This window comes from Nansenia antarctica, assembly GCF_963989245.1.
Source record: "Nansenia antarctica genome assembly, chromosome: 5".
Lineage (NCBI taxonomy): Eukaryota > Metazoa > Chordata > Actinopteri > Argentiniformes > Microstomatidae > Nansenia > Nansenia antarctica.
In genome coordinates, this window is record NC_137690.1 from 33,367,632 (window position 1) to 33,511,810 (window position 144,179).

Consider the following 144,179-nt stretch of genomic DNA (forward strand, 5'->3'; position numbering starts at 1 on the left):
ATGGAAGCGGAGGGGAGCCAGTGGAGTGAGGCAGATTTCCGATTTCAATGTATGACGCATCATTTGAAAGCTTACCATCTGTAGTTTCAGACTATGTAAATAACCGAAAAATTACGTAAGCAAATGGTTTATGATTTCACCAGCTGGCATCATGACATTGTCAGTACACACATGGAGCTACTAGCCAACTCTCATTCATGTGACCACCGACTACTACTGTTGTCATCACGTGAGTGACACGTCAGATCAGGAGCCCCAGATCGGTGCCTATTTTTTCTCGTGCAATCTGCGATCCAGCATTCAGGACCAATATCAATATCGGATCGGGACATCCCTAGTACCACTAAACAAACATTGTATTGCACTTGGGTATCAGACACATGATTACTACTGCTTTCATAAATATTCATTTAAAACATACATTTACATAATACAAGTTCATTCTAGTAAATGAGATAAACAACAACTGAATATCTTAAGTTAATGATAAGTTTCTATGTCAGGTGATGTTTGTGTGTGTTCACACTTCATTATACATAAGCCAGTCGTATGTCAAGCACGTGGCAAACCGACTGGAATACTATAACTTCCTCATTTCTGAAATTTAACAGGAATCTCTTTACAGCAATCGGCACTCTTAAACGTAGCATTTATCAGTGATGGTTGTTTTAATCCTCACCAAGAGCATGGACATACTAGATGATAGATTTAATTAACCATGAATTTATTATTTTAAATAGCCTATGCAAAGTACTGTTTAGAATACTTAAGTCTAATAATATAGAGCCCAGGCGATGTAAGGCATCATCCTGCACTCTGAATACACATGAATATTGGCTTGTCCATAGAGACAGTCTCACAATATTCTGCGAGCAACTTGGATTTACAGACATTGAGGGATGCAATCCCTTGCATGCACATACATATTTAAAATGCATAGTGTTCAGAGTAGCTGCTCTACATAGCACATCAAAGTTTTTATGCTCTGATGAGGTAAGCTCTGAGAATTTCAAATGTGTGATTTCCACTCAGGCCTGCTCTTCATTCTTCCGACCACAAATACCAATTTCCTTCAATGTGGTTGTGCTCGTCTGAAAAGCATGATGCCAGTCCTCAGGGCTGCATTTCTTTGACTATATATATACAGTATATATATATCTGCGCGTGTGGAAGTTAATATCTGTCCGTATGGAACGTATATTCGCGCGCGACACTTTTGACACAAACGTGACGCCATAAATGAGCCTCTCCTTGTTGTTCAGAGAACAGATGCCAAACTACCGACATGTTTGCTGTAATAATATTATTTGGCAGTAGGCAGCCATCAGTCAATAGCTCGTCTCATTCACAGAACAGCATGGGTTGCCTGCACTGTTTGATTGCGTATTTTAGAGCAGACTACAGAGATGGTGAACATTAGCACTAGCTAACACTGGCTATCTACCGTATTGACCCGAATATAAGACAGGGTTTTTCCCCCTGAAAAAAGTCTGAAAAAGTCGCATCGTCTTATATTCGCGCCCTAGACTTATACACATCAATATTAATTCACAACAACGTATGGCGCCAAAAGACTGTTCCCCACGCGAGCCACCGTGTTTCTCCCTCTCACACACACCCCAGTGACGGGTGCCTGGAGAGATGGAGACACACTCACACACACACCCACGGAGAGACACCGCAGAGACACACTCGGACCCGCTCGAAAAAAGTGGCTCAAGTGGTTGGTCAAACAACAGAGGAGTTACGATGCCAATTTTAAGACCATGGTGGTCAATGAAGCAGAGGCATCAAACAACTGCAATGACTTCCACAGTGTTCGGAAGCTGCCCTTTCCAACAACACGCTCGCCTGCAAATACATAATTTTTATGAGTAGGAGATTAAATACATTACCGTTCATTACAAAAGCATTTCATTTTTCTATTACACTTCAGAACATGAGTGTTATACACAACTTTTACACATACCAAGCTTTTCCACAGCAACTTTGTAGAGACGCCAAACAGAGGCTTTGGTGACATTAGTTGGCAGCAACTTTGCACTCAAGTCTCTGTGACCAGGGTGCCTGCCAGGGAGGACTATGACGTGGTCTTCGGCAAAGTTCATGATGAACGCCACCAGTCTTTTGATGTCCTCAGTGTTGAGGAATTTCTTGTTCGTTCACTGTCGTTTCTTCCTCTGGCGTGGTACTGCACCATTCTCCTTGTAGGACTGGGCAATGGATTGCAGAAGGTTTTTGCTGATCCTGAAAACTGGTGTTAATAGGTGCTAAGAGGTGCTAATCTGATTGATGAATGCTGTCCTACCCCAACACACACACACACACACACACACACACACACACACACACACACACACATACACATCCTAAACTGGTGCATGGAACATACTGTACAGTATTTAGTAGGTCTGCAACAAATGTATTTATTCATTATGTTTAATCTTTGGCAACCTATATTTCTTCCTCCCAACATCTATTCGTTTCGTAGAATTCAAAGTATAGGGGAGTCATAGTTGTGGTGAACACACAGTTTCAGTGGTTTGCTAGCTGATGCAAACAAAAACTATCTACCTTACTCACAAAAAAAATAACTGTTTGGCTATCCAAACAGGTTAGGCTAGGTTACGCTAGCCTAGTAAACAACACATGTAACTCATTAAAACTTACCCAAGAACAAAGCAGAAGGTTTGTCTGCAGACGACTGTGCCATGAATAGTGTAGCTTGTTCACCGTGTGCATTGCGATGCGATATTGTCACACGACAACATTCGATTCTCCATTCACACCCACACACTTCGGTGGTGTGAATGGAGAATCGAATGTTGTCGTGCGACAACATCGCACACCGTGTGCATTGGGCTTAAGTTAGACTTTAGTTAGCTAGCTTGCACAGCGCACCAGATGTGGCTGTAGGTTTGACATGACATACATCCAGCAAGCTACCTGTTTCTGTCCATCGGGTGGTTTTGACTTTTTAGACATCTTCTCAAAGTTGAGAGCTGTCTGTCTCTGTCTTTTCATTGCTAGTCACACGTTCAGCCAAGCGCAGCAAGATTTTCTACAATTGAAAAATTGTTTCCCCTCACGATTGGAGTGGACCACATAGAGTTGAAAGGTGGGTTATATGTACAAGCTGTATGCTAATGTAACAGGTACCACCTGTAGCCAATTTGTTTAATTCAAGGCGGGACTTTAGAGGGGTAGTTGGGGTGGATATGGGCCTTTAACTGATGGTGTTAAAACACGTTTCTAAAACATACAATGGGTGTTCCACATTGGAGACATTGTGGTTGGGTGGTTGGATTTTTTCTTTTAATTTAACATAATAAAAAATTGCATGAATTCAAAAATCCCCCTCACAGAGATAGAAACACACACATACACACACACACACACACCTGCTCCTCTCCTCCATCTTATTGTATTCCATGGATTCATATTCATATTCATTGGTCAATGTTGATTGGTGGTACTGTCATGCCAAACTTTGGCACCTGCCAATATTAGCCCGAGCTATCAACGGCCCATCAAAATCAAATCTTTCGAACGCTGTTGCTATGCCGACTTCACATCCCCGGACTAATCGGACAAATACTGTCCACCTGCGCATTGTAACTGGACCCTGGATTTGGCATAGATTATTATTTCTTATGATTACTGATGGATAGATGAATCACTTACTTAGACAGATGTATTTATTGTAAATCGATTTGCATGAAGGCTTCTGTTAAATGTAAAAAAAATAAACATTAAATTAAAGTCAACCCCTCTCTCCTGAGGCAAGGATCGAACCAGCAAACTTCTGATTGCTAGCTGGCTGCCTTAACACTTCGAGCTAATTTAAAAAAACTCAAAACAGTTGTCTATAGTAGTTCAGAAGAAAGTGACATAACCAGTACCCTTAACGACACCACTGACTATGATCAGAAGATCTTCATGAGTTCAGAAGATGGCGAGAGTGGTGGTGATGATGGTGATAACAAGGATCTGTCTGCTGGTGACTTTGCCGGTAAAACCAAATCCGATAATTACATAGGATTGGTGGAGAAGGTTGATGCCGCTGACATCAGTGCAATGTTTCTAAGGCGAAGTCATAAGAGTTTGGTGGATGGAAAGCCAATCTTCACATTCAAAGAGAATGATGAAGGACTCATCCCTAGAGGTCATGTCCTCAAGAAACTACCCACACCGCAAAACCTTGGTGGGACAGCCAGAAGGGAGCAGGAGTTCATATTCCCCTGCAGCGTTGACAGGTGGGATGTTGAGTAGTAGCTTGGATCCATGAAGAGAATTACAGTCGATTAGGTCTTCATTTTGAACTTGATTTTGTTCTCAACATTTTTAATAGGCCTTGTTAAAGAAAATTGCAGCATTGGCAAGTGGGATGTTGAGTAGTAGCCTCATTCTGTGAGAATTGCAATACATTTTGTATCTACTGTACATATTTAATTCCATCCTTTCACCAACCTCTCAAAGCCTTTTACACACAGTTACGGTATTGTGCCTGAAAGAGACCGAAACCAGGCCAAAAAGAATGTTTGATGGGACTACTCTTGAAGAGAGAATAATTATGGGAAATTTTGTTTGTGTGATTTTATTTTGTCCCAGTAAAATCAGAATCTTTGTTAATCCAGAGAACTCTGAGTGAAGTTCCCAGAGTTCTAGAGCCGTTTAACCTACTATACAATAGGTGGGGCCTTGTTTAAGAAAATTGGCCTTTAAAGTTGTAAACATCATCTTTAAATAAACCTTTAAGAAGTAATTTGGTATCGAATTTGTCTTGCTTTGCATTATATGAGATGAAAGTGTTCAGTTTTACTTTAACATAATCAGTGGCACAATTTACCCCAATGTATTTTCTCCCAAAGCACAACGCACCCCTCCTTGGGGGCAAGGTGTGCCAAGAGAGCATTTTTTGGGGGAAAGTCATTTTGAAAACTGTTTATTTTAGATCCAAAGTGATTATTCCCAGGAATGCACCACATCCTGAAATATGTGTACCTATTTTAGTTGGAGACATTACTGTCATGCCCTCACTTTAAACATGACTGTCATGCCCTCACTTTAAGCATGACTGTCATGCCCTCACTTTAAGCATGACTGTCATGCCCTCACTTTAAACATGACTGTCATGCCATCACTTTAAGCATATCTGTCATGCCCTCACTTTAAACATGACTGTCATGCCCTCACTTTAAACATGACTGTCATGCCCTTATTTGTAAACCATTCTTTTTATCCATGCAAAAGTGATTAGTAAATATGGCAAAATATTTTTGAATAAATGCTCTCACATTTGAAAACAAATGTCATGATGTGTGTATAACAAATTAAGCAGTGAGTGTATATTTCCAAATAAAAACATGCTTTGGTATCCTAAGTATTTGGTATCCAATCATTTGGACGCTGGTTTTCTCTGTGTACCACATGTACAAAAGAAGAGATTTGGTGAGGCTGCATTCTCATTTTGTGCACCCATTGCAGCACCTCAGCAAATATGTTCAAGTGTGTTCAAGTCAAGACAAAGGCCCAATCCCGATTCCCTTTTCTACCCCTATGGCTCGTTTTCGAGTGTGACTCGATTTCGAGCCAAGGCCTTCGAACAGAGCCACAAGCCGCAACAGTGCAACAACTTCGCGGCTGAACTTTAGTTACATTTACGGCGTCATATACCATCAATGGGAAACATCGAAAAATGCAAACGCTGGAGAAACAGCCGCTGTCCACTGCATTAATTAACTACATGTCCTTGATGAGTCTCCCGCTCACTGCCCTCCATCAAAAATGGCACATCCGGTGGGCCTTGTAAAATTTGGAGACCTATACATAGATGGCATATTTGCAAACTTTCGTGACCTCTCAAATAAATTCCATCTACCTAACTCGAACCTCTTTCGCTATTTCCAGATCCGTCATTTCATCCAAAGTCAATGCCCGTCCTTCCCTAACATGCCTCCATTATCTGTACTTGACACAATCCTCGATACTCCCACCAAAAAGGTCATATATCGAGACTCTACGACATCATAATGTCCCTTAAAGGAGAGTCAATTCATAAGATTAGAACAGGCTGGGAGGAAGAACTTGGTCAACAAATAGCGGATGAGACATGGAACAATGCATTAGACAGAGTGAATAGGAGCACCTCTTGTGCCCGACTTGGACTTATACAATTTAAAGTTCTTCATCGTGTCCATTTCAGTAAACACAGACTATCCAACATATTCCCTGAGCTTAACGATATTTGTGATCGGTGTCACAATGCCCCAGCAGACCTTCCCCATATGTTTTGGACCTGTCCTCAACTGACTGGATATTGGTCAAATTTCTTTAAAATTATGTCCGAGGGACTGGGTATTGATGTACGACCGAATGCCTTGACTGCCATCTTCGGGGTTTCAGAGAGCGACCGACTGACTAACATCCAAAAGAATAGCGTGTCTTTTGCTTCCCTATTGGCTCGGAGGAGAATACTGCTTGATTGGAAATCACCGAAACCGCCCACAGTCTCAGCATGGCTGAGAGACCTAATGCTATATCTTAAATTAGAAAAAATTAAATACGCAGTTAGAGGTTCCACAAGCAAATTTTATTCTACATGGGGCTCTGTGTTGACATATTTTGATGGTCTTAAGACTCTCCCTGAAGTTCCAACCTGAGGGATGCAGGCTTCTGACATGTCACCTCTCTAGTGTTGGTCCATGTAATGTTGCGACGACCTGTCTCTGTCTCTGTAGATCCTATATGTACTGTCTTGGTAGTTACCTGGTTGCAGCTGTGATACAACAACATTATTATTGTCCAGTGTGAACATTTATTTTAATCTATTTTCTTTTTCCTTTTTTAATGTTATTACTATGCCAATGTAACTTTAGGGCCCTGCAGGAAATGTTTGGGGTTGGGTGGGGGGGTGGGCATAAATGTGTAAAAAAAAATGAAAATCAACATGTTTAATCATATTGTATTGTGTAACTTTTGAATAAAAATACTTGTGGAAAAAAAAAATGGCACATCCATCGATAATATTACATAATAACAACTGCTCGGATTAGATTGCGAGTTGTTTTGGTATAATAAGTGCCGCAATACAGATGGCGTCATATACCACCAAGGGGGGGGGGGGGGGGGGATTTGCGCCTATCATGCACATATCAGCCTGTGGATAGATAACTTTACATAGATAACTTAACATTAAATATGTCTACCATCATCCGCTGTCAAACACCACAATTTATTTCTAAATAAACATGATTGTACATCTCTGAAATGTTAATCGCGCACCGATGTATTTCTATGGGGAAGGCTGTGCTTGACGATTCCATTGGACTGACGCCGGGGCAGAGGAACAGGGTGACTGTCACCCTGTGACAAACGCGCAGATATGAGTGCTCCGGTGTCCTGCTTTGGTAGTCTAATGGGGCTTTTCCACTACGGTGCTGACCCGGTGCTGACCCGGGTCAGCCCGCTTCGTTCCCCTTTTCCATTAGTCGTCCCAGGTCGGTTCGGTCCCAGGTCAGCTCGCTTCTTTAGCTCCACATCGACCCCAGGGTCTACAATTTCATATCCGGGTCTCTTTGCCAGGCTGCGTGTGACGTGTGACGCTGCACACCGTTGATTGGTCAATGGAAAATCGTCATCCCATGTCCCATCCCATATATTTCTTCACTAACCGCCATCTTGAAATACCACATTCGCTGTAGGAAAATGTCACTACAGTTTCTGTAATAGCTTATTAATAAAGATTCGAAAAATTATGCTGACCATCGTATTATCTTAGTTTAATGTCATTTCAATGAATCATATAACTTTTATTTACAACAAGCACAACACAAAAATCGCTATTATGCACCGTGCTCGCAGCACCGCTTGTCCAGTTGACAGCGGGGGCAGAGAATATTTCTACCCCGGAATTCCATTCAAATGCCCGCGTCAGTCAGCCTTTTCCGTAGAAATACATCGCTCCGTTATATATCTAACGTTACATGTTTTAAGGCTGATCTGTGCATGATAGTGCTGCATTATGTTGATCTATTTATATCGATCTATAAACGCGGAGATTGGAGCCCCGCACCAGCAAGACAGCGCTGCTGATCCTGTGCTGATGAACCATTCGCTGACTGTCTTAATAAATCAAGTACAGAGATTCCAACCCGTGTTGAACATTCTATTTCCTTGTCAAATCGTGTATGCTGTTATTGCTGTGCACCTAATCTATGAGATGACAACGCATTTAAGATCACAATCCTCAATAGATTGATTCCATCGTTTTACCGACAAGAAGATTCTACAATCTATCAGCCTTTCCGTAGAAATACATCGCTCCCTGTATATCTAACGTTACATGTTTTAAGGCTGATCTGTGCATGATAGTGCTGCATTATGTTGATCTATTTATATCGATCTATAAACGCGGAGATTGGAGCCCCGCATCAGCAAGACAGCGCTGCTGATCCTGTGCTGATGAACCATTCGCTGACTGTCTTAATAAATCAAGTACAGAGATTCCAACCCGTGTTGAACATTCTATTTCCTTGTCAAATCGTGTATGCTGTCATTGCTGTGCACCTAATCTATGAGATGACAACGCATTTAAGAGCACAATCCTCAATAGATTGATTCCATCGTTTTACCGACAAGAAGATTCTACAATCTATCAGCCTTTCCGTAGAAATACATCGCTCCCTGTATAACGATATATATCTAACGTTACATGTTTTAAGGCTGATCTGTGCATGATGATTGGTGCTGCATTTTGACATAATTCTTATCGCATTTCCCCGTTGTGTTGTGCTGCCGTTCAGTAGTCCAGCGCTTCATCATCCCCCTTCACCCCTTTCCATCCCTGGCATCATTGTATCAATGAACGTGGTATTATACATATTTACATATTACATATTTGTTGTTATTTATGGAAGTGTCCGGTTGCTGGAGGAACCAGGACGCCGGCTACACTGCACAGTTTAGCCCGAAATATATAGAGAGTGCAGCACCGCAACTCCCGTTGACAGAGAATCGTTTTACCAGGGAATTCGCTCCGCGCTGTGTCGACGGTGATAGGAGAGTAGGATCGACTCCATTCGAATGGTTTTGGAATCCATGTCTTCTCCCCTATCCGGACACGTTTGAATTGTTATCCTAACCCACGGTAAACCGAAGTTATTAACCCACAAAGGGCACCGTGTTTGTCCGCACACAATGATACTACAGTTCATAAAGCAGACAAGTGAAGGCAGTGGTTTTAAGGGTTCAAAAAACATGACTTTATTATGTGTAGAACAACATATGTGCAGAACAAAATCCAATAGAAATGATTCAAACATGCAGACAATCAGGCAGTAGCCATCTCGCGCTGTTATGACGCGTAACTCCGCCTACTATCGTCTACTCCTCCTACTAGCTCCGGGTCTGTGTGTATAATGGAAAACCAGAACAGATCAAAAGTGACCCGACCTGACCCCGAACCGATCCGAACTGCACTAACCCGGGACCCTGATGGAAAAGCACCATAAAATGGAAGTGATCAGGTAGGCTACCAGTCCTCTACTGCTAAACCCGAGCGCGCTGGACTGTGGAACTTGTTATGTTAAGCATAGGCACACGCATAGGCACCTCGGCATAACAGCGATTTTTTTAAATGCTTGTTGTAAAGAAAAGGTCTATAATGCATTGAAATGACATTAGTACATTAGACATTAGACATCAGACATGGAAATATGTCATATGCGCGACTGTCCACAAATCAGCCTGTAAGACACAGCACCTCGACATTTGTTTTTGTTTTTGTTATGCTTGTTATAAAGAAAAGGTCTATAATGCATTGTAATGACATTAAACTAAGATAATAAGATGGTTATCATCATTTTTCAAATCTTTATTAATAAGTAATTACAGAGAAAGTAAAATGACATTTCCGCATTGAATAGAGCTACATAACATTTCTGTAGATGATTCGCAATGCATGCTGGAATCAAGGGGTACGGCTTCAAGGGGAACACCCCTACCCTAAACGTGAACGCGCAAAACGAACGCGCACTATGTGTTCCAACAGTTTACCGCACAGCTGATTAATCAATTAAACCAATAGAGTGAGACAGGATATGTTCATCCCAGTTGCCTTTCAGGAAGTAGGGAGATCGTGCACCTAGCCTATTGGGATTGGCCCTAAAAAAACATCTTTTTAATTTTGCCTTTAAATGACTAAATAATTAAATGATTATTATATAATGATTGGGGCACTTTGAGCTGCAACGTTTGTAGGAAAAGTGCTATACAAATAAAGGTTATTATTATTATTATTATTATTTCAATACAACACTTTAGCGGTAGAACTGTCGAATCTGCTTTTGCTGATCAAAGTACGTTTGTGCATTTGTTTTCGATAACAGCATTTTAGCACTACTACCATTCCGTGTGTTCATGGAGAAATTAATCTCCATTCAACTAATATCTTTGCTCAATCTGTCAGTGTCCGTTGTCATGGTTACCAGACTGACGCACCATTCTGGTGGAATCCCGGCTTTTATTTCGTTACATTCATAGGTTTACTGTGGACTAATTTGATCGTCATGAATAAAGCTGGGCTAATGTGTCAATTATCATAATTTCAACTGAGAAACAATGCTGGGAATTATTATTTGTTAAAATGCCATCTAGTTGGATACCCTCGTCGGTCAACTATTACACCGTGTTGCATGGCTAGGTTACGTTAATGGTTATGGTTTTAAGGTCGTCCCAAGGATCCCACTTGGCTTCTACTTGTTGCATAGCTGTCGTTTTGTGTTTATCTAGGGCAAATGCCGGGTTAACCGAAATGTAAAGGCTTGATCACATAACGGCAAACATTTCACTGACTTACGTCTCATCCACATGGGAACTGCATAATGTGTGTATCACCATCTCAGTCTATCCTTATGCTTCTCAGTTCATGCAATCTGCGTCGTGTTCCGCAATCCGATGATTGTACTAAACTGTCTTCCGGTTTCCTCCTTCGGAACAGAGGAGAAACAGGCGTTCGTGTTTATAAACAAACGAGAATCCCGTGCTAGAATGTTCCTTACATCGCCCTCCTGTCTGTAACCTTCACCGTCCGTCATCATGGGAGGAAACGAAGACACTGAAATAATAGAGCATCACGTTGACGAAGAGATGGAGAAGAAAGGGAGGAGAAGCGACGCATCTTCATTTATGGAGAGTGTCACACCATCTGAAAGGGAGGGACGCAGCAGGACGCAGTCTTCTCATCGACTACTCGCGTATAGTGATGCGCTTATCTCCATCATAGCCACTGTTATGGTAGGGATATCTGTTGTGTTGATATGAACAATGATATGCCTATAACCACTGGGCATATCTGTCTATATGGCAGCCTACGCCTTAATAATAAGACATGGAATTATGACGTTTATTATGATTGATTCTTAATTCAACACGATTTACTTTATAAGGCAGTACAAAGAGGCATTGCTCCCATGAATTTGTGGAAAAACCTAGTAGCTGAAATGGTGTGGAATCATGGGGCTGAGCCTCTGTAGCCCTGCAGTAGAGTCAACGTAATATTGTTTTTTCTCTCCGATTCATTTGCAGATATTACCAGTTGCACATACAAAGTTTCATGATAATGAGGTAAATGGTTGAATGGTTCATTATGACATATAAAAACATATTGCACATTTTTAGATGAACACTCAATGATAATCACATCTTTCTATCTATCAGGAATTGAAAGAGAGTCTGCAACTTCTGCTCACAACAAAGATTGCAGTGTATCTAATGACATTCTTGATAGTCACTGTCGCATGGGCAGCCCATATCAGGTGTGGTCATTGCAATCAATGATTAAAAAAATAAAATAATGTGTCCCACAATCCTTGATTACTACTTTTGTTCCCGTCACATACAATGTCTTACTAATTTCTTTGTTTTCACAGGTTATTTCAGGTCATTGAGCGTATTGATGATTGCCTTGCACTTCTGAACTTAGTAAGTACTAAACCAATCAGTAATGCTTCATTTTGCAGCCCTGTTTCAGCTGGTTACTATTCACAAATGTTATACTTTGCGCACTATTTGATTTGATTTGATTTATTGACAAAAAAAATACAGATACATAGGCCAAGCAATAATCCTACTTGTGATTGTCAGGGATAGAGCGAGAAAGTCTGTGACTTGTTTCCGTCGCTGTCCCTGGCGTTACAAAGGTCCACGAGGGGAAGGGGCCATACCAACAGCCAGTCCCATACAGTACAACAGAACAGACAGACAAACAGGTCCTTGATGTGTGAAGACGAAGCACATCTAAAACAATAAAACAATAAAAACTTCCTACAAACAAGTAAAACAATAAAAACAATAAAATAATAAAAAACTTCCTAGACATACTGCGTGCATATAATTTAGCATGGAACATACAAGTGCTTCTCCTGTCCTATAACCCTCTATTTGGTTTACAGTGGAATGTTGCTAAACAGCTGTATTCTGATCTTAGCCCTGGACTACACGTACAGTTGAGGCCAAAATTATTAGCCCCCCAGGAATTATGGAACATTTTCCTAAAATTCTTCCCAATGTTTGCAGCATTGATAAAACTTGATATAATCAAACATTCACCAGTGCTATTTATTAGCTTTTGGTACATTTTGGAATATTAAATAAGTTTTTAGGCTTGCTTTATATCAAATACTAGTGAAAAATGGGGTGGTCAAAAATATTAGTGAATATTTGCTTTAAAAACACACCTAATCAACCAATCAGCTTTCAAACCACACCTGTGCAGTCAATTGGCTTCCTAACAACACCTGAGCATTCAATCAGCATAAAAGGACTCCAAGAAACAGGGCACTTGAACACATTATTGAGGGGGACTATACTACTACTCTTAGGCTACGTTCACACGGCAGGTCTTGATGCTCAATTCCACATTTTTACACAGATCCGATTTTTTTGTTTGGCAGTTCACATGACTTTTAAAACGTGACCTATATTTGAACTACATTGACTAGTGTGAACATTCCACAATAACAATGACGTCAGGATGTCACGCGCAGCGCACTGTTTACAGAAGTAACCATAGATAATAATAATAATAATAATAATAATACATTAGACTTATATAGCGCTTTTCTAGACACTCAAAGACGCTTTACAAACTGAAAACATCGAGTAGTAAAATAAAAAGAAACAAAAAGAAATAAAAGAAAGTATAGGGGTCTAATTAATTTTTAGATTACTAAATCTAAGTCTCTTTGTAGGATACAGGTCTACTCTGTATACTGAAAGTATATCTAGATTTATGATATATAATATATAGGATAACATGTTACAACCGGTTTCATTTTCAAGTTTTTGTGCAGCAGAAGGCGGTAAAGATATGAGCAAGATATAATATGAGGTTGCCAGATGGGGTGTGTTACCGCCGAATGGGCTACTGGATTTAGCGGTTATGGGCTGGTTAGGCTGTAAATTGTCAATCCCATCTGGCAACCCTGCTAGAGTGACATAAAAGTCACATTAAACGCGACTTGACAGTTCAGACGGGGGCGCGTTGCTAAATATCAGACATGTATCCGATATAATACCACCTCTGAACCCCAGGTTGGATTTTTAAAAAGTCAGATTTCATGTGACTTGCGCTGTACCCACGGTCATGCATAAATCAAATTACCTACAAAAAGAATGGCAAATGGCAGCTGGGGTGAAGTGCACGGTGAGGACGGTTCGAAACAGGCTCCTTGGGGCAGGGCTGTAGTCGTGCAAAGCTAGGAAAAAGCCCTTCATCAATGGGAAGCAAAGAAGAGCCAGACTAGGCTCAATCTCATAAGGATTGGACCGTAGAGGACTGGAAAGGTCATCTTCTCTGATGAGTCAAATTTTCAACTTTGCCCAACACCTGGTCGTCTAATGGTTAGATTGAGACCTGGAGAGGCCTACAAGCCACAGTGTCTCGCACCCACTGTGAAATTTGGTGGAGGATCGATGACGATCTGGGGGTGCATCAGCAAAGCTGGAATCAGGCAGATTTGTCTTTGTGAAGGACGCATGAATCAAGCCACGTACAAGGATGTCCTGGAAGAAAAATGGCTTCCTTCTGCTCTGACAATGTTCCCCAACTCTGAGGATAGTTTTTTCCAGCAGGGCAATGTTCCATGCCACACAGCCAGGTCAATCAAGGTGTGGATGGACCACCAGACCAAGACCCTGTCATGGCCAGCCCAATGTTCAGACCTGAACCCCATTGAAAACCTCTGGAATGTGATCAAGAGGAAGATGGATGGTCACAAGCCATCAAACAAAGCTGAACTGCTTGAATTTTTTTGCGCCAAGACGTGGGAGAGCATGCCAAGACGTATGGAAGCTATGACTGAAAATCATGGTTATTCCACCAAATATTGATTTCTGAACACTTCCTAAGATAAAACAATAGTATTGTGTTTAATGAATATGAACTTATTTTCTTTGCATTATTCAAGGTCTGAAAACACAGCATTTTGTTTTCTTATTTCATTGTGTGTCCTCTGGGGGTTGTGGGCACATTCTTTCATATGATTTGGGAGTGTCCAGAGGTTGCCGAGTTTGGGGAAATGGTCGCTTCTAAACATTTTGCTCTGCTGTCTGTGACTATACCCCGTTCTCCTTCTGTATTGATCCTCAATGATCTTTCCCCTCGTTCAAACTAAAAAACGTATTCTGTTTGCTGGCTTGACGGCAGCGAAGAAAAATATTGCCACACGTTGGAAGCCTCCACATACACTCTCATTTAAACATTGGGTTTTACGTTTTTTGGATGTTGTTTATTTGGAACTCTCTACTACGGTATTCATGGTGCTAAAGAGGCGAATATTAATTCCTGGATATCTATCTCTGTTGATCTTAAAAATCTTTTGAGTTGAGTGTATGTTATCTGAATTCTAATTTACTGTTGTCCTTTGATCTCTGGGATGGGGGGGGTGGGGGTTATCTGATTTACTTTAGTTTTAGTTTTGGGTCCTGACTTGTAATGTATGTCCCTAGTACCTAGATAGCTACATTGTAGTTGTTGTGTGGTTTCATATTACAGTGTATTTGTGTGTGTGTGCTTGTATGGGTTGTTGGGGGCGTTGGTTGCAAGATGTGGCCTTGTTGTCTAGTTTTGTTGCTATATGCTTTAAAATAAAATGAAGAAACATTTGATCACAAAAAAAGAAACATCTAGTGCAAATCAACTAAATACATCATTTATTTGACATGCAATCATGATTTACTCACCGCTGCAACATAAACCAGTAAATTCACAGTTTTTGTGGAACGTGTTCTGAAGCTGTCTAAAGAGCAGGTATGCTAGGTGACACTACAATTGCCCCTATTTGTTTACTGTATTAAGCTATTAACAAGTTACATTTTCTTGTCTATTTTAGGCCTGTATGATGTTGATAACCTTTCTACCATACACAGTGAGTATGAGTCATTTGAACCACCCTCAGTGAAAGGAGAATGTGAACTTTGTGATACATGACTGATTGGTAGGAAATGTTACATTAGCGATTTGTCTGTATGTTTATATGAATTTGTCATTATGTATTTTGTAGTTTGTTACGTTTTAGTTCACTCAACTATATTGATGGTTGAGTGAACTTGTTCAATTCAAATCAGTGTGTTGCTTCTTCCTCTGCAGTTCTCCCTCATGGCAGCTTTCCCTGAGAACATTCTGGGAATGCTCTTCTTCTGTGTTTGCGTCATCGTGATAGGGCTCATTCAGGTAAGCATGTTTCCATGGGGTATGCTTTCAATGAAAATGGGTCACATTTATATAGACCTATGTAGTTCCAAAGAATTGTAACATATTAATGAAATTATATAGTGATACAATTGTAATATGGTTGTAATTGTATATAAAACTAGTTGCTCGTTTGATAATTGTGTGGGCATTTTATTGTGTAATGTACATTATAAAAGTAGTTATAAAGTAACTACAGGATAGGATAATATTTTGTCTTAACAATACATTCCATTTGCGTGTCCTGCTCTGCCTCCCTCCCCAGGCTGTCATTGTTGTGTATGGGTTCAAACGTCCGTTCCTTCTGAATGACCACATCCAGAACTCTGAGAATCAGGCCTTTTACAAACATCATATCTTAAAAGTCATCATGAGGGTGCCCATCATTTGTATATTTGCCATCATCTTCTCATTCTTATCTTTCCAATTGGTAAGTGACAGTATATTATCTATATTACAAGGCCAGCAATGAAATAATCTAAAACTAGCTTCTCTAAGCAACACATATTTTAAAGCATACTATATACTCAATTACTGTCAGAAAACAGGTTGCAAAACAAGTTATGGTTGTGAAGTTTTAGGAAATAGTCATCATGAATGCAGTGTTCATAAATGTACAACATGTTTTCTATTTGTTTTTCAGTCTTATGTAATATTAGCCATTGTCATCTTCCTGCCATACATCTCAGAGTCTCTTAAATGGTGTCGAAGCAAAGCTATTGGTAAGCAGCAGCATTTAATATGTCCATTGAAACCATTGCATATTCTGTTTGATAACAGACGCTTCCTGTTTGCTTACCTCAGGCCAGGTGGAGGAGACTCCAGACTCCATGCTGTTCTATACCTCCCATTCCGAAGAACCACTCAGCAAGGAACGCGTAGAGGCCTTCAGTGATGGGGTGTACGCCATCGTCGCCACGCTCCTGATCTTAGACATCTGGTAGGAGTCCCCTTTTAGCCCCCTGCTCTGTTGGTGGGATATGTGACGGCAGCTGGTGAAAGGGGGAAGAAGTCGGCAACTGACCAAATGTTCTGAATTCTATTCCGAAAAATGTAACTCATCGAATCCATTGCATTGCAATATTTTGGCTTGACTAGTGAGTGTGTCATTGATTTTCAACAACTTTTCTGTAAAACAACGTGTTTTGAATCAATGCTCTTTTAAAGGTAATTTGAAATAAATTAAGTCACCACCCACAAATGAGCTTAAAGTTTCCGGTCCAATTTATTTACATTTCTCAGAATAAAAGTCAGGACATTTGGTCGGTTGCCGACTTGTTCCCCCTTTCACCAGCTACCGTCACATATTAATCAACTGTAGATAGATGAGTGCACAATAGATAATGCAGATAGAGAGACAGTCAGTACACGTGTGTGACTCCACACTAATGACCGGTCATGTCACACATACAGTGCCTAGAGAAAGTCTACACTCAAAATGTTCTACTTTTTGTTGCCTGTAATGGCCATTGTACGACTACGACACCAGATTTTAGAGAGCACTTTGTTCGGACCAAAACAGCGCTCTTTACTGAAGGCTGAATTATGAGATACTAGGGTGGATATGAGAGATACTCGGGTGGATATGAGAGATACTCGGGTGGATATGAGAGATACTAGGGTGGATATGTTCCAATTGACATTTTCAGTCATTGAACTTCATAGGCCTCAACACACATAGTTACAATCTGATCAACACAGCATGTAACTGATTGTCATTCACATGATGGACCCTACAAAGTCCAATATATATATAGTCCTATAGATATAGGGTTTTAAAAATATATACAGTATATATTTTGGACTTGAAAGTATGTGAACCCCTTTTATAGATTATAGAGGATTATAGATTTATTTTGTTTTACCATGAACTCTTTATTTAATCAGAACCAGTCTTTTTTACCTGACATAACAGGTTTATATTTACCAATTCCATATGTTGGTTTAGAGGGAATCATGCATGTTGTAGAACAACTAAATTATAAAGAAATTAGTGCAGGTGCAAAAATAAGTGAACCACAAGGTGCATAGAGCTCCGGATGTCACGTGACTCGAGTCACGAAACTTTGTTTACAGCGCCATATTGGCAGAATAGAAAACCTGCGGCCGCAGCGGGATATACTTGTGCGCCAGTGGCCATCTGAGTTTACGTCCCACTTCACCGACCAAGACAAAGAATGCTACATCGCTAAACTAAATAGATTGAACATCACCGACCCTTATAACGGCCCCCGGCGTACTATTCAAGCCATTAGAAAACGAAAACGCAAGCTAGCTGCTAGCTGTCTGCTAGGCTAAGTTAACCTTAGGTAACGTTACGTCCCATTACATGTGGCCTAATCTCACCCAGAGTTATATTACTTCGAATCACTTCACCTAGCAAACAGTAGAAGTAAGTAAAGCAAACAGTATGCCTATACATCACCTACATATTTATTATGATCAAGCAGCAGAAATGTGTAGCCTTCTGTCTGCTCCCCCTGTCCTCTCACAGGTATCAGTTCACCCATCAATCCCCATTGTCTATAGTTGAATAAATCAACACTGTGCAATTTATAACATGTTGTCTTTCTAGTTTGTCTTACATTAACATTGCTTTAACAGTTGTCACCCCACACAGTATTAGGCTGTCTGCATTCAGAGCATGGCATACTTGTGTCCTACAAAAACATGGAATCATGGGACAGCAAAAAACATGGAATATGTCACAAGCATCAGCTTTCTCCTCAGTAGCATGTCACACCTGTTGGGACAGTTTAGGTGTTCACTGGAAGGGTACAACAGACTCACAAGCATTTGTAAGAGTACAGCATACTGTATACAGACTGGATAACATTAGCTTCTAAGACTGACGTTAGCTAATGCTAACGCTATTTGCCGGCCTTCTGCAAATGAATCTGAGACCAAACCGGGCTACTTAACTGCAAGAGATCCTCCGGCAAGAGAATATGTCCACTATGCAGTGAAATCTGCGAGAATTTGCTTCAAAATTCATTAATAATAATGGAAGACTGGACGCTCTCCCGCTTTCTGCTACTGCTTCTACTCTGCCAAAATTGTGGCGTTAAGGACCATTACTCGGATTTTCGGGTTGCGTGACGTCAACTCCCGGAGCTCTATTGGTTGAATCAAGTAGGTAAGTAGAATCCGGTGGGTAAATATTTGGGTACCAAATGAACCAGTTGAAGGAGAGATCTTTAGGAAAGAGGTCGGGTAGGACTCTGATAAATAGAGATAAGAAACCTGGTCAGTTTTGTGTTCATACAGGTGAATGCAAAACACACCATGCAGAGAGGAAAGGAGATCTCAGAGGACATCAGGAAGAGGTTAGAAAGAGCACATCAGTCTGGAGAAGGCTATATAAGATTTGAACTCCATTAGTCCACTGTGAGGCGAATCATTTACAAATAGAGAGCATTTAACATGACAGCAACTCGACCTAGAAGTGGACACCCTTACAAAATATCCCCAAGAAAAATAACAAATCAGGTAAAAACCAACCCAAACATAATATTTAGAGATGTAGGCATCAGGTAACTGTACATGCTTCAACAATAAGAAGAACACTGAATCAAAATGGCATTCGTGGGAGGGTTGGAAGAAGCCTCGGCTGTCAAAACATAACCAAACTGCCCTTCTTAACTCGGAAGACTTGTTCTCACAGATGGTCATTCCGTGCGGTGAAACCCTTGCTTTTGGTGTACTCTCCCTGTCCCCACTCCACTGTGTCCCGAACTCTCTCAGCTACGCAGTCTTTGCAAACTGGCGGCAGCTTCTCAGTCTCACTGTTCTAAAAGACTGCTTCACAATCACATCTGCGGACACTCTCCTGGACGTCACTGCCTCCAAGGACTCTCAGTCTCGACTGAACCCTCCATTCGTGGTGAGGAAGAGACTTCTTGTTGTTTTGTTGCTTTTGATGTCTGGAAATGGCCCCATGTCTGTTAATCCTACCATTTGTAACACACCAGATGATTTTAAGAATATGCACGGGTTACGTTTCATTCACATTAATGCACGCAGTCTCTTACCTAAAATGGATATGATACGTATATGGGCAGAATCAACTGGTGCTCACATTATTGTTGTCTCTGAGACCTGGCTCTCAAAGTCCATATCAGATAGGGATGTTGCTTTAGATGGGTTTGATCTCTACCGCTCTGATCGTCCCCGGAGAGGCGGGGGCGTGGCTATCTATGTTAGATCATTTCTCGCTGCTCATGTCCTGCTTTCTACATCTGCTACTAAGCAATTTGAATTGTTACCCTTGAATGTACTGTAGATCTGTCTGGAGGTCAACATCTAACCGTTGTTGGCTGCTATAGGCCCCCATCAGCCTCCCCTGATACATTGCCCTCCTTAATGCAGCTCCTGTCTCAGCTTCATTTTAATGAAATCGTCCTCATAGGGGACCTGAACTGGGACTGGCTCTCCATAGCTTCAGATGACTTTAAAGCCCACTGCTTGTCTTTTGATTTCACCCAAATCATTGAAGGCCCCACACGGCTAAATCCCAAACGTCCAGACAAATCGACGCTTCTGGACTTATATATCACTAATAGGCCGCATAAATTCACTGCAGCTAGTGTTTTTGCAAATGACCTCAGTGATCATTGTGTAATTAGAGCTATCAGGGATAGCAAAATCCCTCGCTCTAAGCCCCGTGTCATTCAGAAGAGAGATCTAAAGAACTTCATAGAGCAAGCTTTCCTCCATGACCTGCAGCAGGTTCGTTGGGACCGTATTTTCCTGATTGGTGATGTTGACCTCGCCTGGGAATATTTTCACGATAGTTTTAGCTGTCTTATTAACAAGCATGCTCCTTTTCGGCGCTTCAGGGTTAAAGGTCGAAACACTCCTTGGTTCTCTAGCGAGCTGTCATCCCTCCTTCACAAAAGAAACCGGCTCTGGGCTGCTGCCAGGCAGTCCGACTCTGAAGCTGATTGGCTTTCTTTTCGGCAGGTGAGAAATAACTTCACTGCTTCTGTCAAAACAGCAAAAAGTGATTTCTATCTTTCTCGTTCCACTGATAATCTGAATGACCCCAGAAGGTTTTGGAACACAGTTAAGTCCCTCTCAGCCAACTCCGGTCCTGCTGAGCTACCTTCCCAAATTATCGACAACTCAGTACCAGTGTTCGATAAATCGGAGATGCTTAACTGTTTCAACAAACACTTTATAGCCTCCGCTATGATTCCTTGTCAGGAGCCAACTCCCCACCTTCCGGTCCCCCTCCTCCTCCTTTGGCGAAAACCTCTGGTAGTCTTCCTGGGCACCACTCTTTCTCGTTCTCCCCCTTCTCTGTTAGTGATGTCTGGAAAGCCTTAAGAGAGCTAGACCCTAGGAAATCGACAGGTCCTGATAATCTTCCTCCTCTCTGCGCCTTGCTGCAGATTTCATTGCAGAACCTGTATCACACATTTTCAATTTATCTATTTCTAACAATGTGATGCCAGAGGTCTGGAAAACCGCTTTTGTGCTCCCACTTCTGAAGGGGGGTGACCAAAAATGTTTGAACAACTACAGACCAATTTCAAAGATTTCTGTCCTAGCCAAGGTCCTTGAGCGACTAATTAACGATCAGATCAAGGACTTCCTAGATTCACACAACATCCTATCGCCCCTTCAGTCTGGCTTTAGGAAGCAGCACAGCACAGTGTCTGCTGCTGTCAAAGTGGTTAATGATATTACTGAGGCTTTGGATAAGAAGAATCACTGTGCTGCACTTTTTATCGACTTGTCTAAAGCCTTTGACACCGTCGATCATGCCATCTTATGCCAGCGCCTCTCTGATATTGGGCTGTCCCCTCATGCTGTTGGCTGGTTCACCAACTACCTGTCACAACGGAAACAGTCTGTGTAGTTTGGTGATCTCTCATCCAACTTGCTCACTGTTTCCAATGGGGTGCCACAGGGTTCGGTCTTGGGGCCAACTCTCTTCACCATTTATATCGATGAAATAGGATTAATCTCTAATGCTGCTGTTCATTTGTATGCGGATGACACAATCTTGTATTGCTTTGCATCCTCTATCAACCGTGCCTTCGAGGCTTTGCAGACTGCTTTTGATGCCCTTCAGTCCCAGCTGTTTCAGCTCAGACTGGTGTTGAATACAGGGAAGACCAAAGTCATGCATTTTTCCAATAACAAGCGGGTGCCAAGTGCTCTTCCTGACATTGTATCATGTCAGGGTTCACCTATTGAGCTTGTGCCAAACTACAAATACCTTGGCATTCAACTGGACGACAGCCTCTCTTTTCAACTGCACATAGACAACCTTCTAAAGAAACTAAAATTGAAGCTAAGCTTTTTCTTTAGAAACAAGTATTGTTTCTCAGCTGCTGCAAGAAAACGTCTGGTTGCTGCCACCTTTCTGCCTCTCTTGGACTACGGTGATGTCTTGTACATGAATGCCTCTGCTACCTCTCTTCAACATCTGGATGCAGTTTACCATGGCGCGTTAAGGTTTATAACAAGCTGTAAACCCCTTATGCATCACTGTGTGCTATACTCTCTGGTTAACTGGTCATCTCTCTCTATCCGCCGAACCCTTCACTGGTATATTTTCATTTACAAATCCATCCTTGATCTGCTCCCCTCCTACCTTTCTAACCACCTGTCACGCAAGCAATCCGTCCACGGCCTTCGCACACAGGACATCATCACATACTCCATCCCCTTGCAGGGTATCCGCAGTGTCTTGAAAAGTATTAAAAGTTGATAAAACAATTTTGGGAAAATCAAGACCCTTAATAAGTATTAAAAAGTCTTATCACGATTTTATGAGGTCTTGAATTTTGTAGGTATTTTTCTGAATTAGACTCTGTCCAAAGAGTTTGAGTCCTAAAAACTTTTAGTCAAAGTTCGTAAATGTATTAGTTTTATAAAAAAATAGAGATGAATCGGAAATTGTGTTGTATGATAGTGGTCTAGTCTATTGCAAACTAAAACTGTTGAGTTAAAGGTGTCACTGATGTAAACGGTTATATCTCAAGGTGGCGGTGAGGTCTGGAAAAATATTGACAAGGTCTTTAAAAAGTCTTAGAAAGGTATTGAAATTAACCTCAAGATTCCTGTATATACCCTGCCTTGGTCCGGACCATGAAAGGCAAAAGGGCGTTCTCATTTGCAGCCCCTTCCTCTTGGAATTCTTTACAGCAGAGTCTGAAACTGTCTCATCTGATCCCTCTTTCCAGTTTCAAGCTCTTGCTGAGAGACATACAGTGCGAGTCCATGATTTGTTCTTGCAATTAAGTTGACCCTCCCTTTTGCCCATTACTGACCCCTCCCTGTCCCTAGCTCTTTAGCTGTCTAGTTTTAGGTTTTGTAGTTTTAGTTTAGTTTTAGACTATCTTAGACTGTTTTAGTTTTAGACTATGTAGTTTTAGTTTAGTTTTAGACTATGTAGGCCAGGTTTTGTATTGTATTTGGTTGTGGTGGATGTTGTATGCCTGTGAACAGGTCACACTTGAAAATGAACCCTTGGGGCTCAATGTGTTTTTTACCTGTATAAATAAAGGTTACATTTTTCTTTTCTTTTTTTACTTTGCCAGAGACCATCTGGACATCCTTGAAGGATTCTGGAAGTCCATTCTCTGGACAGATGAGTCCAAAATTTACCTTTTTGGTCACAATCAAATCCACTACGTTTGGCGAAAACACTGTCTACCACCAAAATAACCTTATTCCAACAGTCAAGCTTGGTGGTTGGAATGTCATGATCTGGGCTGCTTTTCCTCCTCTGGACCTGGCCGACTCCACATCATAAATGGCGCTTTTCCACTACCGGGCCAACCCGGGCCGGCTCTTTTTCCTTTCTCCACTGCCAACCGAGCCGTACCAGGCCATAGTACCCGTGCCATTTTTAGTTCCCGTTCGAGAGGGTTAGCGAAAGGTACTTTTTTGCCAGGCTGTGTGTGATGTGCGACGCTGCAGACCGTTGATTGGTCAATGGAAATCGTCATCCCATGTTCATAGACTTCATTGCTAACCGCCATCTTTAAATACCACAACAGATTTCGCTCTCTAAAAATGTCACTTACTGTTTCTGTAATAACTTATTAATAAAGATTAGAAAAATTATGATAACCATCTTGTTATCTTAGTTTAATGTCATTTCAATGCATCATAGAACTTTTATTTACAACAAGCATAAAAAAAAATCGCTATTATGGCGATGTGCTGTGCCTATGCTGTTCCTCAGTCCAGCGCGCTTCATCATCCCCCTTCTAAAACTGCCATCTCCCCTTTTCATCCCTTATGTCATTTTATCAATGAACATGGTATTACTGTTATTACAACATTTAAGCCTCTTTCACACATAGTTCCCTGTAACTTCAATGGAATCCCAAGCTGTGCCGTCTAGGCATTTTCCCCGTTCACTCATGAGCCAAATGCCGGAAGATTCGTGTCTTGCTCCCTTTAACACATGTCGGCGTTTCCCTGGTTGCGAGATCTAAACTACTAGATCTACTAGAACTGAAAGCGGCAAGTAACAGGCACGTAACATCCATATGCTGTATATATAAATAAATATATTTGACTACCAGCAAGACACCGGAGCACTCGTATCTATAACAAACGCGGAGAGTCCAATGAGAGCGTCAAGCACAGCCTTTCCGTAGAAATACATCGATCCCTGTCTAACGTTATATATTTAACGTTACATGTTTTAAGGCTGATCTGTGCATGATAGTGCTGCATTATGTTGAGCTATTTATATCTATCTATTCTTGCCAATTCCTTATTACCAGTGGAAAGGGTTTTTGATGGAGAGCAGTGAGCGGATGACTGGATGTGAGCATGTAGTTGACTAATGCCGTGAACGCCATAAAAACACATCTGCGCTAGAACTAGAACTACTAGATCTACTAGAACTGAAAGCGGAAAGTAACAGGCACGTAACGTTACATGTTTTAAGACTGATCTGTGCATGATAGTGCTGCATTTTGGCATTTCCCCCCGTTGAGCTGTATATCGGCACTTATTAAAGTGAAGTGCTCTTATGACACGTAACTCCTCCTACAGTCCCGGGTCGCTCCAGGGGCCTCATTTATAGAACGTGCTTAGATCAAATTTGGATCTTACCCGTGTCGTACGTAGAAAACCACGTCAACGTAGTGATTTATACAATTTCAACGTGAGTGAATTTGACTGTGGAAACGATCGTAGCTCTACGTCGAGTATTCATTTGCTTACGCACATTACCTACTGGTTATGCGGAGTTATTACAGGCATGTGAGCCGCACTGGAAAAACGTTGCCTACTGTAATTCATGCGAAGTTTAAGTGGCTCGTAATAAAATTAACGATGTTGTTATCTGCCGAGAAAATGAGTTTAATTCAAGATTTAAAGGGAACTTATGTTTATGATTGTATTTCAGTCTTACTTTATATCCCTCCGGAGCTGTCTATCTCCCCTTCAACATGCCTAGTGCCTTCCACAACGGACCTTGCCCGACCACGCGCTAAATTATACTGGAGTTTCTCCGGTGTCTGGGAGTTCGCAATCATGTTTTCAATGTCACCTGATAAGAATAAGACCATTATATTATTACAGTATAAGCAGCACTCGAGTTGAGGCGGTGATAGTGGGTGAATGTCAGATGATGGGCAGCGACCGAGATGCTTTCCCCATTCAGTAATTAATGATAGATTTGCTCAAGTAGACAATTAAGATAGAAGTTTTATTCCACACAGCGCTGGGTGTCCTCTCATCACAGCAGGCAGAGGAGAGACACCCAGAATGACATCTTACAGTGGCTTGATATAGGCAAAAGTTGCTGATCAAACAGCCAGCTGTTTGTCATGCAAATCATCCCCAAAGACAGGGCTCCGTTGAGTCTAGGTAGGGTTGTTGACGAGAAGTCCCCATCTCCCAAAAGTGGCTGATTGTCCTGACAACCCAGCTACCCGACCCTGGTCAGCTGACTGGCTGGTCCTAAATATACTGACCCATTGACCCAGGTCCTATGCTGGTCTCTGGTCAAGTTCCCTGCTGCAGTGTATATGAGCCGTAGTCTAAATCTGGCTCCGTTCCAATTACACAGATACAGAGAGAGAGGTTGGCTCACTCTCAACAGTTAGATGTCACAACTTGCTGATAATCACTAATGATAAAGTATTTAGGGTTTACCCAAGCACAATGTAAAAACACATCCTATCAGGCGGGATGAAAACAGTCAAAATCGTCCCCCTTCTAAAACTGCCCTCCCCTCTTTCCATACGTTATGTCATTTATCAATGAACGTGGTATTACTGCTATTTCAAGGTGCGAGTGGGCACGCGCACATGCAATGACATTTTTACTGACACTGAAGTCACTGACGGTGAGGGGATGCTAAAATTGTCCTCATATGATAAAATCCACCATCCCCCCTGATTTTCTTTTACAACTTGAGTAGCCTACTGAGTATAATCATTTGCCTGGTTAGTTGTCATGATCAAACGTTACAAACGCAACTTACCGAGAAGCCACTCTTCTCTGCCCTCTCCCGCTTCCAGACGAACGCCTACCCTATATTATAGCACTTGTCTTAATTCAGCCGCTATAATTGAGCCTCTATCATAGGGTGTTAATACAAACCTCATTCACCTGCGTTCAATTCCAAGTATATTTGGTATTTATAGAAGGAAGCACATACGCAACTTTAAACCATCTCATCCCGTTTTATAAATAATGCTTACGTCCGTTTAGAAAAATGTGCTTACGTGAAAGTCAAAGATGACGTTCAAGTACTTTTTAATAAATGAGGCCCCAGGTCTGTTGTGTATAATGGAGAAGCGTTTCTGAAAGTACGGCACGGGTAGGATACAAATGCGGCCCGGGTCGGGTCGGGTCGGCTCGGTAGTGGAAAAGCGCCATAAGGGAACCATGAATTTTTAGGTATACCAGGAGATTTTTTTTTTTTTTTTAATACTTTTTTTTTTCCCCACATTTTATGAACAACAAACATCAACAGCAGAAAAAGAAAAAACATACATACATACACAAGGTCATGGGGTCAGCAAATACATTATATAAACATACAATCAGTACAAAGAATCGCCATCTTCATTGGCTAAATAATCGCACCATTTTTCCCATCGTTTTTCCCCCAACTCTTTCTGAAGCCTTAAAGAGAAGGTCATTTGTTCCATTAAATACAAATGCTCAACTGTTTTAACAAAGAGACCGACAGTAGGACAGCTTTTCTGAAGCCAACATTTTGTGATGGCCTTTTTACCTGCCACCAGTAACATTTTTAGGAGGTAGGTATCATTTCTGCTTAGCTCATCAGGGATGAGTCCAAGATAAAAAGATGTAAAAGACATACTAATGCTAAACCCCAGGGTTCTTGAAATGATCTTTGCAACTTCCGTCCAAAATGTCTGGATAGGAGGACAAGACCAGAAAACATGTCCGTGATCAACCATGGTCTCTCCACATTCCCTCCAGCAACCAAGCTCAGTACCAGTTTGTTTAGACTTTTGTTTAGGGGTGATAAAAAAGCGAATTAAGTTTTTCCAACAAAAGTCTCTCCAGGTTAGGGAGTTGGTGGAGGATGACTGTACCTCCCATGCATTCAACCACATGTCCTCTGATATTTCCAAGTCCAGGTCCTTTTCCCATCGCTGTCTCACATAGTCTGTCGTGACCTTATTCAATGACATAATGCCCTGATACAACCTACTTATGAGGCCTTTAGTGTTTCCTGAGTTATAAGCCTCAATAAAAATATTAACAACCATGGGTGGATCTCGTGGGTTAGAACCTTTTACCTCTTTACAAAAGTAATCACGGAGCTGTAAATACCTGAAAAAGTCTGTCCTATCCAACCCATATGTTTGACATAAATCATCAAAACAGGCAAGCTCCCGTTGCTTAACTATCTTGCATAAGGAGGTGATACCTAAACAGGCCCATCACCTATATCTACCATCTTGTGATGCCGGCATAAAATCAGGATCATATGCCGGCCATCTAAGCAGTTTGATCTCTTTTTGGAGTTGGAAACGTTTAACCACTTCTACCCAGACCTTAAGTGATAAGTTCACCCATTGGCTCGTTGTCTGCAATAGTTCTTTTTCCCTGCCGGCACAGCCAAGCAACACCTGCACGGGTGCATCTATTAGTGACAACTCTATAGTCTTCCACCTGGCTTCGTATGAAGGATTACACCAATATACAAGGGGTCTCAATTGTGCTGACAAATAATAATCCCTTAAAGATGGGAGGGCCATGCCCCCACTCCCCCGCGGCAGCAGAAGAGTGGAAAATCTCACCCTAGGTCTCTTTTTATCCCAAATGAATCGTGAAATATGTTTGTTCCATTCTCTAAATTGTTTCAGAGGGATTTCTACTGGGAGTGATATGAAAAGATACAGTAATCTAGGGAGAATATTCATTTTGACTGTCCTGATTCTGCCGCCAAAGTCAAGAGGGAGCAGGGCCCACCCATGAAGATCACTATATATCTTTTTACTAATAGAATTATAGTTGATATCAAAAAGCTGTGACAGATCTTTGGGTAAGCTTACTCCCAAGTATCTGATATGTGACAAGTCCCAACAAAGATTATACTTTGCAGAGAGTTCCAGTGAGGGGGTATAATTGAATGTCATGACCTGAGTTTTATGCACGTTGAGCCTATACCCCGAATACTCCCCATACGTGTCCAACATATTCATCAACAGGGGCAGCCCCGAACCTGGATCCTTGACTAGCACATCATCCGCGTATAGACCTATCTTGTACTCCATATCCCCTATAGGTATACCCTTCAGTCCCGTCTCCTGTCGTATTGCCTGAGCCAGAGGTTCAATGAATAAGCTAAAGAGACTGGGACTGGCCGGACAGCCCTGCCTACAGCCCCGTTGCCGAGTTATCGAGTTAGAAAGACTACCATTGACCTTTATCCTTGCAGTAGGAGAAGAGTAAAGTGCTTGAATACAGCGTATAAAATCGTCACTAAAGCCAAATCTGTTCATTACTAAATATAAAAATTCCCACCCTACTGAATGAAAGCTTTTTCAGCGTCCAAACTAAGAATAACAGCACTAACTTTTTCCTTATTAATCTTCTCAATCACATGCAGAGCTCTCCTTATATTATCCTGGGCTTGTCTGTTTTTTATGAATCCTGTCTGATCTTCATCTATTAACAGAGGCATTGCTGTTTCCATCCTCTTCGTTAAAATGGTAGCATAAAGCTTGTAGTCGCCGTTTAAAACACTGATGGGCCTATATCCTTTACAATCCAACTTATCCTTCCCTTCCTTGGGTATAACTGATATGAAGGCCTCCCTCCAAGAAGGGGGCGGGGAGCCTTCCTTAAGAACATGGTTAAAGCATGTCTCTAACAAGGGGAGTAGGTGTTCTCTCATAGACTTGTACCACTCTGGGGGGAACCCATCTGTGCCAGGTGACTTATTAGTGTTCAGACTTGAGATAGCTTTATCTATTTCCTCTTTTGTTATTGGTGAGATAAGTTTAGAATTAATTTCTTTTCCAATAGTCGGGAGGTCTAAATTATTCAGAAATTCAACTATTGTTTGTCTATCAGCCTGATCCGACTGGGAATATAAAGATTTATAATAAGTTTCAAATGCTTTTTGTATACCTTCCAGACTACTGGTAACCTTATTCGTAACAGGGTGTCTGATCTTATGAATAGTGTTTTCTGCCTGTTGTTTTTTAAGCCGCCAAGCCAGCAATTTTTCTGCTTTGGGCCCTGCCTCATAATATCTTTGTTTCATAAACCTTATGTTTTTCTCTACTTCCTCACTAAGTATTTTATCGATTTCCTGCTTGACAGCCCTAATCTGGTGTATTGTAGAGCGCTCTTTGTTAACCACATGCGTTTGTTCCAGGTCTCTCAATTTATCCTGCAGGTCTGATAATCTTTTAGTTTTTAACTTTTTCAACATAGCCATCCTGGCTATTATCTTCCCCCTGAGGACTGCTTTGGCTGCATCCCACAATATACCAGGGTTCACTTCCCCATTATCGTTGTCCTGTAAGTATGTCCCTAGATCTGTCTCCATGGAGGTTCTAAAGGTGGGATCATTTAACATACCCGTATTTAGCCGCCACAGTGTCTTCCTCTGTCTACCATCTAAATGTAAAGTTAGATAGACCCCAGAGTGATCTGAGAGATCCCTCTGGCCTATTCTACAGTCTGTCAACCTGTGCAGATCCCTATTATACATAAACACATAGTCTAGTCTTGAATAAGCTGTGTGTCGTGCAGAGTAATAAGTGTATCCTGGGGTGGACCCATGTTTAGAGCGCCATACATCAGCTAATCCCAGGTCGTTAAGTACCTCGTTTATTCGTTTTTCAGTAGAAGTCTGCTTTCTTTTCTTATTAGTTGTGTCTAACAAAGGGTTAAGAAGTATATTAAAGTCTCCGGCACAGATAAGGGTCCCGCGAGTCTCTGATACGATCAAATCAAATACCTTTCTAAAAAACGATAAAACAATCATAACAAACCTGCCCTCCCTATCATTTAGTTCCGATATGAGTTCAAACCGAACTGAATTTGAAATCAATATAGCGACGCCCCTTTTTTCCCCATTTTTATATGATGAAAAAAAAGTGTTCCTAAACCCCATTTTCTTTAGTTTTTCATGTTCAGTGACAGAAAGGTGAGTTTCCTGCCAAAACGCTATATTTACTCTCTCCCTTTTTATTTTGGCTATCATCTTCTTTTGATTGGACTATTTAAGCCATTTACATTCAATGAAAGTATGTTATAATGTTGATAATGCATTACGTTGTGTCAAACCTTGCTCTTGTAACATCCCTGACCTCGAAAAATGAACAATGAAATAAAATACACAAAAATAGTACTGAATAATGAACAATGAACAATGAAATACACAAACATAGTACTGAAAAATGAACAATGAACAATGAAATACACAAAAATAGTACTGAACACTGAACTGGACTTCCAAAGGAAAAGGTGACATATCACCTTTGGTAATGAGGGGTGCTGGCCACTAGATGGGGCCCCTCTTTTGCAAAAATAAAAAATTAAAAAGATGTGGCTCTTGGTCAATGACCGAATAGGCTGAATGAAAAAAAAGAGTCTAGTGACTGTCTATGAACTGTCGGTGTCAGCCTATGTTAACATCTTGAAAAAAAGAATAATAAGAGTCTGGGCTGAAGTGAATCATTCACTCATTATCTGCTGTAGAATCCACATCGCCCCGACGAAACTGCTTCAATCTCTGTGTTGGTTCTGGGCTCCACCCCTCCGGGGCTCGGTTGTTTCCCACGGTAGAAGTCGAGTCAGCGTTTCCTCCGTTATGCCCTTGTCCTTGGTCCCGCGAACAGCTCCGTCCAAGATGAATCCCCGTCTCCGCAGGTCCTCTGCTGCTTGTGTTGCGCTGTTATACATGACGGTGCCTGTATCAAAAAAGACACGCATTCTAGCCAGCGGGGTCTGGAAGCGTATTCCCCTCTCCTTAAGCGCCTTCTTGATGGGTATATATTCCTTCCTTTTGTTCTGCATGTCCGTCGCATAATCATGGTCGAAAAAAACACGTTTGTTTTGGTAAGTGGGTTGCTTTTTCCAGGCGGTATAGAGGACCTTTTCTTTCACTGTAAACTGGAGGAACTTGATGACCATGGATCGCGGTGGAGCTCCTCCGGGTGGTCTGGGCGCCAAGGCACGGTGGGCACGCTCTATCCCCAGGTCACAGTCAAGATCACCTCCCAATTCTGACTTTATCAGTTTTTCAACAAACGCTGCTACGGAGGTACCCTCCGAGTCCTCTGGGATGCCGTAGATCCTGATGTTGTTGCGTCTAGACCTCCCTTCCAAGTCAGACACTTTATCTTGCAACGCCCGCTGATTACCAAGTAACTGGGTGAGGGCATCCTTGACACCGATGTCCCACCGCTCCATGTCAGCCACACCGTCCTCCATCTGCCCAACACGCTCCTCCGCCCCCTCCACTCGGCCTATCACGTCTTGGATTTGCTGGTTCACTCCTGTCGTGAGTTCATCCATTTGTTTCTTAATGTCCTCTCGGAAATCCGTGAGGAATTCGGAAAAGTCCTTTTTCAATTCAGCTTGCCAAGTTGTCATACCCGCATTCACGACTTCGCTCACCACTTTACGAATCGAGTCCAGCGTTTCGTTCTCTCTCAAGCCTCCATCTTGTTCCGTCGGGGTAACGATAGCTCTGTTGCTAGTTGCTCCGTCTTTCTCAGTTCCTCTCTCAGATGGCTTTCGAAGCCCAGGCTTTCTCTTATATTTGTCCCCCTCCATCATTACGTTGATATATATCAATTCGAGTGCATAAAATATCTTGAATTAGGGGTAATTTAAGGCTGACACCGGAGCTCTGTTATCAGGCTGCCATCTCTGTTCACGCGCCACCGGAAGTCCACCAGGAGATTTTTTAACAGAACTTCAAACCATCAGTCAAGGATAGTGCTGTCCCAAACGACTATTTTTCTAACGATTAATCTAGAGATTATTTTATCGATTATTCGATTAGTCTAACGACTAATTTATCGATAAGTCTAACGATAATTTTTGTACTGTAAAATTTTTTTTTTATATATAGAAGTATTTGTCTCCACCTCACTGCTATGTTTAGCCAACTTGAATGCCAACATGGCCATTTAGAAGTCTGTCCATCACCACAACACATAGCTAGCTAACGTTACTCTCGCTGCTATGTTATGATTAGCTAAATTGATGCTAACGTAGCATGCGAGCTACGAGCTAGATAACGTACAGTAGGTGCTCGCACCACAATGACAATAGGCTACCGTAGCTAGCCAGCTACATAGCTAACGTTACTAACACCAGAAGACAAGACATATGAACTGTGGTGAGCTACATTGCTTGTGTAACATTAGCTAGTAGCTATCCATTTTTCACTCATACACTTAATTGTCTCGCCTGGTAAAATAAAGGTGTAAAAAAAAAAAAAAAAAAACGCCATTTTGTTTATTTACGACTAACCGACGCATATTACGCTAACCGACGTATTGACGTAGTCGGTGACGTCGACGACGTCGAATAATCGTAACAGCCCTAGTCAAGGAGCTAAAGCTGGGCTGAAAATTGGTCTTTCAACAAGACCACGACCTAAAGCATTCAAACAAATCTACCAAAGAACGGCTGCATCCTGCTTGACAGACTCAAGGATGTTGGACTCGCAGAGGAATGCCTGGCATGGTTCAGCAACTACTTCTCTGGTCGTGTGCAGTCTGTGAAAGCTGAAGGCCTGCTGTCTGACCCAATGTCCCTGTCCATGGGTGTCCCCCAGGGCTCCATTCTGGGTCCAACACTATTTAATATTTTTATAAATAACATTGCTCACGCGGCTGGCAACTCTTACATCCATCTGTACGCCGACGACACCATTCTTTACACGTCTGGCCCCTCTCTGAACACTGCCCTGACCGACCTCCAACAGAGCTTTAACAGCATCCAATATGCCTTCTCCAACCTCCATCTTCTCCTAAACACCAATAAAACTAAATGCATGATCTTCAATCGGACCCTACCCCAAGCCTCCTGTCCCCCAAAAATCACCTCACTGGATGGGTCAGTACTAGAATTTGTCAATACATACAAATATCTAGGTATCTGGCTTGATAGTTCACTCTCCTTCCAAACCCACATCCTCACCAAAGTCAGAACAAGAATTGGTTTCCTGTACCGCAATAAAGCTTCCTTCACCCACTCTGCAAAACACACTTTGGTAAAAATGACCATCCTGCCAATTCTGGACTATGGAGATATCATTTACAGGATTGCCCCCAAGAACCTTCTCAATAAACTGGACGTCATCCATCACACTGCCATCCGCTTTGTCACCGGTGCCCCTTTCAATACACATCACTGCGACCTGTACTCCCAAGTCAACTGGCCATCACTCCACACCAGGCGACTGACCCACTGGTATCAGTTCATCTATAAATCCATCATCGGCAAATCCCCCCCCTACCTCTGCTTACTACTGAACTTCTCATCCAGCACACGCAATCTCCGCTCCAACAAATATATCACTCTGGTCCCCCCCAAAGTCCGCACCTCCTTTGGCCGTCATTCTTTTCAGTTTGCTGCTCCCACTGACTGGAATGTGTTGCAGTTGACACTAAGAGCCAATCCCGATTCCCTTTTCTACCCCTATGGCTCGTTTTCGAGTGTGACTCGATTCGAAGCCAAGGCCTTCGAACAGAGCCACAAGCCATACCCCTTGAAATCTACCCCTATGAATTGGGACAGCCCTTCACGACGTCATCAGCAGTGGTTTAAATAGACGCGGTACGGGTGTTGCCGGCGAATTCTCACATCTCGCAATGCCTTCTTCAGCTGTGTTTATTTCTGTTGCGACATTCACAACTTCACTTTTACGCTATCAATCGATCAAACAAGTCATCAAATAAAAAAGAACAATGCTTCATTGTCAGATCATGACAGAATAACGGCGCTCTAACCTGTATGAAACCTGTGCTCCTACCCTGCCAGTCTGCATTGATTTAGGACAACAGTGCAACAACTTCGCGGCTGAACTTTAGTTAAATTTACGGCGTCATATACCATCAATGGGAAACATGGAAAAATGCATGACTTACATATTTAAGCTGGAGAAAACAGCCGCTGGAGAAACAGCCGCTGTCCACTGCATTAATTAACTACATGTCCTTGATGAGTCTCCCGCTCACTGCCCTCCATCAAAAATGTCACATCCATCAATAATATTACATAATAACAACTGCTCGGATTAGATTTGTTGTAGAGTTGTTTTGGTATGCCGCAATACAATTTATACCACCAGGGGGGGGGGGGATTCGCGCCTATCATGCACATACAGGTGCTGGTCATATAATTAGAATATCATCAAAATTCTAATTTTCTGAGATACTGAATTTGGGGTTTTCATTAGTTGTCAGTAATAATCATCAAAATTAAAAGCAATAAACACTTGAAATATATCAGTCTGTGTGGAATGAATGTATACATTATACAAGTTTCACTTTTTGAATGGAATTACTGAAATAAATCAACTTTTTGATGATATTCGAATTATATGACCAGCACCTGTATCAGCCTGTGGATAGAAAACTTTAGATAGATAACTTTACATTAAATATGTCTACCATCATCCGCTGTCAAACACCACAATTTATTTCATGATTGTACATCTCTGTTAATCGCACACATTTGGGGGGGAGGAACAGGGTGACTGTCAGCCTGTGACAAACGCGCAGATATGAGTGCTCCGGTGTCTTGCTTTAGTAGTCTAATGGAAGTGATCAGGCATAACAGCGATTTTTTTGTTATGCTTGTTATAAAGAAAAGGTCTATAATGCATTGTAATGACATTAAACTAACGTTTGATAGATAACTTTACATATGTGTACCATCATCCGCTGTCAAACGCCACAGGTAATAATTGATTTATGATTGTACATCTCTGAAATGCTCGACTGTCATGCAGCCTGTAACGTTAGACACACAGCACATCGGCATAATAACGTTTTGTTGTTGTTGTGCTTGTTATAAAGAAAAGGTCTATAATGCATTTAAATGAATGATACAACCCATTAATAATATTACATAATAACAACTGATTGCGGGTGCCGCTACATGGAAATAGGTAAAAATGCGCATCATGTACAAGTCAGCCGAACGTTTGACAGATAACTTTACATGTGTACCATCATCCGCTGTCAAACGCCACAGGTAATAATTGATTTATGATTGTGCATCTCTGAAATGCTCGACTGTCATGCAGCGTTGCGTTACTGTAACGTTAGACACAGCACCGACATAAAAGCGTTTTTTTTTGGTTATGCTTGTTATAAATAAAAGGTCTATAATGCATTGTAATGACATTAAACTAAGACAATAAGATGGTTATCATAATTTTTCAAATCTTTATTAATAAGTAATTACAGAGAAAGTAAAATGACATTTCCGCATTGAATAGAGCGACATAAGATTTCTGTAGATCAGGGGTGCCCAATACGTCGATCGCGATCGACCGGTCGATCGCAAAGGTAGTATGGGTAGATCGCATGGCATTAAACAACAACAACAAAAAAGTTCAAAAAATAAAAAAATAAAAAAATAAAAAAATAAAAATCCAAAAAGTTCGCCTATCATCCATCCTCACTATGGCTTTTGCCACTTGATTGACGTACAGGTAAGCCAGTCTGCGATCTGATCTTTTCACCTAACACACGCATGCGCAGTCAACAGCGCCAACTACAAAATACAAAATACCGGCGAGACTAATTAACTAGTTAGCCTTCCAATTTCTACTATTTACTACTAAAGAAAGGGTATACAAATGAGTGGGGAAGCTGGACCAAGTAAGAAACCAATAACGTATAACTTCCATCCAGAATGGGAGGAGGACTTTTACACGATGTGATATTGGAAGTGCGTCTGTCTGATCTGCAGATCTACGATGGCTGTTAGAAGGGAAATGTGGCAAAAGAGCGAAAACGCACAGCTGTAACGATAGCTTCTTATCGCGTCAGTCACGTTCTTGTTAAACACAAGAAGTCATTCAAAGACGGCGAAATTGTGAAAAAAGCGTTTCTCGAGGCTGCAGATTGCCTTTTCGATGACAGATCCACAGTGGCTGATGACACCTTGCAGCCTGCCTACACCTTGCAACCAGCTCCTACAGCCCTGACTACTAGAAACTAGCTGCCTCCTCCCAGTGCCAGCAGGTCTCCCACTAAGGTAGAGAAATGCATTTATTTCCTCCTTTCAAACTAGGGAATTACCTGTTTTGTATCTGGTTTACAATTTCTGTTTGTTGGATCAGTAGTTGGCTATGGTACTGCAGACTGGCTGTCAGTGTGTGAGTGAGAGAAATTGAGGTGTGTGTGTGTGTGTGTGTGTGTAAGAGAGAGAGAGAGAGAGAGAGGGGGGGGGGGGGGGGAGAGAGAGGGAGGGTTTGTGCTATGGCTCCCTATGCGGACTGGCAAATGTGTGTGTGTGTGTGTGTGTGTGTGTGTGTGTTTGTGTGTGTGTGAATGTGTGTGTGTGTGTGTGTGTGTGTGTGTGTGTGTGTGTGTGTGTGTGTGTGTGTGGTGTGTGTGAGTGAGAATAGCAAAGAGGGAGGGTTTGTGATGGTCTTCTCCTGTGTGGCTGTGTGACAGAGAGAGAGTGTATTGTGAGTTTACTATGCAGGCTGGGAAGTGTGTGTGTGTGTGTGTGTGTGTGTGTGTGTGTGTATGTAGTACGTGCGTGCGTGTACGTTTGCGATGTTGAAACTAGACGGGTAGATCTTGGCAGACTGGCTACTTGAAAAGTAGATCTTGGTTCAAAAAAGTGTGGGCACCCCTGCTGTAGATGATTCGCAATGCATCCTGGAATCAAGGGGTAGCGTACCCCTATGGCTTCGAAGCTAGTCTGGTCCTGGTCCAGTGGAATCGCTCGAAACGAAGTCATAGTTAGCCCTCGAAATGAAGCCATGGCTCAATGAAATATGAATTGGGATAGCCCTCCCCCTAAACGTGAACGCGCAAATCGAACCATAGGGGTGAAAACGAAGGGCTAGGGGTGAATTGGGATTGGCCCTACTCACCACCCTAATCCCGTTACCCACTTTTAAACACTCACTTTTAGATGTTGTCTCGGATCACTGCACCTGCTTTTAAGATAACTTCCCCCTGGTCCCTGCTGTCTTTTACATATTGTGTTGATATATAGATGTTTTTGATACTTGTGTATGGCATTCATGTTTTATATTGTATATATTGGGTTGTGTTTTGTGTATAGACTTGCCTCTGTTCTGCCAATTGGCCAGATCGTCATTGTAAATGAGAATTGGTTCTCAATTGACTTATCTGGTTAAATAAAGGTTAAATAAAAATAAAAAAAAAGGATAAAGAAGATTTGTGTTTTGGATTGGCCACGTCAAAGTTCTGACCTAAATCCAATTGAGATGCTGTGACAGGACCTGAAGCGGGCAGTTCAAACCTCACTCAATTGACTCACTTCTGTAAGGAGACAAAATAACAAAACAAATGTCAAAGACTGATTAGTGGATATATGAAGTTATCACGGCTAATGGAGGTGCCACAAGCTATTGACTGAAGAGGTTAACTTATTTATGCACCTGAACTAATTTCTTTATAATTTAGTTTTTCTACTACACGCATGATTCCCTCTAAACCAACATATGGAATTGGTAAATATAAACCTATTATGTCAGATAAAAAAGACTGGTTCTGATGAAAGATTTCATGGTAAAAGCAACACAAAAAAAATCTATGATTGCACAAGGGTTCACATACTTTCAAGCATCACTGTATATAAAAATCATTATTGCAGATGGACTTGAATACATTTAAGTATTTGAGCTCATTTTGATAAGGGCCGAGACCTTCTATAGGCACTGTACAGTAGGCTAAGTAAGGCAGTGTTTCTCTGACATCCCTTTAAAATATCTTAAATTAAAGAGTCAACAGCAACAACAACAAACCTTGGTACACTGTTTTATGCTTGCTGTAATGTCTCCCTGCTCTGTGTGTCTCCAGTGAGGATAACGTCCCTGACCCAGCCATGGTGCAGAAACAGTACGGTGGGAGCCTGTTCGCCGCCCTGCAGGACTATGGCCCTGAGTATCTAGCCTACTTCGGTTCCTTCGCCACCGTGGGTCTGCTGTGGTTCGTCCACCACTCGCTTTTCCTCCACGTCACCAAGACGACACGCCTCATGGGCATGCTCAACACGTTCTCCCTTGCTTTCATTGGAGGCTTGCCGCTAGCCTACCAGCTAACTCATGAATTCCCTCGCAACTCCCGAAACGAACTGGAAGCTATCCAGATTAGCTGCGTGATTTTATTTTTCGCTGGCATCTTCCAGCTAGCGATCTGGGTGGCGGCGCTGTTTAACGAAAGCGAGACGTTGCACCCGTCTGTGCGCTACGGCGGACCCGAGCACGCGTTTATGTTTGCCAAGCTAGCTCTGTATCCGTGTGTGGCACTGGGGGCATTTTTTCTTACGTGTATTTTGAGTAAATTTAGTTCGCCCATTTTTCACCTGATGGAGAGTACAGTGCCTTTTGCCTTTTTGCTGTTGAGATTGTTGGTGAGAGGCGGGCTAGCGTTGTTACGGCTTGTCTTCTGTCCAGAACGGCCTGACCAGAGGAGGGTACTGGAGGAGGAGGAGGAAGAGGCGAGGACACCTTTTAATGCACTGGTCACTTAGCCCACCCTTTGAACTGAGAATGCACATTTAGCCAAGTAAGGAGACTTACAGGTAGAGTGCAATAAGGCATTGTCTCAAAAGTTTTTTTTGGAGTCAATTCAATTTGAATTAATTCAAGGAAGGGGATTGAGTTCACATTAGAGTAAAATTCTTGCAATTCAAATGAATGGAAATAGAATTGGCCCCAATTGTGCTTACAGTGCTAGGTGTTTGGTTGGGAAAAGACACTAGACCAGTGTTGGAAAATACAACCATTGTGCGCAGTATGGACATCGAAAGGCGATCCTTTTATTTTTCAATTGCACATTTTTAAAGCATGCTAATACTTAAATAGTATTATTCTCAAATTAACTATAATAATAGTAATAATGACAAATCTATTTTTTGGGGGTTTAATCAAATGTTATTACATTTTTGGGGAAAAGAATCACTTAAAATTGCAGTTTTAAATATACCACTGGCATATTAGAAGGTTTATTGAAACACAAAAATAGGCTACTTTAAATTCACCAATGAGTAGAATTAATGATTTAGATGTTTTACCAGAGTATATTTCAGTTGTAAAAATGTATAGGGAGTATGTCAAGTCAAAACATAACTTCCTGTGTTGTACATTTTAAATTATTTGTCGTTTATGTCAGGGTTGGTATTCTTTTAAATAATTTCTATTTACATACTCCGTCCATTTACAATACACATGTATAACAACCATAATTGAATGTTATTCCATAAGTCATGGAGTCCTATATAGATAAATAAGATATATTTCCTTATTTTGTGAATTTATTTATCAAAACAAGGTATGTAACCTTTTTAAGGTAATGGAGTTCTTGTGTTTTGATGGCAGGCTGCTTATGACTGGGGTGCTGGAAACTCCAAACAAGCCAGGGCATTAATAATAATAATAATAATAATAATAATAATAACAGTTTTTTGGGGAGGGGGGAAAACACCAGAATACTGTTCAAACTCTAGTTCCAGTTATATAAAGCCAGGTACAGAGAGCCAAGAGGAGACGAGACAAAACTGACCAGTTTAATGTTGTGATAAAATGCAGCAACACATTTCTGATCACAATTGTATAAAATGATGTAAGGCCATACAAACTTTAATCATTGTTTAATGGATGCCTTCTTCACTTAGAAAAAAATAAAGAGTGTCAGCTGGGCCAGAATTTTCATTAAAGACAATTAAAGTAATTCAAATAATGTATACTGTAAGTCTAGCCTTTGATTTTGAAAAATATGACTAAAGAGCACAATGAAATAGCACATGACACAACTGTCTCACCTAGCGACCCCAAATTCAATGTATTTAACAATCAGACTCAAATGTAGCATAATATTTCAGCATAATGTAGCATTATAAACCAAGTCAATGTGAAATTACGTTTTTGCAAAAGCCTTTGCAGCCTACAGCTTCCGCCAAGATTATATAGTTGAATGGAGATGGTAAACTAAGATAAAGCCAATGTATTTGTGGATAATTTCTCTAAAAACCCACTGTGGTAGTTTTTGAAATTACTATTACTATTACTACGGTATTACTATTGAGACACATGAGAGGTATCAGAAGATTAAGCCGTTTATTCAAGTAACAATGAGATTGAGAATCTAGCGTTTGCAAAGCCTAGATGGTCTGAATGATGTAATCTGATTCACAAATTGCATATCTCTTAATAATAAAAACATGGGAGATTATATTGAGGTGTTACAGTCATTTTCCGTGAGCAGCACTCCTAATAATCAGTCATCTAATCGGCAGGTGAAGTGGACTTTGAAATGTTTTTGTGCTGAGATGCTCGATAATAAACTGATACATGTTTCATCACTTACATAAGAGAATTGAGAGAAGTTTGATGAACAGGCATGGGGGTCTTTCCACCACAGCACCAACATTCTGTAAACAAATGGAAACAAATCCAGAAATAATTTGATCCGCAAATGCAGATTCAACAGTTCTAATGCTTGATTTTTCTATACAAATTATTGGGAAAAAACAATGGTTTTACTCATAACTATGGAAAGATGTTTGTCATTGCTTTAATTTTTCGTTTTAAATTGTGACATTTGTTTGCAAATGTGAGCATTTATTCAAAAAACCTTCAAATTCAAAAGCCATGTTTACAAATAATTTTACATGCATTAAGATAATGTATTTACTAATCAACCAACATTTGTGTGTGGCTAGTAAATGTGTTTTGTGTTTACGGATGATGATACACATTATAAAATCTATTTATTTACAATAATATTGGTAGTAATCTATCTCCATACACATCCCTTCACCATTACCTGAAAGTGCATTGTTCAGCATTGCTACACAGGTGCATCCAATTACAGACCCACATATTTTCGTTACAAGTGGGTTTAGTCTTAATCTATCCAGGCAATATTGCCCTGGCAATAAACCAAATAAGTTAGTTAATACACATTATCAGGGTGCATGCCCACGCAGTGGACAAAGACCTATTGGAACTGTTGTTTCTATTATTATTCAGCCACCTCCGTTTTCATGAAAAATAGCCATGACTCCCATAAATATTGGTATCTTTTTGCTTTTTCACGTAGAGGACCCCAGGATTCCAGAAGGGGGCACTATAGCAACATGTTGAATTGTTAAACTTTGAGAGGCCATAACTTTTGAACCGCTTGTCCTGGACCAAGAGACACCAAATCTACCCTAGTAGATCTACACAGATCCGCCTGCTCAAAACGAACAAAAAGCTAGTAGGACTGAAAAGATGCATCCTAATAGATCTTACGCTATTTAGAATTTTGTGGGGAAAAATTGGGTATATAAGAAGGATGTACTGGTCCCTAACAACTAACCAACGTTTGAGAACGAACAATTCCCACATCAATGTGACCAAGCTACATGCAAATTAATCAGCACCATAATTAATGAAATATGCAAATGAGGCTGTCGGACATATTTACGCAAATTAATGTGAAACTTGATGAGCCTCAATACATTACAGTTTTTCCCAATTGTTAAAACACAAAAGCCAATTCTCTAAACCAAATGACCAGTTCTCTAAACACATTTAATAAAACTAGCTCCCATTTGCCAAAACCATAAACACATTTCACATGAAGACACAATTCACAAAACACAATCCTCCTTTTCTCATAAATCTAAACACATTTTGTCTTGCTAAAACACAAGTTGCAAAGAACTCTGCTCAAATTCTCAAATTAAAGCTCATGTGATGCAAAATGCTTGCCACAGTCAGCAACATTTGAACACAATGAACACACCTGGCTTCATTCATTAAACATAACAACTCAAAATGTAAGACACTTGTTGCAAATGATTGTGGTGTGTGGTATAGTTCCATAAATAAACATCACACCCTGAACATTGTTTTCAGTGAGTATTGTTGTGTGTAATGGATCCTCTGTAGTGTTTGCATTGAGTTGTGTGATACAGTACAGTATTGTACATGTTACGGTACATTTTTCAAACCTTTATATACTGTAAAACTCGATAGGACAACAGTGCAACAACTTCGCGGCTGAACTTTAGTAACATTTCGGACATCATATGCCATTTAAAGGGGGGAAATAGATATCTAAAAATGCATGACTATCATGCAAAATCAGCCTTAAAAAATGTAACGTTAGATATAACGTTAGACAGGGAGCGCAGATTTATTTTTATGCATGACTATCATACATGTGGGGAAACTAGGGTTAGGGTTAGGTGCTAGGGTGCTAGGGTTACAGTAAGGTTAGGGGTAGGGTTAGGGTTAAGGTTACGGTTAGGGTTAGACATGCCAGCATGTACCAAGTCACCCTAGCACCTAACCCTAACCCTAGTTTTCCCACATGTACCGTATTCCCACATGTACCGTAACATTGAAGGAAGTTATACTATTTAAATTACTGTAACTCTCACCCACCCCTGTGGGTGAATGCGTACTTCAGAATGGTCAAGGGATCCCTTTAGAAAGAAGTCGATTGTCCACACGTAAGATCAAGTTCGAATTACTGTACTGTAATGTCTTTTAGTTATATAGTAAAATTAGCCAAGCATTACAGTAAAACATTCATGAAGAACATATACATACTGTAAAAGGATATTTTCCAACAACATACATACTGTATTTTCTGTAGATGTACATACTGTTCATATGAAACACACACCTATGAATGCCCAATACTCTACAGTGATATATTCTGAGAACAGATACTGTAAGGTTTCTAAAAATGTGCTTTGGCAGTTGTGAAAAAAAAGAACATTCTCACACACTGAACATTGTGTTTTCAGTTGTTTTGTTGTAGTCTGTAATGATTCTTATAGTGTTTACATTTTTGCAGGCTTTGAGCAGCTGTTTTGGTGTGAAAGTTTGAGTTTTGAAGAGAGAAGGTGTGGTTTTGCTTATGTAGCTTTAGAAAAGTGTGTTGTGTTTAGAGTTTTGGGGAAATGGAGGAAAGTTTTGTGAAATGTGTTTTAGCAATTGAGAAAAACTGTAGTATGTGAGATGTGTACCAAATTCCAACATGATCGCATGAAAAACATGGCTGCCACATACCATTCAATATACTGCATTTCCAGCCATTTTTAAATATAAAATAAATATAATAATCTTCTCATGAACCGCAAGTCCGATTGACACGAAAATTGTTGTGTAGTATGCTTGTACTAGTCCCTGAAACGTTTGGGGAGGACAAGTTCATACTTGAGCTACATGCAACTTAATAAATGATGACACATGCAAATAGGGCTGTCAGTCATTGTTTGTTTAATCAATCTTAGAGTTAGTGTGCTTTGAGACAGTGCCATATGTACCAAATTTGAGGTTAACCCTTGCAGCTATATTTAATATTTGCGCTTGGCCCGGTAGTTTAGATCAATAAAACTGCATTCTAAAACTGTTGCGTCTCCTCGGCTGTTGTAGGGTGAATACGGGTAATGTGGGATACCTAAACTCCAGTGTGTTTATTTCCTGTTATAACAAACTAGGTTTACCTAATAAAAGTCCTGTTGACTAGATTTTGTTAGAACAGGAAATAAACACACTGGAGCTTAGGTATCCCTATGTAATATTCTTAAGAATAAATGAATATATCCAAAAAGGGCATCACAATGTACAGATTGTGGCTTTAAATTAAGACAAGCTTTTTTATTCAATTATAATTTTGTTCAGCCATTTGTATGTCCTAAAAACAAATATGCATATGTTACATTTTACTATTTAAACCCAAAAGTATGAAATGAACATTTAAATCCACTCCAATAGATTTTAGAGACTTAACATTTTTCATTGTATCTTCTATGAACATTTTGTTTGCCTTTCCCTGGATGGGAAATATTTTCCACAAGAGATCAATGTTGTTCCTGTCAAATGTCATGACAGAAGTCCACATTTACTGATGCTTTAGTGTTTGACTTCAATGTGTGTTTGTTGTTCATGTGAGAAATCAAATTCAAAAAGCACTTTAATTCAAAATGCTTATGTATTGTTTGCTTCAACAGACAAGTCTACAAGACTTACATCAGCTCTAACACTGGAAGTCGATGTTTCATTTTCAATAACAAATTAAATGTCAAGAACAAAATTCATTTTGTGAATAAACCGTCAAAACACTGCTTTCATCTGAAATACACATGATGCTTTGCCTCCTTTCATAGTTGTTAATATGATGTGAATGAATGCCGTGAGAATGTTAATAGCACAAACAGTCAACAATTGGGGGTGCAAAATACACTTATTTTGGCATTATTGAAAGTCAAATTCATTATATGGCAAATACTGTTAATAAAACATTACAATTCAATCAAAAGACATACTGTAAAGAAAACAAATATATTTATTCACCTCCATACAGTGTATAGAATCACAATATCCCTATAATTATAATATTAATATGCTTAATATCTTATTTATTTTTTGCACATCACTCTTTGTATTTTCCATATCTTTAGTGTCTTGTATTTCTCAGTATAACCTATACTATTCAACCCTAGCCACATCAAAAGCTATAGACCATTTCCATTTGAAAACAATTCTGCATATGCAATCAAACAAAAATGGATACAAATTATAATTAAAATAAAAAGGAAACTTTGCAATGCATAATACCTGACAAATAAGTTATCTGAGCTCACCTTTAGATTTTTGTTGCAATGCTACGGTACCAATAATATGCGGGCTCATATATCATTAAAACATAAACCAAACAATAACTTAGAGGTCTTTTGAACTACAAACGTATTACAGCTCTGATAGTCTCATCAGCTTAGTTTTGTTTTGCTAAATATTTGGTCAGACTGGGTTGTTTCAAATGCACATACAATATCCATATGTGCTTGTCTAGTCTTGTCTCACTTGTGAGCGAGTGGGCAGTTAATTCTAAAAAGCTTTTGTATAGAAGTACCTGTAAACCAGAGAGAAGCCGACCGAGAGACACTGTTATGCTAGGGGAAGGGCGTAAGAAGCAACACAATTTATACAGTACAGAACTGGTCCCAAAATCCACCTCCATTATTTTAATAGGAGAGGAGTCACAACAAATCCACTTCTGTAGGAAATTAAATACAAAAAGTCGATACAGTAATCCCCTTTCCATTGATCTGCCAGGAAACCATGTCCAACAAACGACGGAAAAGTAGTTGGATCAGGACGCGACAGCATTGCACAGGCCGTAGTTAGAGGGGCTCCACAAAATAACACCAATCCCAAAACCATTGCTCCCCGCTCTCACTACGTAAGTCCTTCACTAAGCTCCCTGCTCCCACTACATAGATCCTTAACTAGGGCAGTTAGCCAGGGCCTGGGAGGTGTTCTTATTATAGAGGGTGAAATCAGTGTTTCAAACAGACAGTGCTTTGGTTTCTGGATGGATTTCTGCTATAAACGGGCTGTATTCAATCAACCCCACATCTCAGGAAAAGTTTTGTTTCGTTTCAACCAGTAAACATTGTCTAATTAATTTAACTACTGCACATATGCTTTTACATGTTGTCTGTCCACAGTGCAGGTTTCCAGTAGTGTAGTTTGATATTATTCCAACCCAATATAGAAATCCAATCTATATCAATATACTCAAACCGACACTTGCATAAGATAAAATATTGCTGAAAGATAAAAACTACTCTCTTTAATATGCTTTATATATATATATATATATACACACACACCTATTGGATTGTATCTCACACTGCAATAATAACATGTTACACTTGCAAACTACCTTTAATAATTGATACCCCTTAAAGAGCAATTCAACAAATAAGAGGACTCTAAAATGTCTTCTTCATGACAGTTTGACACACATTGAGTCTAAGGATATTGGAGCCGTAGGAGTGGTTCAACCTAGTTGAGTAACACACTCAACTCAACTACAGTGCAGCTAGAGTCATTGGTTAGAGGAAGCACATTTACATTTTTCCCCACAATCTCAAGTAAGTTACACCACACACCCGTCCCCCAAATCAGCAGCAACTGTTTCAATTTATCTGTATCCCTACCTACTTAATCTGTATCCCTACCTACTTAATCCCATAATGAGTTGTATTCATGCTGTAGACTATAAATTAATCACACCCCATTTTTTTTTAATATTCACTTTAAAAAGTGTATAGTATTTTTCCCGACAAGTCACAGAAGTGCTTTTTATATTAGGTCTTTATTCAGCTAAATATATATATGATATATTTATTTACAGTAATACATTTGAGATATGTACACACAAACACACTGTGTAGAGTGTGAATCGCTGTGTGCTGTTGCTAGCTCTGCATTTACAGTGTCTACATCCATGCCTACAGCCAAGCTCTATTGCATGACTGAACTGATACTAGATAAATCTATACCTAAAACTACTTCACATAAGAGAGTCAAAATTGCAGGACTTAGGAACATGCTTAATGTTTTAGATCTTTTTTTCTTTTTTACTTATGTTTACTGTAGTTTGCATGTTGAAAACCTGGAGCAACACCTTTCCAAAAACCAGACTGTCTTTGTTGTAGCTCAAGTCACATGCCCAATGAGAGAAGACCCAGAAGCTTTGCATCTTTTCCTTCGGTTCAGCTAAAATCAGTGCAATATTTGCCCTCCACAGGGAACCCGCTTGTTACTGTTCAGAAACCGTGTGCTTGGGGGGATACATTTTTGATCTGGAAGACATTTTCTTCAGAGCAGCAAAGTCTTTAGAATGCTGCTGATTGCTTGTTAGCGTAGCGGTTGCTGCTGTTGGTTTGTGTAGGTAGTCATGCAGGTCCCGTTGGAAGCAGTGAAGTCTGCATGTGTGGTTGTTAGGACAATTCTGGACGTCGGGATTAACACCGGAGTTCACAGTAATGACGATTGGTGAAAAAGAAAAAAGAAAATCAGATGGGGAAGATGATAGTGTGTCCTGAAGAGGGGAAAGGGCTCGCACGCATGCACGCACACACACGCACACGCACACACTTCACTGGACCTCCGTGGCAGCAGGGGGCAGCATCCCCCTGTCTCTCAGATGGGAGCGCAGTGTGTTGAAGATGCTGAGCTGCTGCTCAGGCTGGAGGACCAACAGCTGCTGTAACACCTTGCTGGGGTTGGGGCCCCTGGAGGACAGACAGAACAGGAGAGGACTGGCAATCAACAAACCCGCAGTAACCCCACTCTCAAAACAGGAAGTACTCTGCAGTGACTTTTTGGGGGGGGGCACCCAATCTGAATTTCTTGTTGAATCTTGAATGTTTTCTGAAATAGGCAGCCCACAAACAACTGACTGGGTTGTTTAATTTCGCGGTTTGTTTGTTAGTAGGCCCGTCAGAGACCCAAATCAAGAACATGGGACCTTTAAGATTCACATTTAAGACCTCATCTCATCTTCATCGGGTGACGGAATTACAACTATTTAGTTATAGATTTCATCATTGCCTTTGTTCATGACCCCTGACACACATATCTATCACATGACACACACCCCTCCGTTATCTAGACCAGTGTTTCTCAACCCTCTCCTCGGGGCGCCCCAGCTGCACCACATATTTGATCTGTTCCACCACCAGCTCACCTGATTCAACTGATCAAGTGCAAAGCAATTAGTTGGTTTGTACTTGATTAGTTGAATCAGGTGTGCTGGTGGATCAAACATGTGGAGCGGCTGGGGTGCCCCGAGGAAAGGGTTGGGAAACACTGATCTAGACCACGTCCATGTCCTTCACATCCTCACCTGATAAAGCTTCCTATGTAAACATGTGTGAACGTGGCCATCAGGTATTGACAGTCGAAGCGGTCCATGATGCCACCGTGTCCTGGGATGGTGTCTGCAAAGTCCTGAAGGGGCAGGACAGACAGGGTTGCTGTTCCATTAGTAGATTCTTCATTCAATTAGATTCAACTTTATTGCCATTGCAGAGTACAAGTACCAGACAACGAAATGCAGCTTAGCATCCAACCAGAAGTGCAAATAGTGATAGTCCTTTATATACGTAGCCTCATGGTTAAGTACAGTCTTATGGATCTCTGGGATACGTTTAATTCCAATGAGTACCCCATATAAATAGTTTCCAAAGACAATCTACCTGAGTGTAGCTGGTTTGGTGTTCAGTTCCGTTTACTCACTTTGATTTTAAAGGCTCGTTTGAAGCCACTGGCAAAGAAGCCGCCAAACGGCCCGATGAGAGAGCCGAAGGTGGAGAGAGCTATGCTGTGGATCTGGAATGGGTACAGTGTCACCGTTTCCTGCACACAGACAAGAGACATTCACAATAGAGATTACCTTACAGTTGACTGTTATAAATGACACGGTAAAATGATAGACCAATTATCTAATAAATACTTGTGTTACATGCATACATGTTGTGGATACCAAAACAGTAACATAGGAGGACTTTGCATTGATACAGCATTGCTTCAAGTCGTATCATGACACTCAACTGAATCGATATGTTTGCGCAGCCCTACTCAAAACCAGCTCTACACTAAAGCTTTAATACTGCGATTAATAAAGATTTAGTCCAATTCATATTGGACCAAGCAATCAAATAAAGCCAAGAACATTTCCAACACAAGTCAAGTCATCGAGGAACACTTTACAATCACATTTCACATTCTTTCATACCCACTTGTCAGAGATTTAGCGTCGCAATGAATGACACGGCTAATGCTAATGCTAATATCAGAGGGTCTTACCCATCTCAGTACGTTCTGCACCACGGCTGGGAGGGTGTACTCGTGCATCACAAAGATGTCGGAGGGTTGGCATTCCACCGCAAACCGGTTGGTCTCGCTGTTGTATTCCACCGGGCACACAAAGTACTGGAACTGGGCCAGAAGGTAGGCCAGCTGGGAGCAAAGCAAAAGAACAAGGCGTCAGTCGACGTCCGGATTTAAGTTCGGTCAAACACACATCCGATTGCCTGTCCTGTCATCATCATATCAAGGCAGAACCCATGTTAAGGTCTGGCTAGTGGTGTGGTTCCAGAGGGACACGGGTTTGTGTTGCTGGGAAAGAGGGAGAAATCACTGGAAAAATACTGCCCTTCACTTGATGTTCTTTTAACTTATTAACATTGCGAAGCGTTGTAATAGTGATGTAATAGTGATGTAATAGTGATGTAATAGTGTTGTAATATTGCGTTGCACACACTCTGTTTTCAGGCACTCACAATGAAGCCAAAGACCAGCGTTCCAAAGAATCCTCCTATGAACCCCTCCCAGGTCTTCTTAGGTGAGAGCTGTGGAGTGGAGACAAAAACACAGGCTGCCTTTCACATCATGACGACACAGTGTTTCTTCTCTACCTCATCACATGCTGCATGTGACTCAACTCTAGGGCCCAGTTGTTCAAAACGTTTAATCTGGATCAGAATGATCCTGGTTTCTTTTTTGCGCCCCGGGATCAGATGGAGCTGGCTGATAGCTAGCAACAAAGAAGGATAATTCTGATCCAGATTAAACGTTTTTGAACAACTGGGCCCAGATGATAGACATTCAAGAGTCATGGGGCAGATCCAGCAGATCCGAAGTAGGCTGCATTGCTTCAAACGCTTCAAACGCTACAAAAACGCTTCAAACGCAAACCAATAAGAGTGCAATGACCAAGTCAGCTGAGGGCTCTAGTCTTGTTGTCATCCTTGACAAAAATGTAGAGCCTGTAGATTAAAAATGCTTCACTGTCCTATTACTTACACAGGGCATTGTGTGTGTGTGTGTGTGTACAAAAGTTTTAGAACACCTATTTTTTTGTTTAATATCTCTGAAATTAAAGCATAGAACAAATAAACAATTGGGGATCAAATAAGAAATCACGGAACTGTTCTATTTAACACAACTTTATCCACATTTTGGATTCATCAAAGTAGCCACCTTTTGCAGATATAACAGCTGAACACACGTGACATTCTTTCTACAAATATTGCTCAGGAAGTTCTTCCCAACACTGTTGGAGGAGTTCCCACACATGTGTTGCACTTGTTGGTTGCTTTACTCTCACCCTTCTGTCCAGTTCATCAGATCGACAGGGTTTTAAGTCTGGAGACTGTGCTGCCCATTCCATGATTTGAAGTCTAGTCTACTATTATTTTCTTCGAAGGTAGTTCTGACATAGCCTGGAGGGATGTTTTGGGTCATTATCTTGCTGTAGAGGATGAACCCCTGACCAGCTAGGCGTAGACGAGAGGTTCATGGTCATTCACTGGACCTGAACTGCTTAAATGTCAATAAAAAACAGAAAAATGTAGGTGTTCGAAAACTTTTACCGGTAGTGTATATATAGTGTCCAGTGTAAGTAATGGGACAGTGAAGCTTTTTTGGGATAATTTGAATGTTTAAAAAATCTATCCCATCATTTTTGGGTACCCTGAAATACCCTATGATGAAATATGAGTGCTATGATGAAATAGGGGTACTATGCATAAAAATAATTCTGAATGGTGAAACCAACATATACAAATACCATAAAAAACTGAGACTCAACAACATAGTAATAGACATAGTAACTTTTGTTGAGTGTAGAGCCAAGAGAAGAAAATCATGCTTCACTATTTACTTACTTTATCAAATGCTCAAATTAAACACATGTTTACGTATTTGGTCGACAACCCGTTGCATTATCTCAACCTTACAAAATAATATTTATCCATGGCCACCCACACATGTCAAACCCAGTCAATATTAAAATCTTGGTACTGAAATGGGTTTGTGCAAATCTTTTGTTCACCTTAATCAGTGATATGTTGTGTCTACCTTAATCAGTGATATGGTGTGTTTACCTTAATCAGTGGAGTTCTTCCAAAAAAGAAGCCAAACAGGTAGGCCATGATGTCATTACAGATCACAATAGAGATCGGGACAATAAACCTGGAAAACAAGATTCACAGAGTTCAATATCTTAAAGTTATGTTTGCAGGGAATATTTGGCAAATTTCTTTTTTACCTGATCTAAACAATGTGCTGGATAGAAATGTGCAGTGTCTTCATTAAGTATTGACCCCACTGGACATTTCCCACATTTTTCGGACTTTAAAATAGGTAGATAGATTTTGGTCACTGATCTACACAAAATACCCCATAATGTCAAAGAGAGAATTATTCCTTAGAAACGTTTACAAATTAATTCTAAATGAAAAGCTGAAATGTCTTGAGTCAAGTATTCACACCCTTCGGTATGATTTCTTTGCTGAGGCTCAAATGCAAACATTTCTTCAAGAACTTACTCAATGAACTGAATTGGACAATAGTTGATAGTTGTTTAAAATCTTAAAAATCTGTGATTTTGTAGGGTCATTGACTTGAATAGGAATCAATGACACCATGTGTACATCAGGTTCATACACCCTAACCCTAAAGTCTACAGCTGAGAGGGAAAACTAAAACAAAAACACCAGTATATGGGACAACATCAGCCCAGACACACATTACATATGTGGCGGCAGCTGGTGAAAGCGGGAACTAATCAAAATGTTTGGACTTTTATTCTGGAAAATGTAAATACATTTCAATGACACACTTGCTAGTCAAGCCAAAACATTGCAATGCAATGGATTCGGTGAGTAATCCCCACTACTCTACACTAACTAGGTAATAGTGGGGATTACTCACCGAATCCACAGAATCCAAACATAGCATTGCAATGTTTCGGCTTAACTAGCGAGTGTGTCATTAATTTTCAACAACTCTGAAATGTTTTTAAATTCTTCTGAATAATAGTCTGAACAGTCCGTCTGCGACTTGTTCCCGGTTTCACCAGCTGCCATCAAATATTGCTGCACTGGGGGCGCTTAGGTGGCATAAGCGCTGACCATGTACCGCAGGGCTCCCAGCCGCGGACATATCCTGCATGTCATCCCTTCTCTCTCTCTCACCCATCCTTCCTGTCATAATCTCGACTATATCTGTCATTAAAAAAATAATATATATATATATATATGAGTGGGACTGCCCCACTCAGAAAAAAATAAATAAATTATATATGTATTGCTGCACTGTTTTTTAGAGTGGCTGGGCTGATGTCAGCAGTTGTTTTTCCTCTCAGACATTCAACGTAGTGGATTACTTTCTGTCTCCCAAGGCCTCAACAGGAGAATAAATGTGGAAAAAGTACTGGGAGGGTGAATACTTACTGAAGGCACTATATATAAAGGTGTTGGTGATATGTGTAAAAGTTGGGACTGATGATTTATAGACTTAATAGATCAACACTTTGTTTAACCTGAAATATTTCAAGTGGCATCGTCAAATGTACTGACTGGCTGCTAAAGTTCTGACTGAGAAGAGACCGGTTACTCAGGTCTGGGCGTGGTCTTCCTGCTTACCAGATCATTCCTTCAAACAGGTTTTGAATGACAAGGTGGGACTGAGTTACCACAATCAACAGGGTAACATGGGTCCAAGCAAACTGGAATGGTAAACACAACACAACACAGCATCACTGGCAGGAATGTAGCCGGCCCACTCAGAAACCATGGAGGCTACACTGTTAACAATAAACAGGATGTGAGGTATAGGCCAACCAGACAGGCACAATTCACAGCACTACACCGACTGACAAGACAAACGTTATAGCGTGATGAGATAACTTTAACATAGCAGGCTAGTGTGTTAATATGATATAGAACATACTGTAAACATAATATACTGTATCTGTTTGCCTTGAAGACACACCATGTACACATCATATTATAGACACATTTAAAAGTTAGATTTGTTAGGATATGTCTATATTAGCTCTAATATATATAAGTGTCAGGCCCCAAATATTAATTTCCCCCCCTTTTTTTTCCATAAAGAAAAAGGCCAGACTGACTATGTTTGAAATGTATTTGAAAAAATAGAAGCCCTGCCTTCAATATTGTTGCACACTGTCACTGCCTCATTTTCTGAGCCAGTGACACAATGGCACACAGTCATACAGTAGACAACAGGGAGGCCTGAGTGGAGAGGTGTGAGGTGGATTGGGGATGAGGTATAAGCAAAGTGGGTTTTCGAGAATCTTTTCTCAAAGGGCAAAGGTTACTGTTGTACAACATGGCTCTAGAAGCAATGATTTGAAATATGCAGCTGACAGGTGGAAGGTTAGTGCTTGCGGGGGTGGGGGGGGGGGGGGGGGGTGTTACTTCGCTGATACACACCATATAAAACTGCAGGCGGTAATGTTTCTTCACTAAACTCAGTACAAACATGCAGAAACCTGTGAAAAAGTAAATAACATGCAGTCAGTTTTTTTTTTTCAGAGTGGGAGGGAAAGAACAAAACAACCACATCATCATTCATATACAGTACATGTTCATGAACCATTGGCAGTGGGGGGTGTCAACGTAAAGGCTTCATCACTATCAACATTAGTGGGTACAGATCATGTCACATGCTCTCAACTGACATATTTTCGGTGTTTGACGTTAACACAATAATGCAGCAAAAATAAACTGGTTTGAATAAAGACCCAGAGATGTCAATAGAAAGCCGTCTCAGTTTCACCACCTAATGCAATGTTGCCCTCTGGGGAGCCCTTCAGTATGGATTGGAGAGACAGATCGGGTCCGCTCAGCAGAGCTCTTGAGTGGAACAGAACTGACAGTGACCTTACAGTGCCGGGCCAAAGCCTCTCTGACAACACTGCATAGTTGCATCATCACACAGTACTAATATAACATCCATCACACAGTACTAATATAACATCCATCACACAGTACTAATATAACAAAGAATACAACTACATCTAGTTGGGGTGTTTAGAAATGGTAAATAACAGCAACAGTGAAAAACCCCCTTCTTGGGCTATACTTCTTGAGAAGGGGAGAGAATGAAGGCTTTTTGTCTGGCCCTCCCAGATGTGTTTGCTATAGCCAACTGCTATCACTACCACTGTCATAGCTGAACTGCTCTGGACCCTGGCTAGCAGTGCTTTTTCAAGTTTACAAATGTAAAGTAATCTTGATAGTTGATAACGGCTAAAATAAGGCTTTTGCAATCTTGATAACATTCATGGTTGGCCATCTGTGATTTGACCAACCCGAGTCACCAGTAACACAAGCTAATAAACCGTAGACGAATCCTATACTACACTTTGGTCAATACTACTAATCAGTATATCGTAAACATAAAGTTTACAGGTTGGTAAATAGTTCCCTATGTTCATTCAAGGAGTAGAGAAGGATAAAACATGGTTAACTAGGTCCCCACTGCAGTTGGTGATTAACTTGAGGGCAATAAAATCAAATTCTCTCAAAGGTTGGACTTGGGACAAAGAGCAGTTCTGTTACAATATAGATAACACATCCATTGTACTCAGAGAGACTTACCTGCTAAATACAGTGCAAAAGAGATGAACCGATGGTAGCGGACAAGAAACTGCAACGGTTCCTCTCTCTGCACTAATGCGCCAAAATAATCGGCTACTGTCTCTCCATAGAAGAAGTAGTTCACACAAATCAAGAAGTACCTGAAAAATGTGTATAATATGAAGAGGGAATTTTGAATGAGTACAGGACTTTTACTTCAGTTCCAACATGGCAGTGACCTTTGCTCAGGGTTGACAGGATTGGTGTGCATGCATACGTGTGTGTGTGAATGTGTATGTATGTGTGTGTTGGGGGGTAAAGTTGAGAGAGAGAGAGAGAGAGAGAGAGATAATGTAAACGATTACACTTGTGTATACACAACTATACAGAAGCGCATACTTACCAGCTTAGTGTCCTAAACCATGGAAGCTCATAGGAATGGTAAACTCTGTACCCAATGGTGATGATTTCTTGGAAACATTTGATTTGGATGCTCATGACCTACACAAAAGGAGTGATAACATAACAGCCGGTTGAGTCGAGGCAAGACTAAAACATGATTTTGGTTGTTGAGTTGTGTATCAGGAATCAGCGAATGGTTAGAATTGCAATAATTGCAATCAGTCATTACTAGTCCTCTAGAGAAGTATTGAAGTGGAAAGTGCACAGTTTCAGAAAGATTGTGGATGCCTGTCTGTGAAGTGTAAGTGGGTGTGTTAATGTACATTACCGGTCAAAAGTTTTAGAACACCTAAATTTATCCAGTTTTTATTGAAATAACCTGAAATGGAACAAAGGTAAGCGGTAAACTTGACAGAGGTTAAAGAAAAAGTTTAGGTTACCAAAAACTGAAAAATAATGTACATTTCAGTTATAAAAAGGCATTTTTCAGGGAACAAGTAATGGGTAACTTACAGCTTTTCTGGGAACAAGTAATGGGCAACTTACAGCTTTTCTGCAGCAATGGAAGTAAATTAAGCCTTGAAAATGGATGCAAACAATTCCTATAGGGGTCCCAACTTGTGTTGATTACTTACAAACCTGTCTGTATAAAAGCAGACACTGTGACTACACCCTGAAGCATTATTTGGACAATATTGCACTGTAGGAAGTAGTATATTGCCATCATAATGGTGAGAAAAAGACAATTAACAAAGGAAGTCAGGCTGGCCATTATAACCCTTAAAAGTGTACGTCTTTCCTTTAGAGAAATTGCAAAGAAAGTCAAGGTGTCAGTGAGAACAGTTTCCTTCACCATCAAAAGGCACATGGAAACTGGAGGGAACTGACAGGAAGAGGTCCGGCAGACTTAAAGCCACAACAGAATCAGAAGACAAGTTTCTGAGAGGCGGCTCACAAGACAACAGCTTCAAGCCCAGCGTAACAGTGGTCGAAGTAAGCAAGTCTCAGTTTCAACTGTGAAGAGAAGACTTCGAGCTGCAGGTATGACAGCACTAGCAGTGGACTACTGAATTCTGGAAGAAGGTCTTATGAATATGATATTGATTAATTAAAAAAATGTAAATCTTCGGTTCATCACGTAGGGTTTATGTACGCTGTCGAGTAGATGAAAGGATGGTTCCTCAGTGTGTGACACCAACTATTAAACACAGAGGAGGAAGCGTGATGGTCCAGGGTTCTTTTGCTGGATCCAGAGTCGGCAACTTGCACAGAGTGACTGGCATCCTGAACCAAAAGGGCTACCACAGCATTTTGCAGCGCCATGTAATACCCTCTCGTCTATGCCTAGTTGGTCAGGGCTTCATCCTACAGCAAGATAATGACCCAAAACATCCCTCCAGGCTATGTCAGAACTACCTTCGAAGAAAAGAACAAGACGGTAGTCTTCATGGAATGGCCAGCAGTCTCCAGACTTAAACCCCATCCAGGAGGTTTGGGATGAACTGGACAGAAGGGTGAAAGCAAAGCAACCAACAAGTGCAACCCATTTGAGTGTTGGGAAGAACTTTCTGAACAATATTTGATTTCCATTGTAGAAAGAATGCCACAAGTGTGTTCAGCTGTTATATCTGCAAAAGGGGGCTAATTTGATGAGCCAAATGTTTTTATTAAAATGTGTTAAACAGAACAGTTTCATGATTTCCAATTGTTTATATGTTCTATGCCTTAATTTCAGTGTACATTGGGCCATTAAACTGTGTACATTTCAATGAAACTGGAAAAATGGTGGCGTTCTAAATCTTTTGACCAGTAGTATGTGAAGCCTTGGGTCATTTATTTGATGGTTTACAGTTCGGCTTCAGCAAAAGACACCCACCACAAATATGAGCATTATAGGTCCCAGATAGATGATGAGAAAGAAGCCGGTTATCATTGTTAATGACAGAATCCCTCGTATCCACCAATTCTTCCATCTGGGGAACAACAAACATTACCTCAGTACCGAACATTAACATATATAACCTCAGTACCGAACATTAACATATATAACCTCAGTACCGAACATTAACATATAAAACCTCAGTACCGAACATTAACATATATAACCTCAGTACATTACCTCAGTACCAAACATTAACATATATAACCTCAGTACATTACCTCAGTACCGAACATTAACATATATAACCTCAGTACTGAACATTAACATAACCTCAGTACTGAACACAGTGTTTCCTCTACATGCATTTATTGGTGGCGGGCCGCCACGAATGAATTTCCTCCGCCACGAATTGATTCAGTCCACAAAAAAATAAAATAAAAGTTCTCAATTTAAAAAAAAAAAAAAAAACTGAACATTTTAGCTGATTAAAAAATATCTGATCCTAGATCAGCGCTATAATGGATGTTGACTAAAAGTGCACCTAAATCCACGCCCATCTCTCTAACCGCTGATCCAAAATCAGATTAATGACATTCAGTTGACGACGTGACACAAGGGCTCCTGATTGGTCTAAATGTGAACTGTGGTATTATTGTTATTGTGTACAGGCCACCGTAGTGACATCAGGGGGGTATTCCTAAAGGGAAAATCCAGGTTTAGTCTGATAAATCTCGCGAGAGTTCTTAAAAATATCCAGGCATATTCTGATAGGTCTCGCGAGAGTTATCAAAAATAAGCCAGGATTTTCCTTTAGCGACGTTGATGGAATACCCCCCAGGTCAGGTGGGCAGGTTACGACGAGACAACAAGAGACCGGTATTGTAGAGCTTACAGAGCGAGTTAAAATAAAGACACTTACATTGAAATACAGAAGGACTCACGTGTATGTTTAATAGAATAACACGACATGGTGTCAGAAGTCCTGTAAGTGAGTGTTAAGAGTCAGATCGGCCGACAAGTGTCATTTGAGCTCGTGACGGTGAGAAGGGAGAAGAAAAGATGGATGCTAATGCTAACGCGGGAGCAGCTGCAGTCCAGAGAACGGCGCCAGTTTCAAGTGCTACGTTAGCAGACATTAGCAAGTCAAAAAACGATTCTTATGTGCCGTCACTTTAGCAACGACACAGTATTGTCAAGGGGAAAAGAAGGGGAGACGATTTTTTTATTGACAACGGAATTACATGCTGGAAAAACATGCAGCTAAAATTCAGGGAACATTTGGACAATAAGAGACACACGGGAGAAGTACAGGAAAACAGGGCTCATGTGGGTCTCATCAAAGGTAAGAGTTTGTTTTCTTTAACTCAGCTGATACTCAGCTGTTTACCGAATGCTCCATCTGACTGTGATTTTACTTCTGTAATGTGGTGGGTTGACATAATTCACGCACGGAACTATAGGTTGAGAGTATTGTTCCGTCCGCAGTTGATTGCGTAGTACCCAAGTTGTTTAGACTGTTCTATTTACTGCTTGAGTGTGTTGTTGACAATCGTTCATGTCCTTCATTAAACGTTTAGCTTTGTCATTTGATACGCCGCCTACGACTACCATCTCTCTGCACTACAGTAAACAGTTAATCAGTAACGTTAGCCGCTTTTGTGCTCATGTAGGCCTACTTCGTATTATATTATAGCTGATGATCTTTGTGTGTGTGTATGTGACTGTCAGTCAAAAGTTTATATTCTGTATATTCATATTATTTTTTTTGGCGATCCTCTAGTTTTGGCTGTGTTTTGAGCGCGCGTTGTTTTGATTTATTTATTTTTTTAAATAAATAAAAAATCGTTGTTTTGAGCGCTGCGCGCGCGGTCAGGCCTATCCGCCACCAATGCAAAAATTCCTGGAGGAAACACTGTGAACATTAACATATAATATAACCTCAGTACATTACCTCAGTACCGAACATTAACATATATAACCTCAGTACTGAACATTAACATAACCTCAGTACTGAACATTAACATATATAACCTCAGTACATTACCTCAGTACCGAACATTAACATACGCACCCCTGTCGGAGACATAACCTACTTTCATACAGGGGGGGGGGGGGGTGCAAAGGATTGTGCACTGAGGTTATATATGTTAATGTTCGGTACTGAGGTTATATATGTTAATGTTTGGTACTGAGGTAATGTACTTTACCTCAGTACCGAACATTAACATATATAACCTCAGTACTGAACATTAACATATATAACCTCAGTACCGAACATTAACATATACATGTATAACAATCCTTTTTTTTTGCTTTAAACAACCCCTGCCCCAAGGAGCCTGTTTTGAACTGTCCACGTTGAGCATTTCCCCCCCAGCTGGCGTTCTTTTATGTCACTAGATGACATCCTAAGGTTGTTGAGTGACATTCGAATTAGTTGGCGGTCTTCCCAGTTAGTGGAGTCGTTTTTGCCCTCTGCCGATCTGTAACGTTGTTGTCCCCTATGTCTACTTGTTGACATTGTTCTTATGAACTGCTGTCTTTGAAATGTTAAGGATGAAGCAGCCTGACGTTCACTGTCTGTGTCCCTCTGCCAACCTGACGTTCACTGTCTGTCCCTCTGCCAGTAACAACCTGACGTTCACTGTCTGTATCCCTCTGCCAGTAACAACCTGACGTTCACTGTGTCCCTCTGCCAGTAACAACCTGACGTTCACTGTATCTCTCTGTACCCCTCTGCATCCCTCTGCCAGTAAAGTCAGAATGTAACCCTTCTTTTCCTCACTCAACTCTTTTGGCACAGTCAATAGTTTTTAGTTTTTTTTATTCCAATTACATCTGAGGTACTACTAGCACTGTTTTTGCCTTCCAGCCGGTCCTATTACAAGAGGATAGTGATGATCACAGCAGTGGTTTTTATACTTTTCCATGTTAAATAAGATTCGGTTCAGTCAAAAAGTTCTAGCATGACGTGTTTGAGTTAATTTGCCTTACTTGACACCGCACTTCCTGCGATGACTTTCGCGCATTGCGATGTCGATGCTGAAATTATATATTGTGCAGCCCTAATGTACATACAGTGGGGGAAATAAGTATTAAACATATTTTTTTTATTCAATATATTTCCATTGCAGCTATTCACATGAAATTTTTACCTGAGGATTGTTTTTTCCAGCAGGGCAATGCTCCATGCCACACAGCCAGGTCAATCAAGGTGTGGATGAAGGACCACCAGATCAAGGCCCTGTCATGGCCAGCCCAATCTCTAGACTTGAATCCCATTGAAAACCTCTGATTTTAGATGTGATCTCGAGGAAGTTGGATGGTCACACGCCATTAAACGAAGCCTAGCTGCTTGAATTATTGCGGGTAAGTTGACTGAGAACGTTGAATGTTCTCTTTTGCAGCAACAACTTGGGGAAGAGTTGCAGGGGAAAGGAGAGGGGATGAATGAGCCAATTGAAAGCAGGGATGATTAGGTGGCCATGACAGTATGAGGGTCAGATTGGGAATTTAGCCAGGACACCGGCATTAACACGCCTACTCTTGCAATAAGTGCCATGGGATCTTTAACGAGTCAGGATCTCGGTTTAACATTTCAAATGACGGACGGCATCCTCAGCAAGGCAGTGCCTCATTAACTGCCCTGGAGCACAAGGGTCTCTTAGATTTGAGGGAGGAGTGCTTTGGTGTTTTGGTACCCCCATCCAAGGACTGCCCAAGGCTTACCCTGCTTAGCTGTCCAGACAAGCCACCAGAGGGATACAGAGTGGTGCGGCTGGAATCCTCTTATTTTCAGTTTTTTTAATAAATGAAGCTTAAATCAAAAACAAACATCTTGGCTACAGCCTAGAGCAGAACACCAGAACGGAGCGCAGTATTTGTCAATTGTGAAAAAAACAGCTGCATCATGAAAAAGCTTGCTGTTTGCCACTGCTGCCATTCATTCTTTCGCACTCTCCATCCCTCCCTTCCTCTCTCCATTCCTCCCTCCCTCCCTCTCTATTTCAGCCGTCTGTTCACACACTTTCCAACAGGCAGAGAGGCACATGGCTACAGCCAATACTGTCAATAGAGGAGTTAAGCCGAGAAGGATTACCCGCTGGCCTACCCATGAGCCTTTAAGCCCTCTATCCCTTGCTCTCATTTGCATATCCAATATCAGCACACTTCCTCCCACATTGATTGACAGCTATAGGGGGGGACAGACAATGAGGAGGTTAAGTGGTTGCTGGTTTATTGTAGATTATTAAACGTCTTGAGGACAACCTGCACTGTTTCTGCTGTGACCACTTGCTCCTTTAATATGTGCATAGGAACAGGTCAAAGCTCACCTCTGGATTCTCTGGATGTCACGTGGAATGCACCAGGGAAATGATTCCATGCCATCCACCACGCATTCAATAGAAGCTTGTAGTGTAGCAGGCCTCTGAGGTCAGAGCAGAGCACCACTGTGCACAAAAGGCAGTGTTACATTAGTCGGTTGTTAAGTCTGACGTCAAACGTGACGTTTAGCAATTTCCAGGTCCAAACCAGAAATTCCCCGCACCAGAGTACCAATGTACTACAGCGGTAGAATGACAGTTCAATCGTTTTTTAGACTCGGATCTATTCATACAACAAGGGACACAGCACTTTCCCGTTCTACCCATATTGTCAGGGTCTTTGAGCCTCGGAAAAGCGCTATATAAATATAATTAATTATTATTATTACTGAGGCATTTCGAAGAGAGCGCCTCAGCCAACTTTGGACCCGGAAACACGTCACGACTTAACAACCGAATAGCCTGTTTTGTTTGTTCAATCAGTTCCGATTATCAAGACAACCAAATGACTTTGTGGAAGTCTGTAAGTTCCAGCGAAGATGCTACAGAGTTGAACAGGGCAAAGGGGAGAGCGATGTGGGTCATCCTTTATACACAGCTCTCTACATGCTGCATGTAGCCAAAGAGATATGCTGCTCTGGTTATTCACAAATAAATAACGCCCAGATTTGTACTGGTTAACAACATTCTCCCTAGTAATAGTAATATAACCCCTCAGAAATGGACTGTCCGCAGTGTCGGAAATTAGATGTTGTGCTTCTGCATGCGCGCATGAGTCGAAGATTTGATTCACCATTGTTCCATTGTCTCGCAAATTCATTAGAGCATCGAGTTACCCGAAAAGTTCAGTTGGCCAGGTATACCACCAGGTATACTCATACCTCATACTACCAGGTATACTCATACCACCAGGTATACCACGTGACACACAACAATGTTCTCCCCTCTGGAGGGGTCTTTAAGAGGAGGGGGCATGGAGAGCTGAGCCTATACCCTTCCAGCTGTGGAGATCCTCTGACTAATACAAGGACGAATGAAGTAGGACTACAGCAAAGCATTTAAGTTTCAACTCTGACCATTGACTCCATATGGATCCATCTCAGTAGTCTACAGTGGTTCCCTTTCCCAGCTGGCTTTTATTGCCATGAAAGAAGTTGGGGAAGAGCAAATTATCTGTGGTCAGCCACCATGTTAATTTCCTGTCTTGTGTTATTGGATCAGTGCAGGTGAGGAGACTATTAAGTTACTATTTAAACACGTTGTGCTGAAAGCAGTTACATCATTGAAACGCAAAGGTTCCTCTCCCACTCTACCTTAAAATGTTGTAACCAATTCTATCATCATTATGGATGGAAACATAATAAGTGAGGCCATAAACCAACATTTAATCTCTGCAGGCTGCCCATTTGAAAGAAGCAATGATTCAAATATCCTGGCTAGGTCTAATAGCCTGGCTAGGTCTCCTGTTCAAACTGATAGCTGCTCCACTGGCTAACAATGACCCGATATTCTCTGTCTGTTGTGTTTCTACCAGGGAAGTGTTTGATGATGTTTAACAGTTTAACAGGGGTTGACATGCTTGATTATGTCCTGCAGCTCTCTACCCTTTTAATAGCTGAACCTCTGGCTCATTTATTTAACATGACAATTGTCTCTGGTACCATTACCAAGTGTGGAGGACAGCTGCTTAGCAAAAATGATGTCCCTAATCAATTATCAGATGTGGTCCTTTTTTATCAATAAATTGCATTTTAAATGGCATAGATAGGGTTCGGACCGGGCTGGGCTCTTTAACGCAGACACATGTAGCGTTCCAGACGTAAAAAAAAAAGATAGTTAAAAAATAGAAGATAGTTTCCAATGTGTCTGGGAACGCTGCATTGTGGAAGAATTTTGATTTGATTACAAATTTGGAAAAGAAACCTATCGGTCATGTACAGGTCGTTGCTCCCCTTGTGATGTTCTGCAAGCGAACCCATAAGCACTCAGAAAGGAAGCGTTCATGCATAGTGGGGAGTGAATATGTGGCACAACAAGTTCATTACATTTTCAACCGAGTTCGTTCCTGTTTTGCCAGATTCATTCTCCATTGGGAGGAAAACGCTTAGCTTGTCAGGTAGGGTGGGCCGGGCCTGAGTGCCATGGGCTAGGGCCGGGCTAGGGATTTCAGGCCCACGCAGACCTCTAATTTTACGTTTTACATTTTTTCTAAGTATTTTGTATTAAAACACAAAAAAAAAACTGAAAACTGAAAAAGAGATTGACAGTTGAACTGTTTCTGCATAGAAATAAGTCCTGTTTCAGTCCTGCTTCAACTTTGAGAATAGGAGGATTTGTCAAGGTTCCTCCCTGTCCTTGACTATGGTGAGATATTACACATGCACACGGCAGCCTCAGGTCTCAACCTGTTAGCCACTGTTTCTCACTCTCTCTCCGGTTCATTTCTAGGGGTAGTTTCAGCATCTACCATTAGATTTTATACACGGTTAGGGATTGGGTCTGTGGGTTGGGAGTCTAAATTAAAAAATCATTGGATTTTATTTGTAGATTAAGTAATTATTTTTTAATTAGTTTTACTTTCTGTGCCTGTGAGTAAGGCCTTGGAACAACCTTCAGAACAAACTAAAATTAAATGTTCTTGTGGTCACTCCGTCACCTGAATGCCAGTGCATCACCTATGGCACCATCATGGGCAGGCCATCCACACTCCCACAAACAGTCCTCTGCTGTCCTCTTTCTATCAGTAGCAGCTGCTGTAGCGACCTCTGTGGTGACAGATGCCCCACCAGCCTCCATTCGGACCATCCCCCATTCTAGGCCCAATACGTCTGCTTCCGGCTCCAGGGAGAATGCCCATTCCCCTGGTTCACGCCTCTTCCTCTTGGAATGACCTTCAGAAGGAACTAAAGCTTGAGTCATTGGCAACCTTAGGCCATTTCAAGAGAATGTTAGCAGATTTATTCATTCAAAATCATAACTGTTTTTAATCTAGGTCGTGCTTATGTCAAAAAAGGTTTATATCCATGTTGTTATTCTCTTTTTCTTTTTCCCCTCCATTAATTAGTTTGCCTTTTATTTCCTATTGTGTGATTATGTCTGTCTGTATGCTTCTTTTATCGCCATGTACCTTTACAGGGCTTGTCTGTAAAACAGTTATGTTTGTACCTTTAGAGGGCTTGTCTGTAAAACAGTTATGTTATATATAACAGTACAGTTATGTTTGTACCTTTACAGAGCTTGTCTGTAAAACAGTTATGTTATATATAACAGTACAGTTATGTTTGTACCTTTACAGAGCTTGTCCGTTATGTTTGGCTTCTCTGCAAAAGACCCCTCTGTCTCAGCAGGACACCGCTGCCTAAATAAAGGTTTAATTAAATACTTTGATGCTATTAAGACAGCACCTCAGACAGTCCTTTACTCCAGGTCCTACCTGGGGAGAGGCCTTGTAGGGCTTTGACCTGGAGGAGAGGTCTTGTTGGGCTTTGACCTGGAGGTCCTACCTGGAGGAGAGGCCTTGTAGGGCTTTGACCTGGAGGGCCTACCTGGAGCAGAGGCCTTGTAGGGCTTTGACCTGGAGGTCCTACCTGGAGCAGAGGCCTTGTCGGGCTTTGACCTGGAGGTCCTACCTGGAGGAGAGGCCTTGTAGGGCTTTGACCTGGAGGTCCTACCTGGAGGAGAGGCCTTGTAGGGCTTTGTTGAGACATTGTGGAGTGTTGTCTGCTGAGGGACGAACGTCTGGAGTGTCTGCTTTAGAGTCACCGTCACAGTCTCCCTCCGCCTCGCCGGGCATGCCTGGTCTGTCATCCCCATCTGCCTCCTGCGCACACGCACACACACGAGAGAAAAATAAAATGGTTACCAGAATACTACTTTGTCAGCACAAAGAAAAAAAGTTATTCTGCTTTCAAGGAACTACGGAAATAACATGCACACTATGGGGTTTACCGTGCTCACATTACAGGAACAAGTGCACATGGTGCAACTCCATCAAGGAGATTGAAAGTGCAGAAACCATGTATTGGATGTGTTTCAGTTAAACCTTTATCATATTTCCTCTCTTCCTACTAATTCTCATACAATTTCCAGTCAGTGACTGTCCCAGTCTAGTCCAGTCATGTCACACAATCTCTAACAGCATGTCTGGCAGCTCTATGACCATTTTATTTCCTGCATTGAAAGCAACACTCCAGTCTATCTCTGTCCAGACTTTGTGGGAGTCAACCTCCAGCCCTGCTGACAGACCCCTTCAAAGCAAATAGTAAGTAAATGTCAGGCGAGGGAAATTGGTTTCATCTCATTTGTGAAATGGCACGTGGTAAAAGTAGTACAGACTAGTCTGTAGGGAAGGGAGGAGGTTAGGACACAGGGGAAGGAAGAGAGAGTAACTGCCATTTGTAGTAAATGCGGCTCCTATTGAAAGAGAAGTGTAAACTGCCATCTGATTCAATCAGTTTCTCTTCCTCGATCACACAAGCACCCAAAACATGTCACAATGTAGGCTCTGTAGTTTCCTTTGGACATGTATGTCAGATGTAGGTCTTCCGTAATAGTAAACCTGTTGATCTGTTAGTAGGGGTGTAACGGATCACGGATAATCCGTGATCCGTACGGATAATCCGTGATCCGTACGGATCGCCACCCACGGTTCGGCACGCATGTGTACCGCGGATCAATTGCAAAATGTAACCAAGTACTTAATATCCCTTGTAAATCACAATGTAGAGTTGCCATGAAAAGATAGACGCGACAGTTGCGTGCTTTGTTTTACTCTTAAGCGCAATGATAGGTTGATAATGGAGAAAAAAAATCCAGAACAACAAGGCTGCGTTCGTAAATTCACTCTGGAATCTGATCAGCATTCATGGAACGCCTCTTGTCCAATCAAATTACGTGGTCCCTTCATGACGTCGGACCCAGTGTGCTCTCCGGCGCTCTCAGAGCAAATTTACGAACGCAGCCCAAGTGTATCATGGTGAGTGCTGCTAATGTTGGCGACAGAGAAGAACTCTAAATGCCTCCCTCGTCATTTAAATCCCATGTATGGGAGCACTTTGGCTTCTCTGTCAATTATAACAATGACGGACAGTGTCATTGGAAGTGTGGTCGATAAAAAAGTTACGGTGTTTAAGCGTTGTGCAACGAGAAAGTCGTACGAGCATGGCCACACATTTGCCGCGACATCACCCTGGTGTGTTGACGGGAGGCACGAAAAAGGCAGCGTGACAACTTCTGATAATGCAGCCAATTTTTTCATACCATGTTTAAAGTAAGGTTTCACTTTATTATTTAGTTAAAAGCAGCATAAAACATGTTTATTTGTCTGCTTTAAAGAGCCCAGTGATTCACTGCTGCAACCAGGTGCCTCCCCCCTCTCTCCTACTGCATCATTTAAATTGAATGTGTGTTTCTGTTTAATATGTAGCCTAATGTTTGAGTGTAGTATATATATATATATATATATATATATATATATATATATATGTGTGGTGGCCTGGGAAAACCCTTCACATGGTGGCATTTTGACATTTTCTTTTTTTTATATTTCCATAAATTAGAAGTTCTCAGCTATTCATAACTGGTTGAATGACTGAGATAGCCCTTTATTTTAAAAAGTTATGAGCATTTTAATGTATCATGTCAAAAAAAGTGAAAGGTGAGAAATGCTGCCCCCATCTCCTTTCTCCTCCCGGTCGGGGGAGGAGCCTATGCATATCGGCCGGTCTCGTTTGTCTGCTTGTGATGTGGTGTTAGTCTGCTCGCCTCGTCGGTATGCGAGGGACAGATCCATTTGTGTGTCTTCTAGTTAAGATTTTATTACTTTATGCTTATTGTGAGCATCAGTAATCTGGCAATAACACAGGTGGAAGTATCGTCTCTCCTCTCCTAAAATGTTTATTCACCATAATGTAGTATGGAGTTCAAAGTACTAGAATACCACAATCACATAATATGAAAATCGCCGAAATAGGACATTTCCATCTATTTTTGCTCTTTGCCACAAACGAACGCCAGCGACATCCGACGGGTTTTCCCAGGCCACCACACATATATACACACACACATATAATATATATATATATATATATATATATATATATATATATATATATATATATATATACCAGTTTTGACATCTTGAATGTTTTACACAGTAAAAGTGGTGTTTTTACAGAATTCGAGGAAAAAGCTTTTTCTTTTTCTTTCTATGTTTTGTGTTGATCCGAAAAATGATCCGATCCGTGACTAAAACCGTGACACGATCCGATCCGTGAGTTAGGTGATCCGTTACACCCCTATCTGTTAGTAACTCCATGACAAATGGAGATGCATTGTAAGAGGCAGGGCTCAACAATAAAGCTAAAGCTTTGTAAAGCAAGTAAAATGTAGTAAAACCCATGGTGAACTAATATCAGATTATATTTCGTTGTGAAGAAATTACTTGGTTCCTGTAAGATTATGAATCATTGCCTAGTCTCTGGGTCATTATGTTACCAAAAGCTCACTCAATTTTCTCTGCCTCATGAGGAGCAAGGACATTGAAAGTTAACAAAAGTAAGAATTAAGTGACTTTTTGGGGGGGGGATTGATTGATGCAATTAATACATGGTTAAAACTGGTCATGCTGTTACTAAATCGGCAAAACAGAATGACGATATACACTGAACAAAAATATAAACGCAACACTTTTGTTTTTGCTCAAATTTTTCACAAGTTGAAATCAAAGACCTAAGACTTTTTCTATGTGCACAAAAGGCCTATTTCTCTCAAATTATGTTCACAAATTCATTTAAATCTGTGTTAGTGAGCACTTTTCCTTTGCCGAGATAATCCATCCACCTGACAGGTGTGGCATATGCAGATGCTGATTAGGCAGCATGGTTATTGCACAGATGTGCCTTAGGTAGGGATGCTCCAATTTATCGGCCACCGATTTAAATCGGCCGATTTCACTCCAAATGACTCGATCGGTGATCGGCAAAAATGGCCGATCGCAAAAGCCGATCTTTTAAGTTATTTTATTGTGGGAAAACGTTATTTCTATGTTGCGATAACTTCTCAACAGGATTTTACAGGGTTCGTTCAAACTATCGTAATTCTTGAACTATATGTGCAATCGGAAAAAAAACAACAGTTTCTGAAAGCAGAGAAGTTGCACTCTCTAACCATTTAGGGTTATTACAGTAGTTCACCAAAAAAACAAATGCATTGACCTCTAAGCGTCATAGGAGCTGGAGAGTGATTTGAAGAGAAGCGGTATTTTATACTTTAGTGAGTTTCTGTACATATATGTTTGTGATTGTGAAATGTCATGAGGTTAGTTCTAGCGAATTTACCTGATAGAACATCGACATGCTAGAAACACATAACTACACATAATTAGATGATCATACCGCCCCACACACAAACACGTCCCAAAACAAAAGTATTTACAAAAGCCTTACCAAATAGTAGTCTATGGCAAACGAGAATGGTGAATCCAATCCATAAAGTATTTAGTGATCGTTAAACTGTTGTTTATTTTTCGTGTTATGAAAAAAAACGAGTCGGCGAGTAGCGTAGTTCTAGGCTGCGTTCGTAAATTCGCTCTGGAAATCTGACCAGCAGTCATGGAATGCCTCTTGTCCAATCAAATTACTTGGTCCCTTTATGACGTTGAGCCCAGTGTGTGCTCCGGCGCTCTCAGAGCGAATTTACGAACTCAGCCTAGAACTACGCTACTCGCCGACTCGTTTTTTTTCATAACACGAAAAATAAACAACAGTTTAACGATCACTAAATACCGTCAGTTAAGCTGCGCCCAAAACCCTGATATGTTGCCACGTGAAACGATAAGACAAGAGGCCACAATACGATAATCGCCGTAGGAGGCGATTCGACTGTAGGCATGTGAAGTTATAATTTCTTCAAACTTGCAGTGGTAGCAACGGTGTGTGTGGTTTAGTAAATATAGCGTGCGTGTGTGTGTAGCTGTACGTCTGTGTGTATGTGTGGCCCTCCTGTGAGAGGTGTGTGTGTACCTGTGAGAGGTGTGTGTGTGTGTGTGTGTGCCATATCTCAGTATGTAGGCTATGCAGTGTAAGTAAGTGTGTGAGTTTATTCTGTTATTTATGCTATTATATCTAGTATTGTGTTGAGAAGCAATGGAAATGAATCAAGAATTGATAAAGTAGGCTAACTTACATTATCATTGTTCTATATGCAACAGAACGCTATATTGAGGAATGCTTCCTGAGCAACGACTCCAGGCGGGTGTGGCAGGGGGTTCAGCACATGACAAACTTCAGAGCCAACAGGCTCACAGCCGCAGAGGACGACCCCCTGCTGGCGGAAAAGCTGAACTCCTTCTACGCCCGGTTCGACGAGGGGCGAACGGAGGTAACCACAACACAAACACCACTCTCTCCAGCTCTCAGCAGCCTCATCCTCACAGAGCATGAAGTGAGACGCGTGCTGAAGGCGGTGGACCCCAGGAAAGCCTCAGGGCCGGATGGCGTCCTGGGACGGGTGCTGAGGGACTGCGCCGACCAGCTGGCCGGGGTTTTCACCAACATCTTCAACCAGTCCCTGTCCCAGGCCACCATCCCACCCTGCCTGAAAACCTCAACTATCATCCCAGTCCCGAAGAAAAGCACGGTGAGCTGCCTAAACGACTACCGCCCGGTGGCACTCCCACCAATCATCATGAAGTGCTTTGAGAAACTAGTCCGGGCCCACATAGTCACACGCCTCCCGCCCAACCTGGATCCATACCAGTTCGCCTACAGAGCCCACAGGTCCACAGAGGACGCCATCGCGACAACTCTCCACTCCACTCTATCCCACCAGGAGAGGGGAAACAGCTACGCGAGACTGCTTTTTGTGGACTTCAGCTCTGCCTTCAACACCATCCTTCCAGACAGGCTAGTGACCAAACTACTAGACCTGGGACTATCACACTCTATATGTGCATGGATCAAGGACTTCCTGTCCGACCGCCCCTAGAGGGTGCGGGTGGGCTCCCACACCTCCACAGCCCTCAGACTCAGCACTGGGTCCCCCCAGGGCTGCGTGCTAAGCCCCATCCTCTACAACCTCTACACCTACGACTTCACCCCCGTCCACCCCAGCAACTCCATCGTAAAGTTTGCAGACGACACCACCGTGGTGGGCTGCATCTCGGGGGACGACGAGGCGGCGTACAGGGATGAGGTAGAGTAGCTGAGCAAGCTGTGCAAGGTTAACAACCTGCTGCTGAACCAGTCAAAGACCTAGGAAATCATCGTGGACTTCAGGAGGAAAAAATCTGAGGTCCAGCCCCTGCTCATCGACAGAGAGAGCGTGGAGAGAGTCTCAACCCTCCGATTCCTGGGGGTGCACATACAGGATGACCTGTCCTGGAAGAACAACACAGCAGCCATCATCAAGAAGGCACAACAGCGGCTCTTCTTCCTGAGAGTCCTCAGGAAGGACCACAACAAGCAGGAGATACTGGTGGCCTTCTACCGCTGCGCAGTGGAGAGCATCCTCACCTACTGCATCTGCAACTGGTTCTCCAGCTGCACAGCCGCAGAGAGAAATGCGCTACAGAGAGTCGTGAGAACAGCCCAGAAGATCACCGGCGCCCCCCTCCCCTCTCTGGAAGAGCTGTACAACACACGCTGCCTCAGGAAGGCCTCCAAGATCTCCAGAGACCCATCCCACCCTGGGTACGAACACTTTGCCCGGCTGCCCTCGAACAGGCGGTACAGGACCATGGCCGCAAGGACAAACAGACTGAAGCTCAGCTTCTACCCCAGGGCCATACAGGCCCTGAACACAGCAAAGACCTAGGTTCTGGGCCCTGGACAGTCTGGACGGATTGATGGCAGCTGCTGGATTGAAAAATCAGGTGTAGTGCTGAGGCACAAATGTGTACATTTCAAGCCTGCAAACTGCAACACTTTAAATGAATGTGCAATAACACTATGTGCAATATGACAACTAGGGATGTCCCGATCCCACTTTTTCACTACCGATACCGATACCTGGGCTTCGGGTATCGGCGATACCGATACCGATCCGATATTTGTATACATTTTTTGACCCCTGAATAATAACAAATACCTCCCCAGTATATAGTCCACACCAACAACAGTTAAATTAAAGACTGCCAGCCTTTATTAAAGCAACAAATGCGACGTGTTGTGGATTGGAACTACGGATCATAAGCTTTCAAATGATGTGTCATACATTGAAATCCGAAAAAATATGAAGTTAGAGTCATTTGAATGTTGTTAGACGTCAGGCACATATAGGGTTAACCTCTTTGTAATGAAACCGGAAGCACACAGCGCAGCGCTATGCGCATTTTAAGCGCATATAGGACTCGCGTGAAGCGCTATGCGCATTTTAAGCGCATATAGGACTCGCGTGAAGCATTTCTGCGACACGCGTTCTGTTCACTGTTTTTATTCCCTCATCGCTTATACACATAAGTTTGACTGCGGATGACAGTAGGATCGGATCGGAGCCTTTTTTTTCTGGTGCGATCCCCGATCCAGCATTCAGGACCAATATCGGGTCGATATCCGATATCAGTATCGGATCGGGACATCCCTAATGACAACCCTAGGGTACATAAGGTTGCAGAGAAATAGGACATGTTAGAATAGGTATAGCATAGCATAGAGTACAGCACAGTGTTTTATCTGTACAGTATAGTATAGTGGATAGTGTACATAGCCTTTATTTATGTAAACCAGCTCCTTTCCTTTCCCTTCTTGTTTTTTTAGTTTTTTTCTTTCTTTCCTAGCACCAGGGGAGCCACCCCTCCCAAATTTCGTTGTTTGGTACCTGTACTATAGCAATGACAATAAAGACCATTCATTCATTCATTCATTCAACAGATCACCCAGCATTGCTAATGAAAATAATCAATGAATGTGAGTCTAATACCAATACTTGCTCAATAGGTCTTCAAATCTATTAAAAGTGTTCTTATAAAGGTCTTAAATGTAACTTGTAGAAACCTGCTTACATTAATTATGCGGGTGTTACGGTCAGGGCCAACGCTACTTACACGCGCATCATTGTTAGACTGTTAATGATAGAGCTAACCATCTACGGACAAAAAAAAAGTGTCACCTTTTTGGACCATCGCCAGTTTGCACCCCTCCATGAAGGCCACGTTTATGATGTCTTTTATACAGCCATATCGACTGACTTGGGTCTGCGTTTGCTTGGTGCCTAATGGATCAAGACTTTTGTCTAAAAAGCAAAATATATGTAGGCTATTATCCAGTCAGTAGGCATACAGTTATGTATTTTTTAAAAGATCGGTATCGGTAGATCTTGAGGGAAAAAATCGGTGATCGGTATCGGCCCCAAAAATCCAGATCGGAGCATCCCTAGCCTTAGGTTAGTCACATTAAAAGGGTTCTCTAAAATGTGCAGTTTTATCACAACACAATGCCACAGATGTCACAAGTTTTGAGGAAGCGTGTAATTGGCAGGAATGTCCACCAGAGCTGTTGCCCGTGAATTGAATGTTCATTTCCAATGGGAATTGAAATTGGACTTTGGAGACGGCTTATGGTAGAGAAATTAATTCAATTCACAGACAACAGCTCTGTTGGACATTCCTGGAGTCAGCATGCCAATTGCATGCTCCCTCAATGTATATATATATAGGCTATATGGCCTATATCATACCATATCCAAAAACAATTGGCACACCATTGGCTAAGCTTGAGAAGTTTGAAAGGCTACACCTGGGAGGTAAACTTAGGCCTACTTGGTGTTTAATAAATCTTTCATCTATAAACCCTCTGAAGAAAGCCAGCAAGCTCGCAAACTGATCAGATCTTTGGCAGATCTTTCCCTATAGCCTACTTTGGAACAACCAGAGATGGCATCCATTCCCTTTCAGTTTAGGTCATTCACAAGATTAAATATAAATATATAATTTAATATTAAATATTCCAATTTAAGTGTTTTTTTTTTTCATGAAACATTTTATTCATTAAATGAACATTTTCATTTAAAAAAAACAGGAATCTTGAAATGGGATTGTCCTAAATGGTGGAAGAGACATTGTAGCAATTCAACTGCTTCCATCAGTTCAGTAGGATAATCAAAACATCTCGATATATCGCTAAATCACAAAATAAAAATGTGGAAATTGTGCTTTCTATTAATCAAATCTCTACAGCTCCTGCAGACGGCTAACAATGGTAAGACTTTAGAAGTTAGCAAATCATTGTGTGTCCAGGGGAAGATGTGGACGATAGCGCAGATTCACACGAGGAAGAACTTTGGGCAGATTTCCTGCACATGCAGCTCCCTCCCCATCTGTCTATCGGATTAGGAAGACAATACAACTCCAAACGGTCTGCCAGGAGCATATGCCATTTGATGGAGGCAATACTTCTGGCCCCAGAAGACTGGTGCTATATCGTGGAATATGTGCCGATGAAAGATATATCTGGCCGATAAGATCTGTGAACCGATGTAGGCAGGGTTCGAGTTATGTGGGAAGGAAGGTCTGAGCTCCCATGAAAGCAGTAAAATCATACATCTGTGGGGGTCGCTAATAATAAATTACCATTTACCACAACCATTATTTGATCAAAAATGTCAATGTAATTAGGGATGCTCCGATTTATCGGCCACCGATTTAAATCGGCCGATTTCACTCCAAATGACTCGATCGGTGATCGGCAAAAATGGCCGATCGCAAAAACCGTTTTTTTTTTTTTTTTTTTTTCCTGGGGAAGACAGATAACTGAACAGAAAACATAGGAGGACGTAACAGTATGTAAACCATGAAGGCCACGTTTATGATGTCTTTTATACAGCCATATCGACTGACTTGGGCTTCAGGCCCTAACTGGGTGATAGGCCAGACCTTTACTATGCCATAAAAATGGGTCTGCGTTTGCTTGGTGCCTAATGGATCAAAACTTTTGTCTAAAAAGCAAAAAATATGTAGGCTATCCAGTCAGTAGGCCTACAGTTATGTATTTTTTTAAAAATCGGTATCGGTATCGGTTGATCTTGAGGAAAAAAATCGGTGATCGGTATCGGCCCCAAAAATCCAGATCGGCGCATCCCTAAATGTAATGAGTATTATTTATATGTATTTATATTATAAATATTCTAAAATAAACACGTTTTCCAAAAGAACTACGCGCACCAGCATTAATCTCCTGTGAATGACAGTAGGGCTTTGACTGCCTGCACTTTACCACCAAAACACTATGGGGCGCAGTAGAATATTGTGCAACAGCAGAATATGATCGTTGAGAGCTTGCGAACGTGAAAACACGATTATTGAGAAGAAAACATTCAGTAGCTAGCTATCATGCCGCCCCAAAAAAGGCCACTGCTGCCGACCGAGTCGACAAGCCTGGAAAGTTTCGGGTTTTCACCCAAGAAACCAAACTTGAATTCAGCTGCACCTGTTATGACACTTAACGTGGAAACTGTTGAAATAGCAGAGATCAAACAAAAGCAAGTGCTTCCGAAGAAAGTAGCAGAACTCACCTCCAGTATGTATAAGGAGACAGCTAGTTCGTTCAGGGCAGCCTATACTGTGGCTAAAGAAAGGATGCCTTATACAAAACTGAATCCAATTATGAAACTTAATGAGATGAATGGCGCGACAGTTGCTCACCGATCCGATCATTCATGTGCCCAGATTGTAGAGCACATTGCACAAGAAATGAAACAAATTCATTTCTAATGTCAAATCACTTGATTCCCGTAGTAGCATAACATTAGATGAAAGCACAATTCATGGACGAGCATACATGATTATTTATGTCAGGTGCGAAGTCACTGGAAATGGAGATGTGGACAATGTGTCGTGCTAACAGGGAAAGTGAATGGACTGTATAGCAAAAACAACAAAATTATTGGCCGAGATACCCGTGACTATCGCTTATAGCTGTTGTTTCATGTGGTGCTGTTGATGTGGTGAAATGAGTAGCCTATGGCTAATTAAAACGTGTAAGTCCCAACGCTGTGTGGGCATGATTCGCGCGCGTGCATGAGAACATTTCGCACTGTTATTTTGGAGACCCCCACAAAGCTCAGCTTATAACTCGAACCCTGGATGTAGGCCTATTGGTTGGACTCTAGATACTACCAGCACAAACAAAGACATTGCTGTCCTTTTCTAACATCTTAGGAAGAAAATGTATTGTTCTGCAGTTAGCACAATAGGCGAGGCTATTTTTGAAACATCAGTGGGATTCTAATTTAGCGCACGCACACGCACACACACACACACACACACACACACACACACACACACACACACACACACACACACACACAGAGAGAGAGAGAGATTGGGTTTCCTATGGCTCTTGAGAGGATTGCTGATGTTTCAGGACATTTCTTCCTTTAATGGTAATGGACTCTAGCTAGAACCTCTGGCTCCTCTACCCAGAACCAGGCTAAATAAGGCCAGCTGGGTGTGAAGGGAGTACGGTTTAAAATGAGCAATAAGGTCAGTGACATGAGTCCCTTGTTCTAATTAGCTGGGATACCCGCAGTAATTAGCTGGGATACCCACAGTAATTGGGAGCAAGTTGGGTCACCCGTGTGATTAGATAGATAGATAGATAGATAGACTTTATTTGTCATTGTTACAGTACAGGTACCAAACAACGAAATTTAGGAGGGGAGGCTCCCCTGGTGTTTAAGAAAGGAAAAAGAAACACATTTTGGAAAAAGCATAGATGCATAAAATCACAAGAAGATAAGGAGCTGGTTTACATCAATAGAGGCTATGTACACAATCCACTGTACTATACCGCACAGATAGTCAACTAGGGTTGTCATATTGCACAAGAAAGTATTTTTTCACATTTTTTTAAAGTGTCACAGTTTGCAGGCTTGAAAATGTACATGTTTGTGCCTCAGCACTAGCTGCCATTACAATCCGTCCGGACTTGTCCTGGGCCCAGAACTTAGGCCTTTTCTGTGTTCAGGGCCTTGACGGCCCTGTGGTAGAAGCTGTCCTTCAGTCTGTTTGTCCTAGCGGCCGGGGTCCTGTACCTCCTGTTCGAGGGCAGCTTGACAAAGTGTTCGTGCCCAGGGTGGGTCGGGTCCTTGGAGATCTTGGAGGCCCTCCTGAGACAGCGTGTTTCGTACAGCTCCTCCAGAGAGGGGAGGGTGGCGCCGGTGATCCCCTGTGCTGTTCTCACGACTCTCTGTAGATCGTTTCTCTCCGCTGCCGTGCAGCTGTGGTACCAGTTGGAGATGCCGAAGGTGAGGATGCTCTCCACTGCGCCGTGGTAGAAGGCCACCAGCATCTCCTGCTTGCTGTGTTGTTTCTTGAGGCATCTCAGGGTGTATAGCCGCTGTTGTGCCCTCTTGATGGTGCCTTTAGTGTTGTCCTTCCAGGCCAGGTCATCCCGTATGATGTGTCCCAGGAAACGGAGGTTTGAGACCATCTCTACGCTCTCTCCGTCGATGAGCAGGGGCAGGATCTCGGACTTTTTCCTCCTGTAGTCTACGATGAGTTCCTGGGTCTTTGACTTGTTTAGCAGCAGGTTGTTTACCTTGCACAGCTTGCTCAATTGCTCTACCTCATCCCTGTACGCCGCCTCGTCCCCCCCCGAGATACATCCCACCACGGTGGTGTCGTCTGCAAACTTTACGATGTAGTTGCTGGGGTGGATGGGGGTGAAGTCGTGGGTGTAGAGGTTGTAGAGGATGGGGCTTAGCACGCAGCCCTGGGGTGACCCAGTGCTGAGGCTGAGGGCTGTGGAGGTGTGGGGGCCCACCCGCACCCTCTGGGGGCGGTTGGTCAGGAAGTCCTTGATCCACGCACATATAGAGTGTGATAGACCCAGGTCTAGTAGTTTGGTCACTAGCCTGTCTGGAAGGATGGTGTTGAAGGCGGAGCTGAAGTCCACGAAGAGCAGTCTCGCGTAGCTGTTTCCCCTCTCCAGGTGGGATAGAGTGGCGTGGAGAGTCGTCGCTATGGCGTCCTCTGTGGACCTGTGGGCTCTGTAGGCGAACTGGTATGGATCCAGGTTGGGCGGGAGGCGTGTGAGTATGTGGGCCCGGACTAGTTTCTCGAAGCACTTCATGATGATTGGTGTGAGTGCCACCGGGCGGTAGTCGTTTAGGCAGCTCACCGTGCTTTTCTTCGGGACTGGGATGATAGTTGAGGTTTTCAGGCAGGGTGGGACGGTGGCCTGGGACAGGGACTGGTTAAAGATGTTGGTGAAAACCCCGGCCAGCTGGTCGGCGCAGTCTCTCAGCACCCGTCCCAGGACGCCATCCGGCCCCGAGGCTTTCCTGGGGTCCACCGCCTTCAGTACGCGTCTCACCTCGTGCTCTGTGAGGGTGAGGCTGCTGAGAGCTGGAGAGAGTGGTGTCTGTGTTGTGGTTACCTCCGTTCGCCCCTCGTCGAACCGGGCGTAGAAGGTGTTCAGCTTTCCCGCCAGCAGGGGGTCGTCCTCTGCGGCTGTGAGCCTGTTGGCTCTGAAGTTTGTCATCTGCTGAACCCCCTGCCACATCCGCCTGGAGTCATTGCTCAGGAGGCATTCCTCAATCTTCTCTCTGTGCTCTGCCTTGGCCGCTTTGATGCCGCGCTTTAGGTTGGCCCTGGTGGAGCTGTACAGCGGTGTGCGCTTCCCTGCGAAGAAGGCGTTGTCCCTCTCATTTAACAGTTTTTGGACCTTCCCAGTCATCCATGGCTTCGTGTTGGGGTAGACCCGGACCCGTTTGTCCACGGTGACTGAGTTGGTGCAGTTCACTATGTGGTTCAGAACCGACGACGTGTACTGTTCCAGGTCCTCATGCTCATATTCCTGCCATAGGGTGTCATTTAGGCAGATCTGCAGTGGAGCGGACCCTTCTGGCCAGGTTCTGACAGTCTTAGTGGTGGTGGGAGCACTTTTCCCCATTGTGGTGTATGCAGGAATCAGGAGGATTGACACATGGTCAGACATGCCTAGATGAGCTAGCGGACTAGCCTTGTAAGCACGTTTGATGTTGGTGTATACCTTATCCAGTGTTTTTTCTCCTCTCGTTGCACATTTTACATGCTGGTGGATTGACACGGTTCAGATAAGGAGTGGTAATAGTAGATTGTTACTCAGCTTTTAATGAGGGAAACACTGATGCCTGCAGACACACCCAGAGATAATAGAGTACTAGTAGCACGCATACAGTGGAAGTCAGAAGTTTATATGCATCTTAGCCAAATACATCTAGGGCCGGTTTCACAGACAAGGCTTAAGCCTAATCCTAGACTAAAAAACATCTTCAATCGAGATTTTACATTGAAAGTGTGATTTAGTCCAGGACTAGGCTTAAGCCTTGTCTCTGAAACCGGCCCTTAAAGTCTCAGTTTTTCACAATTCCTCACATTTAGCCTAATCCTAGTAATCATTCCCTGTCTGGTCAGTTAGGATCACTACTTTATTTTAAGAATGTCCGAATAATAGTAGAAATAATTATTTTTTTCAGGTTTTCTTCCTTTCATCACATTCCTAGTGGGTCAGAAGTTTATATAGGCCTACACTTAGTTACCGGTAGTATTTGGTAGCATTGCCTTTAAATTGTTTAACTTGGGTCAAACGTTTCAGGTAGCCTTCCGCAAGCTTCCGCACAATAAGTTGGTGGAATTTTGGCCCATTCCTCAGGTTTGTCAGGGTTGTAAAGGCCTCCTTGCTCGCACACACTTTTTCAGTTCTGCCCACACATTTTCTATAGGATTGAGGTCAAGGCTTTGTGATGGCCACTCCAATACCTCAACCATATTTTGTATAGATTTGTGACACTTAATGATTTGTGACACTTAATGATAACAACCAATATATGACAGCGGAAGATGACTGTGACATTAGCCCACATTTGCTGTCAAATTCACTCACCTCATCCTAAACAAACAGCTAAACAAAATGTGTGCACCGCTCTAATGCGAGCGCAGGGTATTAGCGGCATAGCGCAGGCCTTTTTTCTGTTCTGCATTATTGTTATGTTAGCCTAATTTAAGTATTCAGAAGGAGAAATTCAAGAGGATTAATACTAGAATAAATGAGATTTTTCACTGTTAAAGGTTGGGTCTCGTTTTGGGTTTAAGATATTAAGTGATTTCTTGCCGATGATCCATGGCTGCCTGCTGTAGACATGGTCAAGATGATCTGCTGAAGTTCAAACCAAGAAGCATCAGAATGGGAAAGAAAGGTATGTAAGTGTAAGTGACTTTGTAAGTGACTTTGAACGTGGCATTGTTGGTGCGGGAAAAATTTGCCTTCAACCTTCAACTTACCACCACCTTAAAGCGGACAAAAGGCACTGGAGAACACATATACAGTACATTCACACCCTCTAATGAAGCAAACTAATTGTGGTGGTTCTGGGCACAGAGGGAGGTCAGCACACGTAGCTCCCCCTGCAGGCCAGAACGCGCCATTGGATAGCAGCTGACCTGTATTACAAAATAGACAGTAAACACACACACACACACACACACGTCAGTCACCATCATTTATATTTGTATAGAATTACATAATTGATGGGCTGAGGCTAGTTATGTTACAGTATGTATATCAGGGCAGACTCTGTGCTCACCACTTATATTGTATTTAGAGTCTTGTCCTGTGTTATATGACGATATATTACATGTTAGGGGTGGGCATCAATGATCGAGGATCGATAATTGATCGATAAGGATCTTGGTCGATCACAAAATATTTTGCTCGATAATCATTCATACATTTTTATTTTTATTTTTATTTTTAAGGACACTAACGTTTTCAGTCATCCTCCTATTTGTGAGTACCGTATTTTCCGCCCTATAAGGCGCACCGGAGTATAAGGCGCACCTTCAATGAATGGCCTATTTTAGAAATGTTTTCATATACAAGGCGCACCGGCTTATAAGGCGCACCGGCTTATAAGGCGCATAGAATAGATACTGCAGTCAAACGTTTGACTGGGGTTGCGTTACGCCCAAGCTCCACCTACTGCGTTGCGTCACCTCTCCATCGGTGTTGTGTCAACTTCCCGTTGTCCAAGCTCCACCTGAGCGTTGTCACCATCAACGTTCTACCTGCTCCACTGTCAAAAATATATATTTTTCCACCTCAAGTATCAGCCGTTCGTCATCCATTTTTGCAACAAGCGTCAAGGACCTGCGGTGATTCACAGCTGACTCGCGTGAATAGCAATTCGCAATAGCTGCAACCACGAGATATAGAGTAGTTAGCTACAAGCATTTTCAATCTGCTATTATCTCTATTAGTGGATTAACCGCTGTGGTGATTTAACAGCTGATAAAAATACATCAAGTAGACTACAAACAGAGCAAAACAACACCAGAAAACAACCAATAGGCTATACAATTATAACCAACAACCAATATGTGACAGCTCCTGGTGAAATGTGCAACGTACTTTTTCAGTTTTTACACATGCTTAAACTACAGATTGTAAGCTTTCAAATGATGTGTCATACATTCAAATCAGAGAAAGATTGAACACGACAGGCGTATTTGAATGTTGGTTCATCTCAAACACTGAATGGGAGAAAAGTGAATCTGACCAAACCACAACAAACGCTGCTAGCGGCTAACAGCTAACAAAACACATCGCTACGAAGGTCTAAACTGTATTTTAATAACATGACAACATACTGGGAGAACATCGACATGCTAAAAACACATAACTACACATAACTAGATGAACACACAGTTCTTGCTTTTGAACACGAGCTAAAACGAAAGTATGTTTACAAATCAACCCTCCCTTACCGGTAGCCTCCGGCAAACGAGAATAATGAATCCAATACACAAATGATAAGTGTTTAGTGATCGTTAAACTGTTGTTTATTATATCGAGTGGGTACTTTAAAACTTCAAGTTGAAAGCACCAAGAATCTCACTTTGTTCCCTCGGAAACTCTGTTTAGTCTTCTTTACTTGGGGTCTTGTGGTGTGGGACTGTGAGTAAGCACAACACCGGTGTTTACTGATTACCGTAATGCTGCAAGCGGTGTGAGTGTCCGAATTGAACAGTTGGGTGAGTACGGCATCCATTCAGAGCACATGATAGAATAACAATAGCATTCGCGGAGATTCCAAGATGGCGGCCGTCGTTTACTGATTACCGTAATGCTGCAAGCGGTGCGGCTTTGTAGTTTACCAGTCGTACTGAAACATTTTATTATTATTTTAAAAAAAATATTGGTCATGTAATTTTTACATTTTGATCCATATATAAGGCGCACCGGGTTATAAGGCGCACTGTCGTTTTTTTTTTTTTTGGGACTTTTAAGTGCGCCTTATAGGGCGGAAAATACGGTAACTGTTTTTTTACTGCTCCTATGGTGAGTTACTTATTTTCTATATTTTTATTTATAACGTAAAATGTGTTTTTAAGTTAAACAATTTAGGCTACTCACTGCCTATAGTACTGTGAAATCAAATTCCCCCTAGGACATTAAACAGACTTAGTTAGTTAGCGTTACATCTTAGGATAGATTTGAGTCATGTTCTGTATACAGTACATACATACTACCATAAGGGCATACTTAATGTGGTTACTCCATGTTTACTAGCTGTAACATTAACGTTACATCATTCTTTTTCACTTGTTACTCGGTCAACCAGAGTGCAGATATCAAAGACTATCAGCCTGTTATTCACTTTATTTGTATAAGTATTATCCTTTGTTTTATTTCTTACCATGTACCGTAACTAGGGATGTCCCGATCCGATACTGATATCGGATATCGCCGCGATATTGGTCCTGAATGCTGGATCGCAGATCGGACCAGAAAAGAAAAGGCTCCGATCCGCGTGCCCGATCTGGCGTGTCACTCAAGTGACGACAACAGTAGTAGCCAGTGGTCACGTGCATGACCGGGCTCGATAGTGCGACTGTTTTGGTTTTCATTTGCGAGTGAATATATTTCTGTGCGACTTGGAAATACATTCAATCGCACCAGTGCGACTAAGAGACAGCTGAACTACTGTCATGCGCAGTCAAACTTATGTTTATAAGCGATGAGGGAATGAAAACAGTGAACAGAAACGCGTGTTGCAGAAATGCTTCACGCGAGTCCTATATGCGCTTAAAATGCGCATAAGCTCTCATAGTTCGTAGCGCTGTGTGCTTCCGGTTTCATTACAAAGAGGTTAACCCCATATGTGCCTGACGTCTAACAACATTCAAATGACTCTAAATTCGTCATCTTTTTTCGGATTTCAATGTATGACACATCATTTGAAAGCTTATGATCCGTAGTTCCAATCCACAACACGTCGCATTTGTTGCTTTAATAAAGGCTGGCAGTCTTTAATTTAACTGTTGTTGATGTGGACTGGGGAGGTATTTGTTATTATTCAGGGGTCAAAAAATGTATACAAATATCGGATCGGTATCGGTATCGCAGATACCCGAAGCCCAGGTATCGATATCGGTAGTGAAAAAGTGGGATCGGGACATCCCTAACCGTAACAGTACCTTGCTATGTTTCATTTTCATTATAACATAACGTTATGTTATGCTAGCCAGCTAGCATTAGCAAACCGGAAAAGTAGTGTCAGTGAGTCAGTCACCTTTCTAATACGATTCACAAACCTGAAACATCATCTATGTCATCACTGCTGGTGATGTCATTGTTGTCAGCTGCTGATACTGCTGCTGCAACAGTTCTTGGCGCTTGTTTTGTTGAAAAAAACTTTCGGATATCCATCCTTACAATTTTGCAAGTCAGGCACTGATTGAGATCACTTCTTCTTCAGGGCAGGGCAGGCTACGCAGTACGCAGGCTAATGTCGCGCAGCTGCTGCCTCTCTGTTGGACTCCGGTACTGCACGTTACTCACAAGTTTTTTTTTGTTTTTTTTAAAGTAAAACATTCGGGGCTTTTCAGAAAACATCCGGGGCTTGAGCCCAAGTAGCCACCCCTTAGCCCCGCCCCTGGGCTACACTATGGCTGCGTTCGTAAACTCGCTCTGGAATCTGATCAGCACTCATGGAATGCCTCTTGTCCAATCAAATGATTTGGTCTCTTTATGACGGTGAACGCAGTGTGCGCTCTGAGCGAATTTACGAACTATGAATGAACTACTCTATAACATCGACGATAATGAACTACGAGAGCACTTAAATAGCCTCAGCGAGAATGAGGCGCGGCATCGCTTAGCTTTTTTTACTATTCAGATCGGAAGGAGGAATGTTTTGCAGATATTAATACATATTGATTTCTTTTTTAGTTTTGACTTGTCCATTGGACAACTGCAGGAGGAAGTCCACTTGTCCGAACATAAAATTTACTTGTCCCGGACAAGCGGACAAGCCTTAATATCGAGCCCTGCGTTCATAGCACCCAACGATTATTCAAATATGAAAAAATGTAGTTATGCACATCTAGTCAACACCTGCCACTAACACAAGCTAGGGATGCTCCGATTTATCGGCCACCGATTTAAATCGGCCGATTTCACTCCAAATGACTCGATCGGTGATCGGCAAAAATGGCCGATCGCAAAAACCGATCTTTTTTTTTTTTTTTTCCTGGGGAAGATAGATAACTGAACAGAAAACATAGGAGGACGTAACAGTATGTAAACCATGAAGGCCACGTTTATGATGTCTTTTATACAGCCATATCACTGACTTGGGCTTCAGGCCCTAACTGGGTGATAGGCCAGACTTTTACTATGCCATAAAAATGGGTCTGCGTTTGCTTGGTGCCTAATGGATCAAAACTTTTGTCTAAAAAGCAAAAAATATGTAGGCTATCCAGTCAGTAGGCCTACAGTTATGTATTTAAAAAAAAATCGGTATCGGTTGATCTTGAGGAAAAAAATCGGTGATCGGTATCGGCCCCAAAAATCCAGATCGGAGCATCCCTAACACAAGCCAGACTTTCACTGTGGTGTCCCTCAGTCAAGGCTATGTTGATCAAACACAGTTGTCAATGCAGAAATCAGTGGCTCTCTGCCATATTGTCATTGTTGCCGAAATCAATGAATGTCAGCTGATTTAGCTTGGTAGAACGCAGCTTGGAATAACCATCAAGACACTTCCTACACAATGACTTATTTTTATTGAATAAACTGGTCATGCAATGAATAGCCTATCAAATGCATTATTATCTAAAATGATTTCAATATGAAATGATTTCTGGATAGCGTAAATGTTTTAATAATGTTTAATTTAACATTTATGGGGATGGGGGCGGGGGGGGTTCTTTATTGGGTTAGGGTTAGAGTTACACTGCATAAGAAATAATATAATTCAACAGATAACTTTGGTTCAATTCACTGGCGTTCAGCTCTTCCACCATATGAATTGCAAAGTTCACATGCAGGGGGCCATGACTGTGCAAACTCGATTTACAAAGACAGGTCTGAACACAATGTTAGGAGGGCTGCTATGACCACTAGAGCGGTAAACAGACTGCTGCTGCTGGCTGAAACCTCAGCTGATGAAAGGGACAGAGAGAGGACCAAGGTCAACGGGAGTCTTGGGGATGAACGTCAGCAACAAGAGGTAGACAATACAAAGCGTCAATGATGGTTGGGTCTGTGGGTAATTAATGAATGCAAACATTGGCCTTGGCTGGGAGATGATGCAAAAAGGGGAGGGGGGGCTATAATCTTCAGTTTGTGTGGTAGGCCTATATCTGCGATAGTAGTTGAGTTATAACATTTCCAGTCAAAACAGGCAAATAAACAGAACTATCTGTTCTTTGAGCAGCACTGTACATTCCCATAGTATACAAGTTATCGGAGTGTGACTGTGCCATTACCGATATATAAGTCACTTGTTAAACCATTATTGAGAAATGAGATTACACGATTAGCGATCATATCAAGTGTGAGGTCATGGCATGGTTTATCAGGGAACGGTCAGAATAACCGATTATTCGTTCCCGAGGGTCAAAGCTGACTTTAAACATTTGGACCGTTAACATTTCCCATTCAAATAAACACAAATGAACGGACAGAAATAATGTCAGCTTGTTCCCACTGCAGGTGTTTTGGTCAATAGGCTCCGCACTCATCTCCTCCCAGCACATGCTGTTGTTCCTTAACACTAGGGCAGCCGTGAGGTGTGATTTGATCTCAGTGAGTACAAAAACAATTCTACCTTTGCATTCGATCAAATTTCAGGACCCTCCTTTCAGGACTTTTCCTAGATATGTGCGTTCTACCACCCAGCATCTTTACATTTTCAAAATCGAGTTAGTATAAAGCGATTTTGCAGTATTTCTCTGTGTGTCTGTGTATTTGCCTTGGTATTCGGCTGCCATCTTTTTCTCCAAGGCTGCAATTCTCTTTTATATCAGCAGAGGTAGCAAGGGGACACACACTGCGCTCAATCTTCAGGCTTCAGTGCTGAATTAGATACAGTGGATAAGACTGATATTTGTAACATAATGTGTTTATATATAGGCTATATATAGCAATAGGGATACATAAGATATGTATATGTACAGACAGTTATGAAAATGATAAACTGTACAGTATGTGTTAAAAAGGCTGTGGAGGACTGAGTGGTCAAAGCGGCCAATCACTGGCCAGCAGAGGGCGGGACCAGGAAGTACGAGCGGAGAAAGAATACTGGCAGGTTGAGCAGGAATTACGAGCGGAGAAAGTTGCGAATACCTATTAGTTTAGTTAACCCAGTAGAGTTTAGTTAAGTTTGTTATGTATCGTGAGTTGTGCGTCCACGATAAAGTGAGTAATCCTCCGTGTTTCCTCAGCATTGAGAGTAGTTCTGTGAGGTAGATAAATGTGTATTAGATGTTGAATGTTTGTCGGTTGGGGAGATTGCGTGATGTTATGACTGGCGCGTGCGCACTACTGCCCATATGCTGTACGTATGCTAGGTGTATGTTTGATGTGCTGTGATGTATATGTATATATGTATATGTGTTATAGGGTAGATAGCATGTGGCATAGGTATATGTGTATATATGTATGTTCAGTGGAGTCTGTGTAATGTTCTTACAGTTGCATTCTGTTGTCTTTGCAGAACCACAAGTTCACGCATTCATTAAAGCCTTTGATAGTAACCTGGCCTGGTTATTGTATCTACGCATAAAGGGACATCATAGTTCTAACTGGACTACCCACAGTGATTTGGACTATCCACCAGTCAAGTTTTATATCTATATTTTTCAGTATGTCTCCCAATCCCTTCAGATTTGTTGGAGCAGAGTTTTTTTTTTTCACAGCGGGTTTACCCAAGTTCCATGCAATAGTGATAAGATATTATGATGTGTAGCCTATGTAGAGTTATGAATGATACACTGCACAGTATGTAGCCTACCTATCAAGTTGTGTGGTGCATGCATAGCTACCGCAGCAAAGTAATTGCAGTAGCCTACGTTTGATTATGCCTGTACTCATCAACGAATATTACATAACGAACGGATATTTATAATATTGTATATAATGTCTTTTTTGTATATCACTGTAGACCACGGTGCTAGACCACTGGAACACCTCAGGCCACCAGTAATAACCATAATTGTGGATTACTATTTACAATTAGTAGTCTCCTAATCTCGCTACAGTTTGTGCGAGACTGTAACTGTCATTGTTTCAGCCCATTCTTGCCTATAGACAACTGTACAATCATTCATATTGAGTTTATTCACCCAATAAAGTAAAGATGAATAATACTGCCCTTCACCTTATTATCAGATGTTCAGTTATGATTAGACCTGTGTCGGCAATGATAATAATACACAACAGGCAAGACGGTTGTAGCCTACATAGATATACGCAGATTTATCTTTGTAGATTCGTTTTCGAACATTAGATAGTTGGTTTTGGCAACATTGTAGTAGCCAATTGCAGAGTGTATTAATTATTTAGTTTGTTTGAATCCTCACTGTGTTCATGTTATAATGTGCAGTGAACAAACAATTGTTGAATACAGATGACTCAATAAGACATACGCGCTCTGCGCTGCAGGCTACATTTGATTATGTAATAATAACAAACAGATATTTATAATATTGTATTGTATTTTTTGTATATAATGTTGTTGTATATTCATAGTTTTCATTTTATTGGACTGATATAGTGAAGACAGACAGGAAAGTAAGGAGAAGAAGGGCCGACGTGTGCACGACCACGGTGCTAGACCACTGGACCACCTCAGGCCACCAGTATATTGATAATTGATAATAAGATATTGATAATGTATTTCGCTGCCGCTGCGCGAACTATAGAACCTGAGCGGGACGTGTGTGATCAGGAGGGTGATGCTCTCATTCCAGCGAGGCAACTCGTGTTCCAAATACAGCTGTTGGCTATGCGCGATGCAAAACAGCTGTGTTTATATCACAAAATGTACATTTGACAAGTATTTGTATATACAGGTGCAACTCAACAAATTTGAATATTGTGCAAAAGTTCATTTATTTCAGTAATTCAACTTAAAGGGTTAAACTTAGATATTATATAGTCTCATTACATGCAAAGCGAGATATTTAAAGCCTTTATTTGTTATAAATTCGATGATTATGGCTTACAACCCCAAATTCAATATCTCAGAAAATTTGAATATTGTGAAAAGGTTCAATATTGTAGGCTCAAGTGTTACACTCTAATCAGCCAATTAATCCAAAACACCTGCAAAGGGTTCCTGAGCCTTTAAATGGTCTCTCAGTCTGGTTCAGTAGAATTCACAATCATGGGGAAGGCTGCTGACCTGACAGTTGTGCAGAAAACCATCATCGACACCCTCCACAAGGAGGGAAAGCCTCAAAAGGTAATTGCGAAAGAAGTTGGATGTTCACAAAGTGCTGTATCAAAGCACATTAATAGAAAGTTAAGTGGAAGGAAAAAGTGTGGAAGAAAATGATTGAATGAATGAATGGTCTTTATTGTCATTGATATAGTACAGGTACCATACAACGAAATTTGGGAGGGGGGGCTCCCCTGGTGCTAGGAAAAAAAACTAAAAACAAGAAGGGAAAAGAGCTGGTTTACATAAATAAAGGCTATGTACACTATCCCAGGGCTCTACGCTAACCTTTTTCACTAGGAGCACATGTGCTCCTAAATGAAAAATGTTAGGGGCACACAAAGAAATTTAGGAGCACAGTGAAAAATGTAATTATAACACATTTTTATTAGTGATTTTGCCATTTTTGCACCAAAATCACACATTGGCCCATGCCTACAGCCCTACTAGACGCAGAGTTGATGGCATTGTATTATGGTAACTAGCTGTGTCAAGTTCTCCTGGTTAGCAGCATGTTCATTCATTCATCCATGTCATGCCTGTCAGCTAGCAGCTAGCAGCCCAGCCAGGCTTTAGGGCTAGGTCTGTCAGCTAGCAGCCCAGCCAGGCCATGCAGAGGTCTGTCTCCATGCTGCCCACCTCCCTGCTGCTGGGTCAGGCTACATCAGTCACACACGGTGGCCAGACAACTCCACATCTAGGGGTATTAAACTACCCCACATCCAGATGACCAGTCCCCAGCCCCATGCTGCCCGGGGTGGTGACATGTGGAGGTGGCCAGCCCAGCACGGTGCCTCTGCGGCGGCTAGCTGTTAGCACACCACCATCCCCGGGGGTCCCACCTCTCTGCCACACTCAAGTACAACATGTTGCATTTTCATGCCATTAGGCAACTTGCTTCCTAGGGTTTCCTAGGATTAGAGATGCATTTGGACTTCTGGAGTACCTCCACTACTTTCAATGGGTTCTGAAGGTCTGAGAGCTTTCTACTTTCTACCCTGGGTAGTTAACCCTGGTTGTAACCTTGGGTTCAAATCTGGAGTGTGTGGGACCAAATCTGTAGATGTGGTGAGCTAATGAAGCTAATGAAGCTTGAGATGAGAAGGGCGCTTGTCTCTTTAAGGCCCAAAAGGGAGTTAGCGATTAGCGATGTTAGCTTAGCGCCAGTTTAACAGAAGTAACTTCACTTTTAACATGACTTCCCGTGGTCGTAGCGGGCTGGCTGACGTTTTAAAATGTGGCCACACGGTTCGCGCAGATTTATTTTTAGAATTTAAAAAAGACAAAAAAATTATAATATTTTTTTTTTTCTGTACTCGCACGTGTGCTCGTGAATTTATTTCTCTAGTCGCACAGATGTATTTTTAGTCGCAAATGCGAGTGAAATGGTCGCACTGTAGAGCCCTGCCACTATCCACTATACCAGGGGTCGGCAATAGGCGGCCCGTGGGCCATTGCTGGCCCGTCACCAATAATATTTGGCCCAGCAGATTATTTTGAGAATCCACTTTTTTATTTTTTTTTATTTTTATAAATAATAATATCGGACCGACAGTCCCACATATAGCGCCTATAATGTCCGAATAGAAAATCGAACTCCACCTGAATAATGCTTATTGTACTTTTATCCATGTTGAGAGTGAATGACACAGGGACAGACAATCAGGCAGCAAGGTGCACCGAAGCGCACTGACGCTGAACCCCTCAGAGTGAATCATAAGCAGGTGGACAACGCGTCACGGTGCTGAAATAGCCGACATACCGTGTGTGGTTTGAACAAAATAACACGAGCTCAGTAAGCCATTCAAACGTAATGTTTACGTATATGTGACTGCAACACACATATGAACAGTAACAACGCAAATTCTGTTTAATTTTCTGAAAAACATTGAAAACAAAATCGGCGAAAACAAAAAGCATCTCCCATCGGTCAGTATTTGCTTGATATCTGGTGATATTGACGTCACTTTAATCCACAGGCAGTTCTCAAGGTTTTTATGCATCCATCGATTCCTCTCGTGCGTCTTTATCGCATTCATTGACGAAAAGGACGACTCGCATGTATAGAAAGGGAACATTGTGAGCACGGAAAATGTCTCTCACAACGGCTTTGCATTGATGAAACCAGGTAGGATGAACGTATAGTTCACTGTCCATTCCTCTTTAAATGCCCTGTTTCCACCGTCAACTTCTTTCCACCGTCAACCTCTTTAGACCTTTGGAGAGTGACATTATGTTTCTCTTGCTAGCAGGTTAAATGTTTGGCTAACTTCACCCGGCACGCAAACAACCAATCCAATAATAATAATGTGACCTTGTCTGGGAGGAGGGGGGAATAATTATCAGAATAAACTATGTTACTTAATTATTAGAATAAGTTAGGCTACGCTACATCGTCAGTCCACACATTTATTATTCAAAAATATGGAAAAGTGTGAAACTACGTTTCAACGTTGTTGAGAATCACAACACAAACTCGCTAGTCAAGCCAAAATACTGCAACATAATGGATTGGACAGCTACCTAGTTAACTAGAACACTACTTTACATTGTTAGCAGGTTCACAAAACAAGCTGTGTTAGTTGACTAGCGATGTGTACAGTCGAAAGAAAAGTCAAAGCATTAGAACGTGTCACATTTTTAAACAATCAATTACTGAAATTAGCCTTTGATTATGTTCGGGCCCGCCATCTAGTGGCTCAAAAAAAAAATGGCCCGAGGCCAAACCTAATTGCCGACCCCTGCACTATACTATACTATACAAATAAAACACTGTGCTGTACTCTATGCTACGCTATACCTATTCTAACATTTCCTATCTCTGAACCTTATGTACCCGAGGGTTGTCATATTGCACAGTGTTATCCGCTTGTTAAGTCGTGACGTGTTTCCGGGTCCAACGTTGGCTGAGGCGCTGTCTTCGAAATGCCAAAATAATAATAATTCATTATATTTATATAGCGCTTTTCCGAGGCTCAAATACCCTGACAATATGGAGAAAACGGGAAAGTGCTGTGTCCCTTGTATGAATAGATCCGAGTCTAAAAAACGATTAAACTGTCATTCTACCGCTGTAGTTCACAGGTACTCTGGTGGAGGGAATTTCTGGTTTGGACTCGGAAATGGCTAAACGTCACTTTTGACGTCAGACTTAACAAGCGGATTGCACATTCATTTAAAGTGTCGCAGTTTGCAGGTTTGAAATGTTCAGAGTTGTGTTTCAGTATTGCACTTGATTACAATCTAGTAGCTGCCATCAAATTGTCTAGATTGTCCAGGGCCTAGAACCTCGGTCTTTGCTGTGTTCAGGGCCTGAATGGCCCTGGGGTAGAAGCTGAGCTTCAGTCTATTTGTCCTTGCGAACATGGTCCTGAACCGCCTGTCCGAGGGCAGCCGAGCAAAGTGTTCGTTCCCAGGTACATTTTATGTTCGGACAAGTGGACTTCCTCCTGCAGTTGTCCGATGGACAAGTCAAAACAAAAAAAGAAATCAATATGTATGAATATCTGCAAAACATTTACTTCCGATCTGAATAGTAAAAAAAAAAATATTACAAGCAAAGCGATGCCGCGCCTCATTCTCGCTGAGGCTATTTCAGTCTCTCGTAGTTCGTTATCGTCGATGTTATAGAGTAGTTCATTCATAGTTCGTAAATTCGCTCAGAGCGCCAGAGCGCACACTGCGTTCAACGTCATAAAGAGACCAAGTAATTTGATTGGATAAAAGGCATTCCATGAGTGCTGCTCAGATTCCAGAGCGAGTTTACGAACGCAGCCATAGTGTAGCCTACATTGTGGGTCGCCTGTCACTAGTGCCATTCGCGTGAACGCGTATTCGCTTCTTCTCAATGCCGCTTATTTTAATGTAGTTCGATGCAATCGTATATTTTAGGTTTGAAGTTTTAAGACCAGCACATCGCAATGTGAACTTCAGAATGACACTAATGATATATTTCTCAATGTGAATATAGGATACTATCGAAAAGCTAGCAAATAAGATTGCTTCCATTGGGGAGGGACTATAGTTACACACATTTTTTGTAAATATTCCTAGATATTCATCCCTTTTGTGGCCAATCTTAATCTAAAAGGGTTAGGGTTAGGGTAATCACTGATTACCCCATCGTAACAATTTTAAATAATTACAAAATATTGTTTAATGAATACATTTGAAAATTAAGGATACATCATTATCAAATCAATAGTAGTCAAATGTGTTATTTGCATACACATACTCACTGGCCACTTCATTAGGCACACCTTGGGGTTGGACCCCCTCTTTTGCCTTCAGAACTGCCTTAATTCTTCGTGGCATAGATTCAACAAAGTGCTGGAAACATTCCTCAGAGATTTTGGTCCATATTGACACTATAATATCACGCAACAGCCTGTCTGGCACCAACAACCATGCCAGGTTCAAAGTCACTTACAAAGTCATACAAAGATAGATAGATAGTTTGATTGTGTGATAGATAACTTGATATTTTGAAAGTGTGATAGATAAAAAAGTGTAAAACAAAATAGGTATGTCTATCACCTTGCATTGCCACCATCACAGCGGTGTGTTTGGCGCAGGGGTTATGGCAGCCAGCTAGAGGTCCGAAGGTTTCCGGTTTGATACTTGATTTCATTTTTTTTTTCATTTAACCGAAGCTTTTATGCAAATCGATTTACTATATATATATATATATATATATATATATATATATATATATATATATATATCTGTCTAAGTGAATCATCTATCCAGTAATCATAAGAAAAAATAATATATGCCAAATCCAGGGTCCAGTTAGAAGAACATCATTTACTACTCAGAAAGGCTTCAAACACCATTGTAATCATGTCAGTTCTTGTAAATTAGCCTGCACCATCATTTTATAGCCTACATATTTTTTTAGATTAGACTTTAGATTAGATTCAGACAACGAAATGCAGTGAAAAGTGTGTCAGAAGAGGGATTTAAAATGACGAATAAATACCATGGCAGTGGTCAATACCACTATGTAGGGCTGCACGATTTGTGAAAAAAATCGAATTGCGATTATTTGGACAGATATCGCGATTGCGATTAATTTGCGATTATTATTTTTTAAAATAGCAAAAAAAAAAAAAAAAAAAAAAAAAAAAAAGTTTTTGTAAAGTGTGGCCATATCTCCGGCTAGGAAGGTCGTATCAACGTGCCGTTTGTTTGTACGTCTTCAGGGGACTTAGAGGCTCCCTCCTCTAGCACCCCCACAGCCCGAGCTACGAGTGAAAGAACTAAACTTACATTGGGTTGCTTTAAAGTTGGGTTGCTTTAAAATCAAGCTTCAGATTAAAACATGTGATGGAGCATTACTAACTGACTCAGGTGGTTTGTTTCACACAACCATCTAGGAAAGCTTAATTGGAAGCTGTTTGGAAAAGGGCAGGTACTTTCCAAAAATACGATGCGATGTTGTTGGTGTGCGTTCATTGACGTTGACGTTCATTGACGTTCACGTTCATTGTTGACGTTCATTGTTGACGTTCATTGACGTTGACGTTCATTGACGTTGAATCCGACGCGCTGTATGACGTATCCCATACGGGTAGTGGTGGTCTAGTGAGTTGGACTTGTGATCGGAAGGTTGTGTGAGTTCAAATCCCGCCTGAAACCACACCACTACTAGTGTGCCCTTGAGTAAGGCACTTAGCCCTCAGTTACTCCAGGGGGAATGTCCCTGTAATTCGTAATTGTAAATCGCTTTGGATTAAAAGCGTCTGCTAAATAGCAAAAAAAAAAAAAAAAAAAAAAAAAAATCGCAGGCAAATCGCAGGCTTTGCGATTAGCTAATCGCATCATTTCAAATCGCGATTTCGATTTAAAATCGATTAATCGTGCAGCCCTACCACTATGCCATCGTGACAATATGACTGTATGTAGCCTGCTGCTGATATCACCACAGTTAGTAAATATTCAATTATTAAAATATGAACATATAACAATAACTGGGGCTAGTATAACCTACGCATTTAATCGGTCAGCAATTTCTTGCCAAACCATTTCCCTTGCCTTGTTAATTGCGGCAGTATTGCACTATTTCACATCTTATTTTTCGTCTTCATAAAGATCAATAAGTAGGACCTGCTGCGCAAAAAGTAGGACCGCTGCGCAGGGTAGTATCTTCATTTCGACAGTTCGACTCTTCAGGGCTCTTTATGTCTGTGTGCACTAGGGCTGGGACGACGCGTCGACTTGCGTAATGTGCGTCGCAAATAAACAACATGGCTGCGACCAGTTACGAGCGACGTGTCATTGATTTTCAAAAACGCTTAACTCGCGCTTTTATTTTGAAGACGCGAAAACGAAAACGAAAGTCTAGAATATCAGAATGTGCCTCTTGTTGTCTTTCAGAGTCAGAGAACCAGTAACGTGCAGTGAGGTCATTGGCTGGGTAGGCAGTGAGCTATAAAAAAAAAAAATCATGCGAGTAACGCAGCAGCCAGACCGTAAAACTCACTTCTTCAAGAAGTAGGCCTACTACCAGGATCCTCCCTCTTAAGCACCTATTGTATTGTTAGTTTGCTATTCTTCTCTATGCTATTGCTATATTGCTATACTGTATTTTTAGTTTGCTATTCTTCATTTTGCCTTAAAAAAGCAGTACACTCCTACGTTAAATGCAATTATTGTAAGTCGCTTTGAATAAAAGCGTCGGCTAAATGACTAATGTAATGTAGGCTAATATACTATACTATAAAGTCAATCACATAGCCCATATATACTATACTATCAAATAGCTGGTCAAAAATGTCAAATGTATTATCTCATAACTACACAGCGTAGCGCAACAGCCTGTATGGCATTGCCTACATTCACCTGCATCTCAACAGGATTTACAGCAGCACGCAAAACAGCTCAATGACAATATAAATTCACCTGCATCAACAACAGAGGATTTACAGCATTTGAACCGGCACGCAATAGCCTACATTATCTTAAGCATATGTAACATGCGTAGGCAAATGTGCGGCTAATTTCTCATCCTTTTCTGCCATCAAATGTAAAAGTTCGACATAATTCCCACGATTGATGGAGCTACTGCTCTCGTCGTTCCCCCGAAATGCTCATTCTTGTTTAGCAAGGTAGCATGTTGCATCAATTAGGCTTTTCAAGATTTCCCTGTTCTCCTTTACCTTTGCGTTGTGTGCAGTAACATGCAGCCGGTGCTGCTCATCCAGGGCCATGTCTATGCGACTTTTGCCAAAGGTTTCCAAGGCAATCTGAGAGTGGATGTGGGCTGTGGATTTTTCATGCTTCTCTAAAGCTCTTAGAAAATTGTTCAGGTCACAGTAGCCCCCTTTCACCCACACGCTGTCGCTAGACGAGAACAGTAGGCAAGGGAAGCAGAATAGCTTGTTAGCCTGGCTACATCCACACAGCCAGTCCTTTTTTTTGTACCATTCCGTTTGAAATGTTCGTACAATCTTCTGTCCCTTCCTTTGGGTTAATTGAGATTCAGGTGTTGCCCTCCCATTTTCAATCACATTTAGTTTTTGCTCAAAACTGAAGGTTGAAAATCTTTTTAACTGTAGGATATCCATGATGCCGATCGCAAGTTAGCTGGGGAAACGTAGAACCGCGGCGCGAACAGCAGAGGATGCCGCTACGGCAAGCCAACCGCAAACTGTCAATCATGCTGTCAGAGGCAGCATGGCACGGTGCCTCAACGTCCATCAATGAAGACAATGTGAGAACAGACTACGCATGCGCAAACCTACGAAACTGTTGGTCCATCACTTCGCATAGCACATAGAGGCACAAGCACAGTCTGCCTCAGCCTCTCGCCAGCAATCAGCTAGCTTTGGGAGCAAACTCTCCTGGTGCCAGGGCATGCATTATATTTTTAAAACAACACATTTTACATCATTTATTTTTATTTCAACAACATTTTAACACATTAAAGTTAAGAATAATGAGTAAAAGAAATTAAAAAATAAAAAATAATTTAAAAATATTTTAAAAAGACTGATATTCTTTTTCTTTCTTAAATGCCTGGGTGAGGCACTGCCTATGGCCGAACTCCGACTGTGCTGTAAAGTGGGTGGAGTATGGACTCTGCACATGCGATAGTATGTATACTAGTATACTAGATAGTAGTATCATCATGCGAGCTTTTATCGACCGGAGATCTCCGACACAGTCGTACATCAATGGCGCGGTTAAGGCTTATCCCTCTGAACCTGGCCGATCATTCGGTGCATCCCTACTCTCAAGTATTGTGATTTTCTGTCATTTTTCTTTAGACATGCCATCATTATGAACAGCTAAGATACTGTAACTTGTTGACCTCCTAACTGTCTCTCGCGACGCGCCCGCCCCACACTGACCTATAATAATAATAACCAGGAGGCAGGCGGGGGGAGAGAGGAGGGGGGGAGAGAGAGGAGCGTGGGAGGGGGAGAATGTTATATTGTTACTGAGATCGTTATTGTTACTGAGAGGTATAGTTACGGTATTCCGGTTAGAATTTCACTCGAATTGCACTAATTAGAGGATTTTATGTTGGTATTCCTCCTGAAAATGACTTGAACTTGCCTACTGCATTACTTGCACTTTTCCTTTTATTTGAAGTTAACTTTTATATTTTATAATATAATATTTTATGTTGGACTGTAAGAAAGAGGATATTTTTTGTTGTGGAATATTGCCCTGCAGAAGCCTAATTTATATATGTGTACAAGAATAATTGAATAAAATACTGAAATGTTAATAAGAGATGTTTTTGACATTTATTTGGGGAAAATTAAGTGATACATTAATCGGACAGTAAAAAAAATAATTGTTAAACTAATCGTTAAATTAGTCGAAAAAATAATCGCTAGATTAATCGTTAGAAAAAGTCGTTAGGGACTATTTTTTAGTGTGCAAGCCCCCATTTCGAGGATTTCTAAACCGGTGTTCTGTGAACACTGATGACACAAGGCTGATCCTCGTTCGAGGAATCACCTGAGGCTTGAATCCCAATCACGAGTTGCCTGAATGCGGCTTTTATTTTAATCGCAGATATACTAATCAACGTACGTGGAATAGGCTACCCCCCAGAGAGGCTTTGGGCACACTGACTGAGTGTTGTTTTCATCTGGATGGGTCTGTACATGCCATGTGATGCATGCCAGTTTCCCTCTTGGTGAGTATGTGAATCAACCAATAGGAAGCTCTACGCAAATAACTTAGTATACTTCAGAAGGTTCCGACTTGTCATGAACGCAGCATTATGGTATGTTTGTTTGACTTGTCATGAACGCAGCATTATGGTATGTTTGTTTGGTTCACGGGAAATCGTATTTCCCAATTGTGAAGTCATATTACTATGACATGAATGCATTTTCGTGTGAAGTAGAAGCAACTGTTAAACATTTTATTTGTAATCCATAAAGAACATTATTCTACAAACATACATTACACACGTGTGATCGTTAACAGTTAAATATGTTGAAATTGTACAGAAAGATGAAGTTGACTGTTGACATTTTCATCTACTGTTGAAATCAGCAACCAGTACAAGTACCCCGATTTCTCCGCCATAAACTTTGACGTCACCTACTAAGGAAATGCCTTTGATTGATAACCGATAATAGCTTCAGGATCATTCTAATATACACCTTTGGTGTCTCCGAGTTTACAAGTCATATTGACGAAAACGGATCTGTCGTGAACGGGGCATACCTCGCCCAGCTGGCCTTGATGACACCAGCCAGCTAGCCCGCGTAGTCATGTTGTTGTGTTACTGTAGGCTAGCTGGCTAGCCGACCTGATACCATTACTATCTGTCATAAACACGCTAACCAGCTCAACAAGACACGGCGTCGTTCCCACGGTTCATTGACACGCACGTGTGGAAATGAAATACAAGAGGTTAGAAAACACTGGCAACACGACATGATAATGTCAGATGATCAGTCCTGGTGAGCTAGCTAGGCTGCGGAGTTGCTAGCGCTGTATTATAGGCTAGCTATGATAGGCTAGCTAGCTAACTCCAGAGACCACGCTTAAGAACACAAAGAGGACTGAGGACAGCCAAATCAAATGTTTGCCCATCAAGTTGTTACCTTGTCACTGTTGTTTTCGGTGCTCTCGTGGTCTCCTCCGCCTCCTCGCTTTCTCAGCGCCGTCATGTCTTCGGTTATTTCACTCACAAACACATAGACGACTCAGGCTAGGGGGAACGGTGGGTTTGGAAATCTACGTCGGTCAACCGTCTAATCCGTTTAAAAATGTTCAGCTACCATGAAGGGTCCATCAGATCCTGCTACGTGCTGTATTATCTGTAGACAGATAGTTCGCCACTGTATCCTCCTCCACCGTACGCGTGCATGTGTTTCTCACCGCAGACTTCTCTCCTGGTCTCCTGTGTGACTGGTCTGACTGGCCAAGACTCACACAGCTCTGCGGTGAGGTGCGGCGGTGACAGGCGGATAGGGATTGCATCCGTTTTACGAAGTATTATTTATTCCCATGAATTTAATTCCTCCTTTTGATGGCAATTTACCTGAAACGTGTTAACACTCATACAATCGCTTTATCAATGTTCCATTAATTTGCAGTGTATTGAAAAACATATAATTGAATCAATATACTGATGGACAACGTTCTACCCCACACACGTCTGGGATTATTAGATGATTGTAATCTAACTCTTGTCCACACATTATTTTATGTTAGACCACTCCAATAGAAAAAGAACATGTCAATCCATGCACTCTACTCCAGGGTTGAGGTCAAGTTCACTCCGCAAATAAAATAAAATTGCCTTTCCCAGTAAATTCCATGTCAAACTACAAAAAGAAGTTGCATAACAAACTTCGTGGGCTCGCAAAGTCTCATTAGTATCTAATAAACTTAAAGATGGTTTCGTTGATCATCATTCATTGATAGTTGATATACCCGCACCGTGATTAGCCCTCAGGTAACCGACAGAGCCCTTTCGTTTGATTCCGGTAAATCTCTGGTTCGGAAACGGTTTCCCTCATTTCCCCAGACGGAGGCAATGCCAGACTAAACTTCAAACATTTTATTGTCATATTTCGTACATGACAATACATACAAATCCATGCTTCCTTTATCATATTATACCTTTTAAAAATCATTGATAAATCCGATTTCATATTAAAGGTGATTTAAAAAAACGTCCATCAATAAAACCCTGTAATGCACATTTGTATAAATGCAGTAGGATTGCCATATTATTCTCTTATGTAGGTAAAACAAAACAATTTTAATTATAGTATATACCAAACCCCTTTATGTTGTACAGGTCAAAAGCAATCATAAAAATAAAATTAAAAGACATTCAGGGCCTCCTGGAGACATTAGCCTATTTCACAGCATCTCAACATGACGTTGGCTTTCTCAATTCGGAATGTTTAGCCTACTGTAATATTAAATGGATTTGGTTTATTGTGACTTGTTATTGTGGCTTGTGACTACACCACCACCAATTACACTAGGAAGGGGGACACAGGCTATAACAACAGCATTACAGGTATACTTCAATTACAGAGCACAACAGTCAGAGTGGGCCAAATTGCCATTCATAGAGTGGATTTATTCAATTGATTATTCAAGAAGAGTCCTGTAAAGGAGGAAGTTGGCAGACAGATAGATATACCAGGCTCTCAGACACCAGGGAAGGTGATGCAGGGAGTGTATGACAAATAATGTGATAAAAAAAAAATTCTAATAACAACGTAAAGCATAAAAAGGTAAACCTAGTATAGCCCAAATCAAAACACCCAAACTTACCAAAAGTGCACCACTAGAAACCAAACCAACAGCACTACAGTGAACTACCATACCGACCCACTCCGCGTCCAGAGACCACCACCTGCCATGGTGCTAGACCAGGAGAGAATGTTTACAGTGAACTACCATACCGACCCACTCCGCATCCAGAGACCACCACCTGCCATGGTGCTAGACCAGGAGAGAATGTTTAGTTTGAGAATGGGACTCTTAGCGAAGTTGGCTATACTAAAACACGCATATATATGACATATAATGTAATGGCAGAGGCTAGACTACAGTGCTGACAGTGTCTCTGTGAAGATGAAAAAAACACATAGATGTGGAGTTAGACTGGGTGATAATGTGATGCTGTCCTATAGACAAATGAGAAGACTACTCACAGTGTGCAGAGGGGTAATGAATGAATGAATGAATGAATGAATGAATGAATGGTCTTTCTTGTCATTGATATAGTACAGGTACCAAACAACGACATTTGGGAGGGGGGGCTCCCCTGGTGCTAGGAAAAAAAAAACTAAAAACAAGAAGGGAAAAGAGCTGGTTTACATAAATAAAGGCTATGTACACTATCCACTATACTATACTATACAAATAAAACACTGTGCTGTACTCTATGCTATGCTATACCTATTCTAACATTTCCTATCTCTGAACCTTATGTACCCGAGGGTTGTCATATTGCACATAGTGTTATTGCACATTCATTTAAAGTGTCGCAGTTTGCAGGTTTGAAATGTTCACAGTTGTGTTTCAGTATTGCACTTGATTTCAATCTAGTAGCTGCCATCAAATTGTCTAGATTGTCCAGGGCCTAGAACCTAGGTCTTTGCTGTGTTCAGGGCCTGAATGGCCCTGGGGTAGAAGCTGAGCTTCAGTCTGTTTGTCCTTGCGGCCATGGTCCTGTACCGCCTGTTCGAGGGCAGCCGGGCAAAGTGTTCGTACCCAGGGTGGGATGGGTCTCTGGAGATCTTGGAGGCCTTCCTGAGGCAGCGTGTGTTGTACAGCTCTTCCAGAGAGGGAGTAATGAGACAAAACCAGTTCATCTAGTAGAGCAGGAAAGGCTCATGATGGAAGAATGTTGTTGGAGAAGAGCTCAGCTATTTTACTGAGGACAGGATTTAACTGGGATGACAAAAAACGATTACAACAAGTTAGACAAACGAGCAAAGCATGAGTTAGTCCAAGAACGGACTACAAATTACATTGATGGGTATTTGTGTTTGTACTGTATGTGTTTGACTAAAAACAGTAATGAGTAAAATAACAGGGCTACACACAGTGCTTGGAGAGGAAACATACACATTCAAGCTAGGCAGCTGAAGAACCTACTAGGTTTACAGTTCATCACTGCCTCAAATAATATGCATCATGAAGATTAGGCTACAGTGTGTTATCTAGCTTGATAGGTATGGCATAGCTATCGTTATTGACTATGGTCGTATCCCCTCGCAGGAGACACCCTGCTATGCACTGCATGCCACATGTATTGTTTCACAGCACACTGTGTACATTCTAGGATCATGTATTTTGTAGTCCGAATAAATTATACAAATCTTAGGTACTGTTCACTGCCACCAGAGGGCAGGACAGTGTTGGACATGTCTAGGACCACGCCCTCTGGTGGCAGTGAACGGTAATTTCAATACATCTTCAGCATTCAGCATAACTTGTTCTTCTCTCTTTATGTTTACAACAGCAATGTTTATCCATGCAGTCTTTCATTTCTAAGAATGCCACCCTTTGTTCTAGGTAAAAAAACTAAACAAACAACAACAACAACAACAACAACAACCGAAGGTTGTTTCTCTAAAGCTAGGGGAACACTAAGAGACTGATAACAGGACGTACAGCTATGGTTGCTAGCAAGAAACTGAGTTTTTTTTTCTTTTTTCCTTCTAATATTATAAAAACACCTGGTTTTGATGTAGTAGTATTTGTAATGTTTCAAATAGCAACATTAATGTACAGTAGTCATGATTAATACACATTAATAAGACACATTTGTAAGCTAGCCTACACATCGACCTGAGAATTGTCTGACGATGGATAGCTAAACTGTAAGAATAGCTACACTCAGAGTAGAAATATATATTTCTAATGTTTGGTTTGCTCAAAAAGTACCTTGATCCAGCAGATAGTGCTGTCTTCCCTGCGTAGGGTTGCCACCCGTCCCTTATAGTACGGGATCGTCCTGTATTGGGAAGTAAAAGGCTGCATCCTGTATTGAATCAATAAGGAACGTGATTTGCCCCGTATATCCACTAAGACAGGGGTCTTCAACCTTTTTCAACCCAAGGACCCCTTGGACGAGAGACAAACAGAACAGGGACCCCCACATGTAATATATATTTTTAAATGTCTCACATTTTAAAGCCTATAATAACTTTTATATTTACTTCATTCACCTTTTCTTTCACCGTATTAACCTATTTATATACTGGGTTACTAGCCTATATGTGTTTATGATTGATAAAACGTTCATGCATAATTATGATTGGTTATTATTGTTGTTGTTGTTGTTGTTGTTGTTGTTGTTGTTGCTGTTGTTGATGAGGCTTATATTTTCTATTATTATTATTTTTCAACAATGAAACTTTTAGCTTCAGGAAGCCAGGTATGCCTATACCTCAGTGAGATGACTGGCCCTGGTTGGTGGTACACAGCTTGTCTATTCTGGGGGAGATGGAGGTTGTCAGGCAGAGCATCATGTCATCCTCAGACTGCTGTCTGGAACGGTATTTGCTCTTCAGGTGAGGGAGGAGAATCCACTTTCACAAAGATAAGTTGTTGCAAAAGGCAAGAGGCTCATCGAGAACTGGGTGAGAGGCTGTGACTCGTACACATTCTTGTGTGTACTGTCTGTGGTTAGGTCGATCAGCTGATCTTCCTCAGCGGCTGTCAGGTTTGAGCCGTCGGATGCATTGTCTTTGCATGGAAACCGTATCCATGTCTTGTGCTTTCTCCAAGACTCAGTCTCAGAAAAGTACTTCTCAAATTGACTTTCGAGTGCCTCCAAGTGATCAACAATTGCGCATTTCACGTCAGGCGAGGGCACCGCGGAATCCGCGGAAATGCATTGAAATGCGCAGCCAGCTCCGCGAGGTAGCAGAATCTCTCGCGCGCGCGCCAATACTGATCCACGGGAAAGCCATCTGACCTCGGAATGGTAAAGGAGCGCGTTATAGCTGCGCATAGAGAAGCAAAGAGGCGGGTTTGTTATTATCAAACTAACTAAATTAGTAACGTTATGCTAGTTATTAATTAACGTTAATTTCGCAATGAAGACCGAACTGCAGCGTTTTATTTAGCCAACACCTAGCTTGCTAGACAGTTTTTTTTTTTTTCAGCTGACTTTATGTGAGACTCTTTATGTGTAGAATCATGGGCATCATTTATTTTGTAAATAGTTTTTGTCAAAAGTTGCTTATTATTCCCTATTAATGCTCGTACTTTACTCAATATCATTTTTGTTATATTTTTTAATTCTCACTGATTATTTTGGTGAAAAATGTCAAAAATTGGCGGACCCCCTGCAGTACCTCTGCGGACCCCCGGTTGAAGACCACTGCACTAAGATCTTTAAAGTGCTGAGAATAAATCCGCCCGTGAAACGTAGGAGGCTGTCGAGAAATGGTACTGAATGGGAGACGGAATTTCACTGGCTCAGCCCTGTCCGTGGTGACGAATACAACCCAAACTGTACCCATGGAGGGATGTAATGACCTGAAACAGCACGCTGCAGACTATCCATGTCCGAGCAGATAAAGAGCAGACTACAGAGTGGACGATGTTAAAAGTTGTTTTAATCCTCCTCATCGATTTCCACTAAAAACTCCTAGGCTAGGAAATAACACAGTTGTCTGTGGTAGGTCTGTTCCTCCGCTCTCTACTCTTCCTTGTGCATTGGATATCCTGGCGAGTCCGTTATCTAAATATGCAGAAGTCAGAAGTGCTAATTGTTGGTTATATAAAGATTACTTGGTTGCCCCAAATCTCAGACAAGCTCAAATAAATCAGTAATACCTTAGATTTGATTCAATTAGAATATCTAAGCCAACTCTTCCCAATAGAGGTGATCTAGTAAAATGTACATTTGATCACATTACACCAATCCTGAGATCTCTATACTGGCTACCAGTCTCTCAGAGAATTGAATTGAATTGAATTACTTCTGAATTACTTCTAATTAATATAAATCACAAAATGGTCTTGGACCAATCAGACCTCCTCTCAACCTGTATTCCAGCAAGGCCCCGAAGGTCAGCTGAGACCAATCTACTAAACATTCCAAGAATGAAAACAAAACACAGTGAAGCAGCTTTCAGTCACTCTGCAGCATGCTCCTGAAACAAACTCCCTGAAGAACTCAAACAGGCCCAGACCCTCAAAATATAGGCTATTTAAAACTAGGCTAAAAACCTCAACATGTTCTGCAGCAGTTATGACTGAACATTAGCACTTAATCTATGTTTATTAAATGTGAACATTTTAAATATCTTATTTATTTTTTATATCTGTTTTTATAAATTATTTTCTTACTTATTCTCCTCTTGTTGTACTTGCCTTGTATGAAATGTGCTATATAAATAAACTTGCCTTGCCTTGACTTGCCAAATATTCAGGAATGTTATTTTGGTAAAGCGCTCAGTACACATCATCAGTGACATACAGTATAACAATGTTGTGGATAGGTCTTGACTAGGATGAGACTTGAGATGTGACCATTTAATTATACGTATATTGACCTCACAGGACTTAAGTATTCCAACAAGAAATACAATTTCATTGAGGACGAGAAGACCTGGAGAGAAGCTCAGAGCAGTATGCACCACACAGACCTGGCCAGTGTGAGGAAGTAATTAGAGTAGCCAATGGTGGGGAGGTGTGGATTGGCCTGTGCGGAGACTCCTGGATGTGGTCAGAGCAGAGCACCTCCTTGTTCAGATACTGGAATGAAGGACCACCCAACAATAAGAATGGGAAGGAATCAGACGTGTGTTGTGGCATGAGTGAAACACTCAGGGAGATGGGGTGATAGGGAGTGTGTTGAAAGACTTCCCTTCTTTTGCTATCATGGTGAGTTACTCTTTCCTTTTGCTCTACTCTCTCTCTTCCTCTTGTAATGCAACACATTATTATTATTATTATTATTATTATGACGTCTAGGTTACCAGACATGAAGCCTGACCCTAGGATAAAAAGTATCTCCAATAGAGACTTATTATTAAAATGCACCACGAGTCCAGGACTAAATTTAATATATGGCAAGGAAACTGGCCCTACAGCTTTCACTGTTTGCACGGATTAGAGTATAACACTCCCCTCCTCCAGAGGAACTAATCCTGGTTCACGAGAAAAAGACCTGGAAAGATACCCAGGACTACTGCAGAGAGAACCATGAGGACTTGGTCTCTGTCCACGATGAAGACATCCAGCACTGGGTCGAGGCCAGGGCCAAGACGGCCTCCACTCCTCACGTTTGGGCCTGCATCACTCCTGCACCCTGGGCATCTGGTTCTGGGTTAGTGGCCAGTCCAGCTTCTACCAGAACTGGGCCCCGGGCAACAGGACCGGAGGGGAGAAGGGTGGGAACACAAGAGCGGTACAGAGAGGAGAGAGAGCATCTCTGGCTCAGTCTACCTGAGACCGAGGAACTCAACTTCCTCTGCAGCAACAGTGAGGGTGAGTTTGGGGAAATCAGATTTCCTAACCCCTCTCTCTCTGTGAGTGTGTATGTAACATGATTGCTGCTCCACGATGATGACTCCATGATGACTGCTCCACTACCCCCGCTATCCCTCACCTCCGCTCTTCCTCACCCCTACCTCCCCCGTCTCTCTCCCCTCTCTCTGACTGTTAGTATTTTAATGCATCTGTGTTTGCCAGTGTTTTATTGTTTTATTGTTTTATTGTTGTAAATTACTTAACCTTGTTTTATTTCTAGCTCCCCCCCCCCCCAAAGAGCCATTGCTTTTTGGTCAGGCTGCATTTGCAAATAAGAATTTGTTCTTACATGTTTGCCTGGTTAAATAAAGGTTAAATACAAAACAAATTTGCAGTGTTTAATGATGACAGCTTGCAATATTTTCTTGTTCATTTTCAGATTTCAAGAATGTGGATCGTGGTCAAGAGCAGCTGAACTCTGAGGCTTGTAATACTTATTCCTGATTAAGATAACGGGTGGAGGACGTAAGGAATAAAGTTTCTAAACAATTGAGAAAGGGCCTTTGACTTAAACCACAGGGAGGTGCGCCCCCTACTGTTTCACTAACACCACTACCAGACATATCCCTGAAGGATTGTGGTGCTTTCCTTCTAAGTGAGAGGTCACAGTAAATATGATGCTGGAGAATATACACTCACCGAACACTTAGGAACACCTGTACACAGTCCACGCTGGTGGAGGTGGTGTACTGGTGTGGGGATTGTTTTCATGGCACACTTTGGACTGTAATTGCTACTTCCATTATGATAATGCACCATGTCACAAAGCATCTCAAAATTGTCTCAAACTGGGTTCATGAACATGACAATTCAGTTCAGTGTTCTTCAGTGGCCTTGTGGAATCAATGGCACAAATAATTGAGGCTGTTATGAGAACAAAGGGAGGTCCTACCCAGTATTAGTATAGCATTCGTAATAAAATCATCAGTGACTGTATACTAATTATATGTTAGCGTGTGTGAGGCTCACTGTGGCAGGGTCAGAATGGATCTACTGCCACCTATCGGTGAGTAAATGCACTGTTTCACCCTTAATGCACAGACCCACACAATGGTGTAGTGGCAGCACCCTATGGTGGCTTTAAGCTGAAAATGTAGGAGTATTTTCTATTCATATGGTGTCAATGAATCGCACTGGTAATGTACATGATTAAATCCAACTGTAAAATAAGAAAAGACAAGGAATAGATTAAATGCAACACAAACACATTTAGTGAATTACGGTGGGCTTCTGGGTCTTCCTGGAGGTCTTTTTGAAGGGGTTAGACAGGCCCTTGTTGACAGCTGAAACCATCCTCCACAAGAGGGCCACTAGAGACAGGAGGGAGAGAGAGAAAGGAGAGGAAGGGTGAGGGAGAAGAGGGAGAGATGGAGGAAGAGAGAAAGAGAAATGACATTAATTTAACACATACAGTAATTCCCATAGTGGATTGATACTTGAGGTAATATTGTTGATTAGCTGATTCATGCAGCTGAACTCATATCAACCCTGTAACAGGAGGATGGCCCTTCCTATCATAATCAGTGGACTTACAGATGCAGCCTTCAACCGTGGGCTTCTGTGCTGCCTCTAGGGCCTGGCTGTCTTTCCTGTTGCTGCTCTTGGAGCGCTGTGAAAGAAACAAGTATTACAAAACAAAGTAACATGGCGATGATAGGCCTGTCTGTAATAAATAAAATTGGTACGACACCATAATTCCTAAAATACTGTGTATGAGAGGAGATTGTGCTTATAGACAACAGATAACATTTAACAGTCATAATGTTAACAGAGAAGTCACATTCTGGATTAGAGTCTGGAATGTATAAAGTATAGTAAAATCCGGTTTACTTTGAAGCTGGCCTTGAGCTGGCTGAACTTAGGGAAGAAACATGAGGAACTTGGACCTCCTCTTTCCTTTGGGTCAGCTTGGGCCTTCTCAGCCTCACCCTCAGGCCCAGACGGCAACACAAGGGGGGGAACATGTGACAGACTGACAGTCGTCAATCATCTCACCCAGAGCTGTCTCCCTCGCTGGCTCATTGGGCGACTCTGTCTCCAGAGACACTGTGTCCATGACTTGCTGGACCATGGCCCTTGTGAACAGGTTCACAGTCTGTTTGTAGATCTGTGAGCTGCACTCTGAGACAGCAGTGTTCGCGGCTGGAGGAGACACCGGAGGAGGAGGCTTTCTAATCCAATCCCCAGTACGTGGGAGGGACGAGGAGAGTAGCTAACAAACACTGACTCCTCTCTGTGTGTATTGTAAGAGAACAGAGTCTGAGAGACTTCTGCCAGCTCTCGCACGGTGCACAGAGATCTTTCTGTGATCAGGCTCTTCAGGCGGTCGACCAGATCACAGGACAGAGCCTGCACCTTCCCTTGGGAGAGGAGCTCCTCCAGTCTCCCCAGACGAGGCAGTGAGGTCAGACATCGTTGGGGTACAGAGAGGTGTCAAACATCTCTACATCATTGGGGTACAGAGAGGTGTTGATCATCTCTTCATCGTTGGGGTACAGAGAGGTGTCAATCATCTCTACATCTTTGGGATACCGATAGGTGTCAATCATCTCTACATCTTTGGGGTACAGAGAGGTGTCAATTATCTAAGATGAGTTAAGTTAAGTTCAGAATAGATTTCAAGATCCTTCTGCTTGTTTATAAAGCTCTCACTGGCATAGCCCCCGAATATTTGAAAGACCTTTTGCTAGCATATCAGCCCAATAGAGCTCTCAGGTCTTCTGACGCTGGTTTTCTCTGTGTACCACATGTACAAAAGAAGAGATTTGGTGAGGCTGCATTCTCATTTTATGCACCCAGATTGTGGAATGCACTGCCAGTTTACATTAGGGATGCAACCTCAGCAAATATGTTCAAGTCAAGACTAAAAACCCATCTTTTTAATATTGCCTTTAAATGACTAAATAATTAAATTAAGATTATAAAACCCCTTCCTTTTAATATTGCATTTAAATTACAAAATAATTAAATTAAGATTATATAATGATTAAAGCACTTTGAGCTGCAACGTTTGCAGGAAAAGCGCTATACAAATAAAGTTATTATTATTATTATTATTATTATTATTATTATTATTATCTCTACATCGTTGGGGTACAGAGAGGTGTCAATCATCTCTCGGAGCATGGAGGGTAGCTGTAGGCACTCTGACCGTTTGCTCCATGATTGGAGTTAAACACAGGGGTGACCCTGATCACGCATGTGCTTAGTGCCGACTTGCAGGTGTGTGATGACGCGCTGGTGTGATGAAGTCTATAAGATATCTGCCATTGGCTACAACTATAGTATTGGGTGACATGATTGGATGTACATGTTCTATTGAACAGACTATCCTACTCTAGGTAGGGCAGCTCTTCTCAGAAGCAGGTCTGGGGAGGGTTCTGACAAAGTCGTCTAGGCTAATAGCATCATGGACACACACACACACACACACACACACACACACACACACATCATGATCAGTTCACTCTGCAAGTCACCCTCTATATTGTATACTTTATACAGTACACATTGGTCTAAAGGGGATATAACACAATGTTACATAATGTTTGTAAAGATGTACAATGTACAGTACACCTGACCATTTACCCACAAAGACTAAGGGCTGTCTCACTTACTGTATCTAGTGTCATGTGACAAGAACTTGAACTCTGAGTTAATGATTTGTATCAACCATTGACCTGAAAATAGAGTTCAAATAGTACAGCCATTAGTATATGCCATTGTATATATCAGCGTGTCTGATAATACAGTTATGTTCCATTGGGAGAGTAGACTGTGGCAACATCCTAGTTTGTCATACTGAGGGAAGCCACTGGATCAACCTCAAGCCAGTGTTGGACTCACTGGTGGACAAAAGACACCTGGGAGAGGCTGTGTGACTGCTCCCCGTCATACGTCCCCAGAGCCATGATCAAACTGACAGTCTGTGTACCAGTCACCCAAGCCTCGTCTGAGCTTCTGGGTAGCAGTGTCTGTGTGGGTGCAGACTGTCTGATGAAACTGCTTGGAAACTACTGCCGCAACCTAGACACCAAGACAGCCATCACTGTTGGTGTAGTGGGCCTTCCTAATGTTGGAAAGAGCAGTCCGATAAACAGTTTGAAGAGGAAGAAGCAACAGAAAAGAGCTTACAAAATTACCACAAAACTCTCTGACTCTGACAGTCTGACGTCTGCAATGAACTTTGCATTTTCAGATAGTTGGGACACTGGCTGAGCATTCAACCGTCAAAAGCTGGTGTGACATCTTGGCTTTGACTTTGACTGACAGACACAGAGTGATGGTAAAGATCTCTCTGACTAAGACACGTGCTGGTAACCTCTGGTCTTACTGACATATGACTATTTGCAGGAAGAAGACAGAACATGTACCCGTACAGTCAATTCATGGACTTATCGAACCTTCATTGGATTTGTAGAATCAGCTTGTCGGTAAAACGATGGAATGGATCAATCTATTGAGGATTGTGATCTTAAATGCGTTGTGTCATCTCAGGATAGATTAGGTGCGCAGCATACACGATTTAAGCAATTACAATGATATGATTCAAAGTCTACTCATTCTCTCAGAGGGACTGCATGGCTGGTCTGCTTGTATCCTTACCCAGGTATGGGAAGCCATTCAGCAGGTATTTGCTCTCAACATCTGCTGCCAGCCAAAACTTAATTCCAAATTGATCTGGCTTGTTGGGCATATATTGCGTGAACCGGCACCTTGTTTTCGTCGTGAACAGCTGTTCGTCCACGGTGATGTCCTGCCCTGGCTTGTAGCATGAGATGCAGTTTTGTCTGAATCTCTCCCACACTTCAGCCATGAGCGCAAACCTGTCGGTGGTCAACCGGGAGCGTCGGATCTCCTTCCTGTCAAAGCGCAGAAAGCGCATGATCTCCCGAAACCGGTTCTGAGATAATGTGGAGTTGAAAAAGGCATTTCCCCATTTCTCCGACCAGAAACTTTCAATTTCAATGTTTTTTCCGGCAGTATGCACCCCTCACATATAGCGGAGCAATAAATGCCTTCAGCTCAGCGACTGAGACATCCCAGGAGGCGTGCTTTCTTTCGTCACATTCTGTTGCAACATAGGCCAATGCTGTGGTTATTATGGTCCATTTGGGGTAGGTACTTTGTTAATTTAGTTTTTTATGTGGTGAATGACGTTTTACGCATATCACACCACCCAAATATTCTTCTAATTTCCAGTGTTATTTTTGACTGATTTACATTGACGTACAGGCAAAGCGATGAGTGTTGTCAAAGATACTTCAATTATAAAACAAGAGGACCAACACCATTTTATGACTTGAAATATTCATTTGTGAACACAATGCCTTATTACAATGACAGAGTACATTTTGTTGTAGGCTCGGATACTAGAAATGCCGTAGCCAGGCACAGACGTCAATTTGACCCGTTGGCGGTTTTAGGTATACAGCGCCCTCTGGCGGTTCTAGTGTTAAAGAAAGTGCTATCAAGTTGGGGTATGACTCTGGATGGAATGACCACAATGCTTTCAAAGCCCAACAATTATCTGTGGCAAACATCATTATGGGATGTCGTACCAGGACAGCAACTCTAACAGAAGCATTCACCAGTTGTTTGACAGTAAGTGCTTTTTGTTGAGGTAGCTGTAACTGGAATTTACAACAACCATTCTTGTTTTCTTTCTTTTTTAATGAAATAAACCCATTTAAACAGTGTCAGTCCACATAGCTTCACATTACAGCAGTGGTGGGCCGTCAGGGCCAGCAAGGCCTTCTCTGCTGGCCTAAACATCATCAGAATATACATTAAATTTTTATATATTTTTTCTACAAATATGTATTAAATTATTCCCGTAGTCTATTCTCTTCATTTCATAGCTTTCCTCTTGGTTGCGCTGCTTCCAGACATTTGGAGGGCTGGCCTTTAGCTTTTATCCAATCAATTTCAGCCATAATGTGTTGCCAGGGTACCAAGAAATCTGCCCGCCTGCAGATTCAACAGTGGCGCGAGTACAGATTGTAATTTAAAGTGAGCGAGAAAAGAGCTGTGGCGTACCGTGGTCAGATCTCGCGTTGGCGAGCAAATCCAAGCAAATCCGACGAAGGGGCCTTCTGGATGGCGGAGCACCTGATCAGCACCTGCACGTCTTTTGATTGGATACAAACTATTGGGAGGCGGAGCTAACACACTGAACTTGATCTCGCTAATTTGTGTAGATGGAAGCTGTTGTTCTACAAGCAGCCACAATGGCTGAAGGAGGAGAAGAGGTAGATTTGGTGGCAGATATTATAACAACAAAGAAGAACCTTCTAAGAAAAGCTAGACATAATCAGAAGAGAACGGCCAACCCCGACGTTAGCGACGCTATCCATGTAAAAGGACTTATTGGTGGAACTGATCAACTGTACAACAGAGTCATTGAAGTCTTCTTGAGGAAAGAAAGGAGGATGGATTTTGTGTTCAAATAATCAGTTGTTTTGGTGAGTACAAAGCATTTAATGTTTTCTGCAAGAGATGTAGATATACGGAGCGACCCTGGGGTTCGTAGATAGAGTGTGTGGTGTGGTGCGGTGCACTGGCTCAGCTGTGTGAGTAAGTGGGGCTTCAATGCGATCTTTTAACCACTTCCCGGGCTGCTACCATGGAAAACGACACACCCCCGTGACCGTATGAACACGAGGAAGATAACCGGCCTTAAATGGAACCTCGATACGGTTCTCCTATCGAGATCGACAGACCGCAAAGTTCGGGAAATAACTGACGCTTTCGTTTTCATGCAATGAATTGAATACACCCAGACTAGGTGCCGCTATAATAACAATGGCAACGCCCGGTTATACTGCGTTTCTGTCTAAATGTATAGTTTCTAGAGCCATGGCGTGTCATAATGATGGTATTAAGAGGTGGAATAATTCAGGTAGGACATCACTGAAGGCCTAGGTGTGAAATGCACCGCCCGCCACTGCATTACAGTTACCTCAAATGGTGGCATTTCTATCAATAAAGTAAGTGCTACTCTTTGGGGTAGCAGTAACAGTGGATGCCACTAGGTGGTGACCGTGGGTACCAAGAGACACAACAACAACATGTCACAGCAGAGAAATTCTGATGATCATGGAAGATAACCTCAATTCAATCATGCTATTAGGATTCCCATGTGTGCCTTTTTCAGATCAAGTCCCAGTTGAATTGTTGGCACACAATTGTTCAGGCTCATGAATGTGAATCATTAATTACACATTAGCGTGCTGATCACAGCGTATGAAACAGGGGGCGTGGCTGTTAACAACACAGCCATCAGTTTCTATCCAAAGTCATTTAAAATGAACTCATCTCTGGTCAGAAAAGCACTTCAGTTGCACTCTTGGAGGACATTCAACTTGGAAAAGACCTCCTGGGAAAACAAGCATCATGATATAACCAGTAAGTGGCCATGTTAGAATCTGGAAAATGCAGCAATCTCTTTACTTCACAATTGGTACCCTAACCTTAGCCTTGACTTGATCTTATAATGTAGTAAGTGCTACATGTTGGGGTAGTTTTAAGTGATTAATGCAACTACTACTCTTCAGAAGAGACTCTGTTTGTTGTTAGCTATGTCTCTGCAAGCAAACATGCTTTTTTAGAACACCTAGAAGTATACTTCAACTTTAGCAGCTCTTTTGTATCTGGTTAAAGAAAGTGCTATCAAGTTGGGGTATGACTCTGGATGGAATGACCATAATGCTTTCAAAGCCCAACAATTACCTGTGGCAAAAATCATTATGAGATGTCGTACCAGGACAGCAACTTTAACAGTAGTATTCACCAGTTGTTTGACAGTAAGTGCTTTTTGTTGGGGTAGCTGTAACTGGAATTTACAACAACCATTCTTGTTTTCTTTCTTTTTTAATGAAAGAACCCCATTTAAACAGTGTCAGTCCACATAGTTTCACATTACAGTTACCTCAAATGGTGGCATTCATTTCTATCAATAAAGTAAGTGCTACTCTTTGGGGTAGCAGTAACAGTGGATGCCACTAGGTGGTGACCGTGGGTACCAAGAGACACAACAACAACATGTCACAGCAGAGAAATTCTGATGATCATGGAAGATAACCTCAATTCAATCATGCTATTAGGATTCCCATGTGTGCCTTTTTCAGTTCAAGTCCCAGTTGAATTGTTGGCACACAAGTGTTCAGTCTCATGAATGTGAATCATTAATTACACATTAGCGTGGTGATCACAGCGTATGAAACAGGGGGCGTGGCTGTTAACAACACAGCCATCAGTTTCTATCCAAAGTCATTTAAAATGAACTAATCTCTTGTCAGAAAAGCACTTCAGTTGCTTTCTTGGAGGACATTCAACTTGGAAAAGACCTCCTGGGAAAACAAGCATCATGATATAACCAGTAAGTGGCCATGTTAGAATCTGGAAAATGCAGCAATCTCTTTACTTCACAATTGGTACCCTAACCTTAGCATTGACTTGATCTTATAATGTAGTAAGTGCTACATGTTGGGGTAGTTTTAAGTGATTAATGCAACTACTACTCTTCAGAAGAGACTCTGTTTGTTGTTAGCTATATCTCTGCAAGCAAACATGCTTTTTTAGAACACCTAGAAGTATACTTCAACTTTAGCAGCTCTCTTGTATCTGGTTAAAGCAAGTGCTATCAAGTTGGGTTATGACTCTGGATGGAATGACCACAATGCTTTCAACGCCCAACAATTACCTGTGGCAAACATCATTATGAGATGTCGTACCAGGACAGCAACTCTAACAGAAGCATTCACCAGTTGTTTGACGGTAAGTGCTTTTTGTTGGGGTAGCTGTAACTGGAATATACAACAACCATTCTTGTTTTCTTTCTTTTTAAATGAAAAAAACCCATTTAAACAGTGTCAGTCCACATAGCTTCACATTACAGTTACCTCAAATGGTTGCATTCATTTCTATCAATAAAGTAAGTGCTACTCTTTGGGGTAGCAGTAACAGTGGATGCCATTATGTGATGACCGTGAGTACCAAGAGACACAACAACAACATGTCACAGCAGAGAAATTCTGATGATCAAGGAAGATAACCTCAATTCAACCATGCTATTAGGATTCCCATGTGTACCTTTTTCAGATCAAGTCCCAGTTGAATTGTTGGCACACAATTGTTCAGGCTGATGAATGTGAATCGTTAATTACACATTAGCGTGGTGAGTTTCTATCCAAAGTCATTTAAAATGAACTCTTCTCTGGTCAGAAAAGCACTTCAGTTGCACTCTTGGAGGACATTCAACTTGGAAAAGACCTCCTGGGAAAACAAGCATCATGATATAATCAGTAAGTGGCCATGTTAGAATCTGGAAAATGCAACAATCTCTTTACTTCACAATTGGTACCCTAACCGTAGCATTGACTTGATCTTATAATGCAGTAAGTGCTCCATGTTGGGGTAGTTTTAAATGATTAATGCAACTACCGTACTACTCTTCAGAAGAGACTCTGTTTGTTGTTAGCTATGTCTCTGCAAGCAAACATGCTTTTTTAGAACACCTAGAAGTATACTTCAACTTTAGCACCTCTCTTGTATCTGGTTAAAGAAAGTGCTATCAAGTTGGGGTATGACTCTGGATGGAATGACCACAATGCTTTCAAAGCCCAACAATTACCTGTGGCAAACATCATTATGAGATGTCGTACCAGGACAGCAACTTTAACAGAAGCATTCACCAGTTGTTTGACAGTAAGTGCTTTTTGTTGGGGTAGCTGTAACTGGAATATACAACAACCATTCTTGTTTTCAAAAACCCATTTAAACAGTGTCAGTCCACCTAGCTTCACATTACAGTTACCTCAAATGGTGGCATTCATTTCTATCAATAAATTAAGTGCTACTCTTTGGGGTAGCAGTAACAGTGGATGCCACTAGGTGGTGACCGTGGGTACCAAGAGACACAACAACAACATGTCACAGCAGAGAAATTCTGATGATCATGGAAGATAACCTCAATTCAATCATGCTATTAGGATTCCCATGTGTGCCTTTTTCAGATCAAGTCCCAGTTGAATTGTTGGCACACAATTGTTCAGGCTCATGAATGTGAATCGTTAATTACACATTAGCGTGGTGATCACAGTGTATGAAACAGGGGGCGTGGCTGTTAACAACACAGCCATCAGTTTCTATCCAAAGTCATTTAAAATGAACTCTTCTCTGGTCAGAAAAGCACTTCAGTTGCACTCTTGGAGGACATTCAACTTGGAAAAGACCTCCTGGGAAAACAAGCATCATGATATAACCAGTAAGTGGCCATGTTAGAATCTGGAAAATGCAGCAATCTCTTTACTTCACAATTGGTACCCTAACCTTAGCATTGACTTGATCTTATAATGCAGTAAGTGCTCCATGTTGGGGTAGTTTTAAGTGATTAATGCAACTACTACTCTTCAGAAGAGACTCTGTTTGTTGTTAGCTATGTCTCTGCAAGCAAACATGCTTTTTTAGAACACCTAGAAGTATACTTCAACTTTAGCAGCTCTCTTGTATCTGGTTAAAGCAAGTGCTATCAAGTTGGGTTATGACTCTGGATGGAATGACCACAATGCTTTCAACGCCCAACAATTACCTGTGGCAAACATCATTATGAGATGTCGTACCAGGACAGCAACTCTAACAGAAGCATTCACCAGTTGTTTGACGGTAAGTGCTTTTTGTTGGGGTAGCTGTAACTGGAATATACAACAACCATTCTTGTTTTCTTTCTTTTTAAATGAAAAAAAACCATTTAAACAGTGTCAGTCCACATAGCTTCACATTACAGTTACCTCAAATGGTTGCATTCATTTCTATCAATAAAGTAAGTGCTACTCTTTGGGGTAGCAGTAACAGTGGATGCCATTAGGTGATGACCGTGAGTACCAAGAGACACAACAACAACATGTCACAGCAGAGAAATTCTGATGATCAAGGAAGATAACCTCAATTCAACCATGCTATTAGGATTCCCATGTGTGCCTTTTTCAGATCAAGTCCCAGTTGAATTGTTGGCACACAATTGTTCAGGCTCATGAATGTGAATCGTTAATTACACATTAGCGTGGTGATCACAGTGTATGAAACAGGGGGCGTGGCTGTTAACAACACAGCCATCAGTTTCTATCCAAAGTCAATTAAAATGAACTCTTCTCTGGTCAGAAAAGCACTTCAGTTGCACTCTTGGAGGACATTCAACTTGGAAAAGACCTCCTGGGAAAACAAGCATCATGATATAACCAGTAAGTGGCCATGTTAGAATCTGGAAAATGCAGCAATCTCTTTACTTCACAATTGGTACCCTAACCGTAGCATTGACTTGATCTTATAATGCAGTAAGTGCTACATGTTGGGGTAGTTTTAAGTGATTAATGCAACTACTACTCTTCAGAAGAGACTCTGTTTGTTGTTAGCTATGTCTCTGCAAGCAAACATGCTTTTTTAGAACACCTAGAAGTATACTTCAACTTTAGCACCTCTCTTGTATCTGGTTAAAGAAAGTGCTATCAAGTTGGGGTATGACTCTGGATGGAATGACCACAATGCTTTCAAAGCCCAACAATTACCTGTGGCAAACATCATTATGAGATGTCGTACCAGGACAGCAACTTTAACAGAAGCATTCACCAGTTGTTTGACAGTAAGTGCTTTTTGTTGGGGTAGCTGTAACTGGAATATACAACAACCATTCTTTTTTAAAGAAAAAAAACCAATTTAAACAGTGTCAGTCCACCTAGCTTCACATTACAGTTACCTCAAATGGTGGCATTCATTTCTATCAATAAATTAAGTGCTACTCTTTGGGGTAGCAGTAACAGTGGATGCCACTAGGTGGTGACCGTGGGTACCAAGAGACACAACAACAACATGTCACAGCAGAGAAATTCTGATGATCATGGAAGATAACCTCAATTCAATCATGCTATTGGGATTCCCATGTGTGCCTTTTTCAGATCAAGTCCCAGTTGAATTGTTGGCACACAATTGTTCAGGCTCATGAATGTGAATCGTTAATTACACATTAGCGTGGTGATCACAGTGTATGAAACAGGGGGCGTGGCTGTTAACAACACAGCCATCAGTTTCTATCCAAAGTCATTTAAAATGAACTCTTCTCTGGTCAGAAAAGCACTTCAGTTGCACTCTTGGAGGACATTCAACTTGGAAAAGACCTCCTGGGAAAACAAGCATCATGATATAACCAGTAAGTGGCCATGTTAGAATCTGGAAAATGCAGCAATCTCTTTACTTCACAATTGGTACCCTAACCTTAGCATTGACTTGATCTTATAATGCAGTAAGTGCTCCATGTTGGGGTAGTTTTAAGTGATTAATGTAACTACTACTCTTCAGAAGAGACTCTGTTTGTTGTTAGCTATGTCTCTGCAAGCAAACATGCTTTTTTAGAACACCTAGAAGTATACTTCAACTTTAGCAGCTCTCTTGTATCTGGTTAAAGAAAGTGCTATCAAGTTGGGGTATGACTCTGGATGGAATGACCACAATGCTTTCAAAGCCCAACAATTACCTGTGGCAAACATCATTATGAGATGTCGTACCAGGACAGCAACTTTAACAGAAGCATTCACCAGTTGTTTGACAGTAAGTGCTTTTTGTTGGGGTAGCTGTAACTGGAATATACAACAACCATTCTTGTTTTCTTTCTTTTTTAAAGAAAAAAAACAATTTAAACAGTGTCAGTCCACCTAGCTTCACATTACAGTTACCTCAAATGGTGGCATTCATTTCTATCAATAAAGTAAGTGCTACAGTCGATGCCACTAGGTGGTGACCGTGGGTACCAAGAGACACAACAACAACATGTCACAGCAGAGAAATTCTGATGATCATGGAAGATAACCTCAATTCAATCATGCTATTAGGATTCCCATGTGTGCCTTTTTCAGATCAAGTCCCAGTTGAATTGTTGGCACACAATTGTTCAGGCTCATGAATGTGAATCGTTAATTACACATTAGCGTGGTGATCACAGCGTATGAAACAGGAGGCGTGGCTGTTAACAAAACAGCCATCAGTTTCTATCCAAAGTCGTTTAAAATAAACTCATCTCTGGTCAGAAAAGCACTTCAGTTGCACTCTTGGAGGACATTCAACTTGGAAAAGACCTCCTGGGAAAACAAGCATCATGATATAACCAGTAAGTGGCCATGTTAGAATCTGGAAAATGCAGCAATCTCTTTAATTCACAATTGGTACCCTAACCGTAGCATTGACTTGATCTTATAATGCAGTAAGTGCTACATGTTGGGGTAGTTTTAAGTGATTAATGCAACTAATACTCTTCAGAAGAGACTCTGTTTGTTGTTAGCTTTGTCTCTGCAAGCAAACATGCTTTTTTAGAACACCTAGAAGTATACTTCAACTTTAGCACCTCTCTTGTATCTGGTTAAAGAAAGTGCTATCAAGTTGGGGTATGACTCTGGAAGGAATGACCACAATGCTTTCAAAGCCCTACAATCACCTGTGGCAAACATCATTATGAGATGTCGTACCAGGACAGCAACTTTAACAGAAGCATTCACCAGTTGTTTGACAGTAAGTGCTTTTTGTTGGGGTAGCTGTAACTGGAATATACAACAACCATTCTTGCTTTCTTTCTTTTTTAAAGAAAAAAACCCATTTAAACAGTGTCAGTCCACCTAGCTTCACATTACAGTTACCTCAAATGGTTGCATTCATTTCTATCAATAAATTAAGTGCTACTCTTTGGGGTAGCAGTAACAGTGGATGCCACTAGGTGGTGACCGTGGGTACCAAGAGACACAACAACAACATGTCACAGCAGAGAAATTCTGATGATCATGGAAGATAACCTCAATTCAATCATGCTATTAGGATTCCCATGTGTGCCTTTTTCAGATCAAGTCCCAGTTGAATTGTTGGCACACAATTGTTCAGGCTCATGAATGTGAATCGTTAATTACACATTAGCGTGGTGATCACAGTGTATGAAACAGGGGGCGTGGCTGTTAACAACACAGCCATCAGTTTCTATCCAAAGTCATTTAAAATGAACTCTTCTCTGGTCAGAAAAGCACTTCAGTTGCACTCTTGGAGGACATTCAACTTGGAAAAGACCTCCTGGGAAAACAAGCATCATGATATAACCAGTAAGTGGCCATGTTAGAATCTGGAAAATGCAGCAATCTCTTTACTTCACAATTGGTACCCTAACCTTAGCATTGACTTGATCTTATAATGCAGTAAGTGCTCCATGTTGGGGTAGTTTTAAGTGATTAATGCAACTACTACTCTTCAGAAGAGACTCTGTTTGTTGTTAGCTATGTCTCTGCAAGCAAACATGCTTTTTTAGAACACCTAGAAGTATACTTCAACTTTAGCAGCTCTCTTGTATCTGGTTAAAGCAAGTGCTATCAAGTTGGGTTATGACTCTGGATGGAATGACCACAATGCTTTCAACGCCCAACAATTACCTGTGGCAAACATCATTATGAGATGTCGTACCAGGACAGCAACTCTAACAGAAGCATTCACCAGTTGTTTGACGGTAAGTGCTTTTTGTTGGGGTAGCTGTAACTGGAATATACAACAACCATTCTTGTTTTCTTTCTTTTTAAATGAAAAAAAACCATTTAAACAGTGTCAGTCCACATAGCTTCACATTACAGTTACCTCAAATGGTTGCATTCATTTCTATCAATAAAGTAAGTGCTACTCTTTGGGGTAGCAGTAACAGTGGATGCCATTAGGTGATGACCGTGAGTACCAAGAGACACAACAACAACATGTCACAGCAGAGAAATTCTGATGATCAAGGAAGATAACCTCAATTCAACCATGCTATTAGGATTCCCATGTGTGCCTTTTTCAGATCAAGTCCCAGTTGAATTGTTGGCACACAATTGTTCAGGCTCATGAATGTGAATCGTTAATTACACATTAGCGTGGTGATCACAGTGTATGAAACAGGGGGCGTGGCTGTTAACAACACAGCCATCAGTTTCTATCCAAAGTCAATTAAAATGAACTCTTCTCTGGTCAGAAAAGCACTTCAGTTGCACTCTTGGAGGACATTCAACTTGGAAAAGACCTCCTGGGAAAACAAGCATCATGATATAACCAGTAAGTGGCCATGTTAGAATCTGGAAAATGCAGCAATCTCTTTACTTCACAATTGGTACCCTAACCGTAGCATTGACTTGATCTTATAATGCAGTAAGTGCTACATGTTGGGGTAGTTTTAAGTGATTAATGCAACTACTACTCTTCAGAAGAGACTCTGTTTGTTGTTAGCTATGTCTCTGCAAGCAAACATGCTTTTTTAGAACACCTAGAAGTATACTTCAACTTTAGCACCTCTCTTGTATCTGGTTAAAGAAAGTGCTATCAAGTTGGGGTATGACTCTGGATGGAATGACCACAATGCTTTCAAAGCCCAACAATTACCTGTGGCAAACATCATTATGAGATGTCGTACCAGGACAGCAACTTTAACAGAAGCATTCACCAGTTGTTTGACAGTAAGTGCTTTTTGTTGGGGTAGCTGTAACTGGAATATACAACAACCATTCTTTTTTAAAGAAAAAAAACCAATTTAAACAGTGTCAGTCCACCTAGCTTCACATTACAGTTACCTCAAATGGTGGCATTCATTTCTATCAATAAATTAAGTGCTACTCTTTGGGGTAGCAGTAACAGTGGATGCCACTAGGTGGTGACCGTGGGTACCAAGAGACACAACAACAACATGTCACAGCAGAGAAATTCTGATGATCATGGAAGATAACCTCAATTCAATCATGCTATTGGGATTCCCATGTGTGCCTTTTTCAGATCAAGTCCCAGTTGAATTGTTGGCACACAATTGTTCAGGCTCATGAATGTGAATCGTTAATTACACATTAGCGTGGTGATCACAGTGTATGAAACAGGGGGCGTGGCTGTTAACAACACAGCCATCAGTTTCTATCCAAAGTCATTTAAAATGAACTCTTCTCTGGTCAGAAAAGCACTTCAGTTGCACTCTTGGAGGACATTCAACTTGGAAAAGACCTCCTGGGAAAACAAGCATCATGATATAACCAGTAAGTGGCCATGTTAGAATCTGGAAAATGCAGCAATCTCTTTACTTCACAATTGGTACCCTAACCTTAGCATTGACTTGATCTTATAATGCAGTAAGTGCTCCATGTTGGGGTAGTTTTAAGTGATTAATGTAACTACTACTCTTCAGAAGAGACTCTGTTTGTTGTTAGCTATGTCTCTGCAAGCAAACATGCTTTTTTAGAACACCTAGAAGTATACTTCAACTTTAGCAGCTCTCTTGTATCTGGTTAAAGAAAGTGCTATCAAGTTGGGGTATGACTCTGGATGGAATGACCACAATGCTTTCAAAGCCCAACAATTACCTGTGGCAAACATCATTATGAGATGTCGTACCAGGACAGCAACTTTAACAGAAGCATTCACCAGTTGTTTGACAGTAAGTGCTTTTTGTTGGGGTAGCTGTAACTGGAATATACAACAACCATTCTTGTTTTCTTTCTTTTTTAAAGAAAAAAAACAATTTAAACAGTGTCAGTCCACCTAGCTTCACATTACAGTTACCTCAAATGGTGGCATTCATTTCTATCAATAAAGTAAGTGCTACAGTCGATGCCACTAGGTGGTGACCGTGGGTACCAAGAGACACAACAACAACATGTCACAGCAGAGAAATTCTGATGATCATGGAAGATAACCTCAATTCAATCATGCTATTAGGATTCCCATGTGTGCCTTTTTCAGATCAAGTCCCAGTTGAATTGTTGGCACACAATTGTTCAGGCTCATGAATGTGAATCGTTAATTACACATTAGCGTGGTGATCACAGCGTATGAAACAGGAGGCGTGGCTGTTAACAAAACAGCCATCAGTTTCTATCCAAAGTCGTTTAAAATAAACTCATCTCTGGTCAGAAAAGCACTTCAGTTGCACTCTTGGAGGACATTCAACTTGGAAAAGACCTCCTGGGAAAACAAGCATCATGATATAACCAGTAAGTGGCCATGTTAGAATCTGGAAAATGCAGCAATCTCTTTAATTCACAATTGGTACCCTAACCGTAGCATTGACTTGATCTTATAATGCAGTAAGTGCTACATGTTGGGGTAGTTTTAAGTGATTAATGCAACTAATACTCTTCAGAAGAGACTCTGTTTGTTGTTAGCTTTGTCTCTGCAAGCAAACATGCTTTTTTAGAACACCTAGAAGTATACTTCAACTTTAGCACCTCTCTTGTATCTGGTTAAAGAAAGTGCTATCAAGTTGGGGTATGACTCTGGAAGGAATGACCACAATGCTTTCAAAGCCCTACAATCACCTGTGGCAAACATCATTATGAGATGTCGTACCAGGACAGCAACTTTAACAGAAGCATTCACCAGTTGTTTGACAGTAAGTGCTTTTTGTTGGGGTAGCTGTAACTGGAATATACAACAACCATTCTTGCTTTCTTTCTTTTTTAAAGAAAAAAACCCATTTAAACAGTGTCAGTCCACCTAGCTTCACATTACAGTTACCTCAAATGGTTGCATTCATTTCTATCAATAAATTAAGTGCTACTCTTTGGGGTAGCAGTAACAGTGGATGCCACTAGGTGGTGACCGTGGGTACCAAGAGACACAACAACAACATGTCACAGCAGAGAAATTCTGATGATCATGGAAGATAACCTCATTTCAATCATGCTATTAGGATTCCCATGTGTGCCTTTTTCAGATCAAGTCCCAGTTGAATTGTTGGCACACAATTGTTCAGGCTCATGAATGTGAATCGTTAATTACACATTAGCGTGGTGATCACAGCGTATGAAACAGGGGGCGTGGCTGTTAACAACACAGCCATCAGTTTCTATCCAAAGTCATTTAAAATGAACTCTTCTCTGGTCAGAAAAGCACTTCAGTTGCACTCTTGGAGGACATTCAACTTGGAAAAGACCTCCTGGGAAAACAAGCATCATGATATAACCAGTAAGTGGCCATGTTAGAATCTGGAAAATGCAACAATCTCTTTACTTCACAATTGGTAACCTAACCGTAGCATTGACTTGATCTTATAATGCAGTAAGTGCTACATGTTGGGGTAGTTTTAAGTGATTAATGCAACTACTACTCTTCAGAAGAGACTCTGTTTGTTGTTAGCTATGTCTCTGCAAGCAAACATGCTTTTTTAGAACACCTAGAAGTATACTTCAACTTTAGCACCTCTCTTGTATCTGGTTAAAGAAAGTGCTATCAAGTTGGGGTATGACTCTGGATGGAATGACCACAATGCTTTCAAAGCCCAACAATTACCTGTGGCAAACATCATTATGAGATGTCGTACCAGGACAGCAACTTTAACAGAAGCATTCACCAGTTGTTTGACAGTAAGTGCTTTTTGTTGGGGTAGCTGTAACTGGAATATACAACAACCATTCTTGTTTTCAAAAACCCATTTAAACAGTGTCAGTCCACCTAGCTTCACATTACAGTTACCTCAAATGGTGGCATTCATTTCTATCAATAAATTAAGTGCTACTCTTTGGGGTAGCAGTAACAGTGGATGCCACTAGGTGGTGACCGTGGGTACCAAGAGACACAACAACAACATGTCACAGCAGAGAAATTCTGATGATCATGGAAGATAACCTCAATTCAATCATGCTATTAGGATTCCCATGTGTGCCTTTTTCAGATCAAGTCCCAGTTGAATTGTTGGCACACAATTGTTCAGGCTCATGAATGTGAATCGTTAATTACACATTAGCGTGGTGATCACAGTGTATGAAACAGGGGGCGTGGCTGTTAACAACACAGCCATCAGTTTCTATCCAAAGTCATTTAAAATGAACTCTTCTCTGGTCAGAAAAGCACTTCAGTTGCACTCTTGGAGGACATTCAACTTGGAAAAGACCTCCTGGGAAAACAAGCATCATGATATAACCAGTAAGTGGCCATGTTAGAATCTGGAAAATGCAGCAATCTCTTTACTTCACAATTGGTACCCTAACCTTAGCATTGACTTGATCTTATAATGCAGTAAGTGCTCCATGTTGGGGTAGTTTTAAGTGATTAATGCAACTACTACTCTTCAGAAGAGACTCTGTTTGTTGTTAGCTATGTCTCTGCAAGCAAACATGCTTTTTTAGAACACCTAGAAGTATACTTCAACTTTAGCAGCTCTCTTGTATCTGGTTAAAGCAAGTGCTATCAAGTTGGGTTATGACTCTGGATGGAATGACCACAATGCTTTCAACGCCCAACAATTACCTGTGGCAAACATCATTATGAGATGTCGTACCAGGACAGCAACTCTAACAGAAGCATTCACCAGTTGTTTGACGGTAAGTGCTTTTTGTTGGGGTAGCTGTAACTGGAATATACAACAACCATTCTTGTTTTCTTTCTTTTTAAATGAAAAAAACCCATTTAAACAGTGTCAGTCCACATAGCTTCACATTACAGTTACCTCAAATGGTTGCATTCATTTCTATCAATAAAGTAAGTGCTACTCTTTGGGGTAGCAGTAACAGTGGATGCCATTAGGTGATGACCGTGAGTACCAAGAGACACAACAACAACATGTCACAGCAGAGAAATTCTGATGATCAAGGAAGATAACCTCAATTCAACCATGCTATTAGGATTCCCATGTGTGCCTTTTTCAGATCAAGTCCCAGTTGAATTGTTGGCACACAATTGTTCAGGCTCATGAATGTGAATCGTTAATTACACATTAGCGTGGTGATCACAGTGTATGAAACAGGGGGCGTGGCTGTTAACAACACAGCCATCAGTTTCTATCCAAAGTCATTTAAAATGAACTCTTCTCTGGTCAGAAAAGCACTTCAGTTGCACTCTTGGAGGACATTCAACTTGGAAAAGACCTCCTGGGAAAACAAGCATCATGATATAACCAGTAAGTGGCCATGTTAGAATCTGGAAAATGCAGCAATCTCTTTACTTCACAATTGGTACCCTAACCGTAGCATTGACTTGATCTTATAATGCAGTAAGTGCTACATGTTGGGGTAGTTTTAAGTGATTAATGCAACTACTACTCTTCAGAAGAGACTCTGTTTGTTGTTAGCTATGTCTCTGCAAGCAAACATGCTTTTTTAGAACACCTAGAAGTATACTTCAACTTTAGCACCTCTCTTGTATCTGGTTAAAGAAAGTGCTATCAAGTTGGGGTATGACTCTGGATGGAATGACCACAATGCTTTCAAAGCCCAACAATTACCTGTGGCAAACATCATTATGAGATGTCGTACCAGGACAGCAACTTTAACAGAAGCATTCACCAGTTGTTTGACAGTAAGTGCTTTTTGTTGGGGTAGCTGTAACTGGAATATACAACAACCATTCTTTTTTAAAGAAAAAAAACCAATTTAAACAGTGTCAGTCCACCTAGCTTCACATTACAGTTACCTCAAATGGTGGCATTCATTTCTATCAATAAATTAAGTGCTACTCTTTGGGGTAGCAGTAACAGTGGATGCCACTAGGTGGTGACCGTGGGTACCAAGAGACACAACAACAACATGTCACAGCAGAGAAATTCTGATGATCATGGAAGATAACCTCAATTCAATCATGCTATTAGGATTCCCATGTGTGCCTTTTTCAGATCAAGTCCCAGTTGAATTGTTGGCACACAATTGTTCAGGCTCATGAATGTGAATCGTTAATTACACATTAGCGTGGTGATCACAGTGTATGAAACAGGGGGCGTGGCTGTTAACAACACAGCCATCAGTTTCTATCCAAAGTCATTTAAAATGAACTCTTCTCTGGTCAGAAAAGCACTTCAGTTGCACTCTTGGAGGACATTCAACTTGGAAAAGACCTCCTGGGAAAACAAGCATCATGATATAACCAGTAAGTGGCCATGTTAGAATCTGGAAAATGCAGCAATCTCTTTACTTCACAATTGGTACCCTAACCTTAGCATTGACTTGATCTTATAATGCAGTAAGTGCTCCATGTTGGGGTAGTTTTAAGTGATTAATGTAACTACTACTCTTCAGAAGAGACTCTGTTTGTTGTTAGCTATGTCTCTGCAAGCAAACATGCTTTTTTAGAACACCTAGAAGTATACTTCAACTTTAGCAGCTCTCTTGTATCTGGTTAAAGAAAGTGCTATCAAGTTGGGGTATGACTCTGGATGGAATGACCACAATGCTTTCAAAGCCCAACAATTATCTGTGGCAAACATCATTATGAGATGTCGTACCAGGACAGCAACTTTAACAGAAGCATTCACCAGTTGTTTGACAGTAAGTGCTTTTTGTTGGGGTAGCTGTAACTGGAATATACAACAACCATTCTTGTTTTCTTTCTTTTTTAAAGAAAAAAAACAATTTAAACAGTGTCAGTCCACCTAGCTTCACATTACAGTTACCTCAAATGGTGGCATTCATTTCTATCAATAAAGTAAGTGCTACTGTTTGGGGTAGCAGTAACAGTCGATGCCACTAGGTGGTGACCGTGGGTACCAAGAGACACAACAACAACATGTCACAGCAGAGAAATTCTGATGATCATGGAAGATAACCTCAATTCAATCATGCTATTAGGATTCCCATGTGTGCCTTTTTCAGATCAAGTCCCAGTTGAATTGTTGGCACACAATTGTTCAGGCTCATGAATGTGAATCGTTAATTACACATTAGCGTGGTGATCACAGCGTATGAAACAGGAGGCGTGGCTGTTAACAAAACAGCCATCAGTTTCTATCCAAAGTCGTTTAAAATAAACTCATCTCTGGTCAGAAAAGCACTTCAGTTGCACTCTTGGAGGACATTCAACTTGGAAAAGACCTCCTGGGAAAACAAGCATCATGATATAACCAGTAAGTGGCCATGTTAGAATCTGGAAAATGCAGCAATCTCTTTAATTCACAATTGGTACCCTAACCGTAGCATTGACTTGATCTTATAATGCAGTAAGTGCTACATGTTGGGGTAGTTTTAAGTGATTAATGCAACTAATACTCTTCAGAAGAGACTCTGTTTGTTGTTAGCTTTGTCTCTGCAAGCAAACATGCTTTTTTAGAACACCTAGAAGTATACTTCAACTTTAGCACCTCTCTTGTATCTGGTTAAAGAAAGTGCTATCAAGTTGGGGTATGACTCTGGAAGGAATGACCACAATGCTTTCAAAGCCCTACAATCACCTGTGGCAAACATCATTATGAGATGTCGTACCAGGACAGCAACTTTAACAGAAGCATTCACCAGTTGTTTGACAGTAAGTGCTTTTTGTTGGGGTAGCTGTAACTGGAATATACAACAACCATTCTTGCTTTCTTTCTTTTTTAAAGAAAAAAACCCATTTAAACAGTGTCAGTCCACCTAGCTTCACATTACAGTTACCTCAAATGGTTGCATTCATTTCTATCAATAAAGTAAGTGCTACTCTTTGGGGTAGCAGTAACAGTGGATGCCACTAGGTGGTGACCGTGGGTACCAAGAGACACAACAACAACATGTCACAGCAGAGAAATTCTGATGATCATGGAAGATAACCTCATTTCAATCATGCTATTAGGATTCCCATGTGTGCCTTTTTCAGATCAAGTCCCAGTTGAATTGTTGGCACACAATTGTTCAGGCTCATGAATGTGAATCGTTAATTACACATTAGCGTGGTGATCACAGCGTATGAAACAGGGGGCGTGGCTGTTAACAACACAGCCATCAGTTTCTATCCAAAGTCATTTAAAATGAACTCTTCTCTGGTCAGAAAAGCACTTCAGTTGCACTCTTGGAGGACATTCAACTTGGAAAAGACCTCCTGGGAAAACAAGCATCATGATATAACCAGTAAGTGGCCATGTTAGAATCTGGAAAATGCAACAATCTCTTTACTTCACAATTGGTACCCTAACCGTAGCATTGACTTGATCTTATAATGCAGTAAGTGCTACATGTTGGGGTAGTTTTAAGTGATTAATGCAACTACTACTCTTCAGAAGAGACTCTGTTTGTTGTTAGCTATGTCTCTGCAAGCAAACATGCTTTTTTAGAACACCTAGAAGTATACTTCAACTTTAGCACCTCTCTTGTATCTGGTTAAAGAAAGTGCTATCAAGTTGGGGTATGACTCTGGATGGAATGACCACAATGCTTTCAAAGCCCAACAATTACCTGTGGCAAACATCATTATGAGATGTCGTACCAGGACAGCAACTTTAACAGAAGCATTCACCAGTTGTTTGACAGTAAGTGCTTTTTGTTGGGGTAGCTGTAACTGGAATATACAACAACCATTCTTGTTTTCAAAAACCCATTTAAACAGTGTCAGTCCACCTAGCTTCACATTACAGTTACCTCAAATGGTGGCATTCATTTCTATCAATAAATTAAGTGCTACTCTTTGGGGTAGCAGTAACAGTGGATGCCACTAGGTGGTGACCGTGGGTACCAAGAGACACAACAACAACATGTCACAGCAGAGAAATTCTGATGATCATGGAAGATAACCTCAATTCAATCATGCTATTAGGATTCCCATGTGTGCCTTTTTCAGATCAAGTCCCAGTTGAATTGTTGGCACACAATTGTTCAGGCTCATGAATGTGAATCGTTAATTACACATTAGCGTGGTGATCACAGTGTATGAAACAGGGGGCGTGGCTGTTAACAACACAGCCATCAGTTTCTATCCAAAGTCATTTAAAATGAACTCTTCTCTGGTCAGAAAAGCACTTCAGTTGCACTCTTGGAGGACATTCAACTTGGAAAAGACCTCCTGGGAAAACAAGCATCATGATATAACCAGTAAGTGGCCATGTTAGAATCTGGAAAATGCAGCAATCTCTTTACTTCACAATTGGTACCCTAACCTTAGCATTGACTTGATCTTATAATGCAGTAAGTGCTCCATGTTGGGGTAGTTTTAAGTGATTAATGCAACTACTACTCTTCAGAAGAGACTCTGTTTGTTGTTAGCTATGTCTCTGCAAGCAAACATGCTTTTTTAGAACACCTAGAAGTATACTTCAACTTTAGCACCTCTCTTGTATCTGGTTAAAGAAAGTGCTATCAAGTTGGGGTATGACTCTGGATGGAATGACCACAATGCTTTCAAAGCCCAACAATTACCTGTGGCAAACATCATTATGAGATGTCGTACCAGGACAGCAACTTTAACAGAAGCATTCACCAGTTGTTTGACAGTAAGTGCTTTTTGTTGGGGTAGCTGTAACTGGAATATACAACAACCATTCTTTTTTAAAGAAAAAAAACCAATTTAAACAGTGTCAGTCCACCTAGCTTCACATTACAGTTACCTCAAATGGTGGCATTCATTTCTATCAATAAATTAAGTGCTACTCTTTGGGGTAGCAGTAACAGTGGATGCCACTAGGTGGTGACCGTGGGTACCAAGAGACACAACAACAACATGTCACAGCAGAGAAATTCTGATGATCATGGAAGATAACCTCAATTCAACCATGCTATTAGGATTCCCATGTGTGCCTTTTTCAGATCAAGTCCCAGTTGAATTGTTGGCACACAATTGTTCAGGCTCATGAATGTGAATCGTTAATTACACATTAGCGTGGTGATCACAGTGTATGAAACAGGGGGCGTGGCTGTTAACAACACAGCCATCAGTTTCTATCCAAAGTCATTTAAAATGAACTCTTCTCTGGTCAGAAAAGCACTTCAGTTGCACTCTTGGAGGACATTCAACTTGGAAAAGACCTCCTGGGAAAACAAGCATCATGATATAACCAGTAAGTGGCCATGTTAGAATCTGGAAAATGCAGCAATCTCTTTACTTCACAATTGGTACCCTAACCTTAGCATTGACTTGATCTTATAATGCAGTAAGTGCTCCATGTTGGGGTAGTTTTAAGTGATTAATGTAACTACTACTCTTCAGAAGAGACTCTGTTTGTTGTTAGCTATGTCTCTGCAAGCAAACATGCTTTTTTAGAACACCTAGAAGTATACTTCAACTTTAGCAGCTCTCTTGTATCTGGTTAAAGAAAGTGCTATCAAGTTGGGGTATGACTCTGGATGGAATGACCACAATGCTTTCAAAGCCCAACAATTATCTGTGGCAAACATCATTATGAGATGTCGTACCAGGACAGCAACTTTAACAGAAGCATTCACCAGTTGTTTGACAGTAAGTGCTTTTTGTTGGGGTAGCTGTAACTGGAATATACAACAACCATTCTTGTTTTCTTTCTTTTTTAAAGAAAAAAAACAATTTAAACAGTGTCAGTCCACCTAGCTTCACATTACAGTTACCTCAAATGGTGGCATTCATTTCTATCAATAAAGTAAGTGCTACTGTTTGGGGTAGCAGTAACAGTCGATGCCACTAGGTGGTGACCGTGGGTACCAAGAGACACAACAACAACATGTCACAGCAGAGAAATTCTGATGATCATGGAAGATAACCTCAATTCAATCATGCTATTAGGATTCCCATGTGTGCCTTTTTCAGATCAAGTCCCAGTTGAATTGTTGGCACACAATTGTTCAGGCTCATGAATGTGAATCGTTAATTACACATTAGCGTGGTGATCACAGCGTATGAAACAGGAGGCGTGGCTGTTAACAAAACAGCCATCAGTTTCTATCCAAAGTCGTTTAAAATAAACTCATCTCTGGTCAGAAAAGCACTTCAGTTGCACTCTTGGAGGACATTCAACTTGGAAAAGACCTCCTGGGAAAACAAGCATCATGATATAACCAGTAAGTGGCCATGTTAGAATCTGGAAAATGCAGCAATCTCTTTAATTCACAATTGGTACCCTAACCTTAGCATTGACTTGATCTTATAATGCAGTAAGTGCTACATGTTGGGGTAGTTTTAAGTGATTAATGCAACTAATACTCTTCAGAAGAGACTCTGTTTGTTGTTAGCTTTGTCTCTGCAAGCAAACATGCTTTTTTAGAACACCTAGAAGTATACTTCAACTTTAGCACCTCTCTTGTATCTGGTTAAAGAAAGTGCTATCAAGTTGGGGTATGACTCTGGAAGGAATGACCACAATGCTTTCAAAGCCCAACAATCACCTGTGGCAAACATCATTATGAGATGTCGTACCAGGACAGCAACTTTAACAGAAGCATTCACCAGTTGTTTGACAGTAAGTGCTTTTTGTTGGGGTAGCTGTAACTGGAATATACAACAACCATTCTTGCTTTCTTTCTTTTTTAAAGAAAAAAACCAATTTAAACAGTGTCAGTCCACCTAGCTTCACATTACAGTTACCTCAAATGGTTGCATTCATTTCTATCAATAAATTAAGTGCTACTCTTTGGGGTAGCAGTAACAGTGGATGCCACTAGGTGGTGACCGTGGGTACCAAGAGACACAACAACAACATGTCACAGCAGAGAAATTCTGATGATCATGGAAGATAACCTCAATTCAATCATGCTATTAGGATTCCCATGTGTGCCTTTTTCAGATCAAGTCCCAGTTGAATTGTTGGCACACAATTGTTCAGGCTCATGAATGTGAATCGTTAATTACACATTAGCGTGGTGATCACAGTGTATGAAACAGGGGGCGTGGCTGTTAACAACACAGCCATCAGTTTCTATCCAAAGTCATTTAAAATGAACTCTTCTCTGGTCAGAAAAGCACTTCAGTTGCACTCTTGGAGGACATTCAACTTGGAAAAGACCTCCTGGGAAAACAAGCATCATGATATAACCAGTAAGTGGCCATGTTAGAATCTGGAAAATGCAGCAATCTCTTTACTTCACAATTGGTACCCTAACCTTAGCATTGACTTGATCTTATAATGCAGTAAGTGCTCCATGTTGGGGTAGTTTTAAGTGATTAATGCAACTACTACTCTTCAGAAGAGACTCTGTTTGTTGTTAGCTATGTCTCTGCAAGCAAACATGCTTTTTTAGAACACCTAGAAGTATACTTCAACTTTAGCAGCTCTCTTGTATCTGGTTAAAGCAAGTGCTATCAAGTTGGGTTATGACTCTGGATGGAATGACCACAATGCTTTCAACGCCCAACAATTACCTGTGGCAAACATCATTATGAGATGTCGTACCAGGACAGCAACTCTAACAGAAGCATTCACCAGTTGTTTGACGGTAAGTGCTTTTTGTTGGGGTAGCTGTAACTGGAATATACAACAACCATTCTTTTTTAAAGAAAAAAAACCAATTTAAACAGTGTCAGTCCACCTAGCTTCACATTACAGTTACCTCAAATGGTGGCATTCATTTCTATCAATAAATTAAGTGCTACTCTTTGGGGTAGCAGTAACAGTGGATGCCACTAGGTGGTGACCGTGGGTACCAAGAGACACAACAACAACATGTCACAGCAGAGAAATTCTGATGATCATGGAAGATAACCTCAATTCAATCATGCTATTAGGATTCCCATGTGTGCCTTTTTCAGATCAAGTCCCAGTTGAATTGTTGGCACACAATTGTTCAGGCTCATGAATGTGAATCGTTAATTACACATTAGCGTGGTGATCACAGTGTATGAAACAGGGGGCGTGGCTGTTAACAACACAGCCATCAGTTTCTATCCAAAGTCATTTAAAATGAACTCTTCTCTGGTCAGAAAAGCACTTCAGTTGCACTCTTGGAGGACATTCAACTTGGAAAAGACCTCCTGGGAAAACAAGCATCATGATATAACCAGTAAGTGGCCATGTTAGATTCTGGAAAATGCAGCAATCTCTTTACTTCACAATTGGTACCCTAACCGTAGCATTGACTTGATCTTATAATGCAGTAAGTGCTACATGTTGGGGTAGTTTTAAGTGATTAATGCAACTACTACTCTTCAGAAGAGACTCTGTTTGTTGTTAGCTATGTCTCTGCAAGCAAACATGCTTTTTAGAACACCTAGAAGTATACTTCAACTTTAGCACCTCTCTTGTATCTGGTTAAAGAAAGTGCTATCAAGTTGGGGTATGACTCTGGATGGAATGACCACAATGCTTTCAAAGCCCAACAATTACCTGTGGCAAACATCATTATGAGATGTCGTACCAGGACAGCAACTTTAACAGAAGCATTCACCAGTTGTTTGACAGTAAGTGCTTTTTGTTGGGGTAGCTGTAACTGGAATATACAACAACCATTCTTGTTTTCTTTCTTTTTTAAAGAAAAAAAACAATTTAAACAGTGTCAGTCCACCTAGCTTCACATTACAGTTACCTCAAATGGTGGCATTTATTTCTATCAATAAAGTAAGTGCTACTCTTTGGGGTAGCAGTAACAGTCGATGCCACTAGGTGGTGACCGTGGGTACCAAGAGACACAACAACAACATGTCACAGCAGAGAAATTCTGATGATCATGGAAGATAACCTCAATTCAATCATGCTATTGGGATTCCCATGTGTGCCTTTTTCAGATCAAGTCCCAGTTGAATTGTTGGCACACAATTGTTCAGGCTCATGAATGTGAATCGTTAATTACACATTAGCGTGGTGATCACAGTGTATGAAACAGGGGGCGTGGCTGTTAACAACACAGCCATCAGTTTCTATCCAAAGTCATTTAAAATGAACTCTTCTCTGGTCAGAAAAGCACTTCAGTTGCACTCTTGGAGGACATTCAACTTGGAAAAGACCTCCTGGGAAAACAAGCATCATGATATAACCAGTAAGTGGCCATGTTAGAATCTGGAAAATGCAGCAATCTCTTTACTTCACAATTGGTACCCTAACCTTAGCATTGACTTGATCTTATAATGCAGTAAGTGCTCCATGTTGGGGTAGTTTTAAGTGATTAATGTAACTACTACTCTTCAGAAGAGACTCTGTTTGTTGTTAGCTATGTCTCTGCAAGCAAACATGCTTTTTTAGAACACCTAGAAGTATACTTCAACTTTAGCAGCTCTCTTGTATCTGGTTAAAGAAAGTGCTATCAAGTTGGGGTATGACTCTGGATGGAATGACCACAATGCTTTCAAAGCCCAACAATTACCTGTGGCAAACATCATTATGAGATGTCGTACCAGGACAGCAACTTTAACAGAAGCATTCACCAGTTGTTTGACAGTAAGTGCTTTTTGTTGGGGTAGCTGTAACTGGAATATACAACAACCATTCTTGTTTTCTTTCTTTTTTAAAGAAAAAAAACAATTTAAACAGTGTCAGTCCACCTAGCTTCACATTACAGTTACCTCAAATGGTGGCATTCATTTCTATCAATAAAGTAAGTGCTACAGTCGATGCCACTAGGTGGTGACCGTGGGTACCAAGAGACACAACAACAACATGTCACAGCAGAGAAATTCTGATGATCATGGAAGATAACCTCAATTCAATCATGCTATTAGGATTCCCATGTGTGCCTTTTTCAGATCAAGTCCCAGTTGAATTGTTGGCACACAATTGTTCAGGCTCATGAATGTGAATCGTTAATTACACATTAGCGTGGTGATCACAGCGTATGAAACAGGAGGCGTGGCTGTTAACAAAACAGCCATCAGTTTCTATCCAAAGTCGTTTAAAATAAACTCATCTCTGGTCAGAAAAGCACTTCAGTTGCACTCTTGGAGGACATTCAACTTGGAAAAGACCTCCTGGGAAAACAAGCATCATGATATAACCAGTAAGTGGCCATGTTAGAATCTGGAAAATGCAGCAATCTCTTTAATTCACAATTGGTACCCTAACCTTAGCATTGACTTGATCTTATAATGCAGTAAGTGCTACATGTTGGGGTAGTTTTAAGTGATTAATGCAACTAATACTCTTCAGAAGAGACTCTGTTTGTTGTTAGCTTTGTCTCTGCAAGCAAACATGCTTTTTTAGAACACCTAGAAGTATACTTCAACTTTAGCACCTCTCTTGTATCTGGTTAAAGAAAGTGCTATCAAGTTGGGGTATGACTCTGGAAGGAATGACCACAATGCTTTCAAAGCCCTACAATCACCTGTGGCAAACATCATTATGAGATGTCGTACCAGGACAGCAACTTTAACAGAAGCATTCACCAGTTGTTTGACAGTAAGTGCTTTTTGTTGGGGTAGCTGTAACTGGAATATACAACAACCATTCTTGCTTTCTTTCTTTTTTAAAGAAAAAAACCCATTTAAACAGTGTCAGTCCACCTAGCTTCACATTACAGTTACCTCAAATGGTGGCATTCATTTCTATCAATAAATTAAGTGCTACTCTTTGGGGTAGCAGTAACAGTGGATGCCACTAGGTGGTGACCGTGGGTACCAAGAGACACAACAACAACATGTCACAGCAGAGAAATTCTGATGATCATGGAAGATAACCTCAATTCAATCATGCTATTAGGATTCCCATGTGTGCCTTTTTCAGATCAAGTCCCAGTTGAATTGTTGGCACACAATTGTTCAGGCTCATGAATGTGAATCGTTAATTACACATTAGCGTGGTGATCACAGTGTATGAAACAGGGGGCGTGGCTGTTAACAACACAGCCATCAGTTTCTATCCAAAGTCATTTAAAATGAACTCTTCTCTGGTCAGAAAAGCACTTCAGTTGCACTCTTGGAGGACATTCAACTTGGAAAAGACCTCCTGGGAAAACAAGCATCATGATATAACCAGTAAGTGGCCATGTTAGAATCTGGAAAATGCAGCAATCTCTTTACTTCACAATTGGTACCCTAACCTTAGCATTGACTTGATCTTATAATGCAGTAAGTGCTCCATGTTGGGGTAGTTTTAAGTGATTAATGCAACTACTACTCTTCAGAAGAGACTCTGTTTGTTGTTAGCTATGTCTCTGCAAGCAAACATGCTTTTTTAGAACACCTAGAAGTATACTTCAACTTTAGCAGCTCTCTTGTATCTGGTTAAAGCAAGTGCTATCAAGTTGGGTTATGACTCTGGATGGAATGACCACAATGCTTTCAACGCCCAACAATTACCTGTGGCAAACATCATTATGAGATGTCGTACCAGGACAGCAACTCTAACAGAAGCATTCACCAGTTGTTTGACGGTAAGTGCTTTTTGTTGGGGTAGCTGTAACTGGAATATACAACAACCATTCTTGTTTTCTTTCTTTTTAAATGAAAAAAACCCATTTAAACAGTGTCAGTCCACATAGCTTCACATTACAGTTACCTCAAATGGTTGCATTCATTTCTATCAATAAAGTAAGTGCTACTCTTTGGGGTAGCAGTAACAGTGGATGCCATTAGGTGATGACCGTGAGTACCAAGAGACACAACAACAACATGTCACAGCAGAGAAATTCTGATGATCAAGGAAGATAACCTCAATTCAACCATGCTATTAGGATTCCCATGTGTGCCTTTTTCAGATCAAGTCCCAGTTGAATTGTTGGCACACAATTGTTCAGGCTCATGAATGTGAATCGTTAATTACACATTAGCGTGGTGATCACAGTGTATGAAACAGGGGGCGTGGCTGTTAACAACACAGCCATCAGTTTCTATCCAAAGTCATTTAAAATGAACTCTTCTCTGGTCAGAAAAGCACTTCAGTTGCACTCTTGGAGGACATTCAACTTGGAAAAGACCTCCTGGGAAAACAAGCATCATGATATAACCAGTAAGTGGCCATGTTAGAATCTGGAAAATGCAGCAATCTCTTTACTTCACAATTGGTACCCTAACCGTAGCATTGACTTGATCTTATAATGCAGTAAGTGCTACATGTTGGGGTAGTTTTAAGTGATTAATGCAACTACTACTCTTCAGAAGAGACTCTGTTTGTTGTTAGCTATGTCTCTGCAAGCAAACATGCTTTTTTAGAACACCTAGAAGTATACTTCAACTTTAGCACCTCTCTTGTATCTGGTTAAAGAAAGTGCTATCAAGTTGGGGTATGACTCTGGATGGAATGACCACAATGCTTTCAAAGCCCAACAATTACCTGTGGCAAACATCATTATGAGATGTCGTACCAGGACAGCAACTTTAACAGAAGCATTCACCAGTTGTTTGACAGTAAGTGCTTTTTGTTGGGGTAGCTGTAACTGGAATATACAACAACCATTCTTTTTTAAAGAAAAAAAACCAATTTAAACAGTGTCAGTCCACCTAGCTTCACATTACAGTTACCTCAAATGGTGGCATTCATTTCTATCAATAAATTAAGTGCTACTCTTTGGGGTAGCAGTAACAGTGGATGCCACTAGGTGGTGACCGTGGGTACCAAGAGACACAACAACAACATGTCACAGCAGAGAAATTCTGATGATCATGGAAGATAACCTCAATTCAATCATGCTATTAGGATTCCCATGTGTGCCTTTTTCAGATCAAGTCCCAGTTGAATTGTTGGCACACAATTGTTCAGGCTCATGAATGTGAATCGTTAATTACACATTAGCGTGGTGATCACAGTGTATGAAACAGGGGGCGTGGCTGTTAACAACACAGCCATCAGTTTCTATCCAAAGTCATTTAAAATGAACTCTTCTCTGGTCAGAAAAGCACTTCAGTTGCACTCTTGGAGGACATTCAACTTGGAAAAGACCTCCTGGGAAAACAAGCATCATGATATAACCAGTAAGTGGCCATGTTAGAATCTGGAAAATGCAGCAATCTCTTTACTTCACAATTGGTACCCTAACCTTAGCATTGACTTGATCTTATAATGCAGTAAGTGCTCCATGTTGGGGTAGTTTTAAGTGATTAATGTAACTACTACTCTTCAGAAGAGACTCTGTTTGTTGTTAGCTATGTCTCTGCAAGCAAACATGCTTTTTTAGAACACCTAGAAGTATACTTCAACTTTAGCAGCTCTCTTGTATCTGGTTAAAGAAAGTGCTATCAAGTTGGGGTATGACTCTGGATGGAATGACCACAATGCTTTCAAAGCCCAACAATTATCTGTGGCAAACATCATTATGAGATGTCGTACCAGGACAGCAACTTTAACAGAAGCATTCACCAGTTGTTTGACAGTAAGTGCTTTTTGTTGGGGTAGCTGTAACTGGAATATACAACAACCATTCTTGTTTTCTTTCTTTTTTAAAGAAAAAAAACAATTTAAACAGTGTCAGTCCACCTAGCTTCACATTACAGTTACCTCAAATGGTGGCATTCATTTCTATCAATAAAGTAAGTGCTACTGTTTGGGGTAGCAGTAACAGTCGATGCCACTAGGTGGTGACCGTGGGTACCAAGAGACACAACAACAACATGTCACAGCAGAGAAATTCTGATGATCATGGAAGATAACCTCAATTCAATCATGCTATTAGGATTCCCATGTGTGCCTTTTTCAGATCAAGTCCCAGTTGAATTGTTGGCACACAATTGTTCAGGCTCATGAATGTGAATCGTTAATTACACATTAGCGTGGTGATCACAGCGTATGAAACAGGAGGCGTGGCTGTTAACAAAACAGCCATCAGTTTCTATCCAAAGTCGTTTAAAATAAACTCATCTCTGGTCAGAAAAGCACTTCAGTTGCACTCTTGGAGGACATTCAACTTGGAAAAGACCTCCTGGGAAAACAAGCATCATGATATAACCAGTAAGTGGCCATGTTAGAATCTGGAAAATGCAGCAATCTCTTTAATTCACAATTGGTACCCTAACCGTAGCATTGACTTGATCTTATAATGCAGTAAGTGCTACATGTTGGGGTAGTTTTAAGTGATTAATGCAACTAATACTCTTCAGAAGAGACTCTGTTTGTTGTTAGCTTTGTCTCTGCAAGCAAACATGCTTTTTTAGAACACCTAGAAGTATACTTCAACTTTAGCACCTCTCTTGTATCTGGTTAAAGAAAGTGCTATCAAGTTGGGGTATGACTCTGGAAGGAATGACCACAATGCTTTCAAAGCCCTACAATCACCTGTGGCAAACATCATTATGAGATGTCGTACCAGGACAGCAACTTTAACAGAAGCATTCACCAGTTGTTTGACAGTAAGTGCTTTTTGTTGGGGTAGCTGTAACTGGAATATACAACAACCATTCTTGCTTTCTTTCTTTTTTAAAGAAAAAAACCCATTTAAACAGTGTCAGTCCACCTAGCTTCACATTACAGTTACCTCAAATGGTTGCATTCATTTCTATCAATAAAGTAAGTGCTACTCTTTGGGGTAGCAGTAACAGTGGATGCCACTAGGTGGTGACCGTGGGTACCAAGAGACACAACAACAACATGTCACAGCAGAGAAATTCTGATGATCATGGAAGATAACCTCATTTCAATCATGCTATTAGGATTCCCATGTGTGCCTTTTTCAGATCAAGTCCCAGTTGAATTGTTGGCACACAATTGTTCAGGCTCATGAATGTGAATCGTTAATTACACATTAGCGTGGTGATCACAGCGTATGAAACAGGGGGCGTGGCTGTTAACAACACAGCCATCAGTTTCTATCCAAAGTCATTTAAAATGAACTCTTCTCTGGTCAGAAAAGCACTTCAGTTGCACTCTTGGAGGACATTCAACTTGGAAAAGACCTCCTGGGAAAACAAGCATCATGATATAACCAGTAAGTGGCCATGTTAGAATCTGGAAAATGCAACAATCTCTTTACTTCACAATTGGTACCCTAACCGTAGCATTGACTTGATCTTATAATGCAGTAAGTGCTACATGTTGGGGTAGTTTTAAGTGATTAATGCAACTACTACTCTTCAGAAGAGACTCTGTTTGTTGTTAGCTATGTCTCTGCAAGCAAACATGCTTTTTTAGAACACCTAGAAGTATACTTCAACTTTAGCACCTCTCTTGTATCTGGTTAAAGAAAGTGCTATCAAGTTGGGGTATGACTCTGGATGGAATGACCACAATGCTTTCAAAGCCCAACAATTACCTGTGGCAAACATCATTATGAGATGTCGTACCAGGACAGCAACTTTAACAGAAGCATTCACCAGTTGTTTGACAGTAAGTGCTTTTTGTTGGGGTAGCTGTAACTGGAATATACAACAACCATTCTTGTTTTCAAAAACCCATTTAAACAGTGTCAGTCCACCTAGCTTCACATTACAGTTACCTCAAATGGTGGCATTCATTTCTATCAATAAATTAAGTGCTACTCTTTGGGGTAGCAGTAACAGTGGATGCCACTAGGTGGTGACCGTGGGTACCAAGAGACACAACAACAACATGTCACAGCAGAGAAATTCTGATGATCATGGAAGATAACCTCAATTCAATCATGCTATTAGGATTCCCATGTGTGCCTTTTTCAGATCAAGTCCCAGTTGAATTGTTGGCACACAATTGTTCAGGCTCATGAATGTGAATCGTTAATTACACATTAGCGTGGTGATCACAGTGTATGAAACAGGGGGCGTGGCTGTTAACAACACAGCCATCAGTTTCTATCCAAAGTCATTTAAAATGAACTCTTCTCTGGTCAGAAAAGCACTTCAGTTGCACTCTTGGAGGACATTCAACTTGGAAAAGACCTCCTGGGAAAACAAGCATCATGATATAACCAGTAAGTGGCCATGTTAGAATCTGGAAAATGCAGCAATCTCTTTACTTCACAATTGGTACCCTAACCTTAGCATTGACTTGATCTTATAATGCAGTAAGTGCTCCATGTTGGGGTAGTTTTAAGTGATTAATGCAACTACTACTCTTCAGAAGAGACTCTGTTTGTTGTTAGCTATGTCTCTGCAAGCAAACATGCTTTTTTAGAACACCTAGAAGTATACTTCAACTTTAGCACCTCTCTTGTATCTGGTTAAAGAAAGTGCTATCAAGTTGGGGTATGACTCTGGATGGAATGACCACAATGCTTTCAAAGCCCAACAATTACCTGTGGCAAACATCATTATGAGATGTCGTACCAGGACAGCAACTTTAACAGAAGCATTCACCAGTTGTTTGACAGTAAGTGCTTTTTGTTGGGGTAGCTGTAACTGGAATATACAACAACCATTCTTGTTTTCAAAAACCCATTTAAACAGTGTCAGTCCACCTAGCTTCACATTACAGTTACCTCAAATGGTGGCATTCATTTCTATCAATAAATTAAGTGCTACTCTTTGGGGTAGCAGTAACAGTGGATGCCACTAGGTGGTGACCGTGGGTACCAAGAGACACAACAACAACATGTCACAGCAGAGAAATTCTGATGATCATGGAAGATAACCTCAATTCAATCATGCTATTAGGATTCCCATGTGTGCCTTTTTCAGATCAAGTCCCAGTTGAATTGTTGGCACACAATTGTTCAGGCTCATGAATGTGAATCGTTAATTACACATTAGCGTGGTGATCACAGTGTATGAAACAGGGGGCGTGGCTGTTAACAACACAGCCATCAGTTTCTATCCAAAGTCATTTAAAATGAACTCTTCTCTGGTCAGAAAAGCACTTCAGTTGCACTCTTGGAGGACATTCAACTTGGAAAAGACCTCCTGGGAAAACAAGCATCATGATATAACCAGTAAGTGGCCATGTTAGAATCTGGAAAATGCAGCAATCTCTTTACTTCACAATTGGTACCCTAACCTTAGCATTGACTTGATCTTATAATGCAGTAAGTGCTCCATGTTGGGGTAGTTTTAAGTGATTAATGCAACTACTACTCTTCAGAAGAGACTCTGTTTGTTGTTAGCTATGTCTCTGCAAGCAAACATGCTTTTTTAGAACACCTAGAAGTATACTTCAACTTTAGCACCTCTCTTGTATCTGGTTAAAGAAAGTGCTATCAAGTTGGGGTATGACTCTGGATGGAATGACCACAATGCTTTCAAAGCCCAACAATTACCTGTGGCAAACATCATTATGAGATGTCGTACCAGGACAGCAACTTTAACAGAAGCATTCACCAGTTGTTTGACAGTAAGTGCTTTTTGTTGGGGTAGCTGTAACTGGAATATACAACAACCATTCTTTTTTAAAGAAAAAAAACCAATTTAAACAGTGTCAGTCCACCTAGCTTCACATTACAGTTACCTCAAATGGTGGCATTCATTTCTATCAATAAATTAAGTGCTACTCTTTGGGGTAGCAGTAACAGTGGATGCCACTAGGTGGTGACCGTGGGTACCAAGAGACACAACAACAACATGTCACAGCAGAGAAATTCTGATGATCATGGAAGATAACCTCAATTCAACCATGCTATTAGGATTCCCATGTGTGCCTTTTTCAGATCAAGTCCCAGTTGAATTGTTGGCACACAATTGTTCAGGCTCATGAATGTGAATCGTTAATTACACATTAGCGTGGTGATCACAGTGTATGAAACAGGGGGCGTGGCTGTTAACAACACAGCCATCAGTTTCTATCCAAAGTCATTTAAAATGAACTCTTCTCTGGTCAGAAAAGCACTTCAGTTGCACTCTTGGAGGACATTCAACTTGGAAAAGACCTCCTGGGAAAACAAGCATCATGATATAACCAGTAAGTGGCCATGTTAGAATCTGGAAAATGCAGCAATCTCTTTACTTCACAATTGGTACCCTAACCTTAGCATTGACTTGATCTTATAATGCAGTAAGTGCTCCATGTTGGGGTAGTTTTAAGTGATTAATGTAACTACTACTCTTCAGAAGAGACTCTGTTTGTTGTTAGCTATGTCTCTGCAAGCAAACATGCTTTTTTAGAACACCTAGAAGTATACTTCAACTTTAGCAGCTCTCTTGTATCTGGTTAAAGAAAGTGCTATCAAGTTGGGGTATGACTCTGGATGGAATGACCACAATGCTTTCAAAGCCCAACAATTATCTGTGGCAAACATCATTATGAGATGTCGTACCAGGACAGCAACTTTAACAGAAGCATTCACCAGTTGTTTGACAGTAAGTGCTTTTTGTTGGGGTAGCTGTAACTGGAATATACAACAACCATTCTTGTTTTCTTTCTTTTTTAAAGAAAAAAAACAATTTAAACAGTGTCAGTCCACCTAGCTTCACATTACAGTTACCTCAAATGGTGGCATTCATTTCTATCAATAAAGTAAGTGCTACTGTTTGGGGTAGCAGTAACAGTCGATGCCACTAGGTGGTGACCGTGGGTACCAAGAGACACAACAACAACATGTCACAGCAGAGAAATTCTGATGATCATGGAAGATAACCTCAATTCAATCATGCTATTAGGATTCCCATGTGTGCCTTTTTCAGATCAAGTCCCAGTTGAATTGTTGGCACACAATTGTTCAGGCTCATGAATGTGAATCGTTAATTACACATTAGCGTGGTGATCACAGCGTATGAAACAGGAGGCGTGGCTGTTAACAAAACAGCCATCAGTTTCTATCCAAAGTCGTTTAAAATAAACTCATCTCTGGTCAGAAAAGCACTTCAGTTGCACTCTTGGAGGACATTCAACTTGGAAAAGACCTCCTGGGAAAACAAGCATCATGATATAACCAGTAAGTGGCCATGTTAGAATCTGGAAAATGCAGCAATCTCTTTAATTCACAATTGGTACCCTAACCTTAGCATTGACTTGATCTTATAATGCAGTAAGTGCTACATGTTGGGGTAGTTTTAAGTGATTAATGCAACTAATACTCTTCAGAAGAGACTCTGTTTGTTGTTAGCTTTGTCTCTGCAAGCAAACATGCTTTTTTAGAACACCTAGAAGTATACTTCAACTTTAGCACCTCTCTTGTATCTGGTTAAAGAAAGTGCTATCAAGTTGGGGTATGACTCTGGAAGGAATGACCACAATGCTTTCAAAGCCCAACAATCACCTGTGGCAAACATCATTATGAGATGTCGTACCAGGACAGCAACTTTAACAGAAGCATTCACCAGTTGTTTGACAGTAAGTGCTTTTTGTTGGGGTAGCTGTAAC

At 41.3% G+C, this 144,179-nt stretch overlaps 2 protein-coding genes across 2 annotated transcripts; one reads left to right on the forward strand and one right to left on the reverse strand.

The window, feature by feature from the left end:
- The first annotated feature begins 11,137 nt into the window (after nt 1–11,137).
- On the forward strand, nt 11,138–38,964 carry tmem175 (transmembrane protein 175). The gene is made up of 10 exons (XM_080530682.1): nt 11,138–11,295; nt 11,587–11,625; nt 11,719–11,816; nt 11,931–11,982; nt 15,393–15,428; nt 15,650–15,733; nt 16,017–16,181; nt 16,395–16,473; nt 16,556–16,691; nt 38,266–38,964. Exons 1-10 carry the CDS (start codon nt 11,149–11,151, stop codon nt 38,936–38,938), a joined length of 1,509 nt encoding a protein of 502 aa, XP_080386808.1. The 5' UTR covers nt 11,138–11,148; the 3' UTR covers nt 38,939–38,964.
- A 4,265-nt stretch (nt 38,965–43,229) lies between these two features.
- cds1 (CDP-diacylglycerol synthase (phosphatidate cytidylyltransferase) 1) lies at nt 43,230–98,332 on the reverse strand. Its single transcript, XM_080532113.1, has 13 exons — nt 98,047–98,332; nt 64,939–65,087; nt 56,937–57,033; nt 55,062–55,159; nt 54,680–54,819; nt 53,510–53,568; nt 52,694–52,776; nt 51,152–51,239; nt 49,547–49,615; nt 49,071–49,223; nt 48,501–48,620; nt 48,109–48,212; nt 43,230–47,494 (listed from the first exon to the last, which is right to left on the reverse strand). Exons 1-13 carry the CDS (start codon nt 98,110–98,112, stop codon nt 47,359–47,361), a joined length of 1,362 nt encoding a protein of 453 aa, XP_080388239.1. The 5' UTR covers nt 98,113–98,332; the 3' UTR covers nt 43,230–47,358.
- Nucleotides 98,333–144,179: the final 45,847 nt, after the last annotated feature.

Coding starts and splice junctions, on each gene's coding strand:
- cds1 (XM_080532113.1), bottom strand. CDS start 98,112: ATGACGGCGCTGAGAAAGCGAGGAGGCGGAGGAGACCACGAGAGCACC. Junction 57,034..64,938: donor CTACAAGGCCTCTCCTCCAG/GTAGGACCTCCA, acceptor GTTGTTCCCCAG/ATGGAAGAATTGGTGGATAC. Junction 49,616..51,151: donor GAAGAACTCCACTGATTAAG/GTAAACACACCA, acceptor TCCACTCCACAG/CTCTCACCTAAGAAGACCTG.
- tmem175 (XM_080530682.1), top strand. CDS start 11,149: ATGGAGAAGAAAGGGAGGAGAAGCGACGCATCTTCATTTATGGAGAGT. Junction 11,626..11,718: donor CAAAGTTTCATGATAATGAG/GTAAATGGTTGA, acceptor TCTATCTATCAG/GAATTGAAAGAGAGTCTGCA. Junction 16,182..16,394: donor CATTCTTATCTTTCCAATTG/GTAAGTGACAGT, acceptor TTTGTTTTTCAG/TCTTATGTAATATTAGCCAT.